Source organism: Bufo gargarizans, chromosome 3 (genome assembly GCF_014858855.1).
Source record: "Bufo gargarizans isolate SCDJY-AF-19 chromosome 3, ASM1485885v1, whole genome shotgun sequence".
Lineage (NCBI taxonomy): Eukaryota > Metazoa > Chordata > Amphibia > Anura > Bufonidae > Bufo > Bufo gargarizans.
The window spans coordinates 332,529,680-332,673,858 of NC_058082.1; the positions used below are offsets into that span (position 1 = coordinate 332,529,680).

General features: G+C 44.0%; 1 protein-coding gene across 1 annotated transcript; it reads right to left on the reverse strand.

Moving 5' to 3' along the window:
• Positions 1 to 11,329: 11,329 nt before the first annotated feature.
• LOC122931571 (tetraspanin-18-like) lies at positions 11,330 to 111,993 on the reverse strand. The gene is made up of 10 exons (XM_044285646.1): positions 111,952 to 111,993; positions 111,100 to 111,230; positions 110,518 to 110,554; positions 68,256 to 68,450; positions 46,774 to 46,860; positions 46,215 to 46,313; positions 29,834 to 30,013; positions 20,948 to 21,031; positions 11,953 to 12,141; positions 11,330 to 11,434 (listed from the first exon to the last, which is right to left on the reverse strand). Exons 1-10 carry the CDS (start codon positions 111,991 to 111,993, stop codon positions 11,330 to 11,332), a joined length of 1,149 nt encoding a protein of 382 aa, XP_044141581.1.
• Positions 111,994 to 144,179: the final 32,186 nt, after the last annotated feature.

Consider the following 144,179-nt stretch of genomic DNA (forward strand, 5'->3'; position numbering starts at 1 on the left):
GGTGAGACCGAGCCAACAGCGTAGCAAAAGAGGGAGCAGTGGGCAAAAGCAGAACACCCGCCGCCAAGAGACTCCGCCTGCTACTGACCGCCGCCATCTGGGACCGAGCACCCCAAAGGCAGCTTCAAGGAGTTCCCTGGCATGGCACTTCTTCAAACAATGTGCTGACGACAAGACCCGAGTGGTTTGCACGCTGTGCCATCAGAGCCTGAAGCGAGGCATTAACGTTCTGAACCTGAGCACAACCTGCATGACCAGGCACCTGCATGCAAAGCATGAACTGCAGTGGAGTAAACACCTTAAAACCAAGGAAGTCACTCAGGCTCCCCCTGCTACCTCTTCTGCTGCTGCCGCCTCGGCCTATTCTGCTGCTGCCGCCTCGGCCTCTTCCTCCGCCTCTGGAGGAACGTTGGCACCTGCCGCCCAGCAAACAGGGGATGTACCACCAACACCACCACCACCACCTCCGTCACCAAGCGTCTCAACCATGTCACACGCCAGCGTTCAGCTCTCCATCTCACAAACATTTGATAGAAAGCGTAAATTCCCACCTAGCCACCCTCGATCCCTGGCCCTGAATGCCAGCATTTCTAAACTACTGGCCTATGAAATGCTGTCATTTAGGCTGGTGGACACAGACAGCTTCAAACAGCTCATGTCGCTTGCTGTCCCACAGTATGTTGTTCCCAGCCGGCACTACTTCTCCAAGAGAGCCGTGCCTTCCCTGCACAACCAAGTATCCGATAAAATCAAGTGTGCACTGCGCAACGCCATCTGTGGCAAGGTCCACCTAACCACAGATACGTGGACCAGTAAGCACGGCCAGGGACGCTATATCTCCCTAACTGCACACTGGGTAAATGTAGTGGCAGCTGGGCCCCAGGCGGAGAGCTGTTTGGCGCACGTCCTTCCGCCGCCAAGGATCGCAGGGCAACATTCTTTGCCTCCTGTTGCCACCTCCTCCTTCTCGGCTTCCTCCTCCTCTTCTTCCACCTGCTCATCCAGTCAGCCACACACCTTCACCACCAACTTCAGCACAGCCCGGGGTAAACGTCAGCAGGCCATTCTGAAACTCATATGTTTGGGGGACAGGCCCCACACCGCACAGGAGTTGTGGCGGGGTATAGAACAACAGACCGACGAGTGGTTGCTGCCGGTGAGCCTCAAGCCCGGCCTGGTGGTGTGTGATAATGGGCGAAATCTCGTTGCAGCTCTGGGACTAGCCAATTTGACGCACATCCCTTGCTTGGCGCATGTGCTGAATTTGGTGGTGCAGAAGTTCATTCACAACTACCCCGACATGTCAGAGCTGCTGCATAAAGTGCGGGCCGTCTGTTCGCGCTTCCGGCGTTCACATCCTGCTGCTGCTCGCCTGTCTGCGCTACAGCGTAACTTCGGCCTTCCCGCTCACCGCCTCATATGCGACGTGCCCACCAGGTGGAACTCCACCTTGCACATGCTGGACAGACTGTGCGAGCAGCAGCAGGCCATAGTGGAGTTTCAGCTGCAGCACGCACGGGTCAGTCGCACTACAGAACAGCACCACTTCACCACCAATGACTGGGCCTCCATGCGAGACCTGTGTGCCCTGTTGCGCTGTTTCGAGTACTCCACCAACATGGCCAGTGGCGATGACACCGTTATCAGCGTTACAATACCACTTCTATGTCTCCTTGAGAAAACACTTAGGGCGATGATGGAAGAGGAGGTGGCCCAGGAGGAGGAGGAGGAGGAGGAGGAAGAGGGGTCATTTTTAGCACTTTCAGGCCAGTCTCTTCGAAGTGACTCAGAGGGAGGTTTTTGGCAACAGCAGAGGCCAGGTACAAATGTGGCCAGCCAGGGCCCACTACTGGAGGACGAGGAGGACGAGGATGAGGAGGAGGTGGAGGAGGATGAGGATGAAGCATGGTCACAGCGGGGTGGCACCCAACGCAGCTCGGGTCCATCACTGGTGCGTGGCTGGGGGGAAAGGCAGGACGATGACGATACGCCTCCCACAGAGGACAGCTTGTCCTTACCCCTGGGCAGCCTGGCACACATGAGCGACTACATGCTGCAGTGCCTGCGCAACGACAGCAGAGTTGCCCACATTTTAACCTGTGCGGACTACTGGGTTGCCACCCTGCTGGATCCACGCTACAAAGACAATGTGCCCACCTTACTTCCTGCACTGGAGCGTGATAGGAAGATGCGCGAGTACAAGCGCACGTTGGTAGACGCGCTACTGAGAGCATTCCCAAATGTCACAGGGGAACAAGTGGAAGCCCAAGGCCAAGGCAGAGGAGGAGCAAGAGGTCGCCAAGGCAGCTGTGTCACGGCCAGCTCCTCTGAGGGCAGGGTTAGCATGGCAGAGATGTGGAAAACTTTTGTCAACACGCCACAGCTAACTGCACCACCACCTGATACGCAACGTGTTAGCAGGAGGCAACATTTCACTAACATGGTGGAACAGTACGTGTGCACACCCCTCCACGTACTGACTGATGGTTCGGCCCCATTCAACTTCTGGGTCTCTAAATTGTCCACGTGGCCAGAGCTAGCCTTTTATGCCTTGGAGGTGCTGGCCTGCCCGGCAGCCAGCGTTTTGTCTGAACGTGTATTCAGCGCGGCAGGGGGCGTCATTACAGACAAACGCAGCCGCCTGTCTACAGCCAATGTGGACAAGCTGACGTTCATAAAAATGAACCAGGCATGGATCCCACAGGACCTGTCCGTCCCTTGTCCAGATTAGACATTAACTACCTCCCCATAACCATATATTATTGGACTCCAGGGCACTTCCTCATTCAATCCTATTTTTATTTTCATTTTACCATTATATTGCGAGGCTACCCAAAGTTGAATGAACCTCTCCTCTGCCTGTGTGCTAGGCCTAAATATATGCCAATGGACTGTTGCAGTGGTGGCTGACGTGAAGCCTCATTCTCTGCTATGACATGCAGACTGATTCTCTGCTGACATGAAGACAGATTCTCTGTTACGGGACCTCCCTCCTCTGCCTGGGTGCTGGGCCTAAATATATGCCAATGGACTGTTGCAGTGGTGGCTGACATGAAGCCTGATTCTCTGCTATGACATGCAGACTAATTCTCTGCTGACATGAAGCCAGATTGTCTGTTACGGGACCTCTCTCCTCTGCCTGGGTGCTGGGCCTAAATTTATGACAATGGACTGTTGCAGTGGTGGCTGACGTGAAGCCTGATTCTCTGCTATGACATGCAGACTGATTCTCTGCTGACATGAAGCCAGATTGTCTGTTACGGGACCTCTCTGCTCTGCCTGTGTGCTAGGCCTAAATATATGCCAATGGACTGTTGCAGTGGTGGCTGACGTGAAGCCTCATTCTCTGCTATGACATGCAGACTGATTCTCTGCTGACATGAAGCCAGATTGTCTGTTACGGGACCTCTCTGCTCTGCCTGTGTGCTAGGCCTAAATATATGCCAATGGACTGTTGCAGTGGTGGCTGACGTGAAGCCTGATTCTCTGCTATGACATGCAGACTGATTCTCTGCTGACATGAAGCCAGATTGTCTGTTACGGGACCTCTCTGCTCTGCCTGTGTGCTAGGCCTAAATATATGCCAATGGACTGTTGCAGTGGTGGGTGACGTGAAGCCTCATTCTCTGCTATGACATGCAGACTGATTCTCTGCTGACATGAAGACAGATTCTCTGTTACGGGACCTCCCTCCTCTGCCTGGGTGCTGGGCCTAAATATATGCCAATGGACTGTTGCAGTGGTGGCTGACATGAAGCCTGATTCTCTGCTATGACATGCAGACTAATTCTCTGCTGACATGAAGCCAGATTGTCTGTTACGGGACCTCTCTCCTCTGCCTGGGTGCTGGGCCTAAATTTATGACAATGGACTGTTGCAGTGGTGGCTGACGTGAAGCCTGATTCTCTGCTATGACATGCAGACTGATTCTCTGCTGACATGAAGCCAGATTGTCTGTTACGGGACCTCTCTGCTCTGCCTGTGTGCTAGGCCTAAATATATGCCAATGGACTGTTGCAGTGGTGGCTGACGTGAAGCCTCATTCTCTGCTATGACATGCAGACTGATTCTCTGCTGACATGAAGCCAGATTGTCTGTTACGGGACCTCTCTGCTCTGCCTGTGTGCTAGGCCTAAATATATGCCAATGGACTGTTGCAGTGGTGGGTGACGTGAAGCCTCATTCTCTGCTATGACATGCAGACTGATTCTCTGCTGACATGAAGCCAGATTCTCTGTTACGGGACCTCTCTCCTCTGCCTGTGTGTGTGCTGGGCCTAAATATATGCCAATGGACTGTTGCAGTGGTGGCTGACGTGAAGCCTGATTCTCTGCTATGACATGCAGACTGATTCTCTGCTGACATGAAGCCAGATTGTCTGTTACGGGACCTCTCTCCTCTGCCTGTGTGTGTGCTGGGCCTAAATATATGCCAATGGACTGTTGCAGTGGTGGCTGACGTGAAGCCTCATTCTCTGCTATGACATGCAGACTAATTCTCTGCTGACATGAAGACAGATTCTCTGTTACGGGACCTCTCTCCTCTGCCTGGGTGCCGGGGCCTAAATATCTGAGAATGGACTGTTCCAGTGGTGGGTGACGGGAAGCCAGATTCTCTGCTATGGAACCTCTCTCCAATTGATTTTGGTTAATTTTTATTTATTTAATTTTTATTTTAATTCATTTCCCTATCCACATTTGTTTGCAGGGGATTTACCTACATGTTGCTGCCTTTTGCAGCCCTCTAGCTCTTTCCTGGGCTGTTTTACAGCCTTTTTAGTGCCGAAAAGTTCGGGTCCCCATTGACTTCAATGGGGTTCGGGTTCGGGACGAAGTTCGGATCGGGTTCGGATCCCGAACCCGAACATTTCCGGGATGTTCGGCCGAACTTCTCGAACCCGAGCATCCAGGTGTTCGCTCAACTCTAGTAAGCAATAAACATTTTATTCACTAACTTCAAACTGAGATCCAGGAAATGGTTAGCAATTCATAAAAATGAAAATGGTGAAGACTATGAGGAAAAAAAAGTCTGAAAACTGAACATAAGCTACAATATATACTATTCCTATTGAAAAACAATAATTAAAACAATTCCACAACTATTTCTTCAACTACTAACAAGACTGTACAACATATACTTCCTGTAGTTGAGGCCTGTTACAGGTTACAAGCATGGGCATAACTATAGCCATAACACTTGCTATGGGGTCCAGAGGTTGATGAGGCACGGTCAGGTCCAAGAACAATGTACCTTTTCATGGGGAATAACAATAGGGAGGCTTCTAACTCTAATGTGGGTTTCCTGATGGCTCTATTATCCATACTTTTAATTACTGCTTATTTACTTATATAGCTGTCTTCATTTTCTTACTCTAGGTGCTATTTTGCTATAGGGAATTATAGTTATGCCCCTGCCGGCAGGTTCAGGAGAGAATCACATTAAACCATACTTAACATAGCTGAAAAACAGCAATATTTCAGAGTCCATACTTTTCGCAACAGAGTGAGACTGAACAACTGTGTGAGAACCCCCATGCTAATCCCCCAGCCATTCTCACCAATTTGGAAAAGTGACTAGAAGGCTACAAAGTTGCAAATTATGGTTCACATCTGGTGTGCGTCATAATTTGCAACTTATTTATGCCACAATGGTGGCGTAAATGCAACTCTGAGTCTAGTGTATTCATTAATCTTTTCTATTACCCAAATGACATAATTCTTTGTTGTGCTATTTTGACTATTAGGAGAGTGGACCTATCCCCATAATATACTGCTGATAAATGGCGCCGCATAGTCTGATGATACATCTGCATTAAACATTGTTTTGAATTTAACACACATTTTTGACATATGTATAAAAATAGCATAATGGGAAAATCCATTTCAGCTGATGTTCAGACTTGATTATTGTTGTCTCCTTCATCCATCCAGGTCTTCTAGTCAAAGTTATAATACAGACAAAGTGACAAGAACATGGAGAACATCTGTGGGTAAGAAATTGCAAATAGATTGAAATATTTCCCATGATTCAAACAAAATAACTCTTAGCCCTCATGCACACAGCCATACTGTGTTTTGTGGTCCACAAAGTGCGGATCTGCAAAACACGGATACCGGAAGGTCTGGCCCTCAATAGACCAGTCCTATCCTTTTCCATGATACTGACAAGAATAGGACATTTCTTGGGGAAGGCCGCAGAACTGAGGTTCGAATGCGGACAGCACACAGAGTGCTGTCCCCATGTTTTGCGGCCTCATAGAAGTGAATGGACTCTAATCTGAGCCACAGAAAATTCAGCTCGGATTCGGACCCAACCCATGGTGCATGAGGCCCTATTAGTAGTTTCTTATTAGGGTTGATGTCTGACTAGACAGCTTTTCCACCAGCAAAATCCACTGTTTGATGGGTGCTGGAAGCCAAACCTGTATTTATCTGATGATCACCACATTGGCTGCAGTCTGAAGGGGGGGGGGGGGGGAGTTGTCTCTGATAATAGAGATAATTATTAGCAAACCGGTTTCTTTAATAGGACACTGTTGTCTTTTTTTATCTCATACAGGGTAACACATGATTTGGGCATATAAGAATGGCTTTAATATAAAAAAAAAATATAAAAATAAAATGTCCTTAAGGCCTCATGCACACGACCGTTGTGTGCATCCATGTATGTTGTTCCGTTTCCGTGATTTTCTGCGGACCCCCTGACTTTCAATGGGTCCGCTGAAAACTCGGAAAATGCACCGTTTGTCATCCGCGTCCGTGATCCGTGTTTCCTGTCCGTCAAAAAAATATGACCTGTCCTATTTTTTTGATGGACAATGGTTCGCGGACCTATTCAAGTCAATGGGTCCGTGAAAAATCCCGGTGGCACACCAGATTGTTATCCGCGTCCGTGATCCGTGTCCGTTTTTTTCCTATCATTTTCAAGGCAAATGTTTAGATTTTTTTTTCACTTTTCTGGTCTAGTGATCCTCCAAAAATCAAGGAAGACGCACGGAAGAAAAAACGGACACGGATCACGGAACAACGGAACCCCGTTTTGCGGACCGTGAAAAAATACGTGTGCATGAGCCCTAAGAGTCATAAATAGTGAGTAAAAATGTAAAAACAACCCAAACATCTCAGCTAAAGATTAAATTAATAGTGATATGTTTGTATGTTTGTTAGCACTACACCTAGCTATAAAAGCTTTCCAGAGTAATGACTGTGCCACAGAGAAAATTACCTGCAATTCTTATGCTATCTCATTACAAATTAGCCTGAGGATTTATGCACAAAACCCTATTAGGCTAGTTTCACACTAGCGCTAAACTGTTTCGGCAGGTTGTTTCAGTAGAGGAACCGGCATAGCCAGATGATACCCTTCCCCACCAGAACTCATTAGGCCAGATTTATCATTAGCTCAGGTCAGAATAATGGAGTGAAAAAGTCCCCCAAAAAGTCCCAAACGCTAAAACTGCGCCCAAATTTGCGACTTTTTTCTGCTCTGCACTATGCTCGCCGGTTTTCTGAAAGTGAGCGTGTTTCCTTATGTAAATGAATCTCTAGACAGATTTACTAATGGAACTATTTAAAAAGTTGCAAAAAAGTCGCAATTTCACTCCAGTAAGGACCATGCTAATCTTATGAGACTTTTTAATAGAACATGCGACTTTTTCATAAAAACGTGCGACTTTTTCATAAAAACGTGCGACTTTTTTAAAGCTGCTTACTGGATAAACTGCTACCGTCAAACCATATTTATTACAGTCTTAAAGGGCCGATCATAAATCTGACTTGGCTAAAACTGACTTTAGCCATATGTTAAAGTGGATTCAGTTGTCAGAGTCATGATAAATCTGGCCCATTGCTTGCAGCAGTATTTGTCTGGCCATTTCCCTTTATAGTCATTGGGTCCTGGCAGTGCTCGGATTTCCTGGTATGCCAGATGCGATGGCTTCAGTTTAGCACAGTTTAGCTCTAGTGTTAAATAGTGATGAGCAGCATAGGCAATATTCGATCTCGCAATATTTCACAAATTTTTGGCTGAATATTTGCCATAAATTCGAGAATTCGTGATCTCCAGTCATTGTTTACTTGATTTAGAAAATTGGCAATGTAATAGATTTGCGATAAATTTGCAGTAAATTCGCGATTAGAATATTCAACACTATTTGCGAATATGAATATATAGCACAATATTCTAAATATTTGCAAATTATCAAAGTGGCTATATTCGCAATTAAAATTCTCGATTCGAATATTCGCGCTCAACACTAGTGTTAGGCCTCATGCACACGACCGTTTTTTTTAAGGTCCGCAAAAATGGGGTCCGTAGGTCCGTGATCCGTGAGCATTTTTTCGTCCGTGGGTCTTCCTTGTTTTTTGGAGGATCCACGGACATGAAAAATTTAAAAAAATCTAAGTCAAGTTTGCCATTGAAATGATAGGAAAAAACGGACACGGATCACGGACGCGGATGACAATCTTGTGTGCATCCGTGATTTTTCATGGACCGATTGACTTGAATGGGTCCGTGAACCGTTGGCCGTGAAAATAATAGGACAGGTCATATTTTTTACACGGCCAGGAAACACGGATCACGGATGCGGCTGCCAAACGGTGCATTTTCAGATTTTTCCACGGACCCATTGAAAGTCAATGGGTCCACGAAAAAAAACGGAAAACGGCACAACGGCCATGGATGCACACAACGGTCGCGTGCATGAGGCCTTAAACCAGCCTTAGGCTACTTTCACACTAGCGTTTTGGCTTTCCATTTGTGAGATCCGTTCAGGGCTCTCAGAAGCGGTCCAAAACGGATCAGTTATGCCATAATGCATTCTGAATGGAAAAGGATCCGCTCAGAATGCATCAGTTTGCCTCCGTTCAGTCACCATTCCGCTCTGGAAGCGCACACCAAAACGCTGTCTGCAGCATTTTGCTGTCCGCCTGACCAAGTGGAGCCAAACGGATCCGTCCTGGCACACAATGTAAGTCAATGGGGACGGATCAGTTTTCTGTGACACAATTTGGCACAATAGAAAATGGATCCATCTCCCATTGACTTTCAATGGTATTCAAGACGGATCCAACATGGCTATAGAAGACATAATACAACCGTATCCATTCATGACGGATGTATGCAGTTGTATTATTGTAACGGAAGCGTTTTTGCAGATCCATGACAGATCCGCAAAAAACGCTAGTGTGAAAGTAGCCTTACAAATCTGCGCCAATTCTAAGTGTAATGGAGCTGTGATATGGCAGTAATGTTAATCTACAGAGGACTCCATAACATTGTGCGCTGCTGGATATTTGCATGGAGGTCTGTTGTATGCACTCATGTGCTGCCAAGTAACCGTATTGCATGATATACGGTTGTGATTTTCTCCTTTGAAATGACTGGTAGTTAAAAGGGGTTGTCCATCTTTTTAATGTTTTTTTTGTTCACAGCATCTCCTCCACCTACTGGACCTTTGGGGGAAAGCATATTTAATAGCTCCTTCAGTCCACTGCTGCGTTTGCTGCTCTCTGGTCCCCATTTGTAAACTTCTGTTGCCATGGGTAGGAATCACATGTATAGCTGAAGCCAATAACTGGCCCCAGCAGTAACCTTCAAACTTTTAATGTTGGCAGCCTGTTAATGTTTGTATTTTAACTTTAGAATTATTTCCTGTTCTTCCTTACAGGACACTTCTAGTTCTAAATATTATTTGGTTGGGCATTAAGGTAACTCCAAAAATGTAGGGGGGACTTTATATAGACAGGAATATTTGAAGTCAGTTTTTCTGTGTTGGAGTACTTTTTTGACACATTTATCAAATGTCGCATGTTTGGTAAATTTATCTTATCCTTAAGGCTACATGCACACGACCGTGCCGTTTTTTGCGGTCCGCAAACCGTGGATCCGCAAAAAACATAAGCCGCCCGTGTGCCTTCCGCAATTTGCGGAACGGAACGGACGGCCATTGATATAACTGCCTATTCTTGTCCGTTTTGCAGGGCCGCGGAACGGAGCAACGGATGCGGACAGCACACGGAGTGCTGTCCGCATCTTTTGCGGCCCCATTGAAGTGAATAGGTCCGCATCCGAGCCGCCAAAATGGCGGCTCGGATGCGGACCCAAACAACGGCCGTGTGCATGAGGCCTAAAACTAACAACTTTGTCTAGAAAAGCTATTCCAGTTTTCCTACTCTCCTCTCCTATTGGAGTCAGATTGGAGAACTTTTTTTTATTTGTTAAAAAAGCCTCAATAATAAATCTGAAGTGAAGTTAATTAGTGTAGCTATCCACACCATCTTTCCACCTACATTTCCAAACTGGAAATAGTGGTGTAAAAATACAAAAAGTTGCAAACTTTTTGCACGGATCAGTGTGAAAAGTCTGAAAAGGCCCCTTTCACACGGGTGAGAATTCTCGCGTGGGTGCAATGCATGAGGTGAATGTATTGCACCCGCACTGAATCCGGACCCATTCACTTCAATGGGGCTGTACAGATGAGATGTGATTTTCATGCATCACTTGTGCATTGCGTGAAAATTGCTGCATTTTCCATATTCTGCAGATGTGGTGCAATTTTCACGCATGGTTGCTAGGAGATGATAGGGATGAGCAACCCTGGACCCCAGTAAAGTCTATTTACTGTATTATTTTCCCTTATAACATTGTTATAAGGGAAAATAATAGCATTCTTAATGCAGAATGCTTAGTAAAATGTGCCTTGAGGGGTTAAAATTTTTTATAAAATAACTCACATTATCCACTTGATTGCGCAGCCAGCATCGTCTTCTTTCTTCTTACAGTATTTAAGGGCCTGAAAAAGGACCTTTGATGACGTAATCAAGGTGAGCGTGGTGACATCATCAAATGTTCTTTTGAAGGTCCTGAAAGAAGAAGAAAGAAGACGATCCTGGCTGCGCGATCAAGTGGATCAGGTGAGTTATGTTTTTATTTATTTTTAACCCTCAATTGACATTATACTTCGCATTTTGGAATAAAGAATGCTATTATTTTCCATTATAACCATGTTATAATGCAAAATTATAAAGTTTACAGAACACAAACCCGAACTTCAGTGAAGAAAGAAAATCGCATTACAATCGCACGATTTTCCCTGAACACACCTGCATAGCATCCAGCCCTCACCCGCGACACCCTTGTGAAGGGGGTCTTAGAAGTCATAATTCTGGAGTGAAGGCATAAAAAAATCAGGGTCATCTTTTGTTCCTTAAAGAAGTTCAAGCTTACTATTTAGTTATAACCTGGATATTGTTTGAACAATATTCCTCTTTCCAGTTTTAGTTCCTTCACTGAAGGTAGAACATTGGCTTCCAGGATTTGCTGACATTTAAAGGAAATGTGTTACCACAAATTTTATCTGGCAGTTAAAATCAGATGATCCCTTCTTATTAAACATCAAGATGTAGGCAAAATTAGTGCCTTTATAAAATTTCTGTGGAAAAAAAAGAAACGCCCCAGAATAAGCTACGAAAAACTGTTTGACAAAATGGGAGGGTGGGATCTATTTACCGGATATTAGGGGGTATAATTTAGCTGCCCTGACAAGTCATATTAAAGACTGGATATGGCATACCTCCTTCTTTTCTAATAGGGCTCTAGAAGCAGAGTTGGTAGCCCCGGAGGACTTGGTGGCCCTTTTGCACTCCAGAATTAGAGACATACCCCAAGTAATAAAGCAATAAAGAGATACAACAGCTGCTTGGAAGGCAGTCAGGAAAGTGTATAAATTACCAATGTACATCACCCCATATATGCACCTGTGGACGCTCCCTGCTTTCCAGGCTGGGAGACAATCCTCGCTATTCCACAAATGGAGGGATACAAATTGACTCCCTGGATACAACTTCAGACTCAGTATCAGTTACCATCATCACATTTTCTAGCATATGCCCTGGTTAAATCGTATTGCATGGACCAGGCAAAGGTTTTGGGGGACCCGGATAGGCTTGCCTGGTTTGAGGGCTTGATAGGCCGGGACAACTCGGCTGGTACATTGTCCGATTTGTATGGCAGACTCCAAAATACCCACTCCATGGGGCTGGGTAACAAGGTATTTAGCCACTGGGAGAGGGAACTCAAAGATGATTCGCTGACAGCAAAGATGAGGGCGGGGCTAGAAAGAGTAAGACAGGCGGTGACCTGTGAAGATTGGAGAGAGATGCAATTCAAAATCCTTCATAAGGCGACATATGCCTTTGATCTATCTTACAAGGAAGCTCCGGCACATTATCTCAGAGCCTGTCCAAAATGTCAGTTACCTAAGGCTAATCTCTTACACGGTCTCTGGGAGTGTCCTTCCTTATCCCAACTATGGAAGGCAGTAGTAGACCAGATCAAGGAGATATGGAATGTTGGATTGGATCTCTCTCCACAACAATGTATCTTTCATTATATCCCGTCAGATCCCGAATGGGAATTCCTCGCAGGTGATTGGAATCAAGGGAATACATGTAATGTTATTGTCAGCAAAGAAAAGTATTTTGAGACATTGGCTGTACCCTTCGGTGCCCATTTTGGAGGAGGTTTTGGGCACTGCAAAACAGATAATGTATATGGAAAGATTAGACACAGAACAGTGTAAAGGTAGAGCCACAAAGAATTTCTTTAAGAAATGGAGAAGCTTCATTGAAAAGGTACTACCCCAAGACGAGATAATGGAATTGGTAGCTCCGTTCCTGGGCACTCAGTGGTATCTCCTGGAAAAAACAAAGGGGGCTCTTGGAAGGCTAGACAGTGAGTGGTGTGAAGGTTGAGATAGTGTCACGAGGGTATCGAGAACCACGCCTGACTCCGTTATACCCAGGGTCAGGAAGTCGCAGGGACGTCAGGGCAGTCAGGTGCCAGCCGCAAGGTGAGTTAGGGGTCACCACCTTTCCCTCTCCCTTAGGCAGGGCTTTCCCTGTTTTCCTCCCTGTGCGTGACGCCGGTCATTACATTATCTCTGGCCCTTATTTTGTGTAGGTAAAAAAAATAAAAAAAAATATATTTATATATTTTTTTTTTTTACCTACTTAGAATCCAGTATGGATCAAATTGCTGCTCTGTCCAAACAATTTCATGGCCTGTCGTTGGAGGTGGTAGGATTGAAGGCGTCGGTCCTCCAGCAACAGCAGCAATTACAACTGACCGCAAGCCCAGCGGTTGCTACTGGTAACCAGGTTGTTGCGGAACCCAAGGTCCCTCTCCCGGACAGATTTTCTAGGGGAAGGGACAAGTTTTTGGCATTCCGTGAGGCCTGTAAGTTATATTTTAAACTGCGCCCTCACTCCTCTGGTAATGAAGATCAGCGGGTGGGGGTTGTTATTTCCCTGCTGCAGGGGGACCCGCAGTCCTGGGCGTTCTCTTTACCTACTGATTCCCAGGCTCTTCGGTCAGTGGATGAGTTTTTCGGGGCCTTGGGTCTCATATATGACGACCCTGACCGAGTAGCACTGGCTGAATCAAGATTACGGAGACTCTTACAAGGAGAACGGCCGGTAGAGGATTATTGCTCTGAATTCCGTAGGTGGGCTACGGATACCCAATGGAACAACCCGGCTCTCAGGAGTCAGTTCTGCTCTGGGTTATCCGAAAGGGTTAAGGATGCACTTGCATTATATGAGACCCCCTTTTCCCTTGATGCGGTTATGTCCCTTTCTATCCGTATAGAGAGACGCCTTAGGGACAGGTTGAAAGAACCAGAGAAATTGGTAACTCCTCTCAAGCAGCAGTTAGTCTGTACGGACTTAGACGAGCCTATGCAGCTAGGAGGAACTACTCGTCAGGTCCGTCCTCCTGAGGCTCGCCATAGGCGTGGGGTTTGTTTTTTTTGTAGGGAGAGGGATCATTTCATTAATGTCTGTCCTTCTTTCCTCAGAAACAAAAGACCATTGGAAAAACTACTAACCCCAGGCTGTGTGGAGGATGTCAGCCGGGGGGGTATACGTCTCCTCCATACGTACATCGCAATTTGTGTTGCCAGCGGTTATTGTTTTTGGTGATAAGACAGAGACTATTTCTTTCTTTTTAGACAGTGAAGCAGGGGTAAATTTGATAGATGCCCATTTTGCCCGCACTTTGGGTTTGTCTCTCTGTACGTTACAGAGACCCATTCCCATATTCGCTATTGATTCTGCTCCCCTGTCTCAGAGAAACCTCACCCACATTGTTCATAATATACACCTTCGGGTAGGGGACCACCATAACGAGATGCTTTCAGGTTATGTTCTGGAGGGGCTTCCCACTCCGGTGGTGCTGGGTCTTCCCTGGTTGGTAGCGCACAATCCAGTAGTTGATTGGCAGGCCAGGGAGATATTGGAGTGGAGTGAGCAGTGCTTAGTCGCCTCCATAACTACCCTACCTACATTTATTTCGGATTTTGAGGATGTTTTTTCTGAAAAGGGTTGTCAGAAGTTACCACCTCATCGTCCTTATGATTGCCCGGTTAACCTTATTCCCGGCGCAAAATTACCCAAGACGAGGTTATATAATCTTTCGGGTCCAGAGAGACAAGCCATGAAAGATTATATCTCCGAGAGCTTGGCTAAGGGACACATCAGGCCCTCTTCTTCACCCGTGGCTGCAGGGTTTTTCTTTGTTAAAAAGAAGATGGGGCCGTCCTTGCTTAGATTTTCGCGAATTAAATCGGATAACCATCCGAGACCCATACCCTCTTCCGCTCATTCCTGACCTGTTTAATCAGATTGCGGGTGCTAGGTGGTTCTCCAAACTTGATCTTAGGGGGGCCTACAATCTGATTCGTATTAAGGAGGGGGATGAGTGGAAGACAGCGTTTAACACCCCTGAGGGGCATTATGAAAATCTAGTTATGCCTTTCGGTCTGACCAATGCTCCTGCCGTCTTTCAACATTTCGTTAATGACATTTTTAGTCATCTAATCGGCAGGTATGTGGTGATATACCTAGATGATATTTTAATTTATTCGTCTGATCTGAGAACACATGAGGAGCATGTCAGACAAGTACTGCAGGTCCTACGGACGAATGAATTATATGCTAAGATTGAAAAATGTGTCTTCGCCGTTCAGGAAATACAATTCCTGGGTTATTTTTTATCTGCTTCAGGTTTCCGTATGGATCCTAGGAAGGTCCAGGCAATTTTAGATTGGGATCTTCCTGAGAACCTCAAAGCACTACAACGGTTCTTGGGCTTCGCGGATTTCTATAGGAAATTCATTAAAAATTATTCACTTATTGTAAAACCGCTTACTGACATGACTAGGAAGGGGACTGATTTTTCTAAATGGTCTGATGCCGCTAAAGTTGCTTTTTCCTCTCTAAAAGAGAGGTTTACCTCAGCACCTGTACTAGTCCAACCTGATGTCTCTCAACCTTTTATTGTTGAAGTCGATGCGTCAGAGGTGGGAGTGGGGGCGGTGCTGTCTCAGGGTCCGTCTCCTGGCAGATGGCGTCCTTGTGCTTTCTTTTCGAAAAAACTATCTGCAGCAGAAAAGAACTACGATATTGGCAATAGGGAACTATTAGCTATTAAACTTGCATTTGAGGAGTGGCACCACTTCTTAGAGGGGGCAGTCCACCCCGTCACTGTGATTACGGACCACAAAAATCTCCTGTACCTCGAATCAGCTAAGCGTCTCACCCCTAGACAGGCTAGGTGGTCGCTATTTTTTACCAGGTTTAACTTTGTTATTACCTATCGTCCTGGGGCAAAGAACACCAAGGCTAAAGCACTATCTCGTTGTTTTCCTGGAGGGGGTAATGTGAGTGATCCGGTGCCCATTCTACAAAGAGGAGTGGTTGTCTCTGCGGTACACTCTGTTTTGGAGGGGAAGGTGTTAGAGGCCCAGGGGGACGCCCCGGTCTCTTGCCCCTCAGAGAAATTGTTTGTACCATTGAACCTACGTTTCGAATTATTAAAGGAACATCATAATTCGGCACTTGCTGGGCACCCGGGTAGTAAAGCAACCTTGGAGCTATTGTCTCGTCGTTTTTGGTGGCCAAGGTTGCGTCAGGATGTATTGGATTTTGTGTCTTCTTGTTCTACCTGTGCGCGCGCAAAAGTTTCACATACACGTCCTGCAGGGTCTCTATTACCACTCGTCATTCCCAATAGACCGTGGACACATCTGTCAATGGATTTTATCACTGACTTACCTTTGTCTGCGGGTAAAACAGTGATTTTGGTAGTAGTGGACAGGTTTAGCAAAATGGTACACTTCATTGCGTTACCCGCACTACCTAATGCTAAGACTCTTGCTCAGGTATTCGTCAGTGAAATCGTGAAGCTTCACGGGGTCCCCTCCGATGTTGTTTCGGATCGGGGTACCCAGTTTATTTCTAAATTTTGGAAAGCTTTTTGTTCCCGTTTGGGGGTACACTTGTCCTTTTCCTCAGCTTTCCATCCTCAGTCGAATGGACAGACTGAGCGAACCAACCAAAACCTTGAGACATATCTAAGATGTTTTGTGTCTGAAAACCAAGAGTTGTGGTCATCATATTTACCGTTAGCTGAGTTTGCCATAAATAATCGTCGTCAGGAATCCACTGGCAAGTCACCATTTCTTGGTGCATATGGTTTTCATCCACAATTCTGTACTTTCAAAGAGGGGGGGTCTTCTGGGGTTCCCGAAGAGGAACGTTTTTCGTCATCTCTTTCATCGGTATGGCAGAAGGTGCAAGCTAACTTGAAAAATATGGGAGGTAAATACAAATGCATGGCTGATAAGAGACGGTCGCCAGGTCCAGACCTAGGAGTGAATGACTATGCGTGGTTGTCTACTAGGAATATTAAATTGAAGGTTCCCTCTTGGAAACTGGGTCCTAGGTTTATTGGCCCTTACAAAATTGTAGCCATCATCAATCCCGTGGCTTTTCGCCTGGAGTTACCTCAGACTTTTAAAATTCATAATGTTTTTCATAAGTCGTTACTCAAAAAATATGTTCCACCTCTAGAACCATCACCGCTGCCACCCCCTCCTGTTGTCGTGGATGGTAATCTAGAATTTCAGATATCCAAAATTGTTAATTCTCGTCGGGTCCGCCGCTCTCTTCAATATCTGGTGCATTGGAGAGGTTACGGTCCTGAGGAAAGAATGTGGGTTCCTGCGTCTGAGGTAAACGCCAACAGGTTAGTTCGGGTTTTTCATGCCTCTCATCCTGAGAGACCTGGTCCTGAGTGTCCGGAGGCCCCTCGTAGAGAGGGGGGTACTGTCACGAGGGTATCGAGAACCACGCCTGACTCCGTTATACCCGGGGTCAGGAAGTCGCAGCGGTTGGCTGCACGCTCTATTTAAGATAGGGCTGTTTTCCTTATGGTAGCTTTCTGGGTTTGCTTTGCAAACCCTTTTGGCTCACTCAGGGATCCGTAGCTCCTTCTCCTCAGCTGTTCCTTGTCCAGCACTCCCAAACCTCCTTATATTCTTCTCTCACACTTCTCTGGTTGCCAGAGATAGAGCTTCCTGCCTGGACATCTATCCTGACCCACTGGAGCTGTGTTGCTGCGTTCTCTGACTGTTGATTCAGAACGCTACCCTCCGGATCCCTGTTGGACCTTTGTGGACAGTTGTTGTCGTCCACCTGGGTGTTTGTGTTTGTCTGTGTTTGTCTGTCCTCTCCCTGGTGTTTCCCTCTTAGTGCAGTGGTGAGGACTAGCGATCCCACCGGCCCGTTCACTATCTAGGGCTCATTTCAGGGAAAGCCAGGGTTTAGGCACGTGATCGCCGCACGGGTGAGGAACCCGTCTAGGGACGTCAGGGCAGTCAGGTGCCAGCCGCAAGGTGAGTTAGGGGTCACCACCTTTCCCTCTCCCTTAGGCAGGGCTTTCCCTGTTTTCCTCCCTGTGCGTGACGCCGGTCATTACAGATAGGTAGTGAGCTATGGAATTCAGGTTTAGGCAATAGGTGACACACATGGTGAACCATAAGGAGCCAATTTTGTTAGTTGGGGATATATTTTGATTTTGTGGGGGAGGGGGGTGTTTTGCGCACAAAAAATAACAAAAGGAAATAATGGAGAAAATGATGGTGTGTTAGTCCCAATGTCTTTTCTATCAGGCAATTTGTAATAATATGTAAAAAAAGCGGCTGGCACTCGCTATGTGGTTTCACATTAAACAACAGTTTATTATAACTATACCGCTAAGGCTACTTTCACACTTGCGCTTGATCGGATCCGTTCTGAACGGAGCCGATCATATTAATGCAGACGGAGGCTCCGTTCAGTACGGATCCGTCTGCATTAATAACTTAGAAAAATTTCTAAGTTCGCAAGTAGCCTGAGCGGATCCGTTCAGACTTTCAATGTAAAGTCAATGGGGGACGGATCTGCTTGAAGATTGAGCCATATGGGCTCATCTTCAAGCGGATCCGTTCCCATTGACTTACATTGTAAGTCTGAACGGATCCGCACGCCTCCGCATGGCCAGGCGAACAGCTGAACGCTGCAAGCAGCGTTCAGCTGTCCGCCTGTCCGTGCGGAGGCGAGCGGAGCGGAGGCTGAACGCCGCCAGACTGATGCAGTCTGAGCGGATCCGCTCCATTCAGACTGCATCAGGGCTGGACGGAGGCGTTCGCGTCCGCTCGTGAGCTCCTTCAAACGGAGCTCACGAGCGGAATTGCAAACGCAAGTGTGAAAGTAGCCTAATACAACAGTAAAATACATATAATCTAAAAAATATAATGATTAAAAAATCCCCTAAAAAATAAATAATAAAATACAATATATGCTGTTATGTTGGGTCACAAACCGCACCAAAATAGAGTCTCTTAAGGAAGTGTATATTACTTTGCCTGTTTGGGCAGTATTCATAAAGGACATCTGTGTAGCAAAGGGCCTCATCCTCCATAGATTTTATTCTTATCTTTCTTGCAATGTTGATATTGATACTGGAGAATAACGTAAATGGCGGCGTGCATTTTCTCCAGTATCAATATCAACATTGCAAGAAAGATAAGAATAAAATCTATGGAGGATGAGGCCCTTTGCTACACAGATGTCCTTTATGAATGAGTATTTGTTACAAATTATTATGTAGTTCTTAATTATCTATAAAGCATTGATTTCCTGGGATATATTGTAAATAGTTTTTTATAAATTTTATATATTGATTATTATTTTTGTGATTTTATATTTGAGAATGACTATGTTTGGGTATATTTATACTAAATAAGAAGTTGCGGTTCCAATGCCATGAAAAACGCACATGCGATTTTAAAACCGCACCAAAAACGCACCAAAAACCGCATTAGGAGGAAAAGTGATTCCAGTCCAGATTTTGTGGACTGCTGATGAAGATATAAAAGGAGGGGATTTAACAACAGGGATATAGCTACTGAGGAAGAGGATTGAAGTCCTCGAAATGCGTTTAGCGTTATATCCCTGCCAACAACAAGCTTCTGGATATGATCGACGAAATTTGAATTATTTTCTACAAGTGGAGCGCTCCATTCTTACATCTACTCTGCAGCTCTCATCAGATCTTCGGACTGAGACTTCCAAATCCCGCGATAACTCTGGTACATCACATGTCAAACGCCGGAGAGCGGGGACGCCGAGAGCGAGCAGAAGCGGCTTAAACAGACGGCTGGAGATTCGTCTGGGTGGGTAAGCTAAACAATTACCCTACAAATCGATTATATATCTTAAAACCGAAAGCTACAAGACTTACTTATGTAAGAACTGCTGAAGAGAAATATAGAGCGGGTGATACTATCCCCCAGCAGTAATCAACATAGCTTGTGGACTTGGCTTCATCTTTCATTTAAAGAGACAGTATCCTTGTTATATTGAATTGGACACATACTGCCCAAACAGGCAAAGTAATATACACTTCCTTAAGAGACTCTATTTTGGTGCGGTTTGTGACCCAACATAACAGCATATATTGTATTTTATTATTTATTTTTTAGGGGATTTTTTAATCATTATATTTTTTAGATTATATGTATTTTACTGTTGTATTAGCGGTATAGTTATAATAAATTGTTGTTTGATGTGAAACCACATAGCGAGTGCCAGCCGCTTTTTTTCCATTTTACTTATCCCTTTGGACTGATTGAGTGAGCAGTCTTTCGGCTAGAGCACCCCTACCTTACTGAGGAGGGTGGTGAGCTATCCACATATCTTTCCAATTTGTAATAATAGAAATGTAATACAGAGATGTCGTTTGCTGTATTTACTGACATGCAATTTACTTCCACATATAGTGTTTGTTGAGACATGTCAAGTCATATACAACCCTGTCATTTTCTGCCAATAAAATTTGTTTAAAAAAAAATAAAAAATCAGATGATAGCACTTTTTCTAATCTGTTTTTACTTTCTGATCGTATATTTAAAATTTTATTTTCTGAACATTTTTATGGGGGTTGCTATCTTGCCTGAGCTCTTCTAAACAGCATTTACAAAGCATTAAAACAATTGCTTCTTGGCAGCCCCATGGGCCATAGACACAATGGTCAGGAGGTGACCTCATTGATGTACATGGGAGAGTTTTCTCGGCATGCTCTGTGACTTGTACAGAGGTCATTGTAAAAGGAAGGAATAGATAAGATCTGACAATCACCTACTGTGATTGCTGGATCCTGTCTTATCTATACACAGAGGTGATATCTCTACAAACCAAGAAGTGGCACCGATTATAAGACATGGTGGCCAGTGTGAAAACTGCAGGATTTTTGTTTGTTTTAAATCTAAAAAGTGACATGAAAATTAAAAATAACATAATCAAAAATTATTTAAAAATATGTTAAACATAAAAAGTGAATTAAACACCAGGTCATTTTCTAAAGACACATAAATTGGCCGTATTATAGCTCCATTTTGTAGATAGCTGTAATTAAGTTTCCTATGAGATACATGTACTGTAACTCTGCTTCCAGCACAAGCAAATCAATAGAAAATTATGTGATGATGGATGCCAAATTTTCTTTATACAACTGTGTACATAAATAATTAGGATATGATGATATTGATGATAATGTATGTTACCTCAACTCCAAGTACACCTAGGCCGACAGCTCCAGATATGGAAATATATTTCTTCAAACCTTTAGCAATGGTAATAAAACAGCCCTGGTGGCAAAGGTGGAGAAGAAAAGACATATTGTTAAAAATGACGTTAAGAAATGATAATGACCGGGTTGCTTTTATTTTACGTCTATTACATAATATCTCAATACTGAAACACTAGAAATAAATAAACAGCAGCAATAAACTGAGGGGGTCATATATTAAGACCAGCGTTTTAGACACCGGTCTTAACCCTTTCAGGACACAGCCATTTTTTTCAATCTGACATGTGTCACTTTATGTGGTAATAACTTTAAAACGCTTTTATTTATCCAGGCTATTCTGAGATTGTTTTCCTCGTCACATATTGTACTTCATGACAGTGGAAAAATTGAGTAAAAATTTTTCTATTTTATTCATAAAAAAAAAATAATATACAAAAAATTTGGAAAAATTAGCAAATTTGCTCATTTCAATTTCTTTACTTTTATAATAGATAGTAATACCTCCAAAAATAGTTATTACTTTACATTCCCCATATGTCTACTTCATGTTTGGAAAATTTTGAAAATGACATTTTATTTTTTTGAGATGTTAGAAGGCTTAGAAGTTTAGAAGCAAATCTTAAACTTTTTTTTTTTAACATTTCCAAAACACAACCTTTTCAGGACCAATTCAGTTATGAAGTCACTTTCTGGGGCTTACATATTCGAAACCACCCATAAATCACCCCATTTTAAAAAACTACACTCCTCAAGCTATTCAAAACTGATTTTGGAAACGTTGTTAACCCTTTAGGTGCCCCACGAAAATTAAAGGAAAATGGTAATGAAATTTCAAAATGTCACTTTTATTTAGCAGATTTTAAATTTTAAGCTAATTTTTTTCTGCATCACATCAAGGGTTAACAGCCAAACAAAACCTATTACCCTGAATCTGGAGTTTACAGAAACAAACCATGTGTGCTAAAATATGATGTATGGGCGCACAGCAGGCTTCAGAGTGGAAGGAGCACCATATGGCTTTTGGAGAGCGGATTTAGTTGGAATGGTAATTGGGAGCTATGTCGTATATGAAGATACCCTGAGATAGCCCTACAGTGAAAACCCCCAAAAAGTTACCCCATTCCGGAAACTACACCCCTCAAGGAATATTTCAAGGTGTGCAGTGAGCACCCATTTTCCAGAAAAAGTTGCTTTAAAACCACATTTTTTACTTTCACAAGGGGTAACAGGACAACATGCACCCCACATTTCGTTCCCCATTTCCCTCCGAATACGGCAACACCCCATATGTGCTCAAATAATGATGTATGGGCGCACAGCAGGGCTCTAGAGTCAAACAGCAAAATATGGATTTTGCTGATCCGAATTCGCAGATATTGATTTTAGGTGCCATGTCACATTTAAAATATTCCCAAGGTCCCAAGAAATTAAAAACCCCAAGAAGTGATCCCATTTTGGATAGAACACCCCTGTACGAACATTTTAAGTGGTGGAAAGGGTCGTTTTCAGCAAACAGGTGTCTCACAGAAGGCTTAAAACACTTGTTAAAAGGATTTCAAAGCACACATTTGTGAAAATGATAAATTACTAGCAGACCCCATTTTTTCCCCATAAGGGATTAAAGGAGAAAATGCACCCAGGTATGTGTTCCCCATTTTCTCTCCATTCAGGAAACACCCCATATGTGTTTGTAGCCTGCTGTATGGGCGCACATCAGGCAAATAGCTAAATGTGAATTTGGCTGGCCTGAATTGGCAGCCATGGATTTTAGGTGCCATGTCGCATTAAAAACATTCCTGAGCTCCCCATGAATTAAAAAACCCCAAGAAGTTACCCCATTTTGGAAAGAGCACCCCCATACAAATATTTTAAGTGGTGGAAATGGCACTTTTCAGCAAACAGGTGTCTCACAGAAGGCAGAAACTCTTGTTAAAGGATTTCATAGCACACATTTCTGAAAATGAAAAATTACATGCAGACCCTAATTTTAAACTTTCACAAGGTGTTAAAGGAGAAACTGCACCCCAGTATATGTTCCCCATTTTCTCCCCATTCAGGAAACACCCCATATGTGCTTGTAGCCAGCTGTATGGACGCACAGCAGGGCTTAAAATGGGAGGAACACCTTGTGTCTTTTGGAGGGCAGATTTTGCTGGAATAGTTTTCAGGCACCATGTCACATTTGAGGACACCCTGATGGGCCCCGTCAGTGAAAATTTTAATTTTTTATTTTTTTTTTATTTTTTTTTTTGGGGGGGGGGGGGGAGCTATTATTGGATTGCCAAATGGAAAATTGCTAAACTGAAAATGTCTTCCCATGGATTAATTAAGAAATGAATGAAATGAACTTAATGTATATCAGTGGAGGTGTGATAAACTTGAAAGCAGTCTCCAATGCACAGGCCCGATTTAGAGGGGCAGGTCTAACAGTAGTGAGTAGTGTTGCGCGCAAATATTCGAATAGCAAATATTAATCGTGAATATCGGCACTTTGCAAATTCGCTAATATTTAGAATATAGTGATATATATTCGTATTTTCAAATATTCTAGATTTTTTTCATTTGAACCCATGACCCCTCCTTGCTTCTTGCTTGTGGGCCAATCAGAAGGCTGCAATGTCTTTGTCTGAGCTTAGCAACATCCCTAGCAACCAATAGGAAAGTTGCCTACCCCTTACTATATAATAATCTCCCCAGCAGCCATTTTCTACAGTTTTGTAAAGTTCTGACAGAGACAGCAGTGTCATTGCTGTGCTCTGTGCTTTCCACTCATTATATTAGATAGGTAGTTAGATAGCTTTTATATATATATATATATATATATATATATATATATATATATGTAATACAGATAGTTAGTGGGAGATAGTCAGTGTAGGTTAGATAGTGATATAGTGTAGCTGATAGGTTCCAGTGCAGGGTGTTAGGTAGTGTGATAGTTTCTGCTGTCCATACATGCTACAGACATAGTGCTGTGATGTCACAACAATAGATAGTTCACAAATCAGTAATATGTAGTCAGAACCGGTAAAATGCAAAGTTTTACGTATTGCGCCAAAATATGCGCATCATTAACTGCCGATTAACGAAATCGCGAATATATTGGAGCACTCTATCTGCATATAAAGCCGTTTTTAATGTTCTAACCTGCCTACCATTTTTTCCAGTCTCAGGAAACGTCTATCAGCTTGGAAAATGTAGCAAAAGTGACCCACACCTGTATTGCTCGCGCTTTGCGCGAATATTGCATTGCCAATTTTTCACAATCAGGAAAATAATGGCGAATTCTCAGATATATGACGAATATTCTACAAAATATTTGTGAAATATCGTGAATACGAATATTGCCCCTGCCGTTAATCACTAGTAGTGAGTGGTTTCTTTCCTAATCCCTTTAACCGAGCAAAATCGGCATCTTTTTTGGGGTTGCCTTTTTTTTCTGTGGGGGGAAGTACTCCAGGGAACTGCTGCCCATGTATTATTCTTGAGGCTGGGTTCAGACCTGAGCGTTTTACAGCGCGTTCCTGCACGCTGTAAAACGCTCAACAAGGAGAAACCAATACTTCCCTATCGGCATGGTTCTCACCTGGGCGTTTTACAGCTCGTACGATCGCGCTGTAAAACGCCCGATGACCCAAGAAGTACATGAGCTTCTTTGGGGCGTCTTGTCGCGCGTTCCCGTACATAGATTTTCGGGAACGCGCGACAATGGGTGTTCGCAAACGCTGGTACAATCGCGCATACAGAGCGCTCCATCGCGAACGCTCAGGTGTGAACCCAGCGTGAGACCCCAGAGGCACTGCTCACTGAAATGCTGCCCTCTCCTTCCTGAACACCAAAAATCATTTTTTTATAATTTTTTCCTGAAATTCCAAGATGGTCCCCCCATGACCAGCTGTTCTGTGGATGACAAAGGCATTATATAGTGACACTTGGGTTAGGTACACAGCTAATTTTTTCGACCACACTTTAGATTTTCTTAGGGCACTGTAGGGCTGTAATACCTGGTCTGAAAGATCCACTCCGCCCATGAACTGGTTGTAATCCTGGATACACACACTTGGTGTTCTGCTCTGTGGTTCCACGGACTGGGACTGGAGTGGATTAATTTGCATAAATGGCATTTAACACAAGAACATCCCGTTTGTCCTTGTATTTTAGCAGCATGATATTTTCTGAGCAAACAGCCCTGCTTTCCCAGCGACGCACTGTCTGGTCTATAAAGGACTTAGGAAGCCCTAATTGTGCCATATGTGCCTATGCCTCTGGCAGCAAGGCACTTCAGGAGAGGGACATTATTGTAAAAGTTGTCCAAATATAGATGGTATCCGTGGTCCAGCAGGGGGTGGACTAAATCCCATACTATCTTCCCACTTATACCCAGAACCGGGGGACAATAAGGTGGCTCAATTTTGGATTTTTTTCCCTCGTAAATACAAAAGCGCAATGTATACCCGGATACACTTTCACAGGCCTTATACAACTTCACGCCATACCTAGCAATTTTATTAGACAGGTACTGGCAGAAATGTAATTGGCCTTTGAAATGCACTAATGATTCATCCACTGACAGGCATTTTTGGGGGTATATACATTACCAAATGTGTAATTATAGTAGTCAATCACTGGCCTAATTTTAACTGGGGTTGCTTGGGGTGGGCATTCATTATTATTGCTGAAGTGTCGAGATCTTTGAACAGCTTCGAAAAGGCCCTGGGGCATGGCAAGAAAGTAAAGAGGGATGTGATAAAGAATATCTTTGTTCCAATATGAACACATTATTATTGTTGTTTTTTATAATGTCCATCCTTAGGAGAAGTCCCCAAAACTTTTGCATTTCAGTCGTATCAGTAGGGGTGCATTTGTGGGACCTTGAAAGATAACTGTCTGGATGGGAGGCAATAAATTGTTCTGCATATATATTTGTTTGTTCCACCATCAAGTTAATTAGGTCATCAGTGAAGAATAATTTGAAAAAATTAATTTCACTGAAACCTGTGGTATCTACATTGATGCCTGGAGTGGCTGTAAATTCAGGCACCTGGGGTACATAGTTATCTGTGGGGATCCATGAAGAGCCATTTGTATGGGGCTACGACTGCGCACTACCCCTAGTACGCCAACAAGGGGGTTCATCATTAGATGAATCATTTGAGGAAGATGAAACTAAAAATGTCACTTCATCTCCACCGTTGGAGTCAGTGTCCTCAAAAAGCAGAGCATATGCAGTTGTCGAGGCTCACCTGGTCCCAAGTTGCAATAGAAGCACGGATATTCGCCAGGATCTAAGCGATGGTAGAGATATAAATGAAGGAGATCCAGCTTCCAGACAATGTATAGATGCTTTAATGAAAAGGTGCTAAAATCCAGACATGTACATCAGGTCTATGCGTTTCAGATCAATAAATTCAGATCCTTACTCATGACAACCTAGATTTTTATTTTTGTTTTTATTTTTATTGAACAGCAACCTTAAATCCTGTATATCCTTGGCAGTTATTGACAGGTGTCACAGGTAGCACAGATAGCTGGCGATGAGCTTCAGGAGGCAGAAAATTATATACTGGGGTCTAGAATGGGGCACAGAGTAGTGCCAATATCCTTATTGGGGCAGAAAAGGGGTTATTTAATGTATTATTTTACAATTATAGGTGGCACAAAGCTACATGGGGCATAGGAGACTTATATTTTACAGAATGGTGCCCCTTAAAAACAGGACACAAGTATGTAGACACAGGAGGATAGCATACGTAGTGACAGGGTAATTTTTTATTTTTTTTATGTAACTTGGGAGTGTGTGACAGGTGTCTTGACGGATGGACAGGCTGGTGTGACAGGTGTCTTGAAGGACAGACAGACTGGAGTGACAGGTGTCTTAACAGATAAACAGGAGGCTGGAGTGACAGGCTGGACAGGATTTGGTGCTCATTAAGGCTATAAAAGGCGGAGGCAGACAGGTGATGCTGTACCACTGACAAAGGGAAGGAGAGTTCCCGAAACGCGTCTGGGCTGCACACCTGTGAAAGAAGCACCTCCGCACCTTTATGCATGGCCATGCTAACAATATTGAAATAGAGGAACACTCGGACAATCAGGATGTAGAGCAAATAACCCGACATTCACCGCTCTTCACCAATTGGATACAGATCACGCTTCAAGTCCCGTGAGACTTCGGGTAAGCGAACTACAGGAGTCAGGAGCGAGACGCAGGCAGTGTCCCGCACCACTCGTTTACCTCTCACGTCCATAAAGACGCACACACGATATAAACCAACCGGAAGGTAAGAAGACTCTACTTGTGGAATTTTATGTGATGGACATGAAACTAAAATCAGCATAAATAACCCTACTACATACATTTTGTGCTAAACGATACTGCGGTGTGAGACACCACATGAGCAGGAGTTTAGTTGGGTGGATTCGTATTGCCCACACTGGAATCCACCGACCACATAAGCACTGGATTAGTGTGCAGGAGTTGGGAGTCTTATCATCAACTTGTGTGTGCTTACGTGCATACTGGATATTGAAGTTCAGCAACCGTAAAGCAACCCATTACGGTGCAGATTTATCTACACTTTAGCGTGTTGTGAGTATAAGGGACTAATTCCATCTATGAACTCTATTTGTGTGGAATTTAGCACTATAATTGATTTTATTTGAATTTTATGAAGCATTGCTTATTGTGGATTTTATATTATACACGTGTAGCTTGATTGTGATTTAATAAAATTATATTCACATTATTCATTATTGCGGTCCAAGTGTTGTGTGCTCGCCCTAACCTTGGTTATATATTTATTACTCATTACTAGAGGGTGGGTGTCCCGCTAATTTGGGTTAGTAGCACCTACTCCAGAACCCTGCCTGAAGTGAGCCACCACCTTGAGTTTAAATTATGTACAGGATAAGGGCTCTTTCACACCTGCGTTATAGTCTTCCGGCATAGAGTTCCGTCGTCGGGGCTCTATGCCGGAAGAATACTGATCAGGATTTTCCTAATGCATTCTGAATGGACAGTCCGTCCTTCAGGATGCATCAGGATGTCTTCCGTTCCGGAACGGAACGTTTTTTGGCCGCAGCAAATAGCGCAGCATGCTGCGCTTTTTGCTCCGTCCAAAAATCCGGAACACTTGCCGCAAGGCCGGATCGGGAATGAATGCCCATTGAAAGGCATTGATCCGGATCCGGCCTTAAGCTAAACGTCGTTTCGGCGCATTGCCGGATGCGACGTTTAGCTTTTTCTCAATGGTTACCATGGCTGCCGGGACGCTAAAGTCCTGGCAGCCATGGTAAACTGTAGTGGGGAGCGGGGAGCAGCATACTTACCGTCCATGCGGCTCCCGGGGCGCTCCAGAGTGACGTCAGGGCGCCCCAGGCGCATGGATGACGTGATCGCATGGATCACATGATCCATGCGCATGGGGCGCTCTGACGTCATTCTGGAGCGCCCCGGGAGCCGCACGGATGGTAAGTATGCTGCTCCCCCGCTCCCCACTACTACTATGGCAACCAGGACTTTAATAGCGTCCTGGCTGCCATAGTAACACTGAAAGCATTTTGAAGACGGATCCGTCTTCAAATGCTTTCAGTACACTTGCGTTTTTCCGGATCCGGCGTGTAATTCCGGCAAGTGGAGTACACGCCGGATCCGGACAACGCAAGTGTGAAAGAGGCCTAACACCAAAAAGGTGGCAGCACAGAAAAGGGATGATACAATTTATACTTTTCTATGTATTTTTTAAAAGCAAAAGGTTATAACCCCTATGAGCAGCACAAGGTAACTGTACTTTATAAGTGCACAAGAAGTTATGGAGTGGGCTCAGGAGCTGAGGAGTCCACGTCATACATGGCAGACGAGTTAAACAGTTGATACCAGTCTGCCGTGGCCAGGACCAGGGATAACTGTAATCCTTGCAAATTAAGGGCTCATGCACATTAATGCATTTTCTTTCCGCATCTGTTTTCCTCCGTCTGCATTCTGTTTCCTTATTTCCGTTCCGCAAAAAAATAGAACATGTCCTATTATTGTCCACATCACGGACAATGATAGTACAGGTCTATGAAGGGCCAGCTGTTCCATTCCGCAAAATATGGAATGCACACGGATGTCATCTGTATTTTTTACCGATCCGTTATTTGTGGACTGCAAAATACATACGGTAATGTGCATGAGCCCTAAGTATGAAAATATTATTATTTTCTTTATCCCATATGGTAAATGCCATGAAAAAAATCCCACTGCAAGAATGATCAAAAATCATATGTAATCCAAAACAGTAGCAATAGAAACTACAGCTCCATTGAGAGAAAAGGCAACACACACTGGTATCACCATAATAGCACTGTAAGGGCTCATGCACACAACGTATATTTTTTGTGAATTCCTTGTCCATATGTCTATAGAACAGGTCCTATTAGTGTCAGCATTAAGGACAAGGATAGGACTGTTCTATTTGGGGCTGGCCATTCCGTTTTACGAACTGCGGAATGAACATGGCCAGTATCCGTGTTTTGTGGATGTGCAATTTGTGGACTACAAAACACCAACAGTCATGTGCATTAAAAATGAAACCCAAAGAACAACAGCAGAAATGTTTTTTTTTTTGTTGTTGCAGTTTTGGAATATATTTTATGGAACATTACCGTAATTGGTTCTTGGTTATTAAATTGTTCCATTAAACTGGTCCCACAAAAAACAAGCCCCCTTGGAAGGCAGGGAGGAGAAAATGAAAACATCTCTACCAGAATTTGCTGAATGGTATAAGGGCTACAAAAAATGTCTTTACAGCTGTTTTCTTATATCGCATATATTTAGGTCTGTTTAAATAGCAGTAGTCGTTATTAGTAAGTTTGATACCTGATTATTAGTGTAGTCTGGCATATTCTCCATGCACTTCTGTTTATCCTTTATGATTCCGGATATAACTGGGTTGTCACGCGTGCAGCATGCTTCTGGCCATGGTGCAAAAGGATATAGGTGGTGGAAATGGGATCTGTTATCAAAGTCATTTAATCCAGATATACCACAGCAGGACATCTAAAAATACAGAAAACAATATAGTACACACAGACTAACATAAACAGATACAATTGTGATATAAGTACATGCTTCCTTAGCTTTCTTTTTGCTTGAGATAGGGTGAGCTGAGTAGCACAAGATGGCCAGCTTTGAAAGCAAAAAAAATAAAAAAAACTTTTGTGCTACACCCAACACAGTTAGGCCTCCTGCACACGAAAGTTTTTTTTTTCCGTTTACATTCCGTTTTTTGCGTTCCGTATACGGACCCATCTATTGAAATGTTATGCCCATTCCAATTTTTTTATGTACTTACTGTTTAAACATTATTGTATGCTTCAGTTTCCGATCCACAAAAAACGGATTACAGACGGAAACCAAACCGAAATACGGAACGGCAAATCGAAACAGAAACACAATAGAAACAAAAAACAACTGATCCATTAAAAACGGCTCGCAAAATGCTGAAAAAGCCATACGGTCGTGTGCAGGAGGACTTAGGCTGTCGTGCTTGTGTTGTAAACTGGCACTGCTCATGTGAACTCTGTGCTGAGGTGCAGATCCGTTGACTTGAATGGGTCAGAGATCTGCAAGATATGCCAAAAGATAGGACATCGGAAGCCCATGGGAAGCATGCATGCTCCATAGCATGACGTTCACACAGCCAGTGCCCGTGTTTTGCAGACCACACTATTTGCGGTCCACAACATGGGCACAGTGGCCATACGTTCATCTGAATGAGTTCAATTATTTGATCAGTTATTTCCATCAGTTATTGTGAGCCAAAACCAGTGGTGAAGCCTACTCGGGGATCAGGTGTAATCGTTTGATTTGCACCTATTCAGTGTTTTTGACCTGCACCTGCTTTTGGCTCACAATATCTGATCAAAATAACTGATCAAATAACTGAAGTGTGAAGCCTAAGGCCCCCTTCACACAGGCGTCGCGGGTGAGGGCCGGATGCAATGCAGGTGCGTTCAGGGAAAATCATGCAAGTAGGCAGAGTTTTGACTGCGATTGCGTTCCATTGTTCATTTTTTTCCGTGCGAGTGCAATGCATTTTGCACGCACGTCAGAAAAAACTAAATGTGGTACCAAGACCCCAACCTGGACTTCTTCACTGAAGTTTGGGTTTGGTGTTTTGTAGATTATTTTCCATTATAACATGGTTATAATGGAAAATAATAGCATTCTTAATACAGAATGCTAAGTATAATGTCAATTGAGGGTTAAAAAATAAAAACATAACTCACCTCATCCACTTCATCGCACAGCCGGGATACTCTTCTTTCTTCTTCTTGAAGGACCTGCAAAAGGACCTTCGCTTATGTCATCGCGCTCACCACATGGTGATGTCAGCGCAGGTCCTGCTGAATGAAGATAGAAGGACCCATTCACTTCTATGGGGCCTGCGTTGCGTGAAAAACGCAGAATCTAGAACATGCTGTGATTTTCATAAGGCCCCTTTTCATACGAGTGAGTTTTCCACACGGGTGTAATGCGTGACGTGAACGCATAGTACCCGCACTGAATCCAGACCCATTCATTTCAATGGGTCTGTGTACATGAGCGTTTTTTTTTTTCATGCATCAGTTCTGCGATGTGTGAAAAACGCTGCATGTTCTATCATCTGCGTTTTTCACGCAGCCCCGGCCCCATAGAGGTTAATACGGCTTCTATGAAAATGCATTGCATCTGGAAGCAAGTGCGGATGCAATACGTTTTTCACAGATTTTCACTGATAGTTGCTAAGAGAGGTTGTTTGTAAACCTTCAGTTTTTAAAACGCATCAAAACGCATTGCACCCGCGCTGAAAAAACTCAACAACTGAACGCAATCGCAGACAAAACTGACTGAACTTGCTTGCAAAATGGTGAGAGTTTCACTGAACGCATCCGGACCTAATCCGTATAGTTCGTGTGATAGAGGCCTAAGAGCTTATGCACCCAAGCATACTTGCTCAGTGACAGTGTTGGCCATGTGCACTCCGCTTGCGGATGTGGACCCATTAACTTGAATGGGTCTCAACATATGGCAACAGATAGAGCATGTTCTATCTTTTTAGGGTGCAGAGGCATGGATCAGAAGCCCATGGAAGCAGTTCGCAGTGCTTTCAATGGGTGCTTCTGCACCGCAAAAAGATAGGTGAAGCCCTGTCTTTGGTCATATCTGGCAGATGCAGACCCATTAGAGTCAATGCTGTTTACGGTTCAAAATACGGGCACTGAGCGCTTACGCTTATGTTCATGAGCCCTTAGGCTCACACTCCAGTTATTTCCATCAGTTGTTGTGAGCAAAAACCAGGTGCAAATATTTCAATCATACCTTACATATCTCTGTGTAGGCTTTACTCCTGGTTTTGGATCACAATCACTGATGGAAATCACTGAAGTGTGAACTAGGACTAAGGGCTCATGCATACGACCATTAGCTGTTTTGCAGTCCGCAAAATGAGGATCCACGAAACACGGATACGGCCCCTAATAAAACAGTCCTATCCTTGTCCGTAAGGAAGACAAGAATAGGACATGTTCTATAGTTTTGCAGACGGCTCTGTATGGACATGCGGACAGCATATGGAGTGCTGTACACATCTTTTGCATCTCCTTTGAAGTGAATGGGTCCGCATCCAACCTGCATAAAATGCGAATCGGATGTGGACCTAAAAAACAGTCTTGTGCATGAGCTTTAATGCAAACTTTTTTTTCTTTCATAGTCAGTCATTTCATACCACTCATCTCAGAATATCACTAGCCAAGAGGAAAGGTAAGAAAGGGTGTGTGTGTGTGTGTATATATATATATATATATATATATATACACATAAACTGACAAGATTCCATGGCTCCATGGCGAAAAAACAGCAATGTTTCAATACACTCAGTGGGATCTTTCTCAAGCAGTGATGATAACAGAAATGGTGCTCAAATATTGGTATACACACCCACATAATAATTCACTAACAAGAGCAATTAATACAAATGTATAGATAAAAAGTGATACATCATAAGAATAAATATACAAACATAATTGCTAGTGTATATAGAACATGATGTAAAAGCAAGTGTAAAAACTCCAATCATCTAATACAGTTATATAGTATAAAAGTGCAATCAATCACAAAGTGCAATCATTGGCAGATTAAAAACATATGTGGATCCACTTGTAAGATCAATTAAAAACATTAGTGTGCAATATAGATAAAGTGTATAAACACTAACCAGCATGGAGAAACCTCACGGCTCGAGCGTCTACTGAATCACATTGTGCATGTCCACAATGACGTCAGTTCACATGATCCGCTGACATCAGCAGCATTGGGTCATGTGATCAGGCATACAAGGCGCAACCTGTGCCGGTGTTCTGCCAGATTTCTATAGATTGCCGAAAGTCTATAGCGGAAGTGACGTGTGCGCTGCGCAAGCGCACAAGCGCACTTCCACAAATCATCCGAATCATCGCCTTAAAGTGACAGTCATCTCCATTAATCTACATGAATTTGTAACTATATATTTTACTATGCTGACATGTACATAAGTTTTCAACAAATAATCAGAAGTACATATAATTATAGGTTCTATCTCCTTGGATGTGTGTTGTATACCCATTCTTCGAAGTATTCAATATATATGAAAGTAATAATAATAAGGGGAGGGATAAAAGCAAGTAAGAATAGACCATTAAAAGGGTCTAGGCATCCAAGGTCCCATCTTTATTTTACAGGCATCAATACCAAACCTCCCGCCAGGGAGCGAGGTTATACATAATGCCTATTAAGACTATAAGTAGAATTAAAAAACTTAAAAGACCAGCGAATCCCATATAGTTAGTACAGGATCACTGATCAACTTGACCAGGGGGAGATTACACTGTATGTGCAGTATGTGCTCCTCCAGGAGACATGTCCGTCCCAAATTTTAGAAGGGTGCCACCCCCACATCAGTAGTGAGGGACACCATGCAAAGGATAGTATAAATAAAGATAATAAAATAAATGGCTATTGAGAACTGACTTGCCGTCTCACCTCCATTGCATGTATTAAGAGTACATACCTCAAAAGTATGGGATAATCACAAGAATACACACCCACCAATATTAATAAAATAATAATGTAACATGTCAATCATAGAAAATACAGAAAAATTGATCTAAGTGGAGTCATCTTGATAAGCCATAAGGAATCACGTGCTGCTAGAGTTCATCACTAACCTCACACTCGCCAACTGTCAATGACAATAAAAACAAAATAGGAGAACAATGAGTACTCATGTAAGAGCACCAGGTGATGAGGGAGAGAGATATCAATAGTCCAAATAAAGGAGAAAAAACAAACAGGGGAGGAAAAGGAAGGAAAAACACAAGGGAAAGACAAGGAAAATTAGTTAAGTATCCACGGTCTAAACTCGACATTTACTCTGTGTGGTTTTAGTGTATTTAATTCAGAAATCCTGTATAATTTGTGTTTTTTCAGCAGTAGATTTCTATTGCCTCCCCTACGGGGGATTGGAATCTGATCAACGATCATGCAATTTAGATCATTCTCTTTGTGACCACATTCAGTGAAATGTTTCAAAACAGTCCGTTTTTTCCCGGATGGTGTATCTGTGTTGGTTACATCTGGTATTAAAATCTAGTGATGTTTCTCCCACGTACAATAAATTGCAAGGGCACCATAGCACATATACAACAAAAGTAGAATCACATGTCAGGAAGTGTCTAATTTTATATTGTCTAGTGGTGGAAGGATGGATAAAAACCTCTCCCTTGTGTATATGGCGACAGTTAATGCATTTACAACAGGGAAAACAACCCATTTTTTGAGAAGCTTGGTACATTCTTTTTCTGTGAGCCCACATAAGTGTGCACAACTTTGTCCTTCAGATTCTTAGGTCTTCTATATGAAAGTAAAGGGGGAATTTTAAATTCCTCAGTGTTAGTATATCCACTCTTGAGGACCGGCCAGTGTTTCTTAATTATCTCTCTGATGTGTTGACTATCTTCAGTGTATGTAGTCACTAGTGGGATTCTATGGATACTAGGTTTTTTATGTGTCTTGTTTAATAAAGCCACTCTATTTTGTGTCCGGGCAGTAGTCAAGTGCGGGTCCAGGATAGTGTCAGGAAAACCTTGTGTCTGATATTGTCCCCCCTGTAATGTAACCTTTACATCCAAGAAATGTATATCTGTATTGGAGTAACTCAAAGTAAATTTAATATCAACATAGATAAATAACTCTTCCAAGAATGCGACCACTATGTTGGTGTACGTAGGGGCCACATTTGAGATGGATTTTTCTGTGACTGTCGCATCGCACTCGCAGCATGTTGCATTGCGACACCATAGACTATCATTATAAAAATTGTTGCGCAACATTAGTGTGATAAAATTTCGCTCGACAAATGTTGCAGTGTAGTTGTGCCCTTATGGTTGCGCGACACATATCGTCGTGTAGAGCTAGCCTAAAAGCAGCAAAATCCACTGAGTGGTAATGCAGAGACTATACTGCCAGCAACTTGGCTAGGTGGGAGTTAAAAGGCTTTTGCAAGATGCCACTGGGTCAATGTTTTTCTCCGTGAGGCATCACCCCAGCAAGAAGACAATGTCCTATTGACACCTTCATGTTTGTGTTGGTCTAGTTTCCACACCAGCTGCTAATCTGCCTCCATCAGCCCCTCCTCTATACACATCTTCATGTCCCAAAAGCAGCAGGGAAGAATGTCGCTTTCACTCCCCCTCCTATGTGTAGTGTAAAGTAAAGCTTTGCCATGTGGTGGTAGAGCTGATCAGCCTGGGCGAGATAGCCACACAGAAAGTGCAACAAGCTGGCTGGCTCTCTGCCACCTCCAACTGGGCAAGGTGGTCAGGAACAATGGCTGGAATATCATGGCTGTGCTTCATTTGGGGGAAATAACAAATGCTTACTGCATGGTGCACGTGATAAACATGGTTGTGCAATACTTTTCGAAAATCTACATTGGCAGAAGGTGCCAGCAATGTCCAGCCATTTTTACATGGCAAGGAACGCTGTCCTGGACTTGCAGCAACAGAACAGTCTGCCGTTAGTCTGGATGCATCCCGGTGCATTGTGGCAAACCCACGCGAGTAGGTACGCAATTGCAGTCAGTTTTGACTGCGATTGCATTCCGTTGTTCAGTTTTTATCGCGTGGGTGCAATGCGTTTTGCAAGCGCATGATAAAAAAAATGAATGTGGTACCCAGACCCGAACTTCTTCACAGAAGTTCAAGTTTGGGTTGAAGGTTGTTTAGATTGTATTATTTCCCCTTATAACATGGTAATAAGGGAAAATAGCATTCTGAATACAGAATGCATAGTACAATAGGGCTGGAGTGGTTAAAAAAAATTAATAATAATTCAACTCGCCTTAATCCACTTGTCCGCGCAGTCGGCATCTCTTCTGTCTTCATCTGTGAGGAATAGGACCTTTGATGTCACTATGGTGATGGATCATGTGACGGTGTATAGGTACAGTGGTAAAAGGGGGTTATAAAACCTCAATCCTAGTAGTAATTAAAAGTTAAAATCAATAAATAAATTGAATAAAGATAAAATAAATAAAATTATACATATAAGTTACTCACTTCACAGGGGAGATAGTTTGAGGGTTACGCATAAAACTCCCAAAAGTTAAACTCCCCCAGCCAGGATCGCTGGTAGAGTCGCAGGAATAAACCGCAGTCACAACGCAAGGGGCTTATGGAAAATTCCTTTTATTGAATCAAGGCTCAACGCGTTTTGGGGGATGTGTAGATGCCCCCTTCCTCAGGAGCAATGTATAAGTAAAAACATATAGAGCATACAGTGATAGGTATGGGCTATTATACCCATCCATATTGTGTTTCCATTGGGAGCACATGTGTCTGGGCGGGATGAGGAAGTGATGTCACTTCCGGTTTCAGTGGGGCATGCGTTCCACTGTGGAACGCATGTCCATTCAATGTTATTTGGTAAAGAAAAGAGGTTGTTCATGTTTAAGGGTGCTTACAGTGTAGATGTCATCTGTCATCGTTCTATCTCCGAAAGAAGGGAGGAGGTATGAGGACGTTTTCATCTATTCCGGGTCAGAATGGCTCCACTTCCGGTATGTGGGCCGCATCATGGAACTGAAGATCTTACTTGCAAACAACAACTTAAAACACTCACCGACCGTTTCCGGGAAAAAGGATATCCCAAAAAGCTTATAAAGGATTCCATTAAGAGAACATTATGTGAAAGCCAAGACGAGGCCCTTAAACCTAATAAATCAGAGACTAAAACAAAAAATAACACTAATACCCCACAACAACAGAACACTAGAGCCATTTCCAGGACTAGTTTGGTCACTAGATACAATTCCAGACACACCGATATCCGAAAAATACTGACAAATTACTGGGGGGTCCTATTAAAAGATCCACTACTCAAGAAAGATCTACCCCCTTTCCCTTTGATCACCTATCGACGTGCACAAACACTCAAGAACATCATTGCACCGTTGTGCCCAAAACTATTACCAACTGCAAAAAAGGTAATAACCCTTCCGATTAAGAAGGCCAATCACTGGGGTCGATCACTGGGCATTCATTTAGGATAGGCGCTGCCTCAGCGGCATCGAAAAATGCTACTCCTACGCACATCATTAAGAAACTAGGTCGATGGCAGTCCTCCTGTTATACCAGGTACATTCCCAATCCTCGCTCAGAAATGTCCAATGCTTTCCAGAAACTATTGCTGTAATTCTGTAACATGAGTCCTTCGAACCATCCGGGTCTAGGTGTTTCCTTTTTGGCCCCTTTAGGCTATCCCTACGTAAGCAGTTCCGCCACACCTCCACTGCTAGTGTTAGGGATCACTATCTGCTAGCCGATCCGATCACAAGTAAAGGCGTGGCAGACGCCGCATTTGTGTGAAGGGAGGCTCCAGCTGCGGCTATATAAGGTGGGGGCCGCAATCTCCAAAGCGATGCGATCTCACAGAACGACATACCCTCCCACCCATAGCCCTCAGCTCTCATACCCTCCATCCTAAGGTGGCCCCCTTTAGGCTATCCTTACGTAAGCAGTTCCGCCACACCTCCACTGCTAGTGTTAGGGGTCACTATCTGCTAGCCGATCCGATCACAAATATATATATATATATATATATATTAAAAGTCAAAAGAAGCCGAGACATCTGCTCACCATCCCCAGATCCTTACCCCCACTGCCCATTACACCCTATAAAACATGATTTCCACTAACCCCATCACACCGTATGACATTACACCACATACGGGTACATATACGCCTCATCTCATTTTATACATATCCTTGTTTATGACATATTTTCATGTGGGCATTTATTGCACTGTATGACACTGTACCACATGCAAGTGCATGCACGTTTCCTCGTATTTAATACTTATGCATATCCATGTGTATTGTTATGGTACATTTTTTATGTGTACGTGTACATATGTGTGGGTGTGTGGTTATGGTTGTATCCTTTTACACACACATAGATATATTTATGTTTATTACATATGTACCCATTGTAGTATGGGACCTCCACATACATCCTTTGACCCCCCCAATATGCAATGTTTGTTTATTTTTCTGATTTAGATCTTACGACACTATAGATATGTTTTTAGCGGTATATATGGTCTATAACAAAGCACAGTATATTTATGTTTATTCACACCTACTGTCCCTACTATATCTATATCTATATATTCTTGCATGTTCTATTTTATGATATTAGTCAATCTCTGCATCCCCATATTGTGTTAAAAATCAATCACCAGATCCTCCCATATCCTTCCTAATGTGGGGTGGAATCTCTTTACTTGGCCTGCCTTTGGCTCGGCTATTACCGTAAGAACGGAAGTGACATGGACCGTATGCGTTCCACGATGCGGTCCATGCACCGCAAGTTCAGCCAGCTCTCGCTGCGCTGTAACCAAAAAACCAGAAGTCACGTGGGCCGCATGCGTTCCACGATGCGGCCCACATACCGGAAGTGGAGCTATTCCGACCTGGAATAGATGAAAATGTCCTCATACCTCCTCCCCACTCTCGAAGATAGAACTATCTCCCCCTGTAAAGTGAGTTACTTATATGTATAATTTTATTTATTTTATCTTTATTCAATTTATTTTATTTATTGATTTTAACTTTTAATTGCTACCTGGATTGAGGTTTTATAACCCCCTTTTACCACTGTACCTCTACTAATGCACGGCCGCCGCTTTATCAACGGATCGTGTGTACATATATTCCAATTAACCACTCTTGACAGTACTAGATCCCTTTTTACCATCCTATCCTACTCCATTGCACAACAGGTGATTGGCGCCGACTGTGTAGCTGGTTTCTTTTCTTGTTTTTTTATTCCACTTGCTTTGACACCTCAATCAGCCAGTTTGGAAGCAAGCTAAATCCTGCAGGAAAACCCCCCCCCAGCAGGAGGTATCAGCCCTTGCCAGGATCAAGGATACCTTCCAGACATGTTGGCACCTACATTTCATAAGGAATTATAAAATTGCATATAATAGGCGCAAACCGGATACATATTTGTGTCCCGGTGGCCACGATGTAGGTGCCCATGGTCTTTGTTATATGGGGGGATGCCAGGGAAAGGAGATATCCATATCTCTCCACAGAAACCAAAAACCAATACCATGTTTGGACTCTAGTTGTAGCCGGTATCCAGTCGGTATCCAGGCGGAACCATCTTCCTGCGACATTCTGGTCTTAGGCTATGAGCCCTATGGGTCATTTCCTCCCAGCACCAGAGAAGGAGGGGTGGACCCTTACAGGTCATAAGCCCATGCAAGCCAGAGGGCGGTGTCTTTCTCTAAAAGTGGGTCACATTGTGCAAATGTGTTTGGAGAGACATGGAAACCACTGACATCACCGCCCCCCACGTGACTGCAGCTAATGAATATTCCACATTCATAGACCTTTCAACTACCCGGTAACTGACTTTTACTCTTCTTAACCCTTTTGTACCCATATAACCTGTATCTGTAACCTCAGACCACTGTGTATATTCTCTGTGTATATTGTGTTATATCTAGTGAGCCCTTACGGCGATTAAATATATAATTTAATCTTGTGCAGTCTTGTATCTCGATCACGAATCCCCACATATTTTGGCCTAGTTATAAGCTACCGCGGGTTTGTTTCTCACCCTATATAATCCCGTTAGCAGACCATGCTTCTATCAAACGAGAAACAGGTGGCAGATACCCGAGATGAGACAGCACTGTTTTCACTGTGGCAGTGAAAAGGCTCTCTCAGCTTGTTGCCTCTCTGTGCCCACGTGGATAGGAGGTATATGTGTAAACTGTACCAAGCTGAACTTACCTGCTCCTCTGGAGGGCGTAACATCATGTTTTTGGTAACCCATGACCATACCTCACTTATGAGCTCGACATAGGCGACGTCAAGCGGGCACGAGGTGTAGTATATACTGGTAACAGTGTATACAGTACAGACCAAAAGTTTGGACACACCTTCTCATTCAAAGAGTTTTCTTTATTTTCATGACTATGAAAATTGTAGATTCACACTGAAGGCATCAAAACTATGAATTAACACATGTGGAATTATATACATAACAAAAAAGTGTGAAACAACTGAAAATATGTCATATTCTAGGTTCTTCAAAGTAGCCACCTTTTGCTTTGATTACTGCTTTGCACACTCTTGGCATTCTCTTGATGAGCTTCAAGAGGTAGTCACCTGAAATGGTCTTCCAACAGTCTTGAAGGAGTTCCCAGAGATGCTTAGCATTTGTTGGCCCTTTTGCCTTCACTCTCTGGTCCAGCTCACCCCAAACCATCTCGATTGGGTTCAGGTCCGGTGACTGTGGAGGCCAGGTCATCTGGCGCAGCACCCCATCACTCTCCTTCATGGTCAAATAGCCCTTACACAGCCTGGAGGTGTGTTTGGGGTCATTGTCCTGTTGAAAAATAAATGATGGTCCAACTAAACGCAAACCGGATGGAATAGCATGCCGCTGCAAGATGCTGTGGTAGCCATGCTGGTTCAGTATGCCTTCAATTTTCACTAAATCCCCAACAGTGTCACCAGCAATATACCCCCATACCATCACACCTCCTCCTCTATGCTTCACAGTGGGAACCAGGCATGTGCGTCGCACAAAGACATGGTGGTTGGAAGAAAACATCTCAAATCTGGCCTCATCAGACCAAAGCACAGATTTCCACTGGTCTAATGTCCATTCCTTGTGTACTTTAGCTCAAACAAGTCTCTTCTGCTTGTTGCCTGTCCTTAGCAGTGGTTTCCTAGCAGATATTGTACCATGAAGGCCTGATTCACACAGTCTCCTCTTAACAGTTGTTCTAGAGATGTGTCTGCTGCTAGAACTCTGTGTGGCATTGACCTGGTCTCTAATCTGAGCTGCTGTTAACCTGCAATTTCTGAGGCTGGTGACTCGGATGAACTTATCCTCCGCAGCAGAGGTGACTCTTGGTCTTCCTTCCCTGGGGCAAGTCCGCAGGTGAGCCAGTTTCTTTGTAGCGCTTGATGGTTTTTGTGACTGCACTTGGGGACACTTTCAAAGTTTTCCCAATTTTTCGGACTGACTGACTTTTCTTTACTTAGCTGCTTTTTTTCTTGCCATAATACAAATTCTAACAGTCTATTCAGTAGGACTATCAGCTGTGTATTCACCTGACTTCTCCACAAGGCAACTGATGGTCTCAACCAAAGGCAAGAAATCCCACTTATTAAACCTGACAGGGCACACCTGTGAAGTGAAAACCATTTCAGGTGACTACCTCTTGAAGCTCAACAAGAGAATGCCAAGAGTGTGCAAAGCAGTAATCAAAGCAAAAGGTGGCTACTTTGAAGAACCTAGAATATGACATATTTTTTGTTCCACACTTTTTTGTTATGTATATAATTCCACATGTGTTAATTCATAGTTTTCATGCCTTCAGTGTGAATCTACAATTTTCAAAGTCATGAAAATAAAGAAAACTCTTTGAATGAGAAGGTGTGTCCACACTTTTGGTCTGTACTGTATATGCTGTGCATGTGTGTGGTAGTGTCCGGTGGCATGCATGCACTAGCGGCAGCACAGATCTGGGAGGCTATTTACCTGCTGGAGAAGGCTGATGCTAATGTGAAAGTAGCCTAAGCCTGTCCCTGATTCTCCCTCTGAGTGTTAGTGACCCCACACTTATTTCTGGTTGTCTATATGGCAGGAACCTGGATTTAACACCTACCAGCCAAGTTGTGAACTAATAATTGAAGTAGCATACAGGTACAGGAGGTGAGTAATCTCTAGACACCAAGTACTGCACTTGACTCATCCCTTGCCATAGACACTTGACCCCTTCATTAACGACCACATAAGATAATAATCGGCCTAGTGAATTTTTTTTTTGCTGAAGACAAGCCTCATACATTTGCACAAAGTCTGAATGTTCTACGGTATGTTGGGTTTTGCCATGGAGCCATCAGATTTTGCATTGCAAAGTGTAAAATCTAAGGTCAGATCTTAAGGAAACTTCTACAACATATACAGTATTTGCTGTGGATTTTTCAGTATAGCCATTTAAAGTCTATACCACTGGCAATGGGCAATGTATGCACCCATGGCAGGAGCTCAGCACAGTACTTTCTTTAATGTCCTCTATGATCCTGGGACTGTTAGGCCTCTTGCACACGAGCATGACTGATTTGGTCCGGATGCGTTCAGGGTGCATTCAGTGATAATCGTGTGATTTTGCTTGCGCCTGCCGTCCATTTTGTATGCGATTGCGTTGCACCACACCCAGCCAACATGCGAATATTAAGCGCCGCCTGCTCCCTGTGACATGCAGATTGTGCGTGAAAAAAAAGATCCATCCTGTGGGATTATCTTTTACAGCAAACACATAAATGCCCCCAGCATGCATATGTATTTTGGACAGGAATTTTTTTCAGGGAGAGTTGGGAGTTTGGCAGTTTTTAATTAATTAATTAATTAATTTATTATATATTGGGACTCGCAAGATAATAAGGCCCCTTATAACGTGGGTTGCGAGCTTACATATATTGTTTATAACACAGTCTGGAAAATATGTACTAATACCTCATTAATATAAATTGCAATATCTAGCACTAAATGTATGTATGTTTTACCATCATCAATAATAAAGTCGTAGTTGGCCTGATTTTGACTTGATAAAAACTATCATTACATGTGTCATGTCACTAAACTCCATCTGTATTGTGTTTAATATCGTGTGCATAATGTACATTATATTTTAGTTACTTTTTTGGTAGATATGTATTATAAATAAAAATATTTTGAATAAAGATTTTAAATGTGTTTTGTAATAAATAAATTATGTTCTTGTGTGTGAAGGTTAGTGAAATCATGTTGATATAGTAAGTGTATTTGACTTATATTAATGTATATGAAACGTTTACAATTAGTCATGTGGTCTATGTGTTAGTGCTGCATAGATATAATTATGCACTGTCTATAATAAAGACAACAAACACTAAAATGCATGAAAATAAAAATCTGTTTAATAAAACAAAGATGAATCAACTTGACTATTTTTGTTCTTAAATAATAAAATATATAAAATATAAAAAATTTAATTTACAAATGAATGAACCTGCCAGGTGGAGATGGGGGACCGTAAAACTGAGGGCCATGGTAGGATGGTTGTGTAGAGGGTCTAGACTGCACAGATGGGCCAGCCTGGGATGAGGAGGGGACCGGCTGCCTATAGGAAGTCGGGGCCTGATATGTTTGGCCATATGGCCGACTTGGTAGGCCATAATGTTCCCTACTACTGGGTAAATGTGGCGGACCCTGTGGCTCTGGAATGGGCATTGGGTGGGCGCCAGACATGTGCCCATGGGTGCGCCAATTTTCGAGGGATACAAAATAGTCTGTCTGGTCATTGGGCAGAGTGGCTGCCTCCAGAACGATTCCAAGAGCCACTTTGGTTCTTAGCAATAGTTCTGGAGGCAGACTGCACAAACAAGAAGCCAGACTTAGACAATACAAATCCAATTGGTCCTCCTGCCGGGCTCTAGACAAATAATCCAGGACCTGGCTATTGACTAGAGCTTTGGCAGGAGGCATGGCCAGTCTCCTTGGCTAGATTCAACTCCTGAAGCAGCGGAACACGAGGCTGCAGAGGTGCCGGGTCTTTCTTCAGTCTCTGAAGGATGTGTGCCAGTTGGAGTCTCCTCCTCACAGGTGCTCGAATGCTGGGGAACCGACTCGTCTGCTTCCTCCTCAAGTTTGTCCTCCATTCTTCACAATGTAACATGTAAATGTAAATTATTATATGAACACATATTTTTTTTACAACAATAGTAACATCACATATTACTATCATCAGCAAAAGACAATGGACACATAGTACTACATTAAAGAGGACCTTTCACCACTCCTGACATGTCTTCTTTAATTACTTCATGTATTTCCCATGTAATAAAAATTCAGGAGTATCTATTCTTATGGCTCTATGTTGTGCAATTCCTTTATTATTTCTACTAGAAGTTATGAATGATTTGCTAATAGCCTTCAGTAAGTAAGGGTACAGAGGGGTTGTGAAAAGTTGGGGGGTGTACCTGCACACATAAACATGGCTGCACTGATTGGATTGAATGAGTCTGTGCAGGTATACACCCCCCCAAATTGTTAACATCCCTCTGTACCCTTTTATTGTAGGTTAATAGCAATTCCATTATAACTTCTAGAAGGAATAATAAAGGAAAAGCACAACATACAGTCATAATAATAGATGCTCTATGATTGTTATTACATAGGGAATGCATGAAACTAGTAAAACATGCATGTCAGGAGTGGTGACAGGTCCTCTTTAAGTAAACAACATATTACATATGTGGTCATGTACCAACATTAGGGAAAATAGAAGTGGCATAGCTGGCAATAGCAAATAACCCAATTCCACTTGTAATGTTGTTCACATACTTTTGGTAATGAAAGGAGGATTCGGCTTGGTTGCGATCGCCAACTATGACATTATTACAAATACACATAACTACACATTATTACAAATTACATTACCCACATAATCAACATACAGTGTGCATTGATAAACATGTAGTGGTCATTGTTTATTATTAACGTACGGACGCAGCTCCATGACCGGACGCAGGAACATCAGCTGCTCCTGATATATATAGGGCCTATTCTTGGATTGTCCGGACCAACTGCGGCCTTGCTGCTGCATTACCTTTTGGAATTGGTTCCTGCAGCTCCGCCACCAATTCTTGACCTCATCAACTATGTTAGAAAAATACCAGAAGAAAAATGTTACCAAACAATACAATTCTAGAGATGACAAACCATGCCATGTGCTATGCTAGGGAGGACAAACTATGGCATGTGCTATGGTAGGGAGGACAGCTAGGATCACACATGTATAGATTGGCCACTTACCCAGACTCTGGCCTTTCGTTTTCTCCCATATGGCTGTGAACAGCTCCTGGGCTATGTCCACCCATGCTTCCTCCTTCTTGTACCGGTCATGGTAGTCCCCAAATGCAGGGCCTCTCCTGAACAAGGAGAATGAGCCTCTCCACGTTCATTGCTTTTGGTGCCTTCGGCATGCTCCAAATTGCTCAGCAAGGGCAGTAATCTCCTCCAAAAACTCCTTTCTCATCACTGGCTGAAGGCACACGCTGTGAAAGGCAACTTCCTGCCTTTAAATCCCTTCAGTGTTGCTAAGTTACTTGCGTTTACAACGCAACGCAGTGCATCCGGATGTGATTTTCACTCAGCCCCATTAACTTTTATGGGGCCAACATTGCGTGAAAAACACAGAATATAGAACCTACTGGGATTTTCATGCAACACACAAGTAATGCGTGAAAAACAACGGTCATGTACACAGCCCAATTGAAATGAATGGGTCCTGATTCAGTCCGGGGCAATGTGTTCGCATCACGCATTGCACCCGCGCGGAAAACTCGCTCGTGTGAAAGGGGTCTTACTGAGTGAGTGAGAGAAGGTTTGGAAACAGATTTTTCTAAACTTTCTGCATACAGATCTGGGAGGACTGCAGACTATAGCTAAACATACACAGGTGAATACTGGCGAAAAAAAATACAAGGTGCAGGGCATATAATGCCCATATATAGCATAATTCCTCACTTACACACATTGTATTATTGAATTATACCAAGTTTGTGGAATGGTTAGTCATGCTTTAAAAACAGCCCTCAACAAGTCTTACTGCAATCATAATGGTATTCCAGGACTGGCTGAAAACTTCAGAAGAATTGTCTCCTTTGTAATACTTCTGCAACTCAAGAAGAAAATGATCTTCTTTAATCTGAAAAGAAGGTCACTAGAGTTAGAGGTAGACATTTGAGAATCTCAATTAGAGATGATTGAATTTCTGGTTATGAAATTCGTTCGCATTTCTTTTACTGGTAAAAGGTGAATGGCGTTATGGATTCCATTCCCGACGACCATAACGCAATTCTATGACGGAATGCATAACGGAATGCCTTTAGAGGCATTCCGTTATTCATTCCATCATAATAGAAGTCTATGGGCTGCATAACTGATCCATCCAATTTCCGCTATGCAGGAGAAGATTAAAGGCATTCCGTTATGCATTCTGTCATAGAATTGCATTATGGTCCGTGGTAACGGAATCCATAACGCAATTTACCTTTTACCAGTAAACGAATCACAAACAAATTTCAAAATGTGAAATTCACTCATCTCTAATTCCAATGTAAATATATAGTCCATACAACAAAAATAAAACATTCCAAATGGCAAACAATATTGCTCAAATAGTGTATGGCAACTACTATTTTCTTAATACCAACAAGTTCCACAGTGAAGAAGAGCAAAATAAGTATAAAAAACTGTAATAAAATGTAAAATGCATAATTAATAATGGGAAATATATAGCAAAGCAAAGAACTGAGCAAAAAAGAAACATACATAAAAATGTTGATTGCTAGTTGACAGTAATTTACTGAATGCTACCATGATTTTTTACCAATTTGCATTGCCTTGCATCGATAGAGCAATGTGTGTATTTACTAATGATACAGATCCTGTAGAAACTGGAGGGTTTCAATGGAATGTATCACCATTGTGTTTTACTCTATTTTTCTGATGGTAGAATATGGGGGTCAACCATTTTGCCTGGCCTGTCAGGCCCCTTTCACATGAGCGTGACGGATTAGGCAAGGATGCGTTCAGTGTAACTTGCACCATTTTGCAAGCAAGTTCAGTCAATTTTGTCTGCAATTGCGTTCAGTTTTTTCCGCGCGAGTGCAATGCGTTTTGATGCGTTTTTCATGCGCGTGACAAACCTGAAGATTTACAAACATCTCCTAGTATCATCATCAGTAAAAAACACATTGCATCCGCACTTGCTTCTGGATGCAATGCGTTTTTCACTGAAGCCCCATTTACTTCTATTTGGCTCGGGCTGTGTGAAAAACACAGAATATATATAGAACATGCTCTGTTTTTCACGCAACGCAGAACTGAGGTGTGAATAAACTGCTCATCTCACATGTCCCTTATCAGCCAATAGAAGCTCGCAGGTCCTACTCCAGGTTTCCATAACAACTGATCACAGGTTTTGGCAGTTTGCAGGTCCTTAAATATTCAGTCATATGACGTGCATCAGCCAATATAAGTTCACATTTAATTTACCAGGTTTTCATAACACAGCCATAAATAGACTGTACCTATACTGGATTGCCATACTGGGTGTTAGCATTCTTATAAATTGAAACGTTTTTAAACTACTCATGCCTCCAAAAAGGAAAACTCCAGTTGGATGCAAGACTCCTGCAGCAAAACGCATGGCTGCTGCTCGAGCTAATGAAAACACTCAGCAGACCCAAGCCCCTAAGACAAAATGTTGCGCGACACATGTCATCATGTAGCCTTAGCCTTAAAGGAGCAGGGTGCTGTGGAGGTCACTGTTAAGGAGGCAGGGGCCACTATTAAAGGGGCAGCTGCTGTGGAGGTCACTGTTGAGGTCACTGTTAAGGGGGCAGGCCGCTGTGGAGGTCACTGTTAAAGGGACGGGGTGCTGTATAATTCTCTCTGTTAAGGGGGTGAGCCCCTGAGGAGGTCAATGTCAAGGGAGTGGGGTGCTGTGAAACTCACTGTTAAACGGGCGGGCTGCTGTGACGGTCAAAGTTAAAGGGATGGGTTGCTGTGGAGGTCCCATTTTAAGGAGGTAGGGCACTGTGGGGTCAGTGTTAAGAGCCGGGGTGATGTAGAGGTCACTATTATGGCGGATACTAATCGATAGCTTTTAACGACACACACAGACATAAAATAAAATAGATGAAATATACCTGTGTGAAGCAGGGTCCTTCTGCTAATATATATATATATCTGTATATGATAAAAAATTGGACTGCACTCCAGACGGTTCCTTGTAGTAAAACGAGTGAAGTTTATTCACACATGTGATGGCAGCAAAAAAGCGACGTTTCGGCTCAACATGAGCCTTTCTCAAGCATTGATACAAGTGTTACAGACCAACATATATAGGTGAACCAATCAAATCATTAGACATATTCACATAATTGATACTTAGTACAAAACTGTGTATAAATTCATATATAAGTTAAAAAGGGACATATCCCAGTGATCATGGATAAAGTGACTCGTGCTATCAGAAAAACAAATATATAATATGGCTGGCTATTGCATATAAATACATTTAAGTCCATAAGTATGGCCAGCTATTCTTAATATTTTCACTAGATTTGTTAATCCATTGATTGTGCACATGTGTTACGGGGTACAATGATGAGCTTCTACCTGGCGGAATGATGTAGCCCACATATGCCATCGTGTTGCTGAGCGTGTCTCGCAGGAGTCATTGCGCATGTCTGGATCGCATACTTGTCATCACTAGGCGTCTTAGCAACTCCAGCTGATTTCAGTGCCGTCCATTCCTTGTTACGTAGCGGACGCACATTGATGACTCGTATCAACTCACGCTGGCTATCCATAGAAAGAGGAGCGCATGCGTGCTCGCATGTTTGAGACTATGTCTCCATCTTTATAAAGGGAATTTGGCCAGTATATGTTCTCTTTACTGAATTAAAGTTCCTACATTTATTATCAAGTCACAGTGGATGGTTTCCACTCAATTCAGCCACGGGGATCGTTCCCACTTTTCCAAGTCGGAAAACTATCCCCTACATTGAGACCCAGTGCTGTGAGCACGTCAGTGCCCCCAGCATCATGGGTCGCATACAAGCTGCAACTCGTGACCAAGAGGGTTCTCCTCAAAACTATATATTATAGGCAGTCAAAATAGCCAATCCATATATTACCATGCCTTGTATGCGATCGGGACATGAAAAATATTCTCCGAGAGAAGAGCACAAACAATTATATCATCAAATGGAAAAAATATATAAATATATATACACTGCGGGACATTGTGGGCTCCTCATCCACCATCAAGGCTCATCATTGCTCTTCCATTTCTTTCCCCGGAATCCCAGTGGATCTGTAACAATACACAAAATTAGTGATAATAGTGATACTCAAAAAAGCCATTAACTTTGTTTTACTGATTTTTGTTAATTTTTTAATCTTTTTCATTTTTTATATATATTTTTTTATCAATGAACTTATCTTCAGTAAGAGAATACTCGACACAATCTAAACAGCAGCATATCTTAGGCAAACTTATTTCTTCACAGCCCACCTCCATGTCTATAATCAATATTTAAACCGTTAGGTTGTAGAGTATTGAGAGTTTGGATCCAGAATGATTCTTTCTTTTTAAGTAATAATATGCGATCACCCCCCCCTACGAGGCATTTGTATCTGATCAATGATCCAGCATCTTAAGTCTTTTTCACTATGTTGTTTAAGTGAAAAATGCTTTGGTACTGGAAGATCCATCCTGCCCTTTCTAATAGTAAACCTGTGATTATTGAGCCTAGTCTTCAAATCAGTTGATGTTTCCCCTACATACAATAGATGACAAGGACAAGAGAGGACATACACCACAAAAGTAGAGTCACAGGATAAATGGAATTTGATGGGATATACTATACCAGTATTAGGATGTGTGAAAGACCTGGATCTCTTGATAAACTGACAGTTGACACAATGTAGGCACGGAAAACATCCCGTGCCCGATGGTGCCAATGTGGTCTGTCTGGTGGTAGTTTTTGGTCCCACGTCAGCTCTGACGAGTTGGTCCCTAATATTTTTACACCTTCTGTATGCACAAAGGGGAGGTATCTTAAACTCTGGTACAATTGTTTTGCAGCCACTTAATATGGGCCAATGTCGTTTCAAGATTTTATTCACATCATTACTCAGCTCGGAGTAAGTAGACACAAATGTGACTCTCATATCACTCTTTTTATCTTTATTTTTATTATTGCCTTTTAACAACGAATCCCTGTCCATGGCTAAAGCTTTATCTTTCTGTATTTGCAATAATTTGCTAGGGTATCCCCTTGCCTTAAATTTAGAAATCATTTCTTCCACTGTTTTATCAAGGGCAGTCTCATCGGTGACTATTCTCCTTGCCCTCAAAAACTGAGAATATGGCAGGTGTTTTATCATGCTGCGAGGGTGACAGCTCTCGTATCTCAGTGTAGTGTTCCTGTCAGTGGGTTTTACAAATAATTGCGTGCTTAAAGCTCCATTGGACCAAATGACATTAGTGTCCAAGAATTGGACAGAAACATCCGAGTGAGTAATAGTAAATTGGAGTTCCTTATTTACACTATTCAAGTAACAGTGAAAGTCTTCTAGTTGTTGTTTTGTTCCAGTCCAGATGAGGAAGACGTCGTCTATGTATCTCCACCACCCCTTGATGTATTGGGCATGGTGGGAGCCATAGACGAAGTCTTCCTCAAACCGGCGCATGTAAATATTCGCGTACGTCGGGGCCACGTTAGACCCCATCGCCACGCCTCTTTTTTGGACATAATAGGTGTCTTGAAAAAGAAAATAATTGTACTCAAGAACGATGGTAAGTAATACAATGATAAACTCGCAAGCCTCAGGTGTCAATGTAGACATATCTAACATACTTTGTACAGCACTGATCCCTTTTTGATGCTCAATTGAAGTATATAAGGATACTACGTCGAAGGAAACCAATATGACGGGATCAGTTTCCATCAGGTTGGTCTCCCCCAGTTTAATCAAAAAATCAGATGTATCCCTGATATATGATTGCCCCCCAGTTGAAAAATCACGCAGTACTTTGTCCAAAAAAATTGCAACATGCCCAAATACTGAGTCGGTCCCTGAAACTATGGGACGCCCAGGTGGATCAACCAAAGTTTTATGGACTTTGGGCAGTATATAGATCACTGGAGTGATAGGATGAGGGACAATCAGATATTCAGAGAGTTTTTGGTCTATAACACCTGCAATTAAAGCATCAGAAACACATTGTTCTATCAACCGTACAATTTGAAATTTAGGATCATGAGGTATCATGTTGTATACCTTTGAATCATCTAACTGCCTTAAAATTTCCTGGATGTATTTGGCAGTATCCATTACTACCACCGAACCACCTTTGTCGGCAGGTTTTATGGTTAACTCTTTGTCATTTTTCAATTCTGTTAATGCGTAAGCCTCCGCCGCAGTGAGATTTGGGTATCTAAAGCCATCAGAACGCGGAAGCGCCCTCAGCAACCCAATCTCCTTTTTAACGGCCGAGGCATACGCCTCAACAGCCGGCTCATTTATTACTGGAACAAATGAACTCGGATTGAATAAATTAAACATGTTACTTGAGAACTCACTCTGTCTGTCCGTCTGGTCCCCACTGGTTCCTTGGAACCATACCTTGAGTTTCAAGGAACGAAAGAAATTATTTAAATCAGACTCAAGGTCAAGCCAATTTACCTGTGAATTGGGACAGAAGGATAGGCCTTTAGACAAAACGGTTGATTGTGCAGGGGTTAAAACTTTAGAAGATAAATTTATAACAGCTATTTCTTCGGTTTGGAGTATTGAGTCCGTGTTTTTACACTGCGGTTTTTTTTGACCTCGTCGATATCGGCGACCGCCTCTTCTGGTACGGTTCTTTTTGCTACATTTGTGTCCACTTTGTTCCCTAAAAAAGACTCTGTCTCTCCTCTGTGTGGCTGAGTATTTTTCCTTGACTTTTTATTATATTCTCTGGCATTGTTATATACCAGATTGCCAGGTTGCCAATTGTAGATATCTCCCTTTTTGTAGTCTTCAGAATCACGGGCCCATTTGATTCTTTTGCCGTCTTCCAAATCGGCCTGTAGTTGTTGTAATTGTAATTGTAACACCTCCTTGAATTGCGTATAGTCCTCCTCAGACATAAGTGTGTGTAGTCGTTGCTCTGTCTGCAACAGTTCCACTGTCAATGCGGTTACTTCTTCTTGCAAAAATTCAATATTTAGTAATATGAAGTCCATTGAGTATTTATTAGACAGAGCTTCAAACCGTTTGCAAAAAGGATCATTGTTGGCAAATAAATTGGGCCGTAGATGGGATCGCATCCCTCTGGGGATCTTTTGTTCTTTGAAATAATGTCCTAAAGTAGTCATGTGCAATTTCAGAGATAGAATACGTCTGGATAAATTTTCATACCTCCGTTTCAATTCTTTTGGGGACGGAGTAGTGAGGAAAGCCGAATCTCCCTCGATGCCGCTGATGATGCGTTCCGTATCCTCCTGCGTGAAGACGCAGCCTCCATGTGAATCAAAATGTGCCATTGGTGGTTTGGCAAAAAAGGGAACCGACAAAAAAGCCAAAAAGAGAAAAGCAGTAGAAAGTATCGGTGTGCTAAGCCAATATCACAATGATATGCAGAAAAAAATAACTGACAGCACCACCTTTGAAGCGATAGCTAGTGGGTGCAAAGTCCAAGTACGGCAACTGGATCTTACCCCTTTCAATATGATAAAAAATTGGACTGCACTCCAGACGGTTCCTTGTAGTAAAACGAGTGAAGTTTATTCACACATGTGATGGCAGCAAAAAAGCGACGTTTCGGCTCAACATGAGCCTTTCTCAAGCATTGATACAAGTGTTACAGACCAACATATATAGGTGAACCAATCAAATCATTAGACATATTCACATAATTGATACTTAGTACAAAACTGTGTATAAATTCATATATAAGTTAAAAAGGGACATATCCCAGTGATCATGGATAAAGTGACTCGTGCTATCAGAAAAACAAATATATAATATGGCTGGCTATTGCATATAAATACATTTAAGTCCATAAGTATGGCCAGCTATTCTTAATATTTTCACTAGATTTGTTAATCCATTGATGACAAGTATGCGATCCAGACATGCGCAATGACTCCTGCGAGACACGCTCAGCAACACGATGGCATATGTGGGCTACATCATTCCGCCAGGTAGAAGCTCATCATTGTACCCCGTAACACATGTGCACAATCAATGGATTAACAAATCTAGTGAAAATATTAAGAATAGCTGGCCATACTTATGGACTTTATGTATTTATATGCAATAGCCAGCCATATTATATATTTGTTTTTCTGATAGCACGAGTCACTTTATCCATGATCACTGGGATATGTCCCTTTTTAACTTATATATGAATTTATACACAGTTTTGTACTAAGTATCAATTATGTGAATATGTCTAATGATTTGATTGGTTCACCTATATATGTTGGTCTGTAACACTTGTATCAATGCTTGAGAAAGGCTCATGTTGAGCCGAAACGTCGCTTTTTTGCTGCCATCACATGTGTGAATAAACTTCACTCGTTTTACTACAAGGAACCGTCTGGAGTGCAGTCCAATTTTTTATCATATTGAAAGGGGTAAGATCCAGTTGCCGTACTTGGACTTTGCACCCACTAGCTATCGCTTCAAAGGTGGTGCTGTCAGTTATTTTTTTCTGCATATCATTGTGATATTGGCTTAGCACACCGATACTTTCTACTGCTTTTCTCTTTTTGGCTTTTTTGTCGGTTCCCTTTTTTGCCAAACCACCAATGGCACATTTTGATTCACATGGAGGCTGCGTCTTCACGCAGGAGGATACGGAACGCATCATCAGCGGCATCGAGGGAGATTCGGCTTTCCTCACTACTCCGTCCCCAAAAGAATTGAAACGGAGGTATGAAAATTTATCCAGACGTATTCTATCTCTGAAATTGCACATGACTACTTTAGGACATTATTTCAAAGAACAAAAGATCCCCAGAGGGATGCGATCCCATCTACGGCCCAATTTATTTGCCAACAATGATCCTTTTTGCAAACGGTTTGAAGCTCTGTCTAATAAATACTCAATGGACTTCATATTACTAAATATTGAATTTTTGCAAGAAGAAGTAACCGCATTGACAGTGGAACTGTTGCAGACAGAGCAACGACTACACACACTTATGTCTGAGGAGGACTATACGCAATTCAAGGAGGTGTTACAATTACAATTACAACAACTACAGGCCGATTTGGAAGACGGCAAAAGAATCAAATGGGCCCGTGATTCTGAAGACTACAAAAAGGGAGATATCTACAATTGGCAACCTGGCAATCTGGTATATAACAATGCCAGAGAATATAATAAAAAGTCAAGGAAAAATACTCAGCCACACAGAGGAGAGACAGAGTCTTTTTTAGGGAACAAAGTGGACACAAATGTAGCAAAAAGAACCGTACCAGAAGAGGCGGTCGCCGATATCGACGAGGTAAAAAAAAACCGCAGTGTAAAAACACGGACTCAATACTCCAAACCGAAGAAATAGCTGTTATAAATTTATCTTCTAAAGTTTTAACCCCTGCACAATCAACCGTTTTGTCTAAAGGCCTATCCTTCTGTCCCAATTCACAGGTAAATTGGCTTGACCTTGAGTCTGATTTAAATAATTTCTTTCGTTCCTTGAAACTCAAGGTATGGTTCCAAGGAACCAGTGGGGACCAGACGGACAGACAGAGTGAGTTCTCAAGTAACATGTTTAATTTATTCAATCCGAGTTCATTTGTTCCAGTAATAAATGAGCCGGCTGTTGAGGCGTATGCCTCGGCCGTTAAAAAGGAGATTGGGTTGCTGAGGGCGCTTCCGCGTTCTGATGGCTTTAGATACCCAAATCTCACTGCGGCGGAGGCTTACGCATTAACAGAATTGAAAAATGACAAAGAGTTAACCATAAAACCTGCCGACAAAGGTGGTTCGGTGGTAGTAATGGATACTGCCAAATACATCCAGGAAATTTTAAGGCAGTTAGATGATTCAAAGGTATACAACATGATACCTCATGATCCTAAATTTCAAATTGTACGGTTGATAGAACAATGTGTTTCTGATGCTTTAATTGCAGGTGTTATAGACCAAAAACTCTCTGAATATCTGATTGTCCCTCATCCTATCACTCCAGTGATCTATATACTGCCCAAAGTCCATAAAACTTTGGTTGATCCACCTGGGCGTCCCATAGTTTCAGGGACCGACTCAGTATTTGGGCATGTTGCAATTTTTTTGGACAAAGTACTGCGTGATTTTTCAACTGGGGGGCAATCATATATCAGGGATACATCTGATTTTTTGATTAAACTGGGGGAGACCAACCTGATGGAAACTGATCCCGTCATATTGGTTTCCTTCGACGTAGTATCCTTATATACTTCAATTGAGCATCAAAAAGGGATCAGTGCTGTACAAAGTATGTTAGATATGTCTACATTGACACCTGAGGCTTGCGAGTTTATCATTGTATTACTTACCATCGTTCTTGAGTACAATTATTTTCTTTTTCAAGACACCTATTATGTCCAAAAAAGAGGCGTGGCGATGGGGTCTAACGTGGCCCCGACGTACGCGAATATTTACATGCGCCGGTTTGAGGAAGACTTCGTCTATGGCTCCCACCATGCCCAATACATCAAGGGGTGGTGGAGATACATAGACGACGTCTTCCTCATCTGGACTGGAACAAAACAACAACTAGAAGACTTTCACTGTTACTTGAATAGTGTAAATAAGGAACTCCAATTTACTATTACTCACTCGGATGTTTCTGTCCAATTCTTGGACACTAATGTCATTTGGTCCAATGGAGCTTTAAGCAAGCAATTATTTGTAAAACCCACTGACAGGAACACTACACTGAGATACGAGAGCTGTCACCCTCGCAGCATGATAAAACACCTGCCATATTCTCAGTTTTTGAGGGCAAGGAGAATAGTCACCGATGAGACTGCCCTTGATAAAACAGTGGAAGAAATGATTTCTAAATTTAAGGCAAGGGGATACCCTAGCAAATTATTGCAAATACAGAAAGATAAAGCTTTAGCCATGGACAGGGATTCGTTGTTAAAAGGCAATAATAAAAATAAAGATAAAAAGAGTGATATGAGAGTCACATTTGTGTCTACTTACTCCGAGCTGAGTAATGATGTGAATAAAATCTTGAAACGACATTGGCCCATATTAAGTGGCTGCAAAACAATTGTACCAGAGTTTAAGATACCTCCCCTTTGTGCATACAGAAGGTGTAAAAATATTAGGGACCAACTCGTCAGAGCTGACGTGGGACCAAAAACTACCACCAGACAGACCACATTGGCACCATCGGGCACGGGATGTTTTCCGTGCCTACATTGTGTCAACTGTCAGTTTATCAAGAGATCCAGGTCTTTCACACATCCTAATACTGGTATAGTATATCCCATCAAATTCCATTTATCCTGTGACTCTACTTTTGTGGTGTATGTCCTCTCTTGTCCTTGTCATCTATTGTATGTAGGGGAAACATCAACTGATTTGAAGACTAGGCTCAATAATCACAGGTTTACTATTAGAAAGGGCAGGATGGATCTTCCAGTACCAAAGCATTTTTCACTTAAACAACATAGTGAAAAAGACTTAAGATGCTGGATCATTGATCAGATACAAATGCCTCGTAGGGGGGGGTGATCGCATATTATTACTTAAAAAGAAAGAATCATTCTGGATCCAAACTCTCAATACTCTACAACCTAACGGTTTAAATATTGATTATAGACATGGAGGTGGGCTGTGAAGAAATAAGTTTGCCTAAGATATGCTGCTGTTTAGATTGTGTCGAGTATTCTCTTACTGAAGATAAGTTCATTGATAAAAAAATATATATAAAAAATGAAAAAGATTAAAAAATTAACAAAAATCAGTAAAACAAAGTTAATGGCTTTTTTGAGTATCACTATTATCACTAATTTTGTGTATTGTTACAGATCCACTGGGATTCCGGGGAAAGAAATGGAAGAGCAATGATGAGCCTTGATGGTGGATGAGGAGCCCACAATGTCCCGCAGTGTATATATATTTATATATTTTTTCCATTTGATGATATAATTGTTTGTGCTCTTCTCTCGGAGAATATTTTTCATGTCCCGATCGCATACAAGGCATGGTAATATATGGATTGGATATTTTGACTGCCTATAATATATAGTTTTGAGGAGAACCCTCTTGGTCACGAGTTGCAGCTTGTATGCGACCCATGATGCTGGGGGCACTGACGTGCTCACAGCACTGGGTCTCAATGTAGGGGATAGTTTTCCGACTTGGAAAAGTGGGAACGATCCCCGTGGCTGAATTGAGTGGAAACCATCCACTGTGACTTGATAATAAATGTAGGAACTTTAATTCAGTAAAGAGAACATATACTGGCCAAATTCCCTTTATAAAGATGGAGACATAGTCTCAAACATGCGAGCACGCATGCGCTCCTCTTTCTATGGATAGCCAGCGTGAGTTGATACGAGTCATCAATGTGCGTCTGCTACGTAACAAGGAATGGACGGCACTGAAATCAGCTGGAGTTGCTAAGACGCCTAGTGATGACAAGTATGCGATCCAGACATGCGCAATGACTCCTGAGAGACACGCTCAGCAACACGATGGCATATGTGGGCTACATCATTCCGCCAGGTAGAAGCTCATCATTGTACCCCGTAACACATGTGCACAATCAATGGATTAACAAATCTAGTGAAAATATTAAGAATAGCTGGCCATACTTATGGACTTAAATGTATTTATATGCAATAGCCAGCCATATTATATATTTGTTTTTCTGATAGCACGAGTCACTTTATCCATGATCACTGGGATATGTCCCTTTTTAACTTATATATGAATTTATACACAGTTTTGTACTAAGTATCAATTATGTGAATATGTCTAATGATTTGATTGGTTCACCTATATATGTTGGTCTGTAACACTTGTATCAATGCTTGAGAAAGGCTCATGTTGAGCCGAAACGTCGCTTTTTTGCTGCCATCACATGTGTGAATAAACTTCACTCGTTTTACTACAAGGAACCGTCTGGAGTGCAGTCCAATTTTTTATCATATTGAAAGGGGTAAGATCCAGTTGCCGTACTTGGACTTTGCACCCACTAGCTATCGCTTCAAAGGTGGTGCTGTCAGTTATTTTTTTCTGTATATATCTGTATATATATATATATATATATATATATATATATATTATATATGTACACTGACCAAAAATATAAACGCAACACTTTTGGTTTAGCTCCCATTTTGCATTTTAGCTCCCATTTTTTCTCAAAGATCTGAAACCTTTTCTACATACACAAAAGACCCATTGCTCTCAAATATTGTTCTCAAATCTGTCTAAATCTGTGTTAGTGAGCACTTGTCCTTTGCCGAGATAATCCATCCCATCTCACAGGTGCGGCATATCAAGGTGCTGATTGGACAGCATGGATATTGCACAGGTGTGCCTTAGACTTCCCACAATAAAAGACCACTCTGAAATGTGCAGTTTGATCACACAGCACAATGCCACAGATGTTGAAACATTTGAGGGAGTGTGAAATTGGCATGCTGACTGCAGGAATGTCTACCAGAGCTGCTGCTCGTGCAATGAATTTTCATTTCTCTACCATAACCCGTCTCCAAAGGCGTTTCAGAGAATTTGACAGTACATTGTCACAACCAGACAGCTGAGAAGCTCTGACAGAAGCCTTTCAGAACCTCCTCCTTGAGTTTTCTTTGTTTTTGGTTTTCAGTTCCTCATCTCGTTAGCCTCTCTCAGCTGTCATGTAGTTGGACTGATTGCATCCCTTTAAATTCCTCCCCATAATGCATTAGTGTGCGGTTTATACAGCTTCCTGGAGTGTCTGTGCATGCTGATCCTATCAGTCTTCTACAAGTTAAGTGTTGTACATTCATTTGTGATTTTCTGTTTGCTGGATCCCAGGTGACCCTGACTCCCTCCGTGTCTAGTGTAGGGAGCCGGTGGTCGTGTCCCTTCACTATTGTAGGGTGTTCAGGTGTTATATAGTCGAGGTACGAGGATATGCCATCATCCACCATTGGGATTATCGCATAGGCTGAGCAGTAAAGGATAGAGCCAGGTCTGATGCAGGGGTCTACCTTTTTGTTCCTTAGTTTTGGATCCAGTGAGTCATATATTCATTTTGCATTGTCTTGTTTCCTGTACACCTTCCGTGACATACATCCAACCACAGACCACGTGTAACCACACCAGCCCAGTACCTCCACATCCAGCATGTTCACCTCCATAATCGTCTGAGACCAGCCACCCAGACAGCTGCAGCAACAATCGGTTTGCATAACCAAAGAATTTCTGCACAAACTGTCAGAAACCATCTCAGGGAAGCTCATCTGCATGCTCCTCGTCCTCATCGGGGTCTGAACCTGACTGCAGTTCGTCGCTGTAACCGTCTTGAGTGGGCAAATGCACACATTTGATGGCATCTGCCACATTGGAGAGTCCCAGTTTTCACTGTTCAGGGCAGATGGCAGACAGCGTGTGTGGCATTGTGTGGGTGAGCGGTTTGCTGACGTCAACGTTGTGGATCGAGTGGCCCATGGTGGCGGTGGGGTTATGGTATGGGAGGCTGAAAACATCCCAGTTCTTGCATGGCCAGCATACCCACCGGACATGTCATCCATTGAACATGTTTGGGATGCTCTGGATTGGCGTATACGACAGTGTGTTCCAGTTCCTGCCAATATTCTGCAACTTCGCACAGCTATTAAAGAGGAGTGGCGCAACATTCCACAGGCCACAATCAACAACCTGATCAACTCTATGCAACAGAGATGTCTTGCACTGCGTGAGGCAAATGGTGGCCACACCAGATTTTCTGTCCCCCCCCCAGTAAGGCAAAACTGTGCACATTTCACAGTGGTCTTTTATTGTGGGAAGTCTAAGGCACACCTGCGCAATATTCATGCTGTCTAATCAGCACCTTGATATGCCACACCTGTGAGGTAGGATGGATTATCTCGGCAAAGGAGAAGTGCTCACTAACACAGATTTAGACAGATTTGTGAACAATATTTGAGTGTAATGGGTCTTTTGTGTATGTATAAAATGTTTCAGATCTTTGAGTTCAGCTCATGAAAAATAAGAGCAAAACCGAAAGTGTTGCGTTTATATTTTTGGTCAGTGTATTATAGTTTTGTCAGACAAGATTAAAAAAAACTTGTAATTTTGTGCATTTAAATCTCTGCTCTATTATCAGTTATTGGTAGCATTCTCTGTAAGTGTGTACACAGAGATAGCTAGCAGTCTCTGATAAGACTGTACTACAGAAACATAAATGCATGATTTTCTGAATCTTTTCTCATAAAACTATATATCAATCTGCTCAGTTCTATAACATCCTCTCTGCTCTATAACATGTAGCCTGCAGGATGCGCTGCATTTTGTAATTAGCGGTCCCCTTTAAAGGGGTTGCCCACATTATTTTTATATTTGTTGAAATTGCCTTTGGCCTGATTGAATAATAAAAGAACTTACACTAACTTTTCCAGTTCTCTCACATGCTATATGCCACTGAGGCCAGTAATTAACTGAAGTAAGGTGCTTGCAAGTTACATAATCATTTGGTTATTTTAATTGGTTCACAACTAGAAAGATATCACTTTTGCAATGGTTTGCTGCAGCATCACTAGGTCTTGGTCTCCCATGACCCATTAAGACTGCCAAAAACTGCCATAAATAAAAGTGAAAGCTGGCATAGATTTTAGTTATTTTTTTCTCCAGGAGACTTTTGGTAAATTGGAACACCAGTCTTAGTGAATCTGTACTATAACTTTTTGTACAGTACATGCCTGATTACAATATAGTTCTATATACAACCTGCCAAAATTAAAATTAAATAAAAAAAACTAAAATTATAATTAAAATACATTTTAATTTCATCTAGTGTCTGCAAAATACATGCCAAAATTAAAAAGAAAATTCAATTCCTCCATTTGAATTTTCTTTTCCAAGTCCAATCTGGGTAATAGTGTCAAAAATAAATAGCCTTTTTTGTTTTAAATTTCCACTTTGCCAATTGATTCTCCTCTTCCTATAGTGGGTTTTTCATGTCAAAATCATAAATCAAATGAAAACACCAAGTAGAAACTGAAAATGATAGATTGAGATTTAAATTTCATCTCTTGCAGGCATTTTCCTTGCCAAAAGTCAAATGAAAAAGAAAGCCCATTTGAATTTTCATTTTAACGTTGTACTAGCATTCAGATTTATTTAAATGAGCAGTAGTGGGCGTGGTGCAGTATGTAAAATGCTTAATTTATTGAATTCCTGACTGAACAGACAGTGACTCTGTATGTCCACTAGAGGGCGATGTGCTTCTCCACATTTCAAACAGCTAACACAGGATCAAGTTTATCATTCCAACAGATAACGCTGTGACAGTGAAATCTTAGTACTGTGCGGAATGCATAGGATAAGATTATGAGTCTAATAGATGGCGCCCTCTTTTTAAGGAGTTAATTATACTAGGATTATGATTGGATCATAAACGTTGCTGCCCTGTTAACCCCCTAGATACCGTGGTGCCTAATCACCCGCAGCATCTATGGGGTTAATCCGCTCTGCATACTTGAGTGAGGATGTGATGGACGTTGCTCCAGAAAAGTTCCAAGAAGCTTAAAAAGTAACAAACTATGGTACACATATGTCATGTGCCATAATCGGTGACTTTTTTACATCCATATAGTGGCATAAAACTATATTAGTAAATGTCCTCCATTGTGTCTGTGTGACCAAAAATCAGGGTGCATGACTTGCAGAAACGCAGAGCATCCTTGGCATCACTGTGCTGATTTGTGGGAGAGTTCAGACCCCATGATCAGTATTGATGGCCTACAATCGCGCTCAGCAACCTTCGGCCAGGGGTATAGCTATAGGGGGTGCAGAGGTAGCAGTCGCTACCGGGCCCAGGAGCCCGAGGGGGCTCTAAGACACCTGTGCTGCTTAAGAACACACCGGTATTATACAGTACATTCTGATCAAGTCACTCTTATGGCATGCTGGGTAGGCGTTTTAATTTTCAATTGAACAGTTTCAATTTTTGCCTCAGGCACCGCAAAGGCTATGTATTTCACTGCCACAAAGCACAGAGGGAAGGGGGGCCCAAGCTGAACTCTTGCATCGGGGCCCATGAGCCTTTAGCTACACCACTGCCTTCAGCACTCCAGCTGCTGTGAAACTACAACTCCCAGCATGCACATTTAGGCCTCCTGCACACAAACGTGTGTGCCCCGTGGCCATGCTGCGCCCCCGCAAATTGTGGGCGGCAATGCACGAACACCGACAGTGTGGCAGCCGCAGCGGAAGGCGGACCCATTCACTTTAATGGGTCCACAATCCACCCATTCCACAAAAAGATAGGACAATTTGTCCGGAACGGAAGTATGAATATTCTACAGCTGAAGAAGGGAACTATTGGTTCCCTGTCTCTCCATTCCGGGTGCTTCTTTATGACGTAGATTATGTCAGCACACCGCCTGCAATGTTACACCAGAGCAGAACTGCCAGAAGAGGCCTGTCTGCATCGCTGCATGATTATCGTGGGACCCCTATGGGACAGGTTAGCTGAGACCGTCCTTCCCTTTTCTGTTCATGTGCCCGAAAACTGACCCCTGGCCCTAATATTGATATCCAAACTGTAATATTGACCCCTTACACTAATACTGACCCTAACGGTAATTATATCCCTAATCCTAATACAGAGCCAGACCATAATACTGAAGCTAACCTTATTACTAATCCTAATATGGATTATCCTAATAACGGTAACCGTAATACTTACCCTATTATTAATCATAACCCTAAGGCTCCTTTCACACTAGCGTTCGCTGGTCCGCTCGTGAGCTCCGTTTGAAGGAGCTCACGAGCGGATCCGAACGCAGCCGTCTAGCCCTGATGCAGTCTGAATGGAGCGGATCCGCTCAGACTGCATCAGTCTGGCGGCGTTCAGCCTCCGCTCCGCTCGCCTCCGCACGGACAGGCGGACAGCTGAACGCTGCTTGCAGCGTTCGGGTGTCCGCCTGGCCGTGCGGAGGCGTGCGGATCTGTGCGGATCCGTCCAGACTTACAATGTAAGTCAATGGGGACGGATCCGTTTGAAGATGCCACAATATGGCTCAATCTTCAAGCGGATCCGTCCCCCATTGACTTTACATTAAAAGTCTGGACGGATCCGTCCGAGGCTATTTTCACACTTAGCTTTTTTTAGCTAATATAATGCAGACGGATCCGTTCTGAACGGAGCCTCCGTCTGCATTATTACGATCGGATCCGTTCAGAACGGATCCGATCGAACGCTAGTGTGAAAGTAGCCTAAGGCTACTTTCACATTAGCGTTTTTTGCGTATCCTTCAATAATACAACTGCATGCATCCGTCTTGAACAGATCCAGTTGTATTATGTCTTCTATAGCCATGACGGATCCGTCATGAACACCATTGAAAGTCAGTAGGGGCGGATATGTTTTCTATTGTGTCAGAGAAAATGGATCTGTCCCCACTGACTTATTGTGTGTCAGGGCGGATCCGTCTTGCACCACTCCACATCGCGGACAGAAAAACACTGCTTGCAATAGGGATGCAACCAAATTGAACGGAATGCATTTTGGTGCATTCCGTTTCGTTAAGTTCTGTCCCCATTGACAATGAATCGGGACAAATCAGAAGCGTTTTCTTCCACTATTGAGCTCCTATGACGGATCTCAAAAGCTGAATTGAAAACGCTAATGTGAAAATAGGCTAAGGGCAAAAAACGGATCTGCAAAAAATAAGGATGTCGTCCATGTGTATTCTGTATTTTATGGAACAGAACAGCTGGCCCCTAAAAGAACAATAATAGGACATGTTCTATTTTTTTCTGCTGAACGGACATATGGAAACAGAATGCACATGGAGTACCGGAAAGAAAATAAGTTTGTGTGCAGGAGCCCTAAAATTGACCCTAACCTTAATACCGACCAAACCCTGACACTTAGGGGTAGGGGTCATGCACTTGAACATATTTTCTTTCCGTGTTCGTTTTTTTTGTTTTTTTGCTAAACCATTAATTTCAATGGGTCCGCAAACAAAATGAAAGTTACTCTGTGTGCAATCTGTTTCCGTTTATTTGTTCTGCAAAAAAATGGCACATGTCCTATTATTGTTCGCATTATGGACAAGGATCTCAAAAGACTGTTCTATTAGGGTCCAGTTGTTGCGTTCTGCAAAATACGGAATGCATATGGACGTCATCCGTATTTTTTGAGGATCCGTTTTTTACAGACCGAAAAATACATACATGCACAAAGAGGACCGGCACTCGCTGAAGTAGAATGATATTTCAATATTTAATGGTCACATACAGAAGGCAAGTGACGCGTTTCGGCTACTATGAGCCTTTTTCAAACATGTTTGAAAAAGGCTCATCATAGCTGAAATGCGCCACTTGCCTTCTGTATGTGACCATTAAATATTGAATAATCATCTACCTGAAGCGAGTGCCGGTCCTCTTTGTGCAAGTACGTGAGGTTTTACCCTGGACGCGCGCACCGCATCTCTGACACACGGAGTGCCGACTGTGTCTTCTCCGCAAAATAAATACAGTCGTGTGTATGAACCTTTAGGCTATTTTCACAATAGCGTTTTAAATTCAGCTATTGAGATCCGTTTTTTGCGGACCACAAAATACATACAGTCGTGTGCATGAGCACTTACCCTAAGGGCTCATGCAAACAAATGTATATATTTTAAGGTCCGTAAAACACGGATCCACAAAAAATACGGATGATGTCTGTGTGACATCCGTATTGCATCTGGTTTTTTTTTTTGCAGACCCATTATAACAATACCTGTCCTTGTCTGCAACATGGACAAAAATAGGACATGGCTGCACTATTACTGCATTCCTGGCCAAAGGTTGCTGAGCGCGATTGTAGGCCATCAATACTGATCATGGGGTCTGAACTCTCCCACCAATCAGAACAGTGATGCCAAGGATGCTCTGCGTTTCTGCAAGTCATGAACCCAGATTTTTGGTCACACAGACACAATGGAGAACATTTACTAATTGTTTTATGCCACTATAGTGATGTAAAAAAGTCACAGATTATGGAGCATGACATATGTGTACCATACAGGGAGTGCAGAATTATTAGGCAAATGAGTATTTTGACCACATCATCCTCTTTATGCATGTTGTCTTACTCCAAGCTGTATAGGCTCGAAAGCCTACTACCAATTAAGCATATTAGGTGATGTGCATCTCTGTAATGAGAAGGGGTGTGGTCTAATGACATCAACACCCTATATCAGGTGTGCATAATTATTAGGCAACTTCCTTTCCTTTGGCAAAATGGGTCAAAAGAAGGACTTGACAGGCTCAGAAAAGTCAAAAATAGTGAGATATCTTGCAGAGGGATGCAGCACTCAAAATAGTCAACAGGGTCGCAAGAAGCGTGTGGAAAAACCAAGGCGCAAAATAACTGCCCATGAACTGAGAAAAGTCAAGCGTGCAGCTGCCAAGATGCCACTTGCCACCAGTTTGGCCATATTTCAGAGCTGCAACATCACTGGAGTGCCCAAAAGCACAAGGTGTGCAATACTCAGAGACATGGCCAAGGTAAGAAAGGCTGAAAGACGACCACCACTGAACAAGACACACAAGCTGAAACGTCAAGACTGGGCCAAGAAATATCTCAAGACTGATTTTTCTAAGGTTTTATGGACTGATGAAATGAGAGTGAGTCTTGATGGGCCAGATGGATGGGCCCGTGGCTGGATTGGTAAAGGGCAGAGAGCTCCAGTCCGACTCAAACGCCAGCAAGGTGGAGGTGGAGTACTGGTTTGGGCTGGTATCATCAAAGATGAGCTTGTGGGGCCTTTTCGGGTTGAGGATGGAGTCAAGCTCAACTCCCAGTCCTACTGCCAGTTTCTGGAAGACACCTTCTTCAAGCAGTGGTACAGGAAGAAGTCTGCATCCTTCAAGAAAAACATGATTTTCATGCAGTACAATGCTCCATCACACGCGTCCAAGTACTCCACAGCGTCACTGGCAAGAAAAGGTATAAAAGAAGAAAATCTAATGACATGGCCTCCTTGTTCACCTGATCTGAACCCCATTGAGAACCTGTGGTCCATCATCAAATGTGAGATTTACAAGGAGGGAAAACAGTACACCTCTCTGAACAGTGTCTGGGAGGCTGTGGTTGCTGCTGCACGCAATGTTGATGGTGAACAGATCAAAACAGTGACAGAATCCATGGATGGCAGGCTTTTGAGTGTCCTTGCAAAGAAAGGTGGCTATTTTGGTCACTGATTTGTTTTTGTTTTGTTTTTGAATGTCAGAAATGTATATTTGTGAATGTTGAGATGTTATATTGGTTTCACTGGTAAAAATAAATAATTGAAATGGGTATATATTTGTTTTTTGTTAAGTTGCCTAATATTTATGCACAGTAATAGTCACCTGCACACACAGATATCCCCCTAAAATAGCTAAAACTAAAAACAAACTAAAAACTACTTCCAAAAATATTCAGCTTTGATATTAATTAGTTTTTTGGGTTCATTGAGAACATGGTTGTTGTTCAATAATAAAATTAATCCTCAAAAATACAACTTGCCTAATAATTCTGCACTCCCTGTAATTTGCCACTTTTTAAGCTTTTTGGCACTTTTTTGGAGCAACGTCCACCACATCCTAACTTAAGTATGCATTCAGCACAGTACTAAAATTTCACTGTCACAACGCCATCTATTGGATTGATAAACTTGATTAGCTGTGTTAGCTGTTGGAAATGTGGAGAAGCGCATCGCCCTCTAGTAGACATTCAGTCAGGAATTAAATAACAGCATTTTGCATACTGCACCCCGCCCACTACTGCTCATTTAAATGAATTGTTAAAATGAAAAATCAAATGGGCTTTCTTTTTCATTTGACTTTCGGCAGGAAAAATGCCTGGAAGAGATAAAATGGAAATCTCAATCTACCATTTTCAGTTTCTACTTGGTGTTTTCATTTGATTTATGATTTTGACATGAAAAACCCACTATAGGAATAGGAGAATCAATTGACAAAGTTGAAATTTAAAATGAAAAAGGCTATTGATTTTTGCATTGATTTTTGACACTATTACCCACACTGGAGTTGGAAAAGAAAATGTAAATGGAGGAATTACATTTTCTTTTTAATTTTGGCATGTATTTTGCAGACACTAGATGAAATTTAAATGCTAAAATGTTATTTTAATTATAATTTTAGGTTTTTCAATTTCATTTAAATTTTGGCAGGTTTTACCCCCATACTATACAGTTGCAAAAAGTGAATGTATTGTTATTGTCTATATTGCTGGCTTTATTAATTTTTCCATCACATTAGACACTGCTCATTTCCTGGGGTTACGACCACCCTGCAATCCATCAGCGGTGGTTGTGCTTGCACACTATAGGATAAAGCACTAGTCTATGCACACTCCCGTGGTCCTGGCCACCAGAGAGGATGGAGCTTTTTCCTATAGTGTGTAAGCACGACCGCCACTGTTGGATTGCAGGGTGGTAGTGACCATGGAAATGAGCAGTGTATAATGTGATGAAAATTGAATCAAGCCAGCAAAGGAAGCAATATGGACAATCACAATACATTAGTAAGTGCCTTGTATTAAATTTCTCTACATTATAATTGTCATTTGCAGACGTGAAACAAACCCTTTAAGTCTACAGAAGCCCCTAGCAGGCATAAATTAGATTTGTAGGCACATGGAATGACAGAGATGCAATCTTATTAAGAGGCACATTTCCCTCCAGGGCACAGAAGGCACACTCAATAAACCTCCACCATAATCTCTGATGAATATTCTCTGTGATGTAATCCCATGTGTATGTTAACATCCATAATCATATCATCTATTTTTCTTTGGAGAACATCTAAACCATTTCATCACACTTCTGTTTTTGAAGACTTTCTACACATCAGACTCACCACTAAGAGCAGTGGTTTATTCTCTCGGATTGCTCCAAAACATCCCAGGAATCCAAGCAGTGAAAGTGCCAGCCCAACAATTAGTAGGGTGTAGCCACCAGCACTTAATAAAGGGTTTGAAGTGATAAGAGTCTGGAATCCATCAGGATCAGCAACAATCCATATTCCTATTCCTAATAGACAAATGCCTCCCAACTGCAAGAAGAAGTGCAATATATTATCTGATGAAATAGTACAAGATAGCAACAGTACATAGTGACAATATTTTCATCAACTGAATATGCATGAAATATGTTTATGTCCTGAAGTTAAAGAAAATTAAAGCTGTCTGCCCAAATGGCTTTAATAAAAAAAATATATACTATCATATAGGGACAGCACCGTGGCTCCCCTGCAGCACTATGGACATACAGTAATTTTGAATGTGACAATATCTGCATTTTCTTTATATATTTTTGCATATTTTCCTCCCACACTCTAAAAAAAAATTCTGAAGGTGAATTGCTTCCTGACGCAGTGCTGCCTTTTCATGTCTTAATGGAACATGCCAGTGCTTTCCCATATCATCTATCTCACTCCTTTCCCCAAGTATGGACACATCAGAACAATGCCGGACTGGGGTACCTAGGGCCCACCAGTAAAATTTATTTTGGGGGCCCACCGTACGGATACATTCAAATATAATAAATAATCTAACAAGTTTTTTTTATATGAACATCTGCTGGTTGTGGTGCCCTGCATTGAATATATGTATTTAGTGCAGTAAGTCTACTGTGTTATGTGCCACTTGTGCAGGGGGTGGGAGACTAGGGGCCCACCTTGCTCAGGGGTCCACCGGGGGATTCCCCTGTACCCCTGTGGGCCAGTCCGAGCCTGCATCAGCAGGGAGTGAGCAGACCCCAAACAATCTGTTATTTACTAGCTGTCCTGTGGACAGGTAATATATATATATATTTTTTTTAAGATAACCTTTACAAGCCACAAATGCACCACACAATTACACTGATGCAAATAAACATAATTACAGTTGCCCTAATGGAAATATGCCTCTGGGGTTTCTACAACTGTTCAGCCATAACATTAAAGTGAAGTGGAATTAGGCTACTTTCACACTAGCATTTTTGCTGGATTTGGCAGGGTTCAGCAAAAACATCAGATGGCCACAGAGTGGCACAATTACAGAGTGTGGAGGTGGTGGCAGCAGCAGCATCAGGAGGAGGCCACAGAGTTGCACAATGACAGTGGAGAGGTTGCAGCAGCATCAGGAGACCATAGAATGACAAGGTGACATATTGGGGTGTTGGGTGACAATACGAGTACCTGCTGAAGATGGGTGAAAGAAGGAGCACTTGGCATCAGATGTGTGGCATCAGGCAGGTGGCAGCATCAGAAAAGTAGCTGAGGCAGGTAGTGTTGAGAGTGAATATTCGAATAGCAAATTTTTATCTCAAATACCGCAACTTAATTTGCGAATATTCCGAATATAGTGCTATATATTAGTTATAGTGAATATTCGTCATTTTTTCCCATCTGAAAACATGATTCCTCCCTGCTAGGGATGAGCGAACTCGAACTGTATAGTTCGGGTTCGTACCGAATTTTGGGGTGTCCGTGACACGGACCCGAACCCGGACATTTTCGTAAAAGTCCGGGTTCGGGTTCGGTGTTCGTCGCTTTCTTCGCGCTTTTGTGACGCTTTCTTGGCGCTTTTTGAAAGGCTGCAAAGCAGCCAATCAACAAGCGTCATACTACTTGCCCCAAGAGGCCATCACAGCCATGCCTACTATTGGCATGGCTGTGATTGGCCAGAGCACCATGTGACCCAGCCTCTATTTAAGCTGGAGTCACATAGCGCCGCCCGTCACTCTGCTCTGATTAGCGTAGGGAGAGGTTGCGGCTGCGACAGTAGGGCGAGATTAGGCAGATTAACTCCTCCAAAGGACTTGATTAACTGATCGATCTGCAGCTGTGGATCATTGAGCTGCTGATCCTCAATTGCTCACTGTTTTTAGGCTGCCCAGACCGTTTGTCAGTCACATTTTTCTGGGGTGATCGGCGGCCATTTTGTGTCTTGTGGTGCGCCAGCACAAGCTGCGACCAAGTGCATTTAACCCTCAATGGTGTGGTTGTTTTTTGGCTAAAGCCTACATCAGGGTGAAGCTGTCACACCAAGTGCATTTAACCAGCAATAGTCTGTTCATTTTTTGGCCATATACAAAATCAGGGGCAAGCTGCGCCTGTCACCAAGTGCATTTAACCCTCAATGGTGTGGTTGTTTTTTGGCTAAAGCCTACATCAGGGTGAAGCTGTCACACCAAGTGCATTTAACCAGCAATAGTCTGTTCATTTTTTGGCCATATACTAAATCAGGGGCAAGCTGCGCCTGTCACCAAGTGCATTTAACCCTCAATGGTGTGGTTGTTTTTTGGCTAAAGCCTACATCAGGGTGAAGCTGTCACAGCAAGTGCATTTAACCAGCAATAGTCTGTTTATTTTTTGGCCATATCCCAGTCTAATTCTGTCACTAAATCCATACCGGTCACCCAGCGCCTAAATACTAGGCCTCAAATTTATATCCCGCTAAATCTGTCCTTAGTGCTGTAGCTGGGCGAGTTATTTAGTGTCCGTTCAAGCACATTTCTTGTTCTGGGTTGAAATACAATTCCCAATTTAGCAATTTCATAATTTAGTGGTTTCTGCTATATCAGAGCTATTTGAAATCTATCCCTAAAAGGGTATATAATATTCAAGGTGCACATTGGGTCATTCAGAATAACTTCACACACACCCGCTACTGTGTATTTCCAAGTCTAATTCTGGCACTAAACCCATACCTGTCACCCAGCGCCTAAATACTAGGCCTCAAATTTATATCCAGCTAAATCTGTCCCTAGTGCTGTAGCTGGGCGAGTTATTTAGTGTCCGTTCAAGCACATTTCTTGTTCTGGGTTGAAATACAATTCCCAATTTAGCAATTTCATAATTTAGTGGTTTCTGCTATATCAGAGCTATTTGAAATCTATCCCTAAAAGGGTATATAATATTCAAGGTGCACATTGGGTCATTCAGAATAACTTCACACACACCCGCTACTGTGTATTTCCAAGTCTAATTCTGGCACTAAACCCATACCTGTCACCCAGCGCCTAAATACTAGGCCTCAAATTTATATCCCGCTAAATCTGTCCTTAGTGCTGTAGCTGGGCGAGTTATTTAGTGTCCGTTCAAGCACATTTCTTGTTCTGGGTTGAAATACAATTCCCAATTTAGCAATTTCATAATTTAGTGGTTTCTGCTATATCAGAGCTATTTGAAATCTATCCCTAAAAGGGTATATAATATTCAAGGTGCACATTGGGTCATTCAGAATAACTTCACACACACCCGCTACTGTGTATTTCCAAGTCTAATTCTGGCACTAAACCCATACCTGTCACCCAGCGCCTAAATACTAGGCCTCAAATTTATATCCCGCTAAATCTGTCCTTAGTGCTGTAGCTGGGCGAGTTATTTAGTGTCCGTTCAAGCACATTTCTTGTTCTGGGTTGAAATACAATTCCCAATTTAGCAATTTCATAATTTAGTGGTTTCTGCTATATCAGAGCTATTTGAAATCTATCCCTAAAAGGGTATATAATATTCAAGGTGCACATTGGGTCATTCAGAATAACTTCACACACACCCGCTACTGTGTATTTCCAAGTCTAATTCTGGCACTAAACCCATACCTGTCACCCAGCGCCTAAATACTAGGCCTCAAATTTATATCCCGCTAAATCTGTCCTTAGTGCTGTAGCTGGGCGAGTTATTTAGTGTCCGTTCAAGCACATTTCTTGTTCTGGGTTGAAATACAATTCCCAATTTAGCAATTTCATAATTTAGTGGTTTCTGCTATATCAGAGCTATTTGAAATCTATCCCTAAAAGGGTATATAATATTCAAGGTGCACATTGGGTCATTCAGAATAACTTCACACACACCCGCTACTGTGTATTTCCAAGTCTAATTCTGGCACTAAACCCATACCTGTCACCCAGCGCCTAAATACTAGGCCTCAAATTTATATCCAGCTAAATCTGTCCCTAGTGCTGTAGCTGGGCGAGTTATTTAGTGTCCGTTCAAGCACATTTCTTGTTCTGGGTTGAAATACAATTCCCAATTTAGCAATTTCATAATTTAGTGGTTTCTGCTATATCAGAGCTATTTGAAATCTATCCCTAAAAGGGTATATAATATTCAAGGTGCACATAGGGTCATTCAGAATAACTTCACACACCCGCTACTGTGCATTTCCAAATCTAATTCTGTCACTAAACCCATACCTGTCACCCAGCGCCTAAATACTAGGCCTCAAATTTATATCCCGCTAAATCTCTCGTTACCGCTGTCCTGTTGTGGCTGGGAAAGTTATTTAGTGTCCGTCAAAGCACATTTTTTGTTCTGGGTTGAAATACAATTCCCAATTTAGCAATTTCATAATTTAGTCGTTTCTGCTATATCAGAGCTATTTGAAATCTATCCCTAAAAGGGTAGATCATATTGAAGGTGCACATAGGGTCATTCAGAATAACTTCACACACACGCTTCTGTGCATTTCCAAGTCTAATTCTGTCACTAAATCCATACCGGTCACCCAGCGCCTAAATACTAGGCCTCAAATTTATATCCCGCTGAATTTGAATACAATACATTGGGCCAAATAATATATTTGTTGTTGTGGTGAACCATAACAATGAGAAAAACATCTAGTAAGGGACGCGGACGTGGACATGGTCGTGGTGGTGTTAGTGGACCCTCTGGTGCTGGGAGAGGACGTGGCCGTTCTGCCACATCCACACGTCCTAGTGTACCAACTACCTCAGGTCCCAGTAGCCGCCAGAATTTACAGCGATATATGGTGGGGCCCAATGCCGTTCTAAGGATGGTAAGGCCTGAGCAGGTACAGGCATTAGTCAATTGGGTGGCCGACAGTGGATCCAGCACGTTCACATTATCTCCCACCCAGTCTTCTGCAGAAAGCGCACAGATGGCGCCTGAAAACCAACCCCATCAGTCTGTCACATCACCCCCATGCATACCAGGGAAACTGTCTCAGCCTCAAGTTATGCAGCAGTCTCTTATGCTGTTTGAAGACTCCGCTGGCAGGGTTTCCCAAGGGCATCCACCTAGCCCTTCCCCAGCGGTGAAAGACATAGAATGCACTGACGCACAACCACTTATGTTTCCTGATGATGAGGACATGGGAATACCACCTCAGCATGTCTCTGATGATGACGAAACACAGGTGCCAACTGCTGCGTCTTTCTGCAGTGTGCAGACTGAACAGGAGGTCAGGGATCAAGACTGGGTGGAAGACGATGCAGGGGACGATGAGGTCCTAGACCCCACATGGAATGAAGGTCGTGCCACTGACTTTCACAGTTCGGAGGAAGAGGCAGTGGTGAGACCGAGCCAACAGCGTAGCAAAAGAGGGAGCAGTGGGCAAAAGCAGAACACCCGCCGCCAAGAGACTCCGCCTGCTACTGACCGCCGCCATCTGGGACCGAGCACCCCAAAGGCAGCTTCAAGGAGTTCCCTGGCATGGCACTTCTTCAAACAATGTGCTGACGACAAGACCCGAGTGGTTTGCACGCTGTGCCATCAGAGCCTGAAGCGAGGCATTAACGTTCTGAACCTGAGCACAACCTGCATGACCAGGCACCTGCATGCAAAGCATGAACTGCAGTGGAGTAAACACCTTAAAACCAAGGAAGTCACTCAGGCTCCCCCTGCTACCTCTTCTGCTGCTGCCGCCTCGGCCTATTCTGCTGCTGCCGCCTCGGCCTCTTCCTCCGCCTCTGGAGGAACGTTGGCACCTGCCGCCCAGCAAACAGGGGATGTACCACCAACACCACCACCACCACCTCCGTCACCAAGCGTCTCAACCATGTCACACGCCAGCGTTCAGCTCTCCATCTCACAAACATTTGATAGAAAGCGTAAATTCCCACCTAGCCACCCTCGATCCCTGGCCCTGAATGCCAGCATTTCTAAACTACTGGCCTATGAAATGCTGTCATTTAGGCTGGTGGACACAGACAGCTTCAAACAGCTCATGTCGCTTGCTGTCCCACAGTATGTTGTTCCCAGCCGGCACTACTTCTCCAAGAGAGCCGTGCCTTCCCTGCACAACCAAGTATCCGATAAAATCAAGTGTGCACTGCGCAACGCCATCTGTGGCAAGGTCCACCTAACCACAGATACGTGGACCAGTAAGCACGGCCAGGGACGCTATATCTCCCTAACTGCACACTGGGTAAATGTAGTGGCAGCTGGGCCCCAGGCGGAGAGCTGTTTGGCGCACGTCCTTCCGCCGCCAAGGATCGCAGGGCAACATTCTTTGCCTCCTGTTGCCACCTCCTCCTTCTCGGCTTCCTCCTCCTCTTCTTCCACCTGCTCATCCAGTCAGCCACACACCTTCACCACCAACTTCAGCACAGCCCGGGGTAAACGTCAGCAGGCCATTCTGAAACTCATATGTTTGGGGGACAGGCCCCACACCGCACAGGAGTTGTGGCGGGGTATAGAACAACAGACCGACGAGTGGTTGCTGCCGGTGAGCCTCAAGCCCGGCCTGGTGGTGTGTGATAATGGGCGAAATCTCGTTGCAGCTCTGGGACTAGCCAATTTGACGCACATCCCTTGCTTGGCGCATGTGCTGAATTTGGTGGTGCAGAAGTTCATTCACAACTACCCCGACATGTCAGAGCTGCTGCATAAAGTGCGGGCCGTCTGTTCGCGCTTCCGGCGTTCACATCCTGCTGCTGCTCGCCTGTCTGCGCTACAGCGTAACTTCGGCCTTCCCGCTCACCGCCTCATATGCGACGTGCCCACCAGGTGGAACTCCACCTTGCACATGCTGGACAGACTGTGCGAGCAGCAGCAGGCCATAGTGGAGTTTCAGCTGCAGCACGCACGGGTCAGTCGCACTACAGAACAGCACCACTTCACCACCAATGACTGGGCCTCCATGCGAGACCTGTGTGCCCTGTTGCGCTGTTTCGAGTACTCCACCAACATGGCCAGTGGCGATGACACCGTTATCAGCGTTACAATACCACTTCTATGTCTCCTTGAGAAAACACTTAGGGCGATGATGGAAGAGGAGGTGGCCCAGGAGGAGGAGGAGGAGGAGGAGGAAGAGGGGTCATTTTTAGCACTTTCAGGCCAGTCTCTTCGAAGTGACTCAGAGGGAGGTTTTTGGCAACAGCAGAGGCCAGGTACAAATGTGGCCAGCCAGGGCCCACTACTGGAGGACGAGGAGGACGAGGATGAGGAGGAGGTGGAGGAGGATGAGGATGAAGCATGGTCACAGCGGGGTGGCACCCAACGCAGCTCGGGTCCATCACTGGTGCGTGGCTGGGGGGAAAGGCAGGACGATGACGATACGCCTCCCACAGAGGACAGCTTGTCCTTACCCCTGGGCAGCCTGGCACACATGAGCGACTACATGCTGCAGTGCCTGCGCAACGACAGCAGAGTTGCCCACATTTTAACCTGTGCGGACTACTGGGTTGCCACCCTGCTGGATCCACGCTACAAAGACAATGTGCCCACCTTACTTCCTGCACTGGAGCGTGATAGGAAGATGCGCGAGTACAAGCGCACGTTGGTAGACGCGCTACTGAGAGCATTCCCAAATGTCACAGGGGAACAAGTGGAAGCCCAAGGCCAAGGCAGAGGAGGAGCAAGAGGTCGCCAAGGCAGCTGTGTCACGGCCAGCTCCTCTGAGGGCAGGGTTAGCATGGCAGAGATGTGGAAAACTTTTGTCAACACGCCACAGCTAACTGCACCACCACCTGATACGCAACGTGTTAGCAGGAGGCAACATTTCACTAACATGGTGGAACAGTACGTGTGCACACCCCTCCACGTACTGACTGATGGTTCGGCCCCATTCAACTTCTGGGTCTCTAAATTGTCCACGTGGCCAGAGCTAGCCTTTTATGCCTTGGAGGTGCTGGCCTGCCCGGCAGCCAGCGTTTTGTCTGAACGTGTATTCAGCACGGCAGGGGGCGTCATTACAGACAAACGCAGCCGCCTGTCTACAGCCAATGTGGACAAGCTGACGTTCATAAAAATGAACCAGGCATGGATCCCACAGGACCTGTCCGTCCCTTGTCCAGATTAGACATTAACTACCTCCCCATAACCATATATTATTGGACTCCAGGGCACTTCCTCATTCAATCCTATTTTTATTTTCATTTTACCATTATATTGCGAGGCTACCCAAAGTTGAATGAACCTCTCCTCTGCCTGTGTGCTAGGCCTAAATATATGCCAATGGACTGTTGCAGTGGTGGCTGACGTGAAGCCTCATTCTCTGCTATGACATGCAGACTGATTCTCTGCTGACATGAAGACAGATTCTCTGTTACGGGACCTCCCTCCTCTGCCTGGGTGCTGGGCCTAAATATATGCCAATGGACTGTTGCAGTGGTGGCTGACATGAAGCCTGATTCTCTGCTATGACATGCAGACTAATTCTCTGCTGACATGAAGCCAGATTGTCTGTTACGGGACCTCTCTCCTCTGCCTGGGTGCTGGGCCTAAATTTATGACAATGGACTGTTGCAGTGGTGGCTGACGTGAAGCCTGATTCTCTGCTATGACATGCAGACTGATTCTCTGCTGACATGAAGCCAGATTGTCTGTTACGGGACCTCTCTGCTCTGCCTGTGTGCTAGGCCTAAATATATGCCAATGGACTGTTGCAGTGGTGGCTGACGTGAAGCCTGATTCTCTGCTATGACATGCAGACTGATTCTCTGCTGACATGAAGCCAGATTGTCTGTTACGGGACCTCTCTGCTCTGCCTGTGTGCTAGGCCTAAATATATGCCAATGGACTGTTGCAGTGGTGGGTGACGTGAAGCCTCATTCTCTGCTATGACATGCAGACTGATTCTCTGCTGACATGAAGACAGATTCTCTGTTACGGGACCTCCCTCCTCTGCCTGGGTGCTGGGCCTAAATATATGCCAATGGACTGTTGCAGTGGTGGCTGACATGAAGCCTGATTCTCTGCTATGACATGCAGACTAATTCTCTGCTGACATGAAGCCAGATTGTCTGTTACGGGACCTCTCTCCTCTGCCTGGGTGCTGGGCCTAAATTTATGACAATGGACTGTTGCAGTGGTGGCTGACGTGAAGCCTGATTCTCTGCTATGACATGCAGACTGATTCTCTGCTGACATGAAGCCAGATTGTCTGTTACGGGACCTCTCTGCTCTGCCTGTGTGCTAGGCCTAAATATATGCCAATGGACTGTTGCAGTGGTGGCTGACGTGAAGCCTCATTCTCTGCTATGACATGCAGACTGATTCTCTGCTGACATGAAGACAGATTCTCTGTTACGGGACCTCCCTCCTCTGCCTGGGTGCTGGGCCTAAATATATGCCAATGGACTGTTGCAGTGGTGGCTGACATGAAGCCTGATTCTCTGCTATGACATGCAGACTAATTCTCTGCTGACATAAAGCCAGATTGTCTGTTACGGGACCTCTCTCCTCTGCCTGGGTGCTGGGCCTAAATTTATGACAATGGACTGTTGCAGTGGTGGCTGACGTGAAGCCTGATTCTCTGCTATGACATGCAGACTGATTCTCTGCTGACATGAAGCCAGATTGTCTGTTACGGGACCTCTCTGCTCTGCCTGTGTGCTAGGCCTAAATATATGCCAATGGACTGTTGCAGTGGTGGCTGACGTGAAGCCTGATTCTCTGCTATGACATGCAGACTGATTCTCTGCTGACATGAAGCCAGATTGTCTGTTACGGGACCTCTCTGCTCTGCCTGTGTGCTAGGCCTAAATATATGCCAATGGACTGTTGCAGTGGTGGGTGACGTGAAGCCTCATTCTCTGCTATGACATGCAGACTGATTCTCTGCTGACATGAAGACAGATTCTCTGTTACGGGACCTCCCTCCTCTGCCTGGGTGCTGGGCCTAAATATATGCCAATGGACTGTTGCAGTGGTGGCTGACATGAAGCCTGATTCTCTGCTATGACATGCAGACTAATTCTCTGCTGACATGAAGCCAGATTGTCTGTTACGGGACCTCTCTCCTCTGCCTGGGTGCTGGGCCTAAATTTATGACAATGGACTGTTGCAGTGGTGGCTGACGTGAAGCCTGATTCTCTGCTATGACATGCAGACTGATTCTCTGCTGACATGAAGCCAGATTGTCTGTTACGGGACCTCTCTGCTCTGCCTGTGTGCTAGGCCTAAATATATGCCAATGGACTGTTGCAGTGGTGGCTGACGTGAAGCCTCATTCTCTGCTATGACATGCAGACTGATTCTCTGCTGACATGAAGCCAGATTGTCTGTTACGGGACCTCTCTGCTCTGCCTGTGTGCTAGGCCTAAATATATGCCAATGGACTGTTGCAGTGGTGGGTGACGTGAAGCCTCATTCTCTGCTATGACATGCAGACTGATTCTCTGCTGACATGAAGCCAGATTCTCTGTTACGGGACCTCTCTCCTCTGCCTGTGTGTGTGCTGGGCCTAAATATATGCCAATGGACTGTTGCAGTGGTGGCTGACGTGAAGCCTGATTCTCTGCTATGACATGCAGACTGATTCTCTGCTGACATGAAGCCAGATTGTCTGTTACGGGACCTCTCTCCTCTGCCTGTGTGTGTGCTGGGCCTAAATATATGCCAATGGACTGTTGCAGTGGTGGCTGACGTGAAGCCTCATTCTCTGCTATGACATGCAGACTAATTCTCTGCTGACATGAAGACAGATTCTCTGTTACGGGACCTCTCTCCTCTGCCTGGGTGCCGGGGCCTAAATATCTGAGAATGGACTGTTCCAGTGGTGGGTGACGGGAAGCCAGATTCTCTGCTATGGAACCTCTCTCCAATTGATTTTGGTTAATTTTTATTTATTTAATTTTTATTTTAATTCATTTCCCTATCCACATTTGTTTGCAGGGGATTTACCTACATGTTGCTGCCTTTTGCAGCCCTCTAGCTCTTTCCTGGGCTGTTTTACAGCCTTTTCAGTGCCGAAAAGTTCGGGTCCCCATTGACTTCAATGGGGTTCGGGTTCGGGACGAAGTTCGGATCGGGTTCGGATCCCGAACCCGAACATTTCCGGGATGTTCGGCCGAACTTCCCGAACCCGAACATCCAGGTGTTCGCTCAACTCTACTCCCTGCTTCTTGCTTGTGGGCCAATGAGTCATTGGCGCACAAGCAACTTAAGCAGGGAGGAATTATTACTTTAGATGGGAAAAATTACGAATATTCTAAAAAACTAATATTTAGAGCAATATAGCTAATATAGTGTTATATTTGTTTTTTATAATATTTGCAATACTCTAAAACAAGAATATATAGCAATATAGCAAATATAAAAAACAAACAAATGGTGAGCAATTTAGCTAATATAGTGCTATAATCTTCTTTGTCTAATAGTTGCAATTTTTTTTCTCATCTTAAGTTCAGATTGGAAAAAAATTACGACTATAAAAAAAAGATTATAGCACTATATTAGCTAAATTGCTCTATATTGTTTTTTTTTATATTCACTATATTGCTATATATTCTTATTTTAAAATATTATGAATATTCAGAAAAATCAATATAGCACTATATTAGCTATATTGCTCTATATATTCGTTTTTTTAATATTCTTCATTTTTTTCCATCTGAAGTCATGATTAAGTAACTTAAGCAGGGAGGAATCATGACTTCAGATGGAAAATAAAATGACAAATATTCTAAAAAACGAATATATAGCACTGTATTCTATAGTGCTATATATTAGTTTTTGACCCACGTCTGTATTGATCGCGTAATATTCGCATATTACGCGATCATTACCTTGCCGATTTTTCAAGTAAAAAAATTAAAATAAATGTAGAATACAGTCCTGATCAAAAGTTTAAGACCACTTGAAAAATGGCAAAAAAATCATATTTAGCATGGCTGGATCTTAACAAGGTTACAAGTAGAGCTTCAACATGCAACAAGAAGAAATGGGAGTGAAACAAAACATTTTTTGAGCATTTAATTTAATGAAAACAACAAATAAACTGAAACAGGCTGTTTTTCAGCTGATCAAAAGTTTAGGACCACACCTCCCAAAAAAAAAATAAACCCCCCCCAAAACAGAACTCCAACTTCCAAACATGAACTCAGTAATGAGTAGCTCCGCCGTTATTGTTGATCACTTCAAAAATTTGTTTCGGCATGCTTGATGCAAGCGTTTCCATGAGGTGAGTGGGAACATTTTTTCAAGTGGTGAAGACGGCCGCACGAAGGCCATCTACTGTCTGGAACTGTTGTCCATTTTTGTAAACTTCCCTTGCCATCCATCCCCAAAGGTTCTTAATTGGATTTAGATCAGGGGAACACGCAGGATGGGCCAAAAGAGTGATGTTATTCTCCTGGAAGAAGTCCCTTGTCCTGCGGCCATTGTGTACTGTAGCGTTGTCCTGTTGAAAAACCCAGTCATTACCACACAGACGAGGGCCCTCAGTCATGAGGAATGCTCTCTGCAACATCTGGACATAGCCAGCGGCCATTTGACGCCCCTGCTCTTCCTGAAGCTCCATGGTTCCACTGAAGGAGAAAGCACCCCAGACCATTATGGCGCCCCCTCCACTGTGGCGCGTATAAAACATCTCAGGTGGGATCTGCTTGTCATGCCAGTAACGTTGGAAACCATCAGGACCATCAAGGTTAAATTTTTTCTCATCAGAGAATAAAACTTTCTTCAACCTTTGAATGTCCCATGTTTGGTGCTCTCTTGCAAAGTCCAAATGAGCAGTTCTGTGGCGTTCAAGGAGACAAGGTCTTTGAAGATGTTTTTTGTTTTTGAAGCCCTTCAGTCTCAGATGCCGTCTGATGATTATGGGGCTGCAGTCAGTACGGGCCTTAATTTGGGTCGAGGATCGTCCAGTGTCTTGACGGACAACCAATTGGATCCTCCGGCTCAGTGCTAGTGACATTTTTTTGGGTCTTTCACTTGACTTACTGCTTCCCACCTCAGCAGTGATGGCACGCTGTGAGAGACCCTGCTTATGCAGTTCAACAACCCGACCACGTTCAAAAAGGGAGAGTTTTTTTGCCTTTGCCATCGCAACTTGTGACTACCTGACAGAAAATGACAATGAATCCACATCTTTGCACAGATTTGGCCTTTTAAAGGCATGTGGTCCTAAAATTTGGATCAGCTGAAAAACCGCCTGTGTTAGTTTAATCGTTATTTTCAATTAATTGAATGCTCAAGAAATGTTTTGTCTCACTCTCATTTCTTCTTGTTGCATGTTGAAGCTCTACTTGGAACCTTGTTAAGATCCAACAATGTAAAATATGATTTTTTGAACTGATCCTACCCCCCACCCCACCGCAGCAGCCATGGCAGTGGAACGAGAGCCCCCCGATCAGACCTGCAAGAGGATGGACGATGGCGCAGATAGGCAGCAGCCAACTCACTACATTGGATGTCTCTATAGTAGTTCAGTTTGTCCTCCTTCTCAGCAGGTGTAAAAAAAAGGCCCCCATTTTGAACTTGTAGTGAGTGTCCAACAAAGTGGAGAGCCAGAAGTCATCCATCTGCCGAATGGTAACAATTTGGCTGTTACTACGCAAGCAAGTGAGAATGCATCAAGCCATTTACACAAGTGACTCGGAAGGACTCCCTGCCTCCATCTCCACTACATACTGCCACAGTGTTTCTGGGTCCTCTGCCTCGTCTTCCTCATCCCCCTGTAGCTCCCCTGGCTGCTCCTGCTCCTCCTCTCATGTCACCTGTGTGGAAAAACCACCCATTTCACTACACATTTCTTGTGCTCCAATATCCTCCTCCTCCTCCTCCAGTTCAGCCCGCACAGGGCTCATATGGCCGTGAGATCTAGGCGCCACATCTCCAGTCCCCTGACCAGCCAGATTTACCAGCATCTGTTCCAGGACATAAAGCAGTGGAATTACGTTGTTCATCCCATATTCCTGGTGACTGACAAATAACATGGCCTCCTCCAAGGGCCTGAGCAAACGTCAGGTGTCACGCATGAGCTGCCACTGGCTGACATCAAAGAGAGTACTCATGTCCGCTTGGATCATTAGGAAATCGTTTATGGCCTCTGTTCGTATAGTCGGTCCAACATATGGAGGGTGAAATTCCAACGGGTGGAAACGTCGCATGTCAGCCTATGTTGGGGGATGCCGTTCTGGTGCTGCAGCTCAAGGAGGGTGTGCTTTGCGGTGTACGAGTGCATGCAAAGTTTCCTGGCCATTTTTAGGATTTCTTGCAGATGGGTGGAAGACTTAACGAACCGCTTGCCAACCAGATTGAACACTTGTGCCTTGCCGGGCGCATCCTTGACGCAGCACCGGCACCATGTTCTTCCCGTTGTCGGTCACCATAGCTCCGATTTAAAATTGTCACGGAGAAAGACAGGATTTGATTTCTTGATGAAGGACACAGAGCAGCTCTTTCCCTGTGTGACTATTTTCGCCCAGGCAAATGAGGTGCAGAACAGCGTGACACCACCGTGCCCTGCACATGTGGTATGCTGGAGGGGCACTGTGAATTGTTCCTGCAGTGGATGCTGAGGACACGGTGGAGGATGAGGAGGCAGAGGCGGACATTGTCGCAGGACCAACAGCGTGGCAACGTGGAAGCAGAAGCGGTGTCACCTAGCCAAGTTACTGGTGTGGCTGTGCAGGAACCACATTCACCCAGTGCGCCATAAAGGACATGTATTGTTCCTGTCCCTTGGAAAGAGATGGACTGCAGCACCAGCAACTTGGACTGGAGCACATTCAGCTTCTGCGCCATTGGATGAGTGCACACATACTATTGTCTCTTGGCAATCGCGTCGGTGATCGATTGCTGATGGAATGACTGACGAGGAGTAGGAGGAGAAGGAGCATCAGTACCAGCAGATGATGGGAAGGACAGATAGCTCCCTTCAGCTGAGGTGGTGGAGCCTTGACTGCCTAAAACCGGGTGCGTGCCACTGGGTGATGCAGGCAGGCCGGATCACCACTTCGGAGCCACGGTTCTCCCAGACCACTTTATGGTGACGCTGCATATGTTGACGCAGTGCCGTGGTGCCAACATTGGCACCCTGGCCAGGCTTCACCTTCTGCCCACAGATTCTACATATGGCTGTCACAGCAGACAGGATACAATATACACAGGATATAAACAAACAAGTGTCTAGGCAAGAAGCTGGGGATAGAGGTCACCTCCTGACAAATCCCTACCAGCTCTCCCTAGACTTCTATGCCCACATTCAGACCCTGAAGGTGGGAAGGAACGTGTCCTCGTGCCTAGGCTGAAGATTCATTCCCTAAAATCCCTAAGATGGTGAAAGGGGGAAAGAGGCAGCCTGCTCCCTCAGGACCTGGTGGGGGCAGGCGTCTCTCTAACAGCCTAGACGGACAACCACAAGAAAACAAAACCAACTTATCTTGTACTGAGCAGGAACAGCAAATCCTTCCTTCCTCTGAGCCAGACAGAAGTTATAACCCGCACAGGACACTGGGAGTGGGCGTAATTTAAACTTAAACCAATGACTCCACCCAGTGCACCTGAAGGGAGGCGGATATAGCTCAATTTCTAAACAAAAACAAAAAGGCTACACACGTGCTGCTAACCTGGCAGACCTCGGCACATAGCCTGAGCAGGACATGACAATGGCCATGTTCACTCCCTTCGGTGGTGTAATGACCGACGTCACGCACAGGGAGGAAAACAGGGAAATCCCTGCCCAAGGGAGAGGGAAAGGTGGTGACCCCTAACTCACCTTGCGGCTGGCACCTGACTGCCCTGACGTCCCTAGACGGGTTCCTCATCCGTGCGGCGATCACGTGCCTAAACCCTGGCTTTCCCTGAAATGAGCCCTAGATAGTGAACGGGCCGGTGGGATCGCTAGTCCGCACCACTGCACTAAGAGGGAAACACCAGGGAGAGGACAGACAAATACAGACAAACACATACACCCAGGTGGGCAACCACAGCAGTCCAAAAAGGTCCAACAGGGATCCGGAGGGTAGCGTTCTGCATCAACAATCAGAGAACGCAGCCACACAGCTCCAGTGGGTCGGAATAGATGTCCAGGCAGGAAGCTCTATCTCTGGCAACCAGAGAAGTGTGAGACAGGAATATAAGGAGGTTTGGGAGTGCTGGACAAGCAACAGCTGAGGAGAAGGAGCTACGGATCCCTGAGTGAGCCAAAAGGGTTTGCAAAGCAAACCCAGAAAGCTACCATAAGGAAAACAGCCTTATCTTAAATAGAGCGTGCGGCCAACCGCTGCGACTTCCTGACCCCGGGTATAACGGAGTCAGGCGTGGTTCTCGATACCCTCGTGACAGGTGGCTTAACAAAAATCTGCCACACCGCCGAGTAGGTGATTTCACTCCCAACACTACACACTGACTGAATGCTACCGCCCCTGCTTCAGTGAACCCGTGCACCACTAATTTCCGAGCAGGTAGGCTCCTGTGAAGCAGGTGGTCTACCCCAGGCATGTTTGGCTACCGACCTCCCACTGCTGCCACCCTGCTGACTACCAGCCACGCTAGCGACTTGCTGGCTCCACGCTGGCTCCAATAATAACTTGTGCAGGAAAACTCACAAGGGACAGCCAGACCAGGCCAAATTTCCTATGCATAGAAATAGTCAGTGTAACGTAGTACCTAGGGACGAGAAATTTCCAAGGTCTGATCCGAGGTCCAACACTAGACTAACTGTTCCACATAGAAGTTTCCCACAGGCAATCTCTAGTGATGGATTGGGGAAGTCAGAGGTCATGCACAGATAGTCTGGAAGAATGTGAATGTGCAGTCTTAGCTGGCCATTGATCACTTAACCCATGCCTGCCCTCTAATCTACTACAGTTTATGTACAGATATATTCCCCATCAGCGGCAAGCGTAGCGAATAAGATGCGCATACGTTCGGCAGCGTAACCCTTTGCGAACCTCCTCTCAAGCATGCACGCGGACGCTCAAGCGGCCCAGCATAGATATGCGATCGCATCTGCCCGCAAAGGAGTTGGAACCGGAATTCCTGGGTGCCCCATTGGACCACGAAACAGGAGAGTGTCTTACAAAGGGCTTTATAACATAACTACACCGCTGAAAGGCAAATATATTTTTATTTTGCCACTAATATACGACAAAAAGAGCTTTAGAATAGGGTTGAGTGAACACCTGGAAGTTAAGGTTTGCCAGAAGTGTAGGAGGTTGAGGGGGCGGTGGATGTGGCGGTGGAAGAGGTTGTTGAGGAGGAGGTAGCCAACACTATTTTTGTATTTTATTTTTTTACATTTTTTTATACATTTGGGAAGACCCCAAAACATTGGGAAATGGTTGGGTGCAGCCGGTATACTTGTCTATTCTGCACAAGGTATGAACAAGTCCTGTGGGATCCATGCCTGGTTCATTTTAATGAATGTGAACTTGTCCACATTGGCTGTGGACAGTTGGCTGCGCTTGTCTGTGATAAGCCCCCCCTGCCATTCAGCAGCGTGTCTACCAGTGTGAGTTTGTACTCGCGCATCTTCCGATCACGCTCCAGTGACGGAATTAAGAACGGCACATTGTCCTTGTAGTGGGGATCCAGCAGGGTGGCCACCCAGTAATCAGCACTGGTTAGAATGTGGGCAACTCAGCGGTCATTGTGCAGGCACTGTAGCATGTAGTCACTCATGTGTGCCAGGCTGCCCAGAGGCAACGACAAGCTGTCTTCTGTGGGAAGTGTATCATCTGTGTTGTCTGTATCTCCCCATCCACACTCCAGTGATGGCCATGAGCTGCTTTAGGTGCCAACCTGCTGTGAACACAGTTCCTCATCATCATCATCATCATCCTTCTTCTACTCCAGAACTGTGCTGTGGCTGGACAAATGTGTATCTGGCCTCTGTTGGTGCAGGAACCCACCCTCCGAGCCACTTGTGAATGACTGGCCTGATAACTGTGGAAATGTTCCCTTTTCCTCCTCCTCTTCCTCCTGTGCCACATCCTTTTCCATCATTGCCCGAAGAGTTTTTTTCAAGGAGACATAGAAGTGGGATAGTAATGCTGAGGACTGCATAATCGAAACTGACCATGTTGGTGGAGTACTTGAAACAGCGCAACACAGCACACACTTCCCACATGGAGGCCCACTCATTGGTGGTGAAGTGGTGCTGTTATTGCAGCTGAAACTCCACTATCGCCTGCTGCTGCTCGCAGAATCTCTCCAGCATGTGCAAGGTGGAGTTCCATCTTGTGGGCACGTCGCATATGAGGCAGTGATTGGGAAGGCCGCAGTTACACTGCAGCGCTGACAGGCGAGCAGCTGTAGGGTGAGAACGCCGAAGGCGTGCACAGATGGACCGCACTTCCTGTAACAGCTATGACATATCAGGGTAATTTTTCAGAAACCTCTACACCACCAAATTCAGCATATGCGCCAGGCAACGGATGTGCGTCAAACCGACTAGGCCCAGAACTGCTAAGAGATTTTGCTAATTATCGCACACCACCAGGCCGGGCTTGAGGCTCAGTGGCACCAACCACTCATCGGTTTGTTGTTCGATGCCCGTCCACAGCTCCTGCGCTGTGTTTTTTTTTTTTACCCCAAACAGATGAGTTTCATAACAGCCTGCTGTCGTTTCCCCCTGGCTGTGCTGAAGTTGGTTGTGAAGGTGTTACGCTGACCAGATGAGGAGGCGGTAGAGGAGAAGGCAGAGTAGGAGAAGGAGGCAACAGGAGGCAAAGAGAAACGTCCTGCAATCCTCGGTGGCGGAAGGACATGCGCCAAACTGCTATCCGCCTCAGGCTCAGCCGCTGCTGCACTTACCCAGTGTGCAGTTAGGGAGATATAACGTCCCTGCCCCTGTTTACTGGTCCACATATCGGTGGTCATGTGGACCTTGCCACAGTTGGCGTTGCGCAGTGCACACCTGATTTTGTCCGCCACTTGGTTGTGCAGGGGAACCACGTACTGTGGGACAGCCACCGCCATAAGTCCACCAGATGGAATTACAGCATTTCAAAGGCCAGGAATTTTGAAATGCTGGCATTCAGGGACAGGGATCGCAGGAGGGTAAGGGGGTACTTCCTCTTTCTCTCCAGTGTTTGGGAGATGGACAGCTGAACCCTTCCATGGGACATTGTGGGGATGCTTGGTGACGGACGTGGTGGCGTTGCTGCCACATCCCCTGCTTGCGGGGTGGCTGTTGCAGAAGAGAGACCAGGAGGAGGCAGAGACTGCAGCAGAAGAGGGACCAGGAGGAGCCGGAGATCTTTTGTGGTTTTTGAGGTGTTGACTCCACTGCTGCTCGTGCTTTGCCTTTAGATGCCTGGTCATGCAGGTGGTGCTCAGGTTTAGAACATTTATGCCACACTTCAGGCTCTGATTGCACAGCGTGCAAACCACTCGCGTTTTGTCATCAGCACATTGTCTGAAGAACTGCCACACCAGGGAACTCCTTGGAGCCGGCTTTGGTGTGATCAGTCCCTGGGTGCGGTGGACAGTAGCAGGTGTACTGGCTAGGGGACGGCCACTCTGCTTTTGCACCCTGCTCCCTCTTTTGCAGCTGGTGCTGTGTGACCACCACCTCTTCCTTCGAACTGCACACGTCACATGACCTTAATTCCATGTGGGGTCGAGGACCTCATCATCCTCCACATCATCTTCCACCCAGTCTTTACCCCTGCCCTCCTTGCCAGTCTGCACACTGCAGAAAGCCGCAGCAGTTGGCACCTGTGTTTCGTCATCATCAGAGATGTGCTGCGGAGGTCCTCCCATGTCCACATCCTGAAACATAAGTGGTTGGGCATGAGTGCACTCAATCTCTTCAACTTCTGGAGCAGGGCTATGTGGACGGCCCTTGGAAAGCCTGCCAGTAGAGTCATCAAAAATCATAAGAGACTGCTGCATGACTTGGGGCTCAGACGGCTTGGCTGATTTGCAAGGGGGTGGTGGAGAAAGACAGATGCCCATGGGCTGCAGGTGCCCATTCTGCAGGGGACTGGGTGGGAGACAATGTGAAGGAACCTGAGGCACTGTCAGACATCCAATCTACTACCACCTGTACTTATTTTGGCCTCACCATTCGTACACAGGTATTAGGGGCCTACAAAATAACGCTGAAAGTTCTGTCGCCTACGTACACCTGAGGAAAGTGTTTAATTTGGGTGTGTAGATGGCACAGATCGACGACGTCCTCTCCCTGCAACTGGAGCTCCACCAAACCCAGCAGCACCACGACCAGGGCCACTTCCCTTATTTGATGCTCTCCTCATTCTTTGAGGTCACCCACTGAACTAACAGACAGATTAACTATATTATTTTTCCTGTCACGTATGCAGTGTAGGTGTACTTCACGCAATAAATGGGTATATGATGTGCACCTAACTAACAGACGGATTAACTATATCAATTTCCCTGTCACCTACGCAGTGCAGTTGTACTTAACGCAATAAAGGGATATATGACATGCACCTAACTAACAGACGGATTAATTATTATAATTGTATGTCAGGGGTACAAAGTACAATGTTGCATTACACCCACACAAAAAAAATCGCTGTAGGTCACCCACAGAATTAACAGCCAGATTTGTGATTATCTTTCTGTGTCAGGGGTGCAAAGATGGTGTATCGCATCCACACAAAAAAAATCGCACTAACACTGTCCCTCACTTCAGCTACCTGCTGATGGGCGGTGCTATACGTGATCCAGCTTATATAGAGGCTAGATCACAAAGTCTCCCCCGGCAATCACAGCCATGCCATTAGTAGACATGGCTGTGATGGCTTCTAAGGGAACACAGCTTAAAAGCTTGTTGATTGGCTGCCCTGCTGTTACAAACAACTCAACTTTGGTTTCATCTGTCCACAGAATATTTTGCCAGTACTGCTGTGGAACATCCAGGTGCATTTGTGCAAACTGTAAACGTGCAGCAATGTGTTTTTTGGACAGCAGTGGCTTCCTCTGGGGTATCCTCCATTTAAATCCATTCTTATTTAGTGTTTTACGTTTCCTAGATTCGCTAACAGGGATGTTAGCATATGCCAGAGACTTTTGTAAGTCTTTAGCTGACACTCTAGGATTCTTTTTCACCTCATTGAGCAGTCTGCACTGTGCTCTAGTATTCATCTTTACAGGACGGCCTGTAAGGGAGAGTAGCAGCACTGCTGAACTTTCTCCATTTATAGACAATTTGTCTTACTGTGGACTGATAAACAGCAAGGCTTTTGGAGAGACTTTCCTTTCCAGCTTTATGCAAGTCAACAATTCTTAATCATAGTTCTTCTGAGAGCTCTTTTGTGTTAGGCATCATTCACATCAGGCAATGCTTTTTGTGAAAAGCAAACCCAGAACTGGTGTGTGTTTTTTATAGGGCAGGGCAGCTGTAACCAACACCTCCAATCTCATCTCATTGATTGGACTCCAGTTGGCTGACACCTCACACCAATTAGCTCTTAGAGATGTCATTAGTCTAGGGGGTTTACATACTTTTTCCACCTGCACTGTAAATGTTTACATGGCGTGTTCAATAAAAACATGGTAACATTTAATTATTTGTGTGTTATAAGTTTAAGCAGACTGTGATTGTCTATTGTTGTGACTTAGATGAAGATCAGATCACATTTTATGACCAATTTGTGCAGAAATCCATATCATTCCAAAGGGTTCACATACTTGTTCTTGCAACTGTATAACTGCACTGCTGAAAAGCAAATATATTTTCCTTTTGCCACTAATACATGACAGAAAGGGCTTTAGAACATATACCGTAACTGCCACGCTGAATGGCAAATAATTTTTTGTGTGCCACTAATACACGCCAAAAAGGGCTGTAATTTTCGCACTTTGCCACACAACGGCTAATAAGTCTTTTTTCCACTACTACAAGCCAAGAAATGCTTTAGAACCTATAACTGCACCACACAAGGGCAAATAAGATATAGAAATATTTCCTTGTAAGAAACCCTGTTAATGGCTGTATCAAACAGCACGTGCACCCCAATAACAAGAACAGTTTGTTGGAATTACAGAGCTGTATAATTGCAATTTGGATCCCCAGTCAGTGCAGCAAGGTGTAATAGGATTGTTCCTATTACCTAGGCTGTAACCTCCCCTACTGAATCCTGTTCTACATAAATGCTGTGGAATGATTCCTCCCTATCCTTTCCCTACACCTTGAATAATCTTTCCCTGAGCTTTTAAATCGGTTTTTTTTAGCACAATGAAGTCTTTCCTAGCACTGTCCCTAGCATCTGCTGATGTCTCTCCCTGCACTAAGTACACTGGAAAATGTCTGAATCCAAGATGGCTGAGGCAATTTATAGGGCTGTGACATCACAGGGCTGGCTGGCTGGCTGCATGCATGGCATTATGGATGACCCCTCGTTCCCAGAGTTCCTTGCTCCATGTCCTCACATGTGCAGCAGCCATTTTGGGAAAAAAATTGATTTGTTACCACGAAGCGCAAGGAAATTCGGATTCGGTGCAAATTAGATTCACTTCTTTCTAATGAGCAGCTTTCCTAATCCTCCTAGTGGATAAACTACTCACCAGCAGCAGCAGCAGCTAGACCTGGAGCAGAACCTGAACTTGGACAGCACCCTGCCATCCCACATAAAGAAGATCCGCTGGACTACTGGACAGCCAAACTGGATTTGTGGCCGCAACTGGCCGAGTTTGACTTGGGAAAGCTGTCCTGCCCGGCCAGTAGTGTGGCATCAGAGCGTGTGTTTAGTGCTGCGGCGGCCATAGTTACCCCAAGGAGAACTTGCCTGTCCACCCAAAATGTGGAGAGACTGACCTTTGTCAAGATGAATCAGGCGTGGATCAGCCAGGATTTCCACCCACAAATGCCTGATGCATCAGAATATATCATTCATGCTGCCTCACCCAAACCTTGACAATAGAGACCAGTTTCTTCTGGCTACTTGCCTAAGGTACTATTCTGATGCTGCCACCCGCCTGATGCCAAGTGCTCCTTCTTACACCCACCATCGTTAGCGGGTACTGTTAGTGCCACCCACCTCCCTACTCTGCCATCGGGTCACTCTGTGGTCTCCTGATGCTGCTGTCACCTCCGCACTCTGTCATCAGATCAAACTGTGGTCTCCTGATGCTGCTGCCACCTCAACACTATGTCACCTTACCACTCTGTGGTCTCCTGATGCTGCTGCTACCTCAACACTGTCACCTTGCCACTCTGTGGCCTCCTCATTCCGCTGCTGCCACCAAAGTCATTGTGCCAATCTGTGGTCTCTGGATGCTGCTGCTATTTCCACACTATGTCACCTTGCCACTCTGCTTCTTATGCTTCTGCCACCTCCATACTATGTCACCTTGCCACTCTGCTCCTGATTCTGCTACCACCTCCACACTATTTCACCTTGCCACTCTGTGGTCTCCTTATGCTGCTGCCACCTCCACACTATGTCACCTTCCCACTCTGTGGTCTTCTGATGCTGCTGCCACCTCCACACTATGTCACCTTGCCACTGTGTGGTCTCCTGATACTGCTGCTACCTCAACACTATATCACCTAGCCGCTATGTGGCCTCCTCATGCTGCTGCTTCCAACTCCAAACTCTGTCATTGTGCCACTCTGTGGTCTCCTGATGCTACTGCCACCTCCAGACTATGTCACCTTCCCACTCTGTGGTCTTCTGATGCTGCTGACACCTCCACACTACTGTATGTCACCTTGCCACTCTGTGGCTAGGGATGTTACTGCTGCTACCTCAACCCTTTGTCACCTTGCCACTCTGTGGCCTCCTAATGCCTCCAAACTCTGTTATTGTGCCCCTCTGTGGTCTCCTTATGCTGCTGCTACCTCCACACTATGTCACCTTGGCACTCTGTGGTTTCCTGATGCTGATGCCACCTCCCCACTATGTCACTTTCCCACTCTGCGGTCTCCTGATGCTTCTGCCACCTCCACACTATGTCACCTTGCCACTGTGTGCTCTCCTGATGCTGCTGATACCTCAACACTATATCACCTAGCCACTCTGTGGCCTGCTCATGCTGCTTCTGCCATCTTCAAACTCTGTCATTGTGCCACTCTGTGGTCTCCTGATGCTGCAGCTACCTAAACACTATGTCACCTTGCCACTCTGTTGCCTCCTAATGCTGCTGTTGCTACCTCCATTCTCTGTCATTGTGTCACTCTGTGACCTCCTCATGCTGATCGCATCCTCCCCACTTCATGACTGGGCCACTATTTTGCCTTTTTGGCCTGGTTGACATCATCATTTATTTGACCCTTCCTCTGATCTGTCAGAAAAGAAAAAATGAGACACACAACGGATCCTGTGTGTTTAGAAGTTGTAAGGCCTGTATGGTCCCCTGTTTTTTTGGGGGGGCATTAGCATTACTGATGGATTACTGACCAAATACTCACCAAATGAAGGCAGATGCTCATCAGACAGGGTCCTTTTTTGGGGGTTATTGTTCTGATGGCTCAGAAGAATAGTGATGAGCAGCATAGGCAATATTCATTTTCGCAATGATTCTCAAATTTTGGGCCTAATATTCACCCTAAATACGCAAATTCTAGAATTTGTGATCTCCAGTCATTATTTTCTTGATTGCGAAAATGTAATGTGCGTGTATTGCACGCGCAATACAGGTGTGGCTCACTTATGCAAAAAATTTTGGTAGAAAATGGTTGGCAGCAACTTTTGTGACTGTGAGGAAGAACTCCTGATCACTGAAAGTAATTTTACATTACAGCACTGTTTTAGATTGCATTTCGCATGCATGGAAGAACAGTAGCTGTATATGCAGGTAGAGTGCTCCAATATATTAGTGATTGTGCAAATCGGCACTAATAATTTGGATATTTTTGGCGTAAAACATGCAACTTCACATTTATTCAGGGCTGAGTAGATATTAATGACTAAGAGCTCGTTCACATGACCGTTGGTGTCCCCTTCCCGTATTGCGGACCGCATTTGCGGATCCGCAATACACGAGCACTGTTCCGTTGCCATTCTGCATCACAGATGCGGACCTATTTATTTCATAGCGTCATCAAACCCAGAGATGTGGAATGGAAGCATGGAACGGAACACTACGGAAGCACTACGGAGTTCTTTCTGGGGTTCTGTTCTGTGCCTCCGCATCACAAAAAAATAGAACATGCTCTATATTTTTGCGGAACGGAAGGATCGCGAACCCATTCAAGTCAATAGGTCTGGATTGGGGATCGCAGACCTATTTACTTGAATGGGTCCGCAATCCCTCCGTTCCGCAAAAATATAGAGCATGTTCGTATTTTTTCTACCCCAAATCCCGGAACACTACCGCACTTTCTGGATCCGGCATTCATTTCCATTGAAATGTATTAATGCCGGATCCGGTACCAAGTGTTCCGGAAATTGCTGCATCGCCGAATCCAGTTTTCTGGTCTGCGCATGCGCAGTTCTTCCTAGCTTTGAAAATATTTAATACCGGATCCGTTATTCTGGATGGTACCGGGAAGATGGATCCAGTATTTCAATGCATAAGTCTAACAGATCCGGATTAAAAAAATATAAGAGATCTGTTTACAGATTTCCGGATTCGGCAGGTAGTTCCCGCAATACCCTAAAGACAAAAGACAAAGACACTTATCCCTATTACAGCACAGTAATTCCTATCACACTACCCAACACCCTGCACTGGAGCTACACTATATCACTATCTAACCTACACGGTCTATCTCCTATTAACTATCTGTATTATATATATGAGCTAACTAACTATCTAATGTATTGAATAAGGATCCAGATGAATTAGTAAAGCACAGAGCACAGCAATGACACTGCTCTCTTTCTCTAAGAATTGCAAAAAACAGCAGAAAATGGCTGCTGGTGAGTTTCCTATATAGTAAGGGGTAGGCAACTTTCCTATTGGTTGCTAGGGATGTTGCTAAGCTGTGACAAAGACATTGCAGCCTTCTCATTGGCCCACAAGCAAGAAGCAGTGAGGGTACTGATGAAAAAAAATCTAGAATATTCACGATTACCAAGATATAGCACTATATTCTAGATCTTCATGAATTCTCGAAGTGACGATATTCGCGAGAAAAATTTCCGATTAGAATATTTGCGATCAACATAAACTTACTGCTGACACCCTCTCCACTCGGTCAGAGGGGCTCTACTTGTATAAGCGTTTAAAGGGATTCTGTCACCTCTTTTTACCCTATAGAGATGCGGACATGCATGGCTAGATCGCTGCTAGCATGTCCACAATATACTTGTCTCATTTCTCTGTGTGGTTTTATTTAGGGGAAAAAATGATTTTATATATATGTAAATGAGCCTGGTAAGGAGCCCAAGGGGCTGTACTAACCGTTCTGGAGCCCAGTCACGCCCCCCTGTGAAGGGACCCAGCGCCACCTGTAAACAGCAATCTCCTCCTTGCTCACGAAGTCAGATCGCCGTAATCTCACGATTCCTTCCTTGTGCTGGCATCGGCCTTAGGGAAGGAACTGCGCATGCGCGAGCTTGCGCATCGCAAGATTACAGCGATCTGACTTTGTGAGCAAGGAGGAGATTGCTGTTTACAGGCTGTGCTGGGCTCCTTCACAGGGGGGTGTGATTGGGCTCCAGAACGGTTAGTACAGCCCCTTGGGCTCCTTACCAGGCTCATTTGCATATATATAAGATCATTTTTTTCCCCTAAATAAAACCACACAGAGATATGATACAAGTATATTGCGGACATGATAGCGGTGATCTAGCCATGCATGTCCACATCTCTATAGGGTAAAAAGAGGTGACAGATTCCTTTTAATAGAACAGGTTCTGTTGACATCTATGTGAAATCAGCTGACGGCGGTATAAAAGAAGTGCATTCTTTCGCGCTATAGTGGGATCTCAGGCCTCTGCACGGTTCTTTATACCTGACGCTAACATCGACCTGTAAGGTTCACACTTGAGTTATTTCTTCAGTTTTAACTCAGTAACTGCACAAAGAAGTGAAGTATGCATGTCATACGGACTCACAGTATTGTTTCACTACCACAGCAGACTCACTATGCGTGTTACTGCGAGGCACAGTGTTCTACACCACTATACAGGCTCTCTGCAGCCAGGAAATAGCCTTTTTTTCCGCAATTTCGCCACAAATTAATTCAGATTGAATCTTTTCGGAAAATTCGGCGAACCGACTGAATCAAATTTTTGAGAAATTTGCTAATTTCTAGAAATAATTGAACAAAATAACTGAAGTGTGAACTTAGTTAAGCCTCTTGCTCACAGCCGTATGGCCCTTCATAGAACAGTACTGTCCTTGTCCTTAAGGTGGACAATAATAGGACATGTTCTATTTACCGAAACGGAATGCACATAGAGTACCTGAACAGACACGGAATAATAATACGTTTGCGTGCTGGAGGCCTTAAACGTTTGAAGACACCTATGATGCTAATTACAAGACACACCTTAGTTTATCGTGTTTCTATGGCCAAATTACTTTCAGTCTTTTCTAGAGGTTCCATAATCATAAGTCAAAAGCAAATAGTCAGATTTAATCATCTTGCCAATACAAAAATAAATATGGTGCAAAGCTATTGCATGTAAAATCCCCTCAAAAGGGGATGCTGGAGAAGAAAATGTTCAGTCTCCAAAGGCAACAAGGCAACAGGAGGTGATCACAGCAGGAACAGCTGATGCCTTCAAAAATGGATGCTTTCTTAGAGCAACATACTTAACACTTATGTAAAAAGTACAGTTCTATAGACATACACACATACTGTTGTGAAATCATCGTGCTATTAGGGGCAAATGTATGAAATCATGCATTAATATTTTAGTGCTCATACAGTACTTTGCACACATTTTATATACCATACATATGGAATTTTCTACTTTATATAATTCAGAAATTGGATACTTACAAATATGAGTACATTGAAGAAAAACATCATATACTTCATGAAAAGTAAAATGCCCATTTTGTATTTCTGGATTGATCTACAAAATAAGATTTGACATGAATCTGTTTTAATTTCATTCTATACATTTAGTAGAATTGCATCATACAACTAGGTTAAAACTTTATACTTAACAGTGAAGGTTTGAACTGTATTGTATATATTATGTGTCATGTTACTGGGTGTTTCTAAAGGAAGATACTAAAATAGTAACTCCATCCAAAGCCATATGTTTTCCATGTGCTACTTGCCTAGACATGTTAAATTTTGATGAGGTGTTCATGATACACCGCACACATACATTTTACAGCAACAAACCATCTGTAAATTTAGGCCCCTTGCAGACGGAGTAGGTCCGGATGCATTGCGTCTGCGATCAGGGAAATCGTGCGAGTAGGTACGCTATTGCATTCCGATGTTCAGTTTTTATCGTGCGGGTGTAATGCGTTTTGCACACGCGTGATAAAAAACTGACTGTGGTACCCAGACCCGAACCTGGACTTCTTCACTGAAGTTCGGGTTTGGTGTTCTGTAGATTTTATTATTTTCCCTTATAGCATGGTTATAAGGAAAATAATAACATTCTTAATGAAGGATGCTTACTAAAATGTGGCTTTAGGGGTTAAAAAGTGAAATAAATAAATTAACTCACCTCATCCTGTTGTTCGCTCAGGCGGTATCTTCTTTCTTTATCTCTCAGGACCTGCCAAAGGACCTTTGATGACGTAATCACGCTCACCACTCGGTGACGTCAGCGCAGGTTCTGCAGAATGAAGATAGAAATCTTCTATTATGTCATCAAAGGTCCTTTGGCAGGTCCTGAAAGAAGAAGATGCCGGCTGCGCAAACAACAGGATGAGGTGAGTTACTTATTTTTTTATTTTTTAACCCCTAAAGACACATTTTAGAAAGCATTCTGTATTAAGAATGTTATTATTTTCCCTTATAACCATGTTCACGTCACACATTGTACCCGCACGGACTTCTCGCCCGTGTAAAAGGGGCCTTAGTCTACTTTCCCATTCGCGTTTTGGCTTTCCATTTGTGAGATCCGTTCAGGGCTCTCACAAGCGGTTTAAAATGGATCAGTTTGCATTTTAATGCATTCTGAATAGAAAAGGATCTGCTCAGAATGCATCAGTTCAGTCTCCATTCTGCTTTGGAGACGGACACCAAAACGCTGCTTGCGTGATCCGTTTTCATTGACACAATCTAGCGCAATAGAAAACGGATCCGTCCTCCACTGACTTTCAATGTTGTTTAAGACGAATCTGTCTTCGCTATGTTAAAGATAATACAAACGGATCTGTTCTGAACAGATGCAGACATTTATATTATCTGAACGGATCCGTCCATGACGGATCTGTACAAAACTCAAGTGTGAAAGTAGCCTAAGAAGTAGTTATTACTCAACCTGTCCTATTTACTAGCATCCCTGAATAATAGAATAAGGCCTCAAGCACACGACCGTATGTATTTTGCGGTCTGCAAAAAACAAATCCGCAAAAAATGCGCATAACGTCCGCGTGCATTCCGTATTTACTTACTACATAATTAATACATAATATTTGCTATATTGCTATATATTCATTTATTTTAATATTACGAATATTCTAAAAAACGAATATATAGCAATATAGCGAATATTATGTAATAATTATGTAGTAAGTCAATGATAATATCTGACACTGGAAAAGCTGGGTAATCACTCAGTGTAAATCGCAAGTTATTGCCCAGCTTTCCCAGTGTCAGATATCATCCTAGTGTAGATTGCGAATATTCTAATTGCGAATTTTCCATGCAAAAGGCTACCCTAATAAACTTGTCATAAGATTCAGTCTAATATTCTTGTCAGAAGACTATGAAACCAATAGAGGGCGCTATTGAGTTATGAACAGCGCCCTCTATTGGTTTGATAGTCTTCTGACAAGAATATTTGCCTTGTCATAAGACTGTGAAACCAATAGAGGGCGCTGTTCATAACTCCATAGCGCCATCTATTGGTTTTCATAGTCTTATGACAGCTGAAAAACAAGGCAGATTCTGCTTATTTGCATGTCTTTCCCATAAGCCCATGTTTATGCAAATGAGTTTTTACATGACAAAACTGTATAGAAAGGTTATTGAATATTAGAGATGGCCTTGCGTTCGCCCGGCGGTCGGTTCGCGGCAAACTTTACACATTCGCTTTTCACCTAACATGTGAACAAATGGCGATATTCTCGACCGCCATATTCTTTACATTGTGAAGAACTTTGACCCATGACACATCCATCTGGTGGTACAGGACAGCCAATTGAGACGTTTCAGCACATGGACATACCCCCTACCTTATAAATAAACCTGATCTGGCTGCCATTTTACATTCTGTCTTTTGCCAGTGTAGGGAGAGGTTGCTGTGTGGAGCAGGGACAGACTGTTAGGGACACAAATTGCTAGCTAATAGGGCCACAAAAGTCCTTTTAAGGACTGGTATAGGTGTGCTATTGTTTGGTGTGCAGTATATAGGGGTGTAATACACTTATAATATACTTTCTATTATAGAAAGCATATTATAGTGGATTTGTATAGTGCAGTATTGTGACTGGTGATCGGTTCTGCAGCGATACTACAACAACAAAGAGTGACAAACGCAATTAGAAAAAAGTATTATAACTGGTGTGATAGTGTGATAGACCAGTGGCCCCCAAAACACATATTGAAGCGGGAGGTTATATAAGAATATACTACTCAAATAGTGTATTTGGGTACTGCAGAAATGTATCCGCTTTCACTGTGTTACCTCTGCTACACACAGTGAGAAAATGTAAAGGAAAACATTTTTATAACTGGTGTGATTCTAGACCAGTGGCCCCCAAAACGACATATTGAAGCGGGATGTTATGTAAGAATATACTTTTCAAATAGTGTATTTGGGTACTGCAGAAATTTAACCGCATTCACTGTGTTACCTCTGCTACACACAGTGAGAAAATTTAAATAAAAACATTTTTATAACTGGTGTGATTATAGACCAGTGGCCCCCAAAACAACATATTGAAGCGGGGTGTTATCTAAGACTATACTACTTAAATAGTGTATTTTTGTGCTAAAGAAATGTATCCGCTTTCACTGCGTTACCTCTGCTACACACAGTGAGAAAATTTAAACACATTTTTTCTTTTAAACTGGTGTGATTATAGACCAGTTGCCACAAAAAACGACATATTGAAGCAGGGTGTTATCTAAGAATACACTACTGAAGAAATGTATCCGCTTTCACTGCGTTACCTCTGCTACACACAGTGAGAAAATTTAAAGGAAAACATTTTTATAACTGGTGTGAAGACCAGTGGCCCCCAAAACCACATATTGAAGCGGGGTGTTATCTAAGAATACACTACTGAAGAAATTTAGCTGCTTTCACTGTGTCACCTCTGCTACACACAGTGATAAAATTTAAACACATTTTTTTTAACTGGTGTGATTATAGACCAGTTGCCACCAAAATACATATTGAAGCAGGGTATTATATACCTTCTTCCACATAAACTTCGCTTCTCTAGAGACTTTTGTCACCGAGTCATTTAAAAAATGACAGGCAGAGGAAGAGGCAGGCCCTTCCGCAGGGGTAGTAGGGGTAGGGCAGGAGCACCAGGCCAGAGCCAAAGTGCGAAGTTGCAGAAGGTGCGTTCAATTCAAAGGACTCACCAGACTTGGTTGAGTGGCTCACTCAGCCTTCTGCTTCTGTACCCTCCTCATCCTCTCTATCTGCACCCTCTTCACTCTCGGCTGTGTGCACCCCCAAAGACACCACCAACAACAATACCACCACCACCATATACCCTCCACTTGAGTCACAGGAATTGTTTTCCGATCCATCACATCAAGACATTTCCGATGCACAGCCATTCTTGGCATCGGATCAGGAAGAGAAGGTAGCAACGGCCGCCACTCAGCATTACGACATTACCCAGATCATCCCAAGGAGATTGGTCCCTGCTGTTGCTGCCTACTCCGAGATCTCTAACGTTAGTGGTGGGAGAGGGGACGTCGATGATGACGTGTCTATGGATGTAACTTGGGTGCCCACAAGAGGGGAAGAGGAGGGGAGTTCAGAGGGAGAGATGGACCAGCAGATAGGGAGGAGAAGCAGTCTGAACTTACATTGCACAGGAGGGACAAACCACACTGCTAATGTATCAGGAGCTAGACATCAACCATGTACGGTCACATCTTGCGCTCTCAGGATGGCGGGCACATGGCTCCGCAGTGTGGGCTTTTTTTTTATGTGTCAGCTGCTGACAATAGTGTTGCCATCTGCAGCCTTTGCAGTCAATGCATAAGTCGCTGTAAGCCCAACACCCACCTAGGGACGACCACTTTAAGAAGGCACCTGGCCTCACATCACCGAGCACAGTGAGAGCAACGCCGTCAGAACTCACAAAGCCACACTCCAGGCTCTCACCGTCCAGCCTCTTCTCCTTCTCCTCTCTCCTCACAATTGTCCTCCTTTCCACCTTCCATCATGCCGTCCTCACGTTTGTCAGGAAAAAGGCAGACTTCCGTGGCCCAAATGTTCGAGCGTAAAAAAATGATGACGCCGGATAATCCTCTTGCCCAATGGTTGACCGCTGGCTTGTCGGAACTGATAGATCGCCAACTACTGCCATATAAACTTATGGACTCGGAGGCCTTTCGAAAATTTGTGGCCATTGGAACACCACAATGGAAGGTCCCAGGAAGGAAATATTTCTCACAGAAGGGCATCCCAGAGCTATATGGCCACGTTCAGCGGCAAGTGAATGTATCTCTGGCACACAATGTCATAGCCAAGATCCATCTGACCACACACATGTGGTATAGCAAACACGGGCAGGGAAGGTATATAACTTTTACTGCCCACTGGGTGAACCTTCTGTCGGCCATCAAGCATGTAACCCGTGGCACCCATGTAGATTTAGTTTTACCGCCACGGATTGCATGCAGGCCTGCCTCTTCTTCTCCTTCTCCTACTCCATCCTCCCTCTCTTCCTCGGCTGACTAATCCTTTTCCGCTGCTACCATCTCTTCTACTGCGCCGGCCAAGATCCTCAGAACCTATTCGACATGCCAGGTGAGACGTTACCATGCTGTGCTGCATCTGTTGTGCCTGGAAGCCAAGAGCCACACTGGTTCTGCACTCCTTTCAGCTTTGCGTTCACAGGCAGATCAGTGGCTAACACTGCTCAATTTGGCAGTTGGTAAAGTGGTGTGCGACAACGGTGCCAATCTGCTAAGTGCGCTGAAACAGGGCAAAATGACACACGTGCCGTGCATGGCACATGTCCTGAACTTGGTCGTGCAGCAATTTGTTGTCAAATACCCTGGGGTCCAGGACGACTTGCGGCAGGCCAGGAAAATCTCGGGCCATTTCAGAAGATCTTACACGGCCATGGCTCGCCTTGCTGACATTCAGCGGCGTCACAACCTGCCCGTCAGACGTCTTATTTGTGACAGCCCGAGGCAATGGAACTCAACCTTGTATATGCTCTATAGGCTGCTCCAGCATAAACGTGCAGTAAACGACTACCTGTACGAACTCTGCGGCAGGACAGGTTCTGGGGAGCTTGTTTTTTTTTCATCGCGCCAGTGGCTGCTCATTTGCGACGCATGCAGACTTCTGCGGCCATTTGATGAGATCACCAAACTGGTCAGTCGCAGCCAGGGTGCCATCAGTAACATCGTACCTTTTGCCTTCTTTCTGGAGCGGGCATTGCGTCGTATCATTGATCAAGCCGTCAAGGAGCAGGAGCAGGGAGACAAGGAAGTCGCCATGCTGGATGAATTCCCAGGGGGGGCTACTCCATCTGAGACAAGTCAACAACAGGAGTCTGAAGAGGAGTCAGAGGAGGATGGTGCCGGGGAGGAGGAGGAGCAAGAAGAGCATGCTTTCTGGGATCCCTGGTGTTGTCTATGGATGGGGGGAGGAGAACGAGGACGACATTATCCTGGATGATGAGCAGTAGCCAGGCCACTACACCGCTTCCAGTTTAGTGCAAATGGGGGCCTTCCTGCTCCAGTGTTTTAAGAGGGATCCCCGTATAAAAAGCATCAAGGGCAAGGACCAGTACTGGGTGGTAACCTACTTAGACCCCCGGTACAAACAAAAAATGGTGGAAATGTTACCACCATCACAGAGGGCTGTCAGAATGCAGCACTTCCAGGACTTGCTTAGAGACATGCTGCATTCAGTTTTTTTGGGCGCTGGCAGAGAAATTTCCACTCACAGAGAAACAGTTGCGTCTACCAATCCAACTGCGCCTGCAAGAAGAGGGCTGTATGAAGATGTGTTGGTCACTTATGATATGAGAACATTATTTCAGCCGACCCATCGACAGCTGTCCTCCGGATCCAGCCTCAGGGAACGTCTAGACCTTCAGGTGACCCACTACATCGGGTTAATGGCCGATTTGGATGCTCTGAGAAGTGATGAACCCCTGGACTACTGGGTGGGCAGGCTTGAACTCTGGCCAGAGCTTGCACAATTTGCAATGGAACTGTTGGCTTGCCCCTCGTCAATGTCCTGTCCAAAAGGACGTTCAGCGCAGCAGGGGGGATCGTGACTGATAAGCACACTCGCCTAGCTCACGACAGTGTTGACTATCTCACATTTCTAAAAATGAATGAGGCATGGATCTCAGAGGAATTCAACATATGTAACCAGTAGACCATGTTTGATTCAAATTTCCCATGACCGCCCATATCCGCCACCACCCATAACAATTTATGGTCTCTGTCTTTGGCAAATACAGCGGCATAAAAGGCCTTTTATGTCCGTTGAATGCCTACTTTTTGGGGCCTGTAATGGCCGACACTTATTTATCTTGTGAATGCCTAATGTTCCACCATCCACAGAATACAAATGTATTTGCTGTCAGGTGAACGCCTGTCGGCTAATATTTGGGGCCTGTAAAGGCCAATACTTACTTCAGTATCCTATGAATGCCTAATGTACCACCAGCCACAGAATACAAATGTATTTGCTGTCAGGTGAATGCCTGTCGGCTAATTTTTGGGGCCTGTAAATGCCCACACTTACTTCGGTATCTTGTGAATGCCTAATGTACCACCAGCCACAGAATACAAATGTATTTGCTGTCAAGTGAACGCCTGTCGGCTAATTTTTGGGGCCTGTAAAGGCCGACACTTACTTCAGTAACCTGTGAATGCCAAATTTTTCAGACTGGAATTGAAAATCAATGGGTCTGTAAATGTTCCTCTTGTGGAACGGATGTTGACACATTTTACAGACGTGTGAATGGACCCTATATGTATTTGACATGTATTTACCGACTGCTGTCAGTTCTGGCTGATTTAGGCTGATCTATTACACTAAAACCAAGCAATATTACAAAAAACAAAATGCACGTTATAACTGTATAAACGATTTATATAACTTATTAGAAAAAAATAAATTAAATTATGGAAACTTTTCCAAAAGGATGATCATTTCTTGCACCCCCTTCATGGTCTGGCGTTGCCTCTCCTTCATGGCCTTCAAGCGCTCTTGAATGGCCCGCATATCATTGCGCTGCTCCTTTTGCATTTTGGCCAATTTGGCCTTCAATGTCTTCATTCCTGTTTGAAAAAATATTTAAACATTATTTGCAACTACTATTAAACCTTTAAAACTTTATTTTGTGGTGCATCTGACTTTATGATCGCTTGCTATTACACCTTTTTTTGATAAAAGTTGTCCCAAAAAATCAACTTTTTGGAGAGTTTTAAATTTTTGTTTAAAAAGGTGTCCACCTAAGGGGTTATTTGGTATGATATTTTTAGACAGCTGGTTGTTACAGATGCGGCCACTGCCAGACCGAAAATATTTCCTAATTTTTTAGTTATGTCTATGTTAGACAATAAAAGCATTGTTGAACCAAAAACAATTCATGTTTTACTGTCTCCATATTTTAAGAGCCATATTATTTTTATTTGACTATTGTCTAATGGTAGGGTCTCATTTTTTGCAGAATGAACTGACCGATTATTACTATTTTGAGGGGCATATGCATTTTTTGATAGCTTGGTGTTGCACTTTTAGTGATGTTAGGTTGAATAAATTAATATTTTCTTTAAATAGTTTCTTTTATTTTTATGTTTAAAGTGTTCACCGGAGGTATTAGATCATCGGATATTTTTATAGAAACGGTCGATATGTACACGGCAGTACAAAATCTGTTTGTCTATTGTTTACCTTTTTTTATTTATTTTTTATTTAAAGTCTTTATACACATTAACGATTTAAATTTCAATATGTTAGTGATATTTATTATCTTCCTATAGTTTATTAGTTAGTGATATTTCAGTACAGTATAATTTTATTTTATTTGTTAGTTAGTGATAGTTCTATTGAGTTTAATATTGTTTATTTGTTAAATTAATGGTTTTAATGTAGATTAAAGAATTATTGTCCAGTGTTCTTTCTTTGTATTACTATAGTGTATGTTGTCGCCTCATTGTTGGCCCTTTTAATCTTTATGTACATGTTATGGATACATAATCATATTGCTATGTGCGCATATTTACCCTCCTGGCGGGGGCTGGTGATCACCTCCTCTTCCTCTGAGTCCTGAGATGGGGTGGATCTGGAGGGTACAGCACTTTCCACCTCCTTCACTTCTCCCACATCTGGTGGGGGTGGTTCAATAGACTGGAGGGTCTGGCCTCCTCCTCTTCCGCCTCTACCTCCACGGCCTTCGCCAATCGCCTTCTCCGAATGGAGGGAATAGGAACCTCTATGATCACAGAATGATCAGATTTTAGATAAACAACTCCAAAATCACATTTGATATAAAGAAATTCCAATATGGAGGGATCTATATATAATTGCAGTGGCTGCCAGCTTTATGACACATAACTCAATCAAAAATGAACAGTATGAAAAAAGACATCCCCTCCACAGTGTCTTGATGGAACAATATGGCGAGAGGAGACCCATGTGATGGGATTATCTCCTCAATGTATCATAGGATAATCTACTTCTCTACACCAGAGTCGGCTACTTCTTAATCCCATCACTAACACAATAGAACAAAGGGAAAAATAAACCAACACATTCATTGGGAGTCTCAAAGCAGAGTTAACCCTTATTGCGTTTATGGATTCACACCATGCCACTTTAATGGGGAATACGAAAGATGTGGCCTATAAACTCAACCAAAAATGAATGGTTTATAGTTCCCTCTAAACCAAATAGGTCAGAGTGGGGGTCTCCATAGTCCTGGGTCCATAGCCCGGAGGAAGGAGGTTAGGCCTCAGGCTTCTACTGCAGAAATAGTGACGGTTCAGTCCGTCACTTGTCTGGCACAAAGCCAACACATCACATCACCCAAAGAACACCATCCCAGCAGCCAAGACTGGGAAACTGGTCAGAGCTGAGGGAAAGATGGACACGGATAATCTTGAGCAAAACCTATACCACTATGTGCATGATTTGAGGGTAAGACAGAGGTTCACCTTCCAGCAGGACAATGACCCCAAAAACACTGCTACAGCAACACTTGAGTGGTTTAAGGGGAAACATGTATATGTGTTGGAATGGCCTAATCAAAGCCCAGATCTCAATCCAATAGAAAATCTGTGGTTAGACTTAAAGATTACTGTTCACAAGCGCAAACCATCAAATTGGAAGGAGCAGAATCGGTATTGCAAGGAGAAATGGGCAAAAACGCCTGTGGTAAGATGTGGCAACTGCTCATAGAGACTTATCCAAAGCGACTTGGAGCTATGAGGTGGCTCTACTAAGTATTGACTTAAGGGGGGTGAATAGTTATGCACATTGACCTTTTCTGTTATTTTGTCCTATTAGTGTCACGGCGGACAGGATATCAGATACACAGATAAATAAACAAGTTTCTAGGCAAGAAGCTGGAGATAAGGTCACCTCCTAGCAAATCAGCTCTCCCTATACGGCTATGCCCACATTCAGACCCTTAAGGTAGGAATAATGTGTCCTCGTGCCTGGGCTGAAAATACCCTAGAATCCCTGAGATGGCGAAAGGGGAAAGGGGCAGCCTGCTCCCTCAGAACCTGGAGGGGACAGACGTAACTCAAACAGCCTAGACAGCAAACAACAAGAAATCAGAAACCAACTTATCTTATCTGATCAGGAACAGCCAATCTTTCCGTCCTTGCTTCCAAAGCCAGACAGAAGCTATAACCCGTACGGAAAACTGGGAGTGGGAGTAATTCAAACCAACGACCCCACCCAGTGCACCTGAAGGAAGGCGGAACTAGCACGACTCCAAAACAAAACAAAAAACTAGACACGTGCTGCTACTCTAGCAGACCTCCGCACATAGTCAGAGCAGGGCATGACAGTACCCCCTCTTCTACGGGTGACCTCCGGACACCCCGGACCAACCTTATCTGGGTGGGATCTGTGAAAAGCCCTCACCAGTCAGCTGGCACTGACATCCAGCGCCGGAACCCACATCCTTTCCTCAGGGCCGTATCCCCTCCAGTGTACCAGGTACTGAAGGGAACCCCGAAGAACTCTACAGTCAAGAACCCTGGAGATCTCGAACTCTAAATTCTCCATCGACCAGAACAGGAGGAGGGGGCTATGGCGATGGTTCCACCGGTTTCACATATCTTTTCAGTAAAGACCTGTGGAACACATCATGGATCCTCCAAGTCTGCGGAAGATCCAGCCGAAACGCTACACTACTGGATTGATCACCGCAGATATTTTGTACGGACCAATAAATCTTGGACCCAGTTTCCAAGATGGCACTCTCAGTTTAATATTTTTAGTGGACAACCACACTAGATCACCCACACACAGGTCCGGACCAGTCACACGTTTCTTGTCAGCCATTCGCTTATACCTCTCACCCATCTTCTCCAAATTCACTTGGATCCTCCGCCAGATAGAAGACAAGGCAGAAGAAAATCTCTCCTCCTCTGGCATCCCAGAGGAACTAGTCCCAGAAAAGGTACCAAACTGAGGATGAAAACCGTATGCGCCAAAAAATGGCGACTTACCCGTGGACTCCTGCCTACGGTTTTTCAAAGCAAACTCTGCTAGGGACAAGAATGAGGACCAGTCCTCCTGATTCTCAGCCACAAAGCACCTCAAGTAGGTCTCCAGGTTTTGATTAGTACGCTCTGTCTGTCCATTCGGCTACGGATGAAAAGCTGAAGAGAATGAAAGTTGAATGCCAAGCCGAGAGCAGAACACCCTCCAAAACCTGGAAACAAACTGCGTGCCCCTATCAGAAACCACATCCGAAGGAATTCATGCAATTTCACAATATTATCAACAAAAATCTGCGCAAGAGTCTTGGCATTAAGCAGACTAGTTAATGATATAAAGTGAACCATTTTACTAAAACGGTCAACTACCACCAAAATTGCTGTTTTCCCTGGAGGAACTCGGCAGATCCGTAATAAAGTCCACAGACAAGTAAAAAAAGGTGACTATCTGGCCTGTCTAGGGTTCAGACGCTTGGCAGATTGCAGATAAGCCAAATTCTTATGATCCGCATATACAGTAACGGGGTGAGACGCCCCCTCCAACCAGTGACGCCATTCCTCAAAGGCCAACTTGGTGGCCAGCAACTCTCTATCTCCTACATCATAATTCTTCTCGGCGACCGAGAGCTTCTTGGAAAAAAAAGCACACGGGACCCATTTGCCAGGAGATGACCCCTGCGACAGCACCGCTCCAACCCCCACTTCTGTGATGCATCAACCTCCACCACGAATGGCTGAGACACATCGGGCTGCACCAGAATGGGAGCAGACGCAAAACACTCCTTAATAGTCGAAAGGGCCTGCAATGCCTCATCCGACCAGACAGAGACGTCGGCGCCCTTCTTAGTCATATCAGTCAGAGGTCTTACAATGGTAGAATAGTTCAGAATACATTTTCTATAATAATTAGTAAACCCCCCAAAAACCACATCAAAGCTTTCTGATTCTCTGGTCGGTCCCATTCTAGAACCGCCCGGACCTTTTCGGGGTCCATATGAAAACCAGAGTCAGAAAGCAGATATCCCAAAAATTGAAGCTCCTGCACAGAAAACACACATTTCTCCAATTTGGCATATAATTTATTCTCCCGAAGGATCGTCAAAACCTGTCTCACATGATCCTGATGGGTCTTCAGATCAGGAGAGTAAATTAAAATGTCATCCAAGTAAACCACCACGAACCTCCCGACCAAATGATGGAAAATGTCATTGACGAATCGCTGAAATACCGCTGGTGCGTTCTTCAACCCAAAAGATTCTCAAAATGACCCTCGCGCGTATTGAAGGGCGTTTTCCACTCATCCCCTTCCTTGATTCTGATCAGATTGTAGGCCCTCTCAAATCGAACTTGAAGAACACCTTGGCTCCCACAATCTGATCAAAAAGGTCGGAGATCAAAGGAAGGGGATACGGATCCCAGACTGTAATATGGTTCAATTCTCAGAAATCCAAACAAGGTCTCAGCGATCCATCCTTTTTCTTTACAAAGAATAAACCTACTGCCACCGGAGACTTAGATGGCCTAATATGACCTTTTGCCAAACTCTCAACGATATACTTCTGCATGACCTCTCTTTCGGGTTGAGAAAGATTGTAAAGCCGAGACTTTGGCAACTTAGAGATTAACTGGACAATCATAGTCACGTTGAGGAGGCAATTCCTGAGCCCCACCCTCCGAAAAGATATCAGCAAAATCTGAGAGATACAGAGGTAGAGCCGTAGTGGACACACCAGAGATAGATGTGCCAAGACAATTATCCAAACAAAATTCACTCCAACCAATGACTTGTCTTGCTTGCCAATCTATAATTGGGTTATGTTTTGTCAACCATGGTAACCCTAAGACTATAGTAGGAGCAGGCAAATCCTTCATGACAAAACAAGAAATAATCTCAACATGTGAATCACCCATCCTTAACTGAATACCATGAGCTATATGAGTGAGACTACTTTGAGAAAGAGGGGAAGAATCAATTGCAAAAACCGGAATCTCTCTTTCTAAAGTACAAGTACTTAGACCCAGATTTTGAAGAAAAAGAAAGTCAATAAGGTTTACCCCAGCACCACAGTCAAGGAATACTTCAACAAAACCAAAAATTTTCTTGAGTCTAGCGCCACCATAGCTGGAAGGAGAAAACGAGTATTACAGGGAGATTGCATACCTGCTTGCTCCACCACTCCATTCATGCTACCAAGAGTCAGGAAAGTTATTTTTTTATTTTTCTCATCAACATGCTGTTTAAAAAAAGGACAAGGAAAAATAAAATGACCACTTTTCCCACAGTAGTAACATAGTTTATGCAATTTCCTAAAGTCTCTACTACCAGAACGGAAAGATACCTCACCCAGCTGCATGGGTTCTTCCCCTACCCCAGAGTTACCTGTAACATCACCCTGGGAAGCAGTTGAGACGAAACCACTCACAGAAGCCTTACACCTCTCTCTAATCGTACTGCCAAAGACATAGCATTCTCCAAAGAATCTGGGTACTCATGAAAAGCAAGGGCATCTTTCAATCTCTCAGACAACCCCTGACAAAACTGACTACGTAACGCAGGGTCATTCCACTCTGACTCGGTAGCCCATCTCCTAAACTCAACGCAGTAAACCTCTGCAGTATGTTCACCCTGTAATGAAATTGCGCAATTTAGATTCCGCCATCGAGACCTGATCTGTGTCATCGTAAATTAATCCCAGGGCTTTGAAAAATTCTTCCACCCACTGGAGGCCCGAGAACCGGGCAGCAGAGAAAAGGCCCAGGATTGTACGTCCCCTTTATGCAGAGAAATGATTATACCAACCCTCTGACTTTCATCACCTGACGACAATGGATGCAGCCGAAAATACAACTTGCATGACTCTCTAAAGCGGATGAAGTCATCCGTATCCCCTGCAAATCTATCAGGGAGAGTGACTTTAGGCTCCCCACAAATTTGACTTGCACCTGATGCCAGAGCATTCTGACACCGTGTGACCGAACTACGCAGATCCGCAACCTCTAGAGATAATCCCTGCATACGGTTAACTAGCGCATCAAATGACTCCATCACAAAACCGCTGAGCAATGGCAGTCAAAGTATTGGCGGGTCATAATGTGACGGCCGACAGGATATCAGATACACAGATAAATAAACAAATAAGTTTCTAGGCAAGAAGCTGGGGATAAGGTCACCTCCTAGCAAATCCCTAACAGCTCTCCCTATACGGCTATGCCCACATTCAGACCCTTAAGGTAGGAATAATGTGTCCTCGTGTCTGGGCTGAAAATACCCTAGAATCCCTGAGATGGTGAAAGGGGAAAGGGGCAGCCTGCTACCTCAGAACCTGGAGGGGACAGACGTAACTCAAACAGCCTAGACATCAAGCAACAAGAAATCAGAAACCAACTTATCTTATCTGAGCAGGAATAGCCAATCCTTCCTTCCTTGCTTCCAAAGCCAGACAGCTTGCTTCTACAACCTGCACGGTACACTGGGAGTGTGAGTAATTTAAACCAACGACCCTACCCAGTGCACCTGAAGGGAGGCAGAACTAGCACGACTCCAAAACAAAACAAAAAACTAGACACGTGCTGCTAATCTAGCAGACCTCCGCACATAGTCAGAGCAGGGCATGACAATTAGTTGTATGCTTTACAATTAACCAATTTAAAAGAAGGTCTAAGTTGTGGGCATGTTCTACAAATTACATGATGGAAATCCTCAAACAATCCGTGTTAATTCCAGGGGGGTGAGTCGACAAAAAAAAAGAACGTCAAGGGGGGTGAATACTTTTGCTTAGCACTGTATACATTACAGAGTGTTGCCAAAACATACAAAAGTTATTTACATATGTACCTGGGCATTTTTTGTCCGGGATTCTTTTTATGAAACGGGGCTGTCTTCGCTTTATGTCTGACCATTTCTTTATAATGGCCAGACGGCAGTGTTTACGACCCATTTGGCGCCACATTTCATAGGCCAACTCTCGCACTATCCTCTGTTTCTCGGCATAGTACCGGGTGCAGTCGTAGCCCCGACCCAACATCCGCTGCAATAGAAAAATGCAAAATGCAAGCATATAATCCCAATTTTTAACAATAATAGTATTGAAAATAATTTTCTCAAGTAAACTGCTAGAAGTATTTAATGCTTTGTGGAGGAAATATTAGATTTAGGCCACCTGCACCGCCAGTATTTGCTGGTTCATTTAGAGTTACCCTGGGTGCATCCCAGGGAGACGGACCAGCTGTACACCCCATACTGTACCGTCACTTCACTAGACAGGTACATCTCTGCTTAGCTGGACAATATCTGATAGCTCAGACCCCACCAACATACAGTCGTAATACAATCCCATCTTCTAACCGTAACAGTAAGGCCGCATGCACACGGGTGTGTTTTTTCAAAACTACGGACTGTACAAACCCGTCCTGCTGAGTGGACAAGCGTACGGTGTCATTGGTTGCTATGACGACGTGCGCTTCCATGCCACCACCGCTGTACTGTGATACACTTGTATGATCTATACAAGTGTATTACTGTACAGTGGTGGCGGCAAGAAGCGCACGGCGTCATAGCGAGTTAGCATTAGCAACCAATGACGCTCGGCCACTCTGCAGGGTAAACTAACATAGTGGGTGTGATGTCACAGGAATACTTAGTGTAAAAATCAATAATGTCTAGTGAGACTCTTTATGCATATAAAGCGATTGTTCAGACATGCAGGTGAAATGTAATAAAATACACTACTTTAATGTAAGATTACTTACAGTCACCAGGAGTTCTTCCTCGTTGAACTTCGCTTCAACCATCGCATCCATCTAATTGCTAGTCGGTGCAAACCAGTTGCTGTAGGCCACGCCATCAGAACGCATGTGCTCTTGCGATCAATATTTTTCCGAAATGTTGCCGATAAAAAAAGAATGCTTGTCGATCGTAAAATCACTTAATACTTCTGGTATGTCAGTGTCCATGTTGTGGGACTATGTGTGCGCATCTACTAAGTATTTTGTGGCTGCAAATATGACCTGGAGGTTTCTCATGTTCACATGCCATTAAAATGAATGGGAGCCGCCGCGAACCTGCGGTTCGCGAACATTTAAGCGAGTTTGAGCGATCATGTTCGCGAACCATCCCATCAGATGTTCATACATCACTATGTTAGGATAATTGGAAAATTTTTGTCGCCCTAATGATATTGATCTAGGAGTGCAGGTCCACCCAAGCCATACAATAGATGCAAAATAATTTGGAGGTTTACTAGTTCTCAGTCAGATGAGAGCTGGTTTGGAATATCTCATAGTGCACAATGCTGCCATTGTATGGTATGCTGCCTGTCATCTGTCTTATGGATAGATGGATGCTTGCACATACCTGGCTTTTGGCATACAGCCTTTGTGTGGTTGTCTATTGCATGTTGTACATAATAGGAGTCTAAGACGCATCCAGCTATCCTCTTAATGCTGTTTACAAACCGTTTTGATGGGGTTTCCATTAATTTCTAACCTTTTTTTATGAACCAGACACCCTCTTCTCTTCCGAGCAGGGGGTGCCTCGTTGTATCCCATTGACTTCCATTATACTCGGGTGCTCGGCCGAGCATCACGAATATAGCAATGTGTTCGAGCCGAACACCTGAATACTTTGGTGCTCGCTCATCACTAATCTTAAATCAATGAGGGACCATTAACAACTATTTTAGATATACTGATTATTGATAATATTTACTAGTATTGCCTACTATTCCTCCCTGTGCTGCATCATGTATGGCCACTGCTTTCTAATGTGTTTTAATTATGGACATTTAATAAAGATTGCATTTAACCCTTTCATGACCGCATTTTTTTTGTTTTTTTGCTCCCAGCCTTCCCAAAGCCATAACTTTTTACATTTTCTGATTACATAGCTGTATGAGTGCTTACTGAAAAAAAAAAAATTAAACCTTGAAAAAAAATTTTTTTTTCTTTTAGTCTCCATATTCTGACCCATATAACTTTTTTGTATTTATGTATGCGGAGCTATGTGAGGACTCTCATCAAGAGAATGCCAAGAGTGTGCAAAGCAGTAATCAAAACAAAAGGTGGCTACTTTGAAGAACCTAGAATATGACATATTTTCAGTTGTTTCACACTTTTTTGTTATGTATATAATTCCACATGTGTTAATTCATAGTTTTGATGCCTTCAGTGTGAATCTACAATTTTCATAGTCATGAAAATAAAGAAAACTCTTTGAATGAGAAGGTGTGTCTAAACTTTTGTTCTGTACCATATATATATATATATATATATGTATATATATATGTATATATATATATATATATATAAAATTTATTTATTTATTTTACTTCTTTTTATAGTTCTCAATCATTGGATTGCTTTTCTCATAGACTCCAATGCATTAACAAGTCTATGAGGATTTTAATGTATTTCTCGGGAGCCCTGCTATAGGCCGGGGCTCCATAGAAATTACTAGGCAGCAGCCTGCTGTCACTCAGGACGACAGGGGCTGCTGCTAACACACTCCAGTTCCCCCGATTCTCACCGGGGGAAAGCCGGAGCACACCCAGAAGTACATGCTTCCAGGTTTGCAGCATTCAGATGCCCGTGGTCAGGATTGACCATGGGAATCTGAGGCATTAAATGTCAGTGAACGGCATTACCGCTGGTCACAGACATTATCTCCGGGTTCCTGTTGCATGAAATGGAGCGGAGCGGGTGCCATCTTTAAAGTCCTGACTGTAGACATATATAGCCATATAATAGTTGGTAAGGGGTTACATTACAACTGGTAGTGTTTTCAGTCCTTGGTGGTTTGCTGTTTTACTTATGACTGACTCATTCAAGCTGATATTGTGATGAAAGGTCTATTTTTATTGATGTGACCAACTATTGGTTGGCTTACTTTGTGGCAAAATTTTTCACCATTATACTCGTCACATCTTAAGCCACTTCCCATTTTTGCTGGAAAACAGAAAAAGGAAAGCTAGGCATAATGGATTGTTTATTTTGGTGTCTTCTCTTTATAGTTAGGTGTAAAACCGCACCAAATTTTTGGCAATTTTTTATTTATTTTTTACAAGGTCTAGGCAGATTCACTATAGTACATTTGCTTAATTTGTTAGATGTAAACTTCCCTGTCACCATGTATACAACATCCTATCAACAGTGCATATTAGGTAAGGACCATTATCACCTAGAAAATAGTAACCAGTAGAGTTGAGCGAACACCTGGATGTTCGGGTTCGAGAAGTTCGGCCGAACATCCCGGAAATGTTCGGGTTCGGGATCCGAACCCGATCCGAACTTCGTCCCGAACCCGAACCCCATTGAAGTCAATGGGGACCCGAACTTTTCGGCACTAAAACGGCTGTAAAACAGCCCAGGAAAGGGCTAGAGGGCTGCAAAAGGCAGCAACATGTAGGTAAATCCCCTGCAAACAAATGTGGATAGGGAAATTAATTAAAATAAAAATTAAATAAATAAAAATTAACCAAAATCAATTGGAGAGAGGTTCCATAGCAGAGAATCTGGCTTCCCGTCACCCACCACTGGAACAGTCCATTCTCAGATATTTAGGCCCCGGCACCCAGGCAGAGGAGAGAGGTCCCGTAACAGAGAATCTGTCTTCATGTCAGCAGAGAATTAGTCTGCATGTCATAGCAGAGAATGAGGCTTCACGTCAGCCACCACTGCAACAGTCCATTGGCATATATTTAGGCCTAGCACACAGGCAGAGGAGAGAGGTCCCGTAACAGAGAATCTGGCTTCATGTCAGCAGAGAATCAGTCTGCATGTCATAGCAGAGAATGAGGCTTCACGTCAGCCACCACTGCAACAGTCCATTGGCATATATTTAGGCCCAGCACACACACAGGCAGAGGAGAGAGGTCCCGTAACAGAGAATCTGTCTTCATGTCAGCAGAGAATTAGTCTGCATGTCATAGCAGAGAATGAGGCTTCACGTCACCCACCACTGCAACAGTCCATTGGCATATATTTAGGCCTAGCACACAGGCAGAGCAGAGAGGTCCCGTAACAGACAATCTGGCTTCATGACAGCAGAGAATCAGTCTGCATGTCATAGCAGAGAATGAGGCTTCACGTCACCCACCACTGCAACAGTCCATTGGCATATATTTAGGCCTAGCACACAGGCAGAGGAGAGAGGTCCCGTAACAGAGAATCTGTCTTCATGTCAGCAGAGAATCAGTCTGCATGTCATAGCAGAGAATGAGGCTTCACGTCAGCCACCACTGCAACAGTCCATTGGCATATATTTAGGCCCAGCACCCAGGCAGAGGAGGGAGGTCCCGTAACAGAGAATCTGTCTTCATGTCAGCAGAGAATTAGTCTGCATGTCATAGCAGAGAATGAGGCTTCACGTCAGCCACCACTGCAACAGTCCATTGGCATATATTTAGGCCCAGCACACACACAGGCAGAGGAGAGAGGTCCCGTAACAGAGAATCTGGCTTCATGTCAGCAGAGAATCAGTCTGCATGTCATAGCAGAGAATGAGGCTTCACGTCAGCCACCACTGCAACAGTCCATTGGCATATATTTAGGCCCAGCACACACACAGGCAGAGGAGAGAGGTCCCGTAACAGAGAATCTGTCTTCATGTCAGCAGAGAATTAGTCTGCATGTCATAGCAGAGAATGAGGCTTCACGTCACCCACCACTGCAACAGTCCATTGGCATATATTTAGGCCTAGCACACAGGCAGAGCAGAGAGGTCCCGTAACAGACAATCTGGCTTCATGACAGCAGAGAATCAGTCTGCATGTCATAGCAGAGAATGAGGCTTCACGTCACCCACCACTGCAACAGTCCATTGGCATATATTTAGGCCTAGCACACAGGCAGAGCAGAGAGGTCCCGTAACAGACAATCTGGCTTCATGTCAGCAGAGAATCAGTCTGCATGTCATAGCAGAGAATGAGGCTTCACGTCACCCACCACTGCAACAGTCCATTGGCATATATTTAGGCCTAGCACACAGGCAGAGCAGAGAGGTCCCGTAACAGACAATCTGGCTTCATGACAGCAGAGAATCAGTCTGCATGTCATAGCAGAGAATGAGGCTTCACGTCACCCACCACTGCAACAGTCCATTGGCATATATTTAGGCCTAGCACACAGGCAGAGCAGAGAGGTCCCGTAACAGACAATCTGGCTTCATGTCAGCAGAGAATCAGTCTGCATGTCATAGCAGAGAATGAGGCTTCACGTCACCCACCACTGCAACAGTCCATTGGCATATATTTAGGCCTAGCACACAGGCAGAGCAGAGAGGTCCCGTAACAGACGATCTGGCTTCATGTCAGCAGAGAATCAGTCTGCATGTCATAGCAGAGAATCAGGCTTCACGTCAGCCACCACTGCAACAGTCCATTGGCATATATTTAGGCCTAGCACACAGGCAGAGCAGAGAGGTCCCGTAACAGACGATCTGGCTTCATGTCAGCAGAGAATCAGTCTGCATGTCATAGCAGAGAATCAGGCTTCACGTCAGCCACCACTGCAACAGTCCATTGTCATAAATTTAGGCCCAGCACCCAGGCAGAGGAGAGAGGTCCCGTAACAGACAATCTGGCTTCATGTCAGCAGAGAATTAGTCTGCATGTCATAGCAGAGAATCAGGCTTCATGTCAGCCACCACTGCAACAGTCCATTGGCATATATTTAGGCCTAGCACACAGGCAGAGGAGAGGTTCATTCAACTTTGGGTAGCATCGCAATATAATGGTAAAATGAAAATAAAAATAGGATTGAATGAGGAAGTGCCCTGGAGTCCAATAATATATGGTTATGGGGAGGTAGTTAATGTCTAATCTGGACAAGGGACGGACAGGTCCTGTGGGATCCATGCCTGGTTCATTTTTATGAACGTCAGCTTGTCCACATTGGCTGTAGACAGGCGGCTGCGTTTGTCTGTAATGACGCCCCCTGCCGTGCTGAATACACGTTCAGACAAAACGCTGGCTGCCGGGCAGGCCAGCACCTCCAAGGCATAAAAGGCTAGCTCTGGCCACGTGGACAATTTAGAGACCCAGAAGTTGAATGGGGCCGAACCATCAGTCAGTACGTGGAGGGGTGTGCACACGTACTGTTCCACCATGTTAGTGAAATGTTGCCTCCTGCTAACACGTTGCGTATCAGGTGGTGGTGCAGTTAGCTGTGGCGTGTTGACAAAAGTTTTCCACATCTCTGCCATGCTAACCCTGCCCTCAGAGGAGCTGGCCGTGACACAGCTGCCTTGGCGACCTCTTGCTCCTCCTCTGCCTTGGCCTTGGGCTTCCACTTGTTCCCCTGTGACATTTGGGAATGCTCTCAGTAGCGCGTCTACCAACGTGCGCTTGTACTCGCGCATCTTCCTATCACGCTCCAGTGCAGGAAGTAAGGTGGGCACATTGTCTTTGTAGCGTGGATCCAGCAGGGTGGCAACCCAGTAGTCCGCACAGGTTAAAATGTGGGCAACTCTGCTGTCGTTGCGCAGGCACTGCAGCATGTAGTCGCTCATGTGTGCCAGGCTGCCCAGGGGTAAGGACAAGCTGTCCTCTGTGGGAGGCGTATCGTCATCGTCCTGCCTTTCCCCCCAGCCACGCACCAGTGATGGACCCGAGCTGCGTTGGGTGCCACCCCGCTGTGACCATGCTTCATCCTCATCCTCCTCCACCTCCTCCTCATCCTCGTCCTCCTCGTCCTCCAGTAGTGGGCCCTGGCTGGCCACATTTGTACCTGGCCTCTGCTGTTGCAAAAAACCTCCCTCTGAGTCACTTCGAAGAGACTGGCCTGAAAGTGCTAAAAATGACCCCTCTTCCTCATCCTCCTCCTCCTCCTCCTGGGCCACCTCCTGTTCCATCATCGCCCTAAGTGTTTTCTCAAGGAGACATAGAAGTGGTATTGTAACGCTGATAACGGTGTCATCGCCACTGGCCATGTTGGTGGAGTACTCGAAACAGCGCAACAGGGCACACAGGTCTCGCATGGAGGCCCAGTCATTGGTGGTGAAGTGGTGCTGTTCTGTAGTGCGACTGACCCGTGCGTGCTGCAGCTGAAACTCCACTATGGCCTGCTGCTGCTCGCACAGTCTGTCCAGCATGTGCAAGGTGGAGTTCCACCTGGTGGGCACGTCGCATATGAGGCGGTGAGCGGGAAGGCCGAAGTTACGCTGTAGCGCAGACAGGCGAGCAGCGGCAGGATGTGAACGCCGGAAGCGCGAACAGACGGCCCGCACTTTATGCAGCAGCTCTGACATGTCGGGGTAGTTGTGAATGAACTTCTGCACCACCAAATTCAGCACATGCGCCAAGCAAGGGATGTGCGTCAAATTGGCTAGTCCCAGAGCTGCAACGAGATTTCGCCCATTATCACACACCACCAGGCCGGGCTTGAGGCTCACCGGCAGCAACCACTCGTCGGTCTGTTGTTCAATACCCCGCCACAACTCCTGTGCGGTGTGGGGCCTGTCCCCCAAACATATGAGTTTCAGAATGGCCTGCTGACGTTTACCCCGGGCTGTGCTGAAGTTGGTGGTGAAGGTGTGTGGCTGACTGGATGAGCAGGTGGAAGAAGAGGAGGAGGAAGCCGAGAAGGAGGAGGTGGCAACAGGAGGCAAAGAATGTTGCCCTGCGATCCTTGGCGGCGGCAGGACGTGCGCCAAACAGCTCTCCGCCTGGGGCCCAGCTGCCACTACATTTACCCAGTGTGCAGTTAGGGAGATATAGCGTCCCTGGCCGTGCTTACTGGTCCACGTATCTGTGGTTAGGTGGACCTTGCTACAGATGGCGTTGCGCAGTGCACACTTGATTTTATCGGATACTTGGTTGTGCAGGGAAGGCACGGCTCTCTTGGAGAAGTAGTGCCGGCTGGGAACAACATACTGTGGGACAGCAAGCGACATGAGCTGTTTGAAGCTGTCTGTGTCCACCAGCCTAAATGACAGCATTTCATAGGCCAGTAGTTTAGAAATGCTGGCATTCAGGGCCAGGGATCGAGGGTGGCTAGGTGGGAATTTACGCTTTCTATCAAATGTTTGTGAGATGGAGAGCTGAACGCTGGCGTGTGACATGGTTGAGACGCTTGGTGACGGAGGTGGTGGTGGTGGTGTTGGTGGTACATCCCCTGTTTGCTGGGCGGCAGGTGCCAACGTTCCTCCAGAGGCGGAGGAAGAGGCCGAGGCGGCAGCAGCAGAATAGGCCGAGGCGGCAGCAGCAGAAGAGGTAGCAGGGGGAGCCTGAGTGACTTCCTTGGTTTTAAGGTGTTTACTCCACTGCAGTTCATGCTTTGCATGCAGGTGCCTGGTCATGCAGGTTGTGCTCAGGTTCAGAACGTTAATGCCTCGCTTCAGGCTCTGATGGCACAGCGTGCAAACCACTCGGGTCTTGTCGTCAGCACATTGTTTGAAGAAGTGCCATGCCAGGGAACTCCTTGAAGCTGCCTTTGGGGTGCTCGGTCCCAGATGGCGGCGGTCAGTAGCAGGCGGAGTCTCTTGGCGGCGGGTGTTCTGCTTTTGCCCACTGCTCCCTCTTTTGCTACGCTGTTGGCTCGGTCTCACCACTGCCTCTTCCTCCGAACTGTGAAAGTCAGTGGCACGACCTTCATTCCATGTGGGGTCTAGGACCTCATCGTCCCCTGCATCGTCTTCCACCCAGTCTTGATCCCTGACCTCCTGTTCAGTCTGCACACTGCAGAAAGACGCAGCAGTTGGCACCTGTGTTTCGTCATCATCAGAGACATGCTGAGGTGGTATTCCCATGTCCTCATCATCAGGAAACATAAGTGGTTGTGCGTCAGTGCATTCTATGTCTTTCACCGCTGGGGAAGGGCTAGGTGGATGCCCTTGGGAAACCCTGCCAGCGGAGTCTTCAAACAGCATAAGAGACTGCTGCATAACTTGAGGCTGAGACAGTTTCCCTGGTATGCATGGGGGTGATGTGACAGACTGATGGGGTTGGTTTTCAGGCGCCATCTGTGCGCTTTCTGCAGAAGACTGGGTGGGAGATAATGTGAACGTGCTGGATCCACTGTCGGCCACCCAATTGACTAATGCCTGTACCTGCTCAGGCCTTACCATCCTTAGAACGGCATTGGGCCCCACCATATATCGCTGTAAATTCTGGCGGCTACTGGGACCTGAGGTAGTTGGTACACTAGGACGTGTGGATGTGGCAGAACGGCCACGTCCTCTCCCAGCACCAGAGGGTCCACTAACACCACCACGACCATGTCCACGTCCGCGTCCCTTACTAGATGTTTTTCTCATTGTTATGGTTCACCACAACAACAAATATATTATTTGGCCCAATGTATTGTATTCAAATTCAGCGGGATATAAATTTGAGGCCTAGTATTTAGGCGCTGGGTGACCGGTATGGATTTAGTGACAGAATTAGACTTGGAAATGCACAGAAGCGTGTGTGTGAAGTTATTCTGAATGACCCAATGTGCACCTTGAATATTATATACCCTTTTTGGGATAGATTTCAAATAGCTCTGATATAGCAGGAACCACTAAATTATGAAATTGCTAAATTGGGAATTGTACTTCAACCCAGAACAAAAAATGTGCTTTGACGGGCACTAAATAACTTTCCCAGCTACAACAGTACAGCGGTAACGAGAGATTTAGAGGGATTTAAATTTGAGGCCTAGTATTTAGGCGCTGGGTGACAGGTATGGGTTTAGTGACAGAATTAGACTTGGAAATACACAGTAGCGGGTGTGTGTGAAGTTATTCTGAATGACCCAATGTGCACCTTCAATATTATATACCCTTTTTGGGATAGATTTCAAATAGCTCTGATATAGCAGGAACCACTAAATTATGAAATTGCTAAATTGGGAATTGTACTTCAACCCAGAACAAAAAATGTGCTTTGACGGACACTAAATATCTTGCCCAGCAACAACAGTACAGCGGTGGGTAACGAGAGATTTAGAGGGATTTAAATTTGAGGCCTAGTATTTAGGCGCTGGGTCACCGGTATGGATTTAGTGACAGAATTAGACTTGGAAATGCACAGAAGCGTGTGTGTGAAGTTATTCTGAATGACCCTATGTGCACCTTCAATATTATATACCCTTTTAGGGATAGATTTCAAATAGCTCTGATATAGCAGAAACCACTAAATTATGAAATTGCTAAATTGGGAATTGTACTTCAACCCAGAACAAAAAATGTGCTTTGACGGACACTAAATATCTTGCCCAGCAACAACAGTACAGCGGTGGGTAACGAGAGATTTAGAGGGATTTAAATTTGAGGCCTAGTATTTAGGCGCTGGGTGACAGGTATGGGTTTAGTGACAGAATTAGACTTGGAAATACACAGTAGCGGGTGTGTGTGAAGTTATTCTGAATGACCCAATGTGCACCTTCAATATTATATACCCTTTTTGGGATAGATTTCAAATAGCTCTGATATAGCAGGAACCACTAAATTATGAAATTGCTAAATTGGGAATTGTACTTCAACCCAGAACAAAAAATGTGCTTTGACGGACACTAAATATCTTGCCCAGCAACAACAGTACAGTGGTGGGTAACGAGAGATTTAGAGGGATTTAAATTTGAGGCCTAGTATTTAGGCGCTGGGTCACCGGTATGGATTTAGTGACAGAATTAGACTTGGAAATGCACAGAAGCGTGTGTGTGAAGTTATTCTGAATGACCCTATGTGCACCTTCAATATTATATACCCTTTTAGGGATAGATTTCAAATAGCTCTGATATAGCAGAAACCACTAAATTATGAAATTGCTAAATTGGGAATTGTACTTCAACCCAGAACAAAAAATGTGCTTTGACGGACACTAAATATCTTGCCCAGCAACAACAGTACAGCGGTGGTAACGAGAGATTTAGAGGGATTTAAATTTGAGGCCTAGTATTTAGGCGCTGAGGTCACCGGTATGGATTTAGTGACAGAATTAGACTTGGAAATGCACAGAAGCGGTGTGTGTGAAGTTATTCTGAATGACCCTATGTGCACCTTCAATATTATATACCCTTTTAGGGATAGATTTCAAATAGCTCTGATATAGCAGGAACCACTAAATTATGAAATTGCTAAATTGGGAATTGTACTTCAACCCAGAACAAAAAATGTGCTTTGACGGACACTAAATATCTTGCCCAGCAACAACAGTACAGCGGTGGTAACGAGAGATTTAGAGGGATTTAAATTTGAGGCCTAGTATTTAGGCGCTGGGTGACAGGTATGGGTTTAGTGACAGAATTAGACTTGGAAATACACAGTAGCGGGTGTGTGTGAAGTTATTCTGAATGACCCAATGTGCACCTTCAATATTATATACCCTTTTTGGGATAGATTTCAAATAGCTCTGATATAGCAGGAACCACTAAATTATGAAATTGCTAAATTGGGAATTGTATTTCAACCCAGAACAAGAAATGTGCTTGAACGGACACTAAATAACTCGCCCAGCTACAGCACTAGGGACAGATTTAGCTGGATATAAATTTGAGGCCTAGTATTTAGGCGCTGGGTGACCGGTATGGATTTAGTGACAGAATTAGACTGGGATATGGCCAAAAAATGAACAGACTATTGCTGGTTAAATGCACTTGGTGTGACAGCTTCACCCTGATGTAGGCTTTAGCCAAAAAACAACCACACCATTGAGGGTTAAATGCACTTGGTGACAGGCGCAGCTTGCCCCTGATTTTGTATATGGCCAAAAAATGAACAGACTATTGCTGGTTAAATGCACTTGGTGTGACAGCTTCACCCTGATGTAGGCTTTAGCCAAAAAACAACCACACCATTGAGGGTTAAATGCACTTGGTGACAGGCGCAGCTTGCCCCTGATTTTGTATATGGCCAAAAAATGAACAGACTATTGCTGGTTAAATGCACTTGGTGTGACAGCTTCACCCTGATGTAGGCTTTAGCCAAAAAACAACCACACCATTGAGGGTTAAATGCACTTGGTGACAGGCGCAGCTTGCCCCTGATTTTGTATATGGCCAAAAAATGAACAGACTATTGCTGGTTAAATGCACTTGGTGTGACAGCTTCACCCTGATGTAGGCTTTAGCCAAAAAACAACCACACCATTGAGGGTTAAATGCACTTGGTCGCAGCTTGTGCTGGCGCACCACAAGACACAAAATGGCCGCCGATCACCCCAGAAAAATGAGACTGACAAACGGTCTGTGCAGCCTAAAAACAGTGAGCAATTGAGGATCAGCAGCTCAATGATCCACAGCTGCAGATCGATCAGTTAATCAAGTCCTTTGGAGGAGTTAATCTGCCTAATCTCGCCCTACTGTCGCAGCCGCAACCTCTCCCTACGCTAATCAGAGCAGAGTGACGGGCGGCGCTATGTGACTCCAGCTTAAATAGAGGCTGGGTCACATGGTGCTCTGGCCAATCACAGCCATGCCAATAGTAGGCATGGCTGTGATGGCCTCTTGGGGCAAGTAGTATGACGCTTGTTGATTGGCTGCTTTGCAGCCTTTCAAAAAGCGCCAAGAAAGCGTCACAAAAGCGCGAAGAAAGCGACGAACACCGAACCCGAACCCGGACTTTTACGAAAATGTCCGGGTTCGGGTCCGTGTCACGGACACCCCAAAATTCGGTACGAACCCGAACTATACAGTTCGAGTTCGCTCATCCCTAGTAACCAGATAATTGAATTGTGTGTCCATCTTTGAACACAGTTTAACGTTTATATACAATCTGCCTAAAAGTTGATTAACTTTGCAAATACATTTCATTATTTATCATAACTCCTTGAAGAGCCAGCTAACTTCAGTACTGAGGACCCATATTAGATTTTACCACTTTGGCATGTATCACTTTATCCAGTAATCATTTTAGTGTGTGCGCAGTACCCCAGTGCAGGGGCTATTTGCAATTTGTTTCTAATGTTAGGTAATGTTATTTATGCATTGTAATGTGCTCACTGTGTATATGCATGGGGAAGGCATGACAAGGGTTAATAATCTTGGCTTAGCCCTTATAAGAAGTTGCTAAGCAGTGGCTAGCTCCATCCATAGCTAGGCAGAGTTCTAGAGAGTCTGAGGAAAAGCTTGAAGAGGGTAGGGAGCAGACACAATGTGCTCCTCTCCTCAGGCCTTCAGCTTCAGGAGTCCAAAAAAGACTAACAGAGCTCAGTGGGATCGTCCACTTCTGCTATAGCAAGAGAGAATGAGAAAAAAGATTGTAGAATTTTCATGGCCAGATGAGTCAGTCAGCAAGGTAACCTGCGTAAAGATCTTCAGACCCTGCTGCTGTAGAGGGATAGCAAGTTAAGATATCATTCACACCTCAGTAATGATGCACTGCCATCTGAGAAAAGTATCTGTACTGTGTACAAATTATTGTTGGATGTACTACAACTCCTATTTTGCAGTCAAGTTAAAAGAGACATTTATTCTTCTACTGGCCTGGTTTTCTTACCCATACCACGCCATATGCTGGCCATTGCACTACTTAAGTTCCTTATAGGCACAAATACAACCATTTAATATGAATGGCACCTTAAAATACTTTCATGCTGAATCCCCAACTACAGGGAGTGCCCTAAGGGAAGAATGGGTGCACCCTCCTCTCACTGCACTGGCCCTATGAAGGAACGACCTAAGAGAAGCCACTATGACACACCCTATAACCTTAACCACTACCACATCCTCTGCTCCAGCTCCTCAAGGGCTCGCTGCACATACAAATAAGGGCTCATGCACATGGCTGCCGATCGAGCAATTTGCGGTCCTCAATGCACAGGCAACATCCAAGCAGATTCAACGTGAATAGATCCGTGGTCAGTCTGCACCGCAAAAAAGTAGTGCATGCACAACTTTTTTGCTGTGCGGGGCACCGAGAGAAACCCCACGTAAGCACTCCGTAGTGCTTCCGTGGAGTTCCGTGTCATCGTTTCGCACTGACCTTCTGGATTGCGGACCAATTCAATGCAGGGTGCACGCGGCCAGTGCCCGCATATTGCAGATCAGTGGAATGGTCATGTGCAAGAGCTCTAATTCTGTTGCTGTTTTTTATTGATATGTTGCACTTTGATTCAGTAGTGAATTAGGGTTGATTTTTTGTGTGTGTTTAGTTATTTAAAAATGTAAAGATTATTAAAAAAGAATAAAAAAACAAATTTCCCACTTTTACATGCATAATATGTACTGCATGGTGGCTGTTGCTGCTGTGATGATGTGTCTGACAGTGGTGGTGGTGTTGGACACCTGAATCTTTCAGCCTGCAAGTGCTGGGTCAAATTAGAGTAGGGACATACTTAGTTAAAGCCACCTTGACGTGGTGAGTGGGCCTATGCATTTTGATCAAAATATATATTAAGTGTATTAAGTGCCACAATGGAGATGTTTATAAATTATTCTGACAAGCAGTAGATCAATGCATGTCATGCGGATGTGCGATCCATATCTTTTTCTCCCCAGTGTAGTATTTTTAATTTTTTTTTTACTTTTGAAGAACATTCTAAGACTTACAAATTTAACAGTGATTTGTAGATTTTAGACTTTAAAATGTTTAGTGAGGTAATGGTGTTCAAACAGTAGAAACCTGTATTCGCTGGTCCGCCAGCGAACAGCTGATTTGTGTACCAATCCACCTCAAGAGGTAGCACCTGGTGTTCCCCTCGGGAAAGTCTATCCCTACCATCAGGGGTATTCACTTATATAACAACCTTAGAGGAGGTTGGTCACGTGGCACAGTGGGTTCACAACCGTTGGTTCCTGACAATTGCCATTGCAGCAAAACAATGGCAACTAACAGTAACCTTCATGTGGTTACAGAGACTCAGCCGCATGATGTATGGGAACGCTACTGTAGAGTAAGGCCTCATGCACACGACCGTTTTTTTTAAGGTCCGCAAAAACGGGGTCCGTAGGTCCGTGATCTGTGACCATGTTTTTGTCCGTGGGTCTTCCGTGCGGAGCCAAACGGACCCGTCCTGAATTACAGTGCAAGTCAATGGGGACGGATCCGTTTGACGTTGACACAATATGGTGCAATTGCAAACGGATCCGTCCCCCATTGACTTTCAATGTAAAGTCAGGAGTCCCTTTTATACCATCGGATCAGAGTTAGTTTTCTCTAATCCGATGGTATATTTTAACTTGAAGCGTCCTTATCACCATGGAAACGCCTCTATGTTAGAATATCTATCGGATTTGAGTTAGATCGTCCCCATGGTGATGGGGACGCTTCAGGTTAGAATATACTCAAAGAACTGTGTACATGACTGCCCCCTGCTGCCTGGCAGGTGCTGCCAGCCAGCAGGGGGCAGACCCCCCCTCCCCACCCCCCCTGTATTTAACACATTGGTGGCCATTGCTGCCGGCCCTCCTCACTACCCTGTAGTTAACACATTGGTGGCCAGTGCAGCCGGCCCCCCCTCCCTCCCCTGTAGTTAACACATTGGTGGCCAGTGCAGCCGGCCCCCCCTCCTTCCCCTGTAGTACTGTAGATTCATTGGTGGCCAGTGGGCCCCCCCCTCCCACCCCTGTAGTACTGTAGATTAATTACTGGCCAGTGGGCCCCCCCTCCCTCGCCTGTAGTACTGTAGATTAATTGGTGGCCAGTGGGCCCCCCCTCCCTCGCCTGTAGTACTGTAGATTAATTGGTGGCCAGTGGGCCCCCCTCCCTCCCCCTCCTAATTAAAATCTCCCCCCCTATCATTGGTAGGACAGGTCATATTTTTGGAATGGACAGGAAACACGGATCACGGATGCGGCTGCAAAACGGTGCATTTTCCGATTTTTCCACGGACCCATTGAAAGTCAATGGGTCAGCGAAAAAAAACGGAAAACGGCACAATGGCCACGGATGCACACAACGGTCGTGTGCATGAGGCCTAAGGATGATTTTCAAATTCACAGAATTTCCCAAAGAAATCTGATTGGTACCTGAATGAATTGTCACAAATTGAAGTTGCTCTAATTACCCTGAAAATTGGTAAATAGCACCCTTTAGCGTCCTAGATTTTTTAGGGACAGATGTTATCTATTTTTATTATTTGTTTTACAAATGTTTGCTCTTTTTCTCCCTCCTACCCCTCTTTAAGCTCTTGAACGCAATGACAACAACAGCAAATAATGTCAGAGTGTCACTGACATATATAGTTATGGGTAAACGCATGTTTGACAGTGATAAGAGTGTTTAAAAACACAATGTGCCGTTGCATGTGTTTACGCTTTTTCATATTACAAGCTTCCAAAAATTGTCCCTTATCGGGGCAGGTGATGTTTAAAAACATATGGCGTTATGGGAAAAATACAGTGGCTTGTTGGGACCAAGTGTCCAAAAATTATGCAATAACAGGGGCATAATGCCTGCCCGTACTTAGAGTGTGAGAAGGGCATGGTTTGGGAGAACCGATATCTGCCTTTGAAATGGTTAAACTGTGGCTGGTAAGCCTTGGGTGTGTCTCTGGGAACTGAAAGGTTAACTCAGACACAGGATAAGCAGGGTTGATAGCCTGTTTTGAATAGGTTAGCCATAGCTAACATAGACAGATTGTAAAATATGTACTGGGACCTGCTCATACTAGAGTTTGGCAGTGGGACGCTCACTTCATTTGAGCTCCAGCCCTGGGCTTCCATAGCCCACAGCTGAGAGTCATTAGGGCCTAATTTAAAGCTCAGTATAGGACTGAGCAGTATGGCCATACCTGGAGAAGCTGACTACTGAACGTATTGCATGTGCCACTCAATACTTACCTTTTGTACCTGTGGGCCAGGTACCCGGTCCCATGTATAGTCAGAGACTGTCTTGCTGTATTAGCTACTGGCTCAGTGGGGTTTTATTTGTTTAAGCCTATTTGTTAAGGCTATGCTGTTTGTTTAAATATCTAAGTGTGAAATAAAAACACTTAAATTGGACTTTATCCTGTCTGTGTCCCTGTTCCTGCACAGCTACCAAGTCTACCAGAGCAACCCCCCAGAAGAGACACATACAGTTGCAAGAAAAAGTATATTATATGGATTTCTGCACAAACTGGTCATAAAATGTGATCTGATCTTCATCTAAGTCACAACAATAGACAATCACAGTCTGCTTAAACTAATAACACACAAAGAATTAAATGCTACCATGTTTTTATTGAACACACCATGTAAACATTCACAGTGCAGGTGAAAAAAGTATGTGAACCCCTAGACTAATGACATCTCCAAGAGCTAATTGGAGTGATGTGTCAGCCAACTGGAGTCCAATCAATGAAATGAGATTCGAGGTGTTGGTTACAGCTGCCCTGCCCTATAAAAAACACACACCAGTTCTGGGTTGCTTTTCACAAGACGCATTGCCTGATGTGAATGATGCCTCGCACAAAAGAGATCTCAGAAGACCTACGATTAAGAATTGTTGACTTGCATAAAGCTGGAAAGGGTTATAAAAGTATCTCCCAAAGCCTTGCTGTATATCAGTCTACAGTAAGACAAATTGTCTATAAATGGAGAAAGTGCTAATTGTCAGAAGAAAGAGTAGTTTGTTCTGAACAAGCCTGGAAAAATTCTCCCATTTAATTGGGAGCAGCAATACAGTGTGGAAAGGGGAAGATAATCATGGCAAGTGGCAGTATGGCATGGAACAGATAAGGCAGTAAATGTTTGTAGTAGTAGATGTGTGTAATAGTCGCAACTGTAGCAGTAATGGTAGAGTAGCAAGCCCCTGATATGCCAGTGCAGAAGATGGAAATGGTAGTGACCATGATGAGATGTGTCACAGTGTACTCCCACAGGCCATTGTCCCCTGGAATTGGTGCAGTGGAAAGGTGGTTTGAAGAATCAGGCCACAAGTAAAAGTATAACAGCCTTTCTTTAAAACTGTAGTTTGCTGGTCACTCTGCTGACTACCATGCTGTAGTTTCTGTGATGGAAGCTATCTCGGTTCTTCTAGGAATCTTTCTGGAGTAGTGATCTTGCAGAAGAACTAAATAAGGTCCCTTGGAGATGGAGCTCTAACATGCTGCTTCCTTCTTCTGCTCTAGACTTAAAATCCCTCTCCTGGTAGGAAGTAGGACCAGCCCACTCCAACCAAGAGTTGAGGAACAGGGTGGTTAACCCAGGTGGGAGTAAAGCCTGTGCTTGATGTGTAAAGTTGATTCCTGAACTTTATTGAAGCTTTTTTCACAGAATAACACACGTTGACTAAAACAGCACAGCTTCCTGCCAGGTTGCAAGTACACAGTAGAATTGAGTTCTGCACAGACACCTCCCTGCCTGCTGCCCCGCTGATTGGCTCATAGGCTGACAGACAGCCTAGATCAGCCAATCAGGACAAGATCTTCCCCCCACTTTCTCCCAGTGTCATGTGAGCATCATTCTTCTTCCCCTACCTGTGGTATTTCACCACCAATTTGCAAAGTAAAATGGAGCTGTACTCTGTTTTAGGCAGTTTGTAAGCAACACCATTGCAAAAGCGTTAAATTCGTTTGGGGAATGAATTTTTGTGAAATTTTTAATCAATTTGCTCAGCCTTACTGCAAAGTAAAATCACATTCAGTGTGGTAGAAAAAATCCAGGCATATTTTAGGGTATGCTTCATATTTTCAAATGCAATGCCAATAATATATCATGTAGAATAATTGCATATGTGAACACACATGTTGTTTAACCCCTTCCTGTTGCAGTCATTTTTTTTATTTTTCACTCCCTGCCTTCACAGAGCCATAATTTTTTTTTATGCACAAGGACTTAATTCTATAAACGTAATTTTTATTTTTAAAATGGGGAATGCAGATGATTTGAATGTATTTTTTTTTTTATCCTTTTTTACCTTTTGTCTCCCTAGGAGATTTTAACATGGAATCATCTGATTTCTTCTCCCATAGACTGCACTGATTTACCACTGCAGTCTATGGGAAAATAATAAGCCTTCTGAAGGCTCAAGGTTGTAATGACAACCAAATGGCTCTCACAATCTAGGCATGGGGGACCAGTTCAGTCTCCAGGAGCAAAGTACATCTGGTCTAGCAGCATATTTTTGCCAATCATAAACTATTGTAAAGCAATGTCAAACGCTCATGCGCTAGAAACAGTGTTGCTGAAAATGATTAATAGAAGAATATTGGAGAGGGAGAGTGTAGGTAGACTTTTTCTGTTTTATTTTATTTATTCCAATATTTACTTATTCCTACATCAACTGTAAATGTAATTAAATACCAATAATATAGAAGTCTTTATTATTCCAGTGCCACCGTGCCAACCAATACCATCCAGTCTGCACCCCTTAGGGGGGCCAGGTCTTAATGATGACCATCCTACTCTTTTGGTGGCTTTACTTCTTCCAAATCATAATTCAAAGTCTCCACATTCTAGGAAAGTCAGCAACATGCAGAGAGAGGAGGAGCTGGATGTTCCTGATGACATATTCTCATTAATAGTAGATGATGTTGAAAAGGAGGAAAAATAGATGGCAGAAGAAGGGCTCCCACCTATAAAGCAGGAGAGTGCTGGATTCAGAAAAGTGGGTAGTCCAGAGCTGATTAATAATTAGTGTTTACTGTCAAATAACCTACAGGATATTGCAGGGAAGAACAGCAATAATATGCGTACTGTCCCCCCACCTAATTAGCCAAACCCCGTACCAGCAACAGCCCCTGTTTAACGGCATCGCGGCAAATAACAATGAAGAAGAACTATACAGTGTGGTCTTCATTATTAAATGAAAGGCACAGCCACTACTTGTAGCTGTATCGTAAGGCAAAGTGGCCTGGTCATACCTGATTTATAGTGATTTGTGACAAATACATTTTCTAATAAATCAAATTTCGTGGCTAACTTTGAAGTTGCTGAATCAAATGTTTCAAAACTTAGCTAATATATACTGAGCATGCATACTTGCTTAGCTGTTTTCAGAACTCTCATAGAAGTGAATGGAGCATGCTGGAAGTTGTAGTTTAACCACGTATGGAGTACAGAAGCTTGCTCACCACTGATCTAAAACGTTCTGGGGAACATTTATCAAAACTGGTGTAAAGGAAAATGGCTTATCAGATTCCACCTTTCATTTTTCTGAGTTACCTTGGAAAATTAAAGGTGGAATCTGATTGGTTGCTATCGGCAACTAAACCAGTTTTCCTTTACACTAGTTTTGATAAATTTCCCCCTCCAAGTTTGGCAGCTGGTTCTACAAACACAAGGTCACGTTTACTATTCTCATCAACGATGTAACCAGGATAATCTTAGAGCTGGCAGTCAGAAAACGACACTCTGCAAAACTCCAGTTTCAATGTCCAATGGTACAAGTTGTGTTTTTGAACTTCGAAACTAGTCATGGTCTCCTTTATAGAACTTTATATGTTCACTGGTTTTGGACCCCCTCAACAAACACCTCATCATGTAGGTGGGTTTTCACAATAGTGAGTTCCTCCCTACAATCAGTTTGTATTTGGGTTGTCTGCGCTATATGAGATATTATCAAAGGCTGTCTTCACAATTTCTAGTTGTATTGCCATTTGTGCAGTGATTTTTGTCAAATTGTCAGCAAAAAACTCAACACAAACATAACATGTGGTGAACACACCCTAATTTTAAAAACTGTTTTTTTTGGGCATCTCACTTAATTCTTAACTATAATTGTAAGTATGATGAACAGAAAAGCACTATGCACCCATTCTTACCAGCAGTCAATAGAATTTCCATCACATAGATTCCCATTAATGACAAGTTTAGATGTGCATCAAATATACCAATACAACTCTTTCAAAGTTGCATTGTTGTATTGCCCATACTGCTGGTGTGTCCAAAATGTTATGCCCTCTACTATTATGCATCTGCTAAAATATTTTAAGAATTTTCAGTTTACAATAAGTTGGCGTTTCTTCATGGTACATAACATTGCATTATCCTTACTTACCTGGCTGCTCTGATCCTGTTCAGAATTCCAAACTATGTGAAGGAGATGAATAACACTTGTCTTTAAAAAGGTTGATAGGACCTCTGTCTTTAGACCAGCCTAATATATCCTCACAGTTTCTGCTGTGTATACCTAACTAAAACATAGTGTCAATGTGACGTCATGAAAAAATTGAAGATGTTATTGATCTCATGACTAGCAACCATCTAATTCCGGAACAAGATCTCTCTTTAACAGATATTAATGGATTACTGGACAGCTTGAAGTCTGGTCTGGGGAGAGGTTCACAATGCAAGACATCATTAAATAATAAAATACTTGGGAACAAGTAGAAGTAGACCTCATTGTGACAAGTTGTATTTTAATTAAATGTAGAGTCCTTCACAGCTTGGCTCTGGCATGACAGGTGTCCCTATGTGTAACAATGATGCCCTAATCAATAATTAATGATCTTCTACTTAAATATTGATGTTTACAATTTGTTGATAACAAAATTACAATGAAATTCCCTAAAATATACATTGTTTCACAATTTGTGACACACAAGTACATTCAGAACTTTAATTTATGACACAAGAATAAAATGAATGACATCAGTGAAGAAAAAAAATAAAATTATACTATATATATATATATATATATATATTCCAGAAAATGAACGGCACTCCAATAGATCATGAACAAATAACTCCTTTATTCACCGGTGCGGTGCAACATTTCGGCTCAATACTAGAGCCTCAAGGTCATGTGACTCAATCAGATCAGTGGGTGTTGACAAAATTAGCATACAAATCAAATAGGAAGAAAAACTGCATACAAAATATACAATATACATTGCATAATAAAAATTGCATAGTAAAGACATGGTCAAATACAATGATTGTGATATACAGGGTGGGCCATTTATATGGATACACCTTAATAAATTGGGAATGGTTGGTGATATTAACTTCCTGTTTGTGGCACATTAGTATATGTGAGGGGGGAAACTTTTCAAGATGGGTGGTGACCATGGCGGCCATTTTGAAGTCGGACATTTTGAATCCAACTTTTGTTTTTTCAGTAGGAAGAGGGTCATGTGACACATGCTGTGAAGATACGAGATTTGCAGCACCTGAAACTACGGATACTGGAAGCCTGTGCTAGCATTTCTCCTGCGGTGTTGCTATCAGTGTGTGAAGAGTGGGAGAAGAGGGTTGCATTGACAATCCAACACAATGGGCAGCACATTGAACACATTGTATAAGTGGTCAGAAACTTGTAAATAACTCATGAAAGAATAAAGTGATTAATTAGGTTACAACCACACATCGTGGTTGTGATGTGGTCTGGCTGTGGTTACGAACTGCACAGGGTTGGTCTGGAACTAAAAAGAATCCCTGGCACACAAACCACACCAGCCTACATTCAATATTGCAAAAAAAAAAAAGTGGAACAAATGTGCGGTGCAGCAAATTTTGTTCTACTGACCATCACCACTGTGTGTCCTATAACTATGGATACACTAGTTACACTTGAGATGTTCAAGAATTTGAGATGTGCAACAAAAAGTCCAAATAATCTTTTAATAACCTCTTGGGGGACATATTATGCGAAAAAAAAACATGCCAAAGAAAACATCCTATGTCTTAGATCCCAGCGCCGTACAGCTATGGCACACTGATCGGGCGGGTGCATCAGGGGTCCAGCAGTCACTGATAACCGGACCCCTACTGTATGCGCTGGCATTGGTGAAAACACACATGCCGGCTCATTAACCCTCGCAATGCCTCAGTCAGTGCTGGGCACAACATGTGCGGTATCCCTATCGGTTGCCAGTGTCCATTGGGTCCCCGTGCTGCTGTGACGGGGACCCGATGGTTAGGAAGGCAGTCCGATGCCTTCCATGGGCATCATGGCTGCCTTCCCTGGGCATCATGGCTGCCTTCCCTGTAAGCCTGAAAGATCTAGCCCCCTGGATCTTACAGCCAAGAAGGCTGTAAGTGTATTACAGTCTGTAATACACTTACAGCCAATGCATCAAAATACAGACATATTGTCATGCATTGTAGAGGGGATCAGACCCCCAAAAGTTAAAGTCCCAGAGTGGGACAAAAAAAAAAGTTTTAAAAAAAAGTTTTACAGAATAAAAAATTTAAAGCGTCCTTTTCCCAAAAGAAAAATTGTAAAAAATAGGGGAAAAAAGAAAAGTAGACATATTAGGTATCGCCGCATCCATATCGACCGGTTCTATAAAAATATCACATGATCCACCCCGTCAGATGACTGTCCGTAAAAAAATAATAATATAAAAACAGTGCCAAAAAAGCCATTTTCTGGTCCCCTTGTTTCACGAAAAGTGTATTACCAAGCAATCAAAAAGGCGTATGTAGCCTGTGGTGTAGCATGGGTTGCTAGCACCCGGGGCAAGCCAAGTATTGTGCCCCCTCCCCACTCAACCTATGGTCATGCCCCTTTTTTTTTACAGATAATGCAGTAGATATCACTTGCAGTCCTATGTAACACCACAGATAACACAGTGATAACTCTCTGAGTACAAATAATGTAGTAGATAGGTGTGAGGCCCCAGAATTCACAACAAACAGTGTGACCTGAAGTCTGGGGCCTGGCTGCGGCAGTGTGGTCCAAATTCTATATCCACCCCCCCAAACCCTACCGTAAACAGGTATGTGGATGAACATTGCATACATTGCTACGATATATACAGCAGAATACAGGACCACATACCTCATTCATCTCATGACATCTCCTGCGATGTAGACTCTTTCCTCAACATCTTCATTCGCAGATAAGAACGCCATACCTTCTTTCAGTCGCTTCTCATTTCTTCACTTTACTATCATCCTCCCCCTCCTGGTGCCTCAACACTTTCATCCTGCTGGTACTTCCAATACTAGTGCCAGACAGATAGTCCCCCATAATATTATTCCTCATGTATAATATAGTTCCCCTGCATTATTATTATAATGGCCCCCACTGTAGTATTATTATTATGGACCCTCTGTATAATTATTAAATATATGGGCCATTATATTTAATAATTATACAGAGGGTCCATAATAATACTACAGTATGAACCATTATAATACAGAGGGGCCATTATAATTATACAAAGGGGCCGATCTGTATTATTATAATGGCCCCTCTGTATAATAATGGCCCCTCTCTATTATTATAATGGACCCTCTGTATTATAATGGCTATTATAGTATTATTATTATTATTATTATTATTATTATTGACCCTCTGTAAAATTATTAAATATAGGGGCCATTATATTTAATAATTATAGAGAGAGTCCATAATAATAATAATACTACAGAGGGGGTCATTATAATACAGAGGGGCCATTATAATAATACCCTCCTCTGTAGCATTATTATTATGCACCAGCTCTATAATTATTGTAATAATGGCCCCATTTTTTCTATATATAATTGCCTCCTTGGTATACTTTCTCTTCTGTAAAAAACAAATGGCCTGAAGCCTATAAGGCACAACAGAGGGGACAGGAGCCATAGGCATTGTAGGGATTAGCTCTTATCTGGGGGCCATTCAGACAATGATCTTCAGGATTAGGGGCCAAACATTGCATTTATTTTGAAATTCTTTGCATACAGGACAGCCCAGTTACACACCCCTGGGTAGGGCGAGGTTCCCACATACACCAAAACAAAAATAAATACTTGCCCGGCTGGGCCCTGACTAAACAGAGGTATTCCCTGACTCACCTCTAAGCCCCGTTCACACAGGTGAAGTACATACGGCTATTCCCACCTTGTAGTCCTCCAGCCCCTAGGCTGTGCAAATAAAAAGTCCCTTGGGGAAGCTTGGCTCTCTGCGACCCATTCCCAGGCGTTGCTCTGTGCTCCCCAAGTCCTCCAGCCCTCAGGCTGTGCAACATCACCTTTCCAGGATCTCACTCTTTTTTTGACTGACAGTCTGGGGCTGTGTTGTTATCCCCAGACTGATTGTGCACCTGGTGGAATAGGGGTGTGGACTACACTATCCACCCCTTCCTTGCTAGTCACCTCTGTGAGATCTGTCACTATCTCACAGCATCCATCGCCCTCATTTTACTGCCTTCTGCCTGGAGCCGGGGGCAAAGGCCTCCTCAGCCCCCCCCCCCCCCATGCTAAGCCAATGTATGTAGCCCAAAATGGTACCAATCAAACCATAATCTCATCCCACAAATATTCAGCCCCTACCTCAATCGCCCAAGAAAATGGCAACACAAAAGCAAGATTTTATTTTGTTCAAAAATGCTTTTACTGTGTAAACCAAACAAAAATAAAAATAATAGACACATTGAGCATCACTGCATCCGTAACAACCTGCTCTATATATAAAAATATCACAGGTGAATGAATGCTGTAAAAAAATAAAAAATAAAAATATACTAAAACAGTATTTATTTTGTCACCTTGATTCACAAAAAGTGTAATACAAAGAGATAAAAAAGGCCCATGTAGCCCAAAATGGTATGAATAAAACCATCATTTCATCCCATAAAAAATGAGCCCCTACCTGAGACAATCGCCACAAAAATAAAAAAAAATGACTCTCAGAACATGGCAACACAAAAACAAGATTTTATGCTATTCAAAAATGCTTTCACTGGGTAATACTTAACAACATTAAAAATGATAGACATATTATGTATCGCTGCGCCCATAACAACCTGCTCTAAAAAAAATTCACATGATATACTCTGTCAGGTGAACTCTGTAAAAATAAATTAATTAAAACTGTGCCAGAACAGTCTTTTTTGTCACCGTAGCCTTACAAGATGCATAATATCGACTGATCAAAAAGTCATATATACCCCAAAATGGTACCAAAGAAAACGTCACCTCATCCCGCAAAAAATGAAGCCCCACATAAGACAATCACTCAAACAAATAAAAACCAATGGCACCCGTAAACCAATCCATCAAAGTCTGCACTGCAAAAGCCATATGGTGTCCTGCCATGTGTCCCCACAACAATTTTCCAGTATATATGGGGTGTTGTCGTATTTAGGAGAAAATGGGTTTTTCTCCTGTTACCTCTTGTGAAAATGAAAAATTTGGGGATAAAGCAACATTTTATTGGAAGAAATCAAACTTTTCATTTTCAAAACCAAGTGTTTCCAAATTCCATAAAACGCAAAGTGCTCAGTACACCCCTTAATATAATATAATATAATTCTTTAAGGGGTATAGTTTTCAAAATAGGGTCACTTTTTGAGGGTTTCCACTGTAGAGGTGCAGCAGGGTCTCTTTAAATACAAAATGGTGCCTAAAAACCATTCTAGCAAAATCTGCCCATAGAGCAGTTTACCACCACATATGGTGTATTATGAATTATAAAGCTACAGGATTAATAATGGGCCGATAAAGCTTGGACCCAACTTCCAGTAAGGTACCTTCAACTTAATGTTTCTTGTTGACAGCCACACAGAATCACCCACACTTAGGTCCTGACCATTCATACATTTCCTGCCAGCCACACGTTTATATTTGTTGCCCATATTTTTCAAGTTATTTTGAATTTTTCGCCATATCGATGACAATGATGACAAAAAACGTTCTTCCTCGGGGATACCAGAAGTATTAGAACCAGAAAATGTGCCAAACTGCGGGTGAAACCCATAGGCCCCAAAAAACTGCGACTCACCAGTGGACTTCTGACTACGATTGTCTGCCAAAGCCGAAAAAAGAAAGCCCGCTCCTCCTGGTTCTCAGATACAAAACATCCCAAGTAAGTCTCCAGACTCTGATTAGTGCGCTCCATGTTCATTCGACTGAGGATGAAAAGCAAAAGAAAAGGACAGTTAAATTCCCAGACGAGTAAAGAACGCCTTCCAGAACCTGGAAACAAACTGATTGCCGCGATCCAAGACCACGTCAGAGGGAATGCCATGGAGTTTCACAATGTTGTCAACAAATACCTGTGCAAGGGTTTTAGCATTAGGTAGGCCTTGTAATGCAATAAAATGTACCATTTTACTAAAGCGATCAACTACCACCAGAATAACTGTCTTTCCTGAAAAATTAGGTAGATCAGTGATAAAGTCCATGGATACATGAGTCCATGGTCTGGACTGAATGGGTAATGGAAGTAAAGATCCATAAGGTCGAGTATGTGTCACCTTGGCACATGCACAGGTAGTACAGGCTGACATATAGTCCTTCACACACTTACGCCACCATAATCTACGACAGCGGTCCCCAACCGCCGGGCCGCGGCCCAGGACCGGGCCCTGGAGGATGGTTTGCCGGGCCGCGGCGATCAGGGCAGTCTTTAAGCGCTTCATTAGTACAGAAGGACCAGGAAGTGGTGAAGGATCTGTACTCACCACTTCCTGGTCCTCGGCTCGACTATCGTCTGTGCAGGGATGCGCACAGCGTGAGGTCGCTCTGTGACCTCACACCGTGCGCCGCGATACACAGCTGACAGCAGAATGAATGAAAAGGATCGCGATGGTGACTAGGAGCAGGAGAGGTAAGTGTTTTTTTTATTTTATTTGCACTGGGGGCTGATGGCTGACCTGGGGGACATTGGGCAGACATGAGGGGCTAATGGGGGGCTTATGGCTGACATGAGGGGCTAATGGGGGGCTTATGGCTGACATGAGGGGCTAATGGGGGGCTTATGGCTGACATGAGGGGCTAATGGGGGCTTATGGCTGACATGAGGGGCTAATGGGGGGCTTATGGCTGACATGAGGGGCTAATGGGGGCTTATGGCTGACATGAGGGGCTAATTGGGGCTTATGGCTGACATGAGGGGCTAATGGGGGCTTATGGCTGACATGAGGGGCTAATGGGGGCTTATGGCTGACATGAGGGGCTAATAGGGGGCTTATGGCTGACATGAGGGGCTAATGGGGGCTTATGACTGACATGAGGGGCTAATGGGGGCTTATGGCTGACATGAGGGGCTAATGGGGGCTTATGGCTGACATGAGGGGCTAATGGGGCTTATGGCTGACATGAGGGGCTAATGGGGGGCTTATGGCTGACATGAGGGGCTAATGGGGGCTTATGGCTGACATGAGGGGCTAATGGGGGGCTTATGGCTGACATGAGGGGCTAATGGGGGCTTATGGCTGACATGAGGGGCTAATTGGGGCTTATGGCTGACATGAGGGGCTAATGGGGGCTTATGGCTGACATGAGGGGCTAATGGGGGCTTATGGCTGACATGAGGGGCTAATGGGGGCTTATGGCTGACATGAGGGGCTAATGGGGGCTTATGGCTGACAAAAGGGGCTAATGGGGGCTTATGGCTGACATGAGGGGCTAATGGGGGGTTTATGACTGACATTGGGGGGGGTTATGGCTGACATTGGGGGGGTTTATGGCTGACATTGGGGTGGTTTATGGCTCACATTGGGGGGTTTATGGCTGACATTGGGGGATGATAGATGGCTAAAGGTTTGGGGGTCTGATCTGAGGTCTGATTAACATTGGGGGTCTGATTGCTGGTCTGACCTGAGGTGTAATGAAAAAAATGTTTTTCTTATTGTTCTCCTCTAAAACTAGGTGCATCTTATAGGGCGAAAAATACGGCAGAGACCAGTGTTATATATTTTAATATGCACCTTGTGTTTTGTTATGCGCGTGAATCGGTCACCCCCGCCCACCCCCTAAGCCCCGCCCAGAACCCCCCCTCCCCCCCCCCCCCCACTCAGTCCCTGGGGAAATTGTCTTGCATGAAACCGGTCCTTGGTGCAAAAAAAGGTTGGGGACCACTGATCTACAAGATATGAGGTTGGCAGTGGACCTACTCCCAAGATGTCCTGTTAGAACCGTACAATGATGTTCCTCCAACAACTTGTGATGCAATTACGGTGGCACATACAGTTTCCCAGAGGGACACGAGTCCGGTGTGTCTCCCTGAGCCTCTAACACCTTCACCTCAAGAGGGTAGAGGGCAGATATCACCACCCCTTTATACAGTATGGGACTCAGGTTTTTAAAATCACCACCTCCAGGCAAACTATGTGAAAAGGCATCTGCCTTGACATTCTTAATCTCAGGATGATAGGTGACAGTGAAATTAAATCTGGTGAAAAACAGGGCTCATCTGGCTTGTCTTGGGCTTAGTCATTTCGCCGACTCCAGATAAGCCAGATTTTTTAGATCAGTGAATACCGTGATCAGACAAATCGCCCCTTGCAACCAATGACGTCATTCCTCAAAAGCCAATTTAAAGGCCAACAACTCTCTATTACCCACATCATCATTTTTCTCAGCGGGGGAAAAATGCACATGGTCACCATTTACCAGGTGATAGGCCCTGTGACAAAACTGCTCTTACCCCCACGTCGGATGCGTCCACTTTTACAATAAACGGTTGGGACACATCTGGCTGCACCAATATGGGAGCAGAAGAGAAGAATTCCTTAATCGCAGAAAAGGCTTGCAATGCCGAATCAGACCATACAGAGACATCCGTCCCTTTCTTAGTCATGTCCGTTAAGGGTTTTACTATTGTCGAATAATTCTTAATACATTTTCGGTAATAGTTGGTGAATCTTAAAGCCATCATAAGAGCATTTAGATTTTTTGGGTCGATCCCAGTCCAATACAGCACGGACTTTCTCAGGATCTATTCAAAAACCCGAAGATGACAGCAGGTAGTCCAAGAACTGCACCTTGAGTACCGCAAAAACACACTTCTCTAATTTTGCAAACAGTTTATTATCCCTTAGGTTCTGTAACATCCATCTCACATGATTCTGATGTGTTTCCATGTCAGGAGAATAAATAAGAATGTCATCCAAATACACAATCACAAACCTCCCCACCAAGTGATGAAATATGTAATTCACAAAATGTTGGAAGACCGCCGGGGCATTGGTCAGCCCAAAAGGCATGACCAGGTTCTCAAGATGCCCCTCAGGAGTATTAAAAGCCGTCTTCCATTCACCCCCTTCCTTGATCCTAACCAGAACCATAGAGTAAGAGGGGCAGAATCATCAAAAAAAACAGGAATTTCTTTTTTTATGTACTTGGTGATAACCCATGCATGCGGACAAACTGAGCATCAATCAGGTTCACCCCGGCCCCGCTGTCCATAAATACTTCAATTCCCACAGTTTTTTACTCTAACGCCACCTCGGCAGTCAGGATAAATCTGTGACTCTCCACTCACACCTCCAATATTCAGATGAGATTTAGACGCCCCTCTTTGTTTCTCTTTTTGCCGCTGAATGCTTGGACATACAGTATATTGACAAAATGTCCCCATTGACTACAGAAAAAACATACTCCCTGCTTGCAACTTCTACTTTTGCAAGCAGATCCAGGAGTCGCTCCCCCTAATTGCATGGGTTCATCCCCAGATATAAACTCAGGAGGAGTGTCTTCACCCAAAGAGTCAAAGGAATACAGTACATTATGTAATAGAACGTCCTGAGAGAGCGGGCCCTTAGATCTCTCTCTCAGGCGTCTATTAATACATACAGCCAAATACATAGCGGCTTCCAAAGACTCAGGATTCTCCTGAAAGGTCAACGCGTCCTTCAGCCTCTCAAATAATCCCTGACAAAACTGGCTACAGAGGGCTGGATCATTCCACTCAGTATCCGTAGCCCACCTCCTAAATTCAGAAAAGAAGATCTCCGCCAAACACTCTCTCTGACACAGGCCGCGTAATTTAGTCTCAGCCAGGGAGGTTCAGTCCAGGTCATCATAGATGAGACCTAAAGCTCAGAAAAATGCAACTACTGATCGGAGAGACTGTGATCCAGTCGGCAGAGAAAAAGCCCAAGACTGGGCGTCCCCTTTAAGCAACAAAATAATCACACCCACTCTCTGGCTCTCGTCCCCAGATGAGTGTGGACGCAGCTTAAAGTACCATTTGCATGCCTCCCTGAACCAAATAAAATTATCACTTTCCCCTGAGAATCTATCTGGGAGAGCAACTTTAGGATCAGGACAGGTCAGGTAACCACTACTAGGATCAGCCAGCAGTGGTCTCTACATCTGTGATACGGTCGTGCAGAGGTCATCCACCTCCAGACACAGCTCCTGTAGCTGTCCGGTCAGTGCAGCGATAAAATCCATGGCTGAACTGATACAGACAACAAAATGATGGTTATTTGGCGGTTTATAATGTCACGATCAGGGTGGGGGGGGGGGACTGAACACAGGAAATAAGAGGAACAGTAACTGGGCCTGGAAACTAGGGAAGAAAAAGGTCACCTCCTAAACAACCCTAATATGGGCCCTAACTACCTATCAATATGAATAGACCCTAATATCCCTATAAGGCACTGGAATGAGGTAAGGACCAGAGACAACCCATTCCTCCCCAGATGGACGAATGGAAGTCTCTGTCTCAGGCCCAGATACAAACAACAGGGAATATAACAAACACAATAAAATAAGAAATCAAGACTTAACTGAAAGTAGAAAACTGGCGACTCCAGAAACCCCACAGAGTACAACCGACCAGCTAGTTAGAAGACAGGAAGAAAATCTATAAACCGCACCACCAAGAGTGAGAAGAGGCTACTTATGGGAAAGGTAAATTACCAACAAGCAACACCTGAAGCAAGGGGTGTGGCATTCACCAAAACACAGACACAATAAGATTCACAGGGAACTTGTCAATTAAACCCACGAGTTGCCAGTCTCTCCAATCTCCTGGTACCTGCCACGGGAACATCCGTGGCACATTTTTCCTTTAATTCTTGTGGAACACCCCAAGGGTTAACAAAGTTTGTAACATGGGGTCGTTTATGGGTGGTTTCCATTACGTAAGCCACTAAAAATCACTTTATAACTGAATTGGTGCTTAAAAAATGGTTTTGGGAATTTTGCTGAAAATGTGAAAAATTGCTCCTAAAAGTCTTCTAACATCCTAAAAAAAATTAAATGTTATTTATAAAATTATGCCAACATAAAGGAGACATTTGGGGAATGTTGATAACTATCTTATGAGGTATCACTACAGTATCTGTCTAAAAAGTTGAGATGCTACAATGATTGCTAGTAGGCTTGAGCGAATTGAGCTTTGCATAATAGATCTGAAATTGATTCCTCCAAAAATTTCTAATGCTGTTATCATACAGTATAAAAATGGATTGGCTCCATGGAGCCAAACTTCGTCTTGCCCTAAGTCACGTGATACTTCGGTGAATTTAAACAGGAATCCAAATTGGGCTTTGGTACAGGCTGGTACCAAAGCCCACTTTGGATTCCTATTTTAAATTGTTTTTAAATGCGCCAATATGAATACAGGAGGAATTCACAAAGACGAAGTTTGTTCTCCACAATACATTTTAAACGCTGTACAGAAACAGCATTAACATCAAAGTTTTTGAACAAATCGACTTCAGACCTATGAACAGAAGCTCGATTCGCACAAGCCTAATTGCTAGGCCTTCCAATATCACCTCTTAAACATCTGCTAGTCCATTTCAGTGATCCCACCTACAATATATATCCCTGAGAAATGAGGTTAATAAGTTTGGCATTAAGAATAATATTTACTTACCATTTCAAGTTACAATGATATGCCTTCCCCCTCCCGCTTACCATCGTGGTAATCAGTCTTTTGGCAGGGCAAGTAAGGGTGCATATACTGGTATCTGTGCCAGTTAAAGGTGTTTCTCTCTGAATTGCCTTGTGTTTCTTGCTGATCTTGAACTTGACATGTTGTGACTCAGCTTCTGTCATGGCCTTTGGTTTGCACTGTGACACTGTTACCACACTTGCGGTTGCCGGCGGCAACATGTTGCTGTGAGAGCATGCAGTGGCAGTGTCTCGGCCTTCTGGGTGATTGCCGGGACATGGTTGCCACGCATGCTGTTGCCGGTGGTAACATGTGGTTTGGCATGCTTGTGTGTGCACTTCCCCTTTAAGTTGTAGCCTCCCTGCTGTAAGGGATAACTCCCTGACTGGGTGTGGTCATTTGGCTTTTATCTTCTGTTTTCTGGCTGGAGTCAGTGGTACTTCAGCTGTCGTTGGTGCTGGAGCTCTGCCCCAGTCCACGGTGTTCCATCTGTCCAGTGAGGGCCACCCTTGTGGTCAAAGATGTTGATGTTCTTATGGTGTCTCCTTCCCTTCTTATGTTTTGGTTTGTGTGGGTTATGTTCAGGGTGTTGTATGTATTGTGTGGTGTTACATCGCTGGTGAGGTTT

Bases quoted from the DNA above. Each gene is read 5' to 3' on its own strand.
- LOC122931571 (XM_044285646.1), bottom strand. From the start codon at position 111,993: ATGGTTGAAGCGAAGTTCAACGAGGAAGAACTCCTGGTGACT. The intron at 111,231-111,951 runs GTAAGTAATCTT...TTTCTATTGCAG, and splicing joins AGGAAGAACTCCTGGTGACT to CGGATGTTGGGTCGGGGCTA. The intron at 68,451-110,517 runs GTAGCAGGCTGC...TTCTTCTTGCAG, and splicing joins TGTCCCCTCCAGGTTCTGAG to TTGGGAGGCATTTGTCTATT.